The sequence below is a fragment of the Copadichromis virginalis genome, linkage group LG2 (genome assembly GCF_057382275.1).
Source record: "Copadichromis virginalis isolate Kocher_CV1m ecotype Utaka linkage group LG2, C_Virginalis_male_GT1.1, whole genome shotgun sequence".
Lineage (NCBI taxonomy): Eukaryota > Metazoa > Chordata > Actinopteri > Cichliformes > Cichlidae > Copadichromis > Copadichromis virginalis.
Window position 1 is genome coordinate 2947974 of NC_140619.1, and position 143679 is coordinate 3091652.

The window sequence follows — 143679 nt, forward strand, 5'->3', positions numbered from 1 at the left end:
CCACGTCCTTTTTATTCACAAAAAGAAATGTTACAAAATCTTTTACAAGTAAAGCTTTATGCCTGTAGTACAACTTGTGCTTTAATGTAGTGATACTACAAACTGTATCATAGAGAAAGGTTAGAGTCATGTATTTGTAGTATTACTGTGTATATGTACATTTTACATAACGTGATTATGAATAACATACTTGCATACATGTACTGTATGGTGTAACATATGACTGCTTATCAGTTTGGCCCTCCAGCTGGCTTATCAGCATCCAGTTACGCCCTTGCATGCATGCACGCGCACACACACACACACACACACACACACATGCACACACACACACATGCACACACACACACACATGCACACACACACACACACATACTGTATTAGCACTTGTTCCCTTTGAAAGTGTTTTTAAGCAGTGATAACAAATATCATTAGGATCATATTCAAAATAGAAAATCTTTGTGAATTGAATAGTTATGTGGCAATTATTCAAAATGTAAAGTTCACAGAGGAGGCAAAAATACACATCTTTACTTGAGTAGAAGTACAGATACCTGTGTTAAAAAATACTATGGTAAAAATTTTTTAAAAAGTACTGATTCAACTTTTTTACTCAAGTAAAAGTGAGAAAGTACTGTCTCTGAATGTACTCAAAGTAAAAAGCAGCTCTTTGAAGGATATTTCTACCAGCTACTTTTGTGGAAATCTCCTGGAACCTTGTGATATATTAATATAATAAACAAAATAATATTAATATATAACTTTATTTGTGTAGCTCAGTTCAAAAACACAGATATACAAAGTGCTTGACAGTTTAAATAAAAGCCACATGTTCCAACACAGAGACATGTGAACAGACAGGGTTACACATTCACTTTAACATTGGGTGGGATCGCCAGTAACAATTAGAAGACCTGATCAGAGACGTCACTGCAGTGATAAGGTTTCAGGAGTTCTGATATATAAGCAGGGTCCTGTTTATGAAGAGCTTCATATGGTAAAAGAGGGGGATTGTAAAGCTGATTCTATGCAGGACTCAGAGATGTGAAAAGCCAGCTATGATAATCATGGCAAAGGAAAGTGAAGGTGTTTACTAAAGGTTTCAGATGCCCGAATGACAGGAAAGATTTGCTTTGCAATGTTTCTGAGGTGGAGAAAGCCAGACTGGGTGAGCTTAGAAATCTCAGATTCAAAATTCAGTATTGGTGAAACATGATAACAAGGTTCTTAGCAAATGTTTTGATGTCGCTGGAAAGGGGGGCAATGTACTGACTGACCTCGTTAGAGAAAGCGTCGAACACGAGAACATCAGCTTTACTGACACTGAGATGGAGCAGAGGGAGGGGTTCGCTGAGGTATGAGAAGCTGCTGAGAAAAGTAAAGCTGTGTGTCGTCTACATAGCAAAGGTAAGAGTGTTAAGTGAATAGCCTGAGGGTTATATCCATCTCCCCCTCTCTCTCTGCAGATAAGTCAAGCAGGACTAAAATAAATGTTCATCTTCATCCAAGCAAATAGGTCATTTTTACTGAAGCTGTTTCCGTGGTGTGGCTTTGTCTGCAACCAGATTGGAGTTTACCAAACATACTGTTTACCTCAACTAGCTGAAGGAGCTAATGAGCCAAAATCCGTCAGGAAAATCAGACTCAGACAACAGAACTGAATGAGAGACCTGGGTTGAAAGGGCACCGACCTGAACAATGACCTGATCCTATCGATCTTCCCAGTAAAGTCTTTGCAGTCATTAGAAGCTGTGCGTGGAAGGCCACAAACTGAGGAGTGTGGATTGTGTTTATCACCACTGATCAGACTAAAAAAATGAGATGTTGTTGGTTCTTTAATGAGCTGAGTGTGGTTAGGAACTCCCTCATGTGGAAGTTAGAAAGAGTTATAACTGCAGACACACTTCAGAGGCAGAAGCTTACACAGCACAGTCATTAGATTATTATTAAAAATGGTCAATATGAGACATTTCCATCTGCTTTTTTTATTGATAAGCATCATGATTTTAAAAAAGGACACTTATTTGTACTTGTTGCAGAGACTGGGCCTCCCTTTGGATTCTGCTTTTTAATTCATTACCTGCGCTCTGACTGTTAAATGCCACCAGGATTGCAGCTGAAAGAATATTAACTAAAACTGTCTTAAATATTTAATTATAGTCCTGCAGGATGTTGTCCTACTGATAGAGTTGGACAAAATCTGTTAAGTACTTTTCTCTGACTTTCCTTCCTTGAATACTCATGCAGTGCTTTTAATACTAGACTTTTGTGCAGTACTGTTCATTCATAGTTATAAAAGGTCAGAGGGGAAACCGCATGCTAACTTAGCGAGCTGATAAGCAGCTTTGCTCTTTCTAATTCCCAGATAATTGAAAGATAAAGAATTTAATAAACAAAAAATGCAAAACAAACAACACCGTATTCATTTTGTAACCTTTTGACCTTTTTATTTTTATAAGTTACATTCTTGGCGTGAGCGTTTCGAGTGCATACTACCAGAACTGTCATCAGGGATGATTTGCCTTTGCTGTATTTAACATTTGATTTAATACTGTATTTAACTGAAAGACTTACTCCTCAGTGTTGCACTTCTCTGTCTACAGGCTGTATTCTCAGAGATTTTCTTCCCTCTTCCTCCTACTTTCCAGTCCCAGCCTCTCTTCCTTTCCTTTTTATGGAATTCTGTTTAACGTCTGTTTTTCAGAGTGAATACTCCAGGGGCTAAAGGGAACCCCAAGAGGAGTAATGTCTCATAGTTTGTTTGCTTTTCTAACTGAACTGTTCGTTCATTTGGCTGTTGTTCTCATGTAGAAGAACTACGATGAAGCATTTACACACAAAACTAGAAACGGATTGGAAATACTTGTGCACTCACTCTGAAATCTTGGGGGGAGACATATTTAGCCTCACTTGGTTTTCTGCAGACAGCTAGACCTTCACCTGCTCCCAGTTATATTGTTGCAGCCTTGATTGCCACGGCTTCAGTGCTGACTCACTCGTCACATGGCCTTCGTGGATGACAGACGCCTATTCGGTTGTTTTTTCTGAAGTTTCGACAACTTTTTCTCTATGAAATGTTTTGTGAGGAATTTTTCATAATCAGAGTGGAGCATCTGAGCACAGAGGAAATTAGCTGGTAAATTTAGGATTTCACATTATGCTCATTTTGGAGTATAATCGACATCTCAAAGGACTCGAATATCCAACTTGTAAATGCAACACCCAGCATTTCATCTAACTTCACAGTAAAAACACTTTCTGTCATATACAAAAGCAAATGTCATTCCAAAGACATTCAGCGAGCGCCTCCTACCCGACTCCCACTGAATCAGCTGATTTTTTTTAATGATAACTTAAACATATCTGATGCAGCCATGAAAATGATTTGCCCTTTTCTTGTATGAAACCTTGTACATAGCTAGCTACATACTTTCATCATTTTTAATCTCTCATAACTTCTTAAGTAGAAGACTTACACATCATAAAGCCAATCTCTCTTTTGGCTTTAGCAAGAACGAGCACTCAAAGGACATTTTTAAAAACCCAATAAAACACATTACAAATGCTGTAATAGTTTTGATCAGCCGTCTATACCACATGGTGATATGACCCTTTAAATATACAGAAAAAGACTATTCAATTTTCCTCAAATAAACGATCGAAAACAGATCCTGTCAGGATTCACACGGACAAAACCAGACACAAATCCATCCAGGATCACAAAAGCAGTTTTGCTGTGATACATCTCATAAGAATGATGCTCAAGGTCAGTCATGGAAAACAGGCCTTCATTTCTGGCACTTGCAGTGGATGCAACGTTTGTTTCCCCGTAGATTTAAACAGAGCTTAAATTTGTTTGAAAACCTTGTATACCCGTCTCCTGTACGTAGACGTTACAAGGGATCAAAACTTCAGTCAAAAGAACACAGTTGTAAGGCCCTGTAACTAGGATCATTTTAATGGATAAGTGGAATGGAAATTGCACAATAATGTTACGTTATTGTACAAAAACCCATCAGGTGAAACTCTCAGAATGACGGAGACACATTATCACACTAACAGTCTCCTCTCTCTCGCTCTCCCATCTTAAAGAACCAAAGAGCTCAGAGAAGCAGAGAGATGACTCAGCATCCTCATGACCTCAATAGTATCTCTTCCCTGTTTGTTTCACGATATGCTTGCAACGCTGCCTTACGTCAAAGAACGCTGACATCAAGATCTATAACAATTTGCATGTGCTACATCAGAGAGGGAGGAGAACGTTCTAGACCACTCTGTTGGTAGTTTAATATTAACTTTATTCTATTTCTATAATTAGCTTTTAAAATGTCCATGGATATAAAAACTGAGTGGCAAGGACTCATTTTACACAGTAAAACTCCCAACGTGTTTAAACTGGTTAACATGAAAGTACTGCTAGTGATAATACAACTGGTCAGATGGGAACACGTTTACATCATTCTTGCTTCTCCATGATGTCTTTTATTGTCTGCATTTAACAGTGTTATTACCTGAGATAACTCTGGTCCCACCGTACATATTTAGATGAACTTCTTTCTAACTGGACCAGGCTTTAAGTCACTGCAGCACTAGCTGCACTTTTCAGCCATAGATGTTATCTCAGTCTTTTATATACAGTCTTTGTTTCCAATATTTTCACACTTTCGAGTATAAAGGGATGATGGAACACTGTGTTGCATGAGCCCGTGCATAATTCGCCTCCGTGGTGGGAGGAATGCATCACACCATTTCTTCAGATTTGTCAGCCGCTGTACTCATGCTGGCGAGGCTCTTTTTTAACTTACGTCAAAGGTTTTGTAGTGGATTCAGATACAATACGTTGGGAGGGCCCTGAAGTCCACATATTTTCCTCTTGAGCTTGTGAAAATATAATAACTTTGCCTTGTGGCATGAAATAGCAGCTGATGTTAAACTGTCGCCACAAAGTAGCGAACATGGTCAGCAGTACTTAATGTGGTTGCAGCATTAAGACCATGACAAACAAAACACTATTCCACATATCATTACGATGAGCAACGAGTACTCGGCAGGTTAGGCAGTGGGTCCATGCTGTTGCCCCCCATCTGCAATCTCAACAGAAACTGCAATAGCCAATGAGCAGTCATACCTGCCCCCCTTCATCACATCGGTTTGGTTTGGTTTTTCTAAACCAAGACAACAATATGAACACACTCATCTCTAGGCATTTCCTAGTTAGTTAGTTAGCTAGGACTAATTAGGCAATACTTAGCTGTATATAGTTAGACAACAAAGCCCATTAGTTTTGGCTGGAAGCATGCACTTAGTATTGTTAGGTATTTTAGTACCATGGTAGCATTTACTGGATATTGTTTTATAGTGACATTATGCAGGAAAACTCTGTCATTCAATAAGGCCCCTTTGTTTTAGTTATTTTTCTCTTTGACCCAAGAATTGATGTGTGAGAATCACAGGCTGGTACAAGGTTGAAATACCACAGAGATCACTCCCTCAGCTACATTAGTTTCTTAATCTTTTAGATGCCTGTTGAAGGCCAAATGGTTTGTTTCAGAATTCACTAATGAAAGAACTCTTCGTTTTGTGCCTTGAAAATATGTCGCTGAGATAATCACAATTGTAGCTGAACTGATAAACTACACAAAGGATGCTTCTTCACCCAAGGGCAGGAAGACGCTGCCTTATCTTGGTCTGTACTGGTTTAAACTGATAAATCTGCTGTCTCATGAATTTTACCCTCTATATAAACTGTTGTACTTGTGAATAAAGTTGAGTCACTTTGGGAAGACAATCTAAAGCAGTCTCTGTTTTCTTGTTCTCCCAAGCTGCTCCCGAGCTCGTACTAACACGCTGAATGGCATGCTTGAATATTACTTGAGAATATATTTGACTGTGTTACAGACTAAGGGACATTCTCTGCTGATAGGTGAAGGTACAGTCTCTTTTTTTTTTTTTTTTTTTTTTTTTTTAAATGACATCAGAAACAGCAGTATGCGACATTACGTGATGGCAGAGCTTCAGTTCATCCTTTGTCATTTTTTTTTTTTTTTTTTTTTAAATAAATAGGACAGGGGGAATGAATGAGAGAAAGAGGGGGAGAGAAAGAAAGAAAACCAAAGGGGAGAAGAGACGGTGAGAAGGGGGGGGAAGAGAGAGAGAAAAAAAAAAAAAGAACTCCTGGGTCACCTGTATGGAGAAAAAAAAAAAAAAAAAACAAACAAAAAAAACAAACAGAGGAGACAGCAAACAACAAAGAGCAACATAATAATAGAGAAAACAAAGCACCATCACAATAAACTAGCTAGTCATAGATATCAATATTTACTAAATAATAAACGATATTGTGCAGCACGCAAGATAGACAGCGCACAGTGTGCTTTGAGCGCATGCATGTCTTAAAGCCAAGAAAGCTTTAGTCCGCGTCTGTGAATACCCATGTGTGCATACCTGTGTGGATCAGCATGCTTGCATTCCAAAGGTTTCTCCATGTAATGATCTGCTAGGGAGTGTGGGGGGACCACAGCCCCGTCCTCCAGGGTGTGAAGCAGGTATGGAGGAGATCAAAACTCCAGACATCCAGAGGCCCCCAGAACACAAGAGACCATGGAAGACCAACAGAGGGGCAGCTGCGCCACTGTCCCAGTAAGAGCTGAGGAGAGTCCCAGATGAGGGCTCGCCCAGCAGCCGCGGAGCAGAAGTCAGGGGGAGTTGCAGTGACGCGCCCGTGAGCTCCGCCGGCCCCCAGCTGCGCCTGAGTGACCGAGCCCTAGGCCGAGAGGCCGGGGGCACCCCACCTCCAAAGGGGCCCGAGCGAGCCCCAGGCCCCAGGCCCCGACAAGCGGCCGCCAAGGAGTGAGCCGGTGTGTACCCGGACGCCCACCCCCAGACACAAAGAACCACCAACACACCGACACCTGAGGGAGTCCGCCACCGGCAGGGGAAGTGGTGGTGGGTGGAGATAGGCCTCCAAACCTTGGAGGGCCTGAGATGTCCACAGAGAGGTGGCGTCTGATACCCAACCTGACATATAGACACAGACATACAGGCACACACAGACACAAACATCCATTCCCACCCTCATGCTCTCAGGTGAAGGTACATTCTCTGCTGATAGACGTCCACGCCTCGGAGGAAGTCGATCCACGGATTAGGCCTTGGAAACCGTTTCCTTCAAGTATCATCATACTGCCATCATAATAAGCTGTAACAACACTGTAAACTAGTAGCACAATTTCAAGTGTTTATGTTCATCTTAACCACAGACTGTACGTAAAGGTTGGACACAGCCCAATGCATTTGGTTAGTATTTTATGACCAGCTGCCATCTTGGTACACTATATTGCCAAAAGTATTCACTCATTCATCCAAATGCTCATTCCTTCCATTGCCACATGTGTATAAAATCAAGCACCCAGGCATGCAGACTGCAGACTGGGTCCCTGTCAGGGACTAAGACTGCATAGAGCCGCTGAACCCAAGCCTTACATCACCAAACACAATGCAAAGTGTGGATGCAGTGGTGTAAAGCACGCTGCCACTGACTCTAGAGCAGTGGAAACACGTCCTCTGAAGTGACAAATCACGCTTCTTGCTGGAGTGAATGAGACAAAAAACTAACCTGGAGAGTGTTTGTTTATGTCACTGGGGATGTTTGAACTGATTTTTTATTCATTCATGTGGTTATTTATTCTTTGGACCTTCTGTTGTTTTTATATTTTCATTTCACACCCAGTTATGAACAGCACATGGCAGTCATTTCTTTAAGTGGCTGAAATCATTCATATAGTTCTGTATATACAGCTTGAATCATATCAGCATGAGTGCAATCTGATAAATATTTGACCAGCTTCCTGTGGGGGGGCTGCGAGGAGAGGAAAACCATTCCAGGGAGGAGGGATTTTTATTATTATTCTGGGCCAGAAAATCATTAATCGTATCTTAAGGTCATTAAAGACCCGCTGGAGCTTACCTCTTAGCATCAAACACACCGACGTGCTTTTAGCACCGATGATAGATTACGACATCGCTCTCTGATTGTAGAGTGATCCAAGAGAATCACCAAACATAATTGGGAAATGTTAAACTTTTATACGTTTTTTTTAAACCCTGCAAATATTTCATTGAATCAAAGACAACTGCCTTCTCAATCGGGTCACACGGGATCCATATTCCCGTTTCCGAAATGTACTGGCAGCCTGAGAATCGTCCCTGTTTTGTGAAGATTTCTAAAGTAAATGTAACACTAAGATTGGACGAATTAGTGAATCAACGTCAGCCGAATTCACAAGTGCTGCCCATATATTCCTAAAATGCCGAGCACTCTATTTTATTCGATAAATGTGCCGTCTGAAACGGCACAAAACTTTAAATCCTGGCGATTCGTAATAGAGTTTGGCGCGTAATTTTTCTTAGCCTCGAAAGGCTACAGTACTGCGTGTTTCGGGTCTGTGGTCTATGCCATCATCTACCATAGCGCTGATTCACTCCATTATTCAGCTCACCTGGTCAACAGCAGCAAAAGCCCACCAGCATCCTCGTCACTGTGCTCACATTCCGATACCTGAGAGGACAGCGGTCCCCCACACCCAGCGTGAGAACGTCTCCTGAAGGTTAAATACGAGGCAGTACCACAACACAGACACACCTAGCTCGGATCCTCACCTTCAGCCAGGCAGGCTGGGACACAGCCTGGTCCTCTCACACTCAGTGTACCTGCCGGTTTTGATAACGTCCCATACTGCAGCCTTCTCTCCGTGTCCTCTGGCCCGAAGGGGACGATGAGGTTTGCTGTCAGCTGAGGAGAGCAGGATGACAGGAAGCTCGGAGGCATGTGTGCTCCATAGGCAGCTAGTGCTGCAACTTTGAATTTAACCTTTGTGTCTCCACACAGTCAGCTAAGCTGCAGGCTGACTCTTTATGTTTCTCTTTCTGCTCGTTTAAAGATGTTGTCAGGTGGGGACATGAATATTTGATTTTTCAAAGCCATTTTTCTGATAGACGTTTATTATAGACGTGACTGTTAAAAGAATAAACTAAAAAAAGTCGCAGGCTTTAAGTAAAATAAAATGCACATGTTTTTTGGGCCAGTGGCCAGCCATTGATCAGAACAGATAACAGCAGCATCTCTGGGGATGTGAGGACTGAGGAGTTATATCTACAATCTTTGTTTATTGTCCAGCTGGATCAGCTCACCATGCCTTCTTGTTTTCTATGGTATGGTATTCTTCTCATTAGTGCTTTTTAAAATAGACCTAATATGCTTTGTTTGTTGTCATATACAGTGGTATTTGTTATAAGGAACCCCATTAGCTTCCACAACAGTGGTTGCTTCCTTTTTTCTGTACAGAAATCTAAACCAAAGCTACAAAGTTTGAAGATTCATTTTCTGATCTTCTATGTTTGATCATTTAAATATTAATCATATTTGCTATTTAATTTCTATATTAGACAACGATAACACAAGTAAACACTAAATTTCTGTAGCCACACCCAGGTCTGATTACTGCCACGCCTGTTATTAATCAGGAAATCGCTTACGAAGGACAAAGTGGAGTAGACCAAAAGATCCTGAAAAGCCAGATATCATGACCCAAGGTAATTTAGGAACAAATGAGAAGCACGGCAATTGAGATCTCAGAGTCTGGACGAGATGATAAAGCCCTTTCTAAAGCTGTGGGACTCCAGCAAATGATAGTGAGAGCCATTATCCACAAATGGCCAACACTAGTGATGTGCAAATCAAGCAATGAACCAGTATTGAACCACTTCATGAGTTGTATACCTCCTACATCGTTCCCTCGCTCACCTGGAGACCGCTGGAAGCACTGTGAGAATCATGTTCTTTGATTTCTCCAGTGCCTTCAACACCATTCTTCCCTCGGTTCTAAAGGACAAGCTGGAGAACTCTGGAGTGGACCATCACCTCACTACCATCACCTCATCACCTCACTACCTGGATCCTGGACTACCTCACCGACCGACCACAGTATGTGAGGACTCAGGGCTGTGTGTCGGACAGGGTCGTCTGCAGTACGGGGGCCCCACAGGGAACGGTTCTGGCTCCGTTCCTCTTCACCATCTACACTGCAGACTTCTCCCACAATTCCACCCAGTGCTTCCTGCAGAAGTTCTCTGATGACTCTGCAATAGTCGGCCTCATCACTGATGGGGACGACAAGGAGTACAGAGGTCTGACTCGAGACTTTGTGGACTGGTGCCAGCTGAACTACCTCCAGATCAACGCCAGTAAAACCAAGGAACTGGTGGTAGACTTCCGCAGGCACAAGCATTCTCCACTGCAACCACTGAACATCCAAGGTATGGACATTGAGGCTGTGGACAGCTACAGGTACCTTGGTGTTCATCTGAACAATAGACTGGACTGGACTCATAACTCAGACGCCCTCTACAGGAAAGGGCAGAGCAGGCTGTACCTGCTGCGGAGACTCAGGTCGTTTGGAGTGGAGGGCCCACTCCTGAAGACCTTCTATGACTCTGTGGTGGCTTCTGCTATCTTTTATGGCGTGGTCTGCTGAGGCGGCAGCATCTCTGCTGGGGACAGGAAGAGACTGAACAGGGTGATCCGAAGGGCCAGCTCTGTTCTAGGATGCCCTCTGGACCCAGTGGAGGTGGTGAGTGACAGGAGAACGGCGGCTAAGCTGTCATCCCTGATGGACAACATCTCCCACCCCATGCAGCAGACTGTGACAGCACTGAGCAGCTCCTTCAGTGGGAGACTGCGGCACCCACGGTGTGGGACGGAGAGATTTCGCAGGTCTTTCCTCCCCACTGCTGTCAGACTCCATAATAAAGACTTTAACTGATCAAGCACACACATCCATACATGTGCAATAACACTAAGTGCAATAATCTTTTCTGGCATCGTTGTATTTTTACTCAGTTGTATATAGCATTCGTATTCTATTTTTATCTTATTGTATATTTTTATTCTATTTTATTCTACTGTATATAGTATATTATTTTATTCTATTCTGTACAGTTGTGTACTGTATTTATTCTTATTGTATTCTAATTTTTGCGTCATAACTTTTGCACTGTCCACTTCCTGCTGTGACAAAACAAATTTCCCACGTGTGGGACTAATAAAGGTTATCTTATCTTAAAACAGATGAATTCATTAAAAGCTTTGTTTCAGTGACATCTAGTGACAAAACAGGGAACAGCAAACAGTGTAATCGTGTGCTGAGTGTAACGAAGGTTTGTGTGAATGATATCAATACAATTTTGGATGAATTGACAGATCAGTTGCTTCTATACAAACAGAGGGTGTGATTATGTTCATGGGATTGGGATTTTTAGATTTTTAATGACAAAAAATATTTTTTCCACTGCTTTTCTTTATTTTCTTGCTGACAACTTTCAAAAACACACGTTCACATGGCACTGGGGTGTTACAAAGCGTCTCGTGTTACGTAGCAGTATTGATGATTTTGACCACTTATGTGAGCCAAGTGGTCAAAACATCGCGTGTGATTTTCTGCACTGGAGCAAGCTTTGAGGCGGCGGTTCGAGGAAAATGCAACTTCAAGTTAGCAGCTTGTATCGGAGCATTGGTGTCATGTGGCCATCACAAGAGAAGACATGGAACAGTGGTGAACCTTAATTTTGGTGGCTGACCAAAATTACCCCAAGATCACAGCGATCACTCGGTCACAAAAGACCGCAGAGCAACATCCAGAGAACCGCAGGTCTCATTTGCCTCGTCTAAGGTCAGTGTTCATGACTCTACCATAAGAAAGAGACTGGGGGAAATGGCCTGCGTTTTTTTCCAAGACAAAAACCACTGCTGAAAAACTTTCGCCAGAAAACTCTTGATGGTCACCAAGGCTGTTGGGAAAATACTCTGTGGCCTGACGAGACGAAAGCTGAACTTTTTTGGAAGGTGTGTGTCCCATTACAACTCACTTAAAAGTAACAGAGCATTTCTAAAAAGGAACATCATACTATCAGTAAAATATGGTAATGTGATGGTCTGGGCTATTTTGCTGCCTCAGGACTGAAAGACTTGCTGTGGTAAATGGAACCATGAATTCTGCTGTCTTCCATAATGTCCTAAAGGAGAATGTTCGGCCAACTGTTTGTGACCTCAAGCTGAAGCACACTTGGGTTCTGAAGCAGGACAATGATCCAGAACACACCAGCAAGTCCACCTCTGAATGACTTAAGAAAAACTATATGAAGACTTTGGAGTAGCCTAGTCAAAGTCCCGACCAGAATGAGATTCAATTCAATTCAATTCAATTTTATTTATTTATATAGCGCCAAATCACAACAAAAGTCGCCTCAAGGCGCTTTATATTGTACAGTAGATACAGAGAAAAGCCCAACAATCATATGACCCCCTATGAGCAACACTTTGGCGACAGTGGGAAGGAAAAACTCCCTTTTAACAGGAAGAAACCTCCAGCAGAACCAGGCTCAGGAGGGGCGGGGCCATCTGCTGCGACCGGTTGGTGTGGGAGATGGTGTGACCTTAAAAACACGGTTCAGACTCAAAAATGTGGCTGAATAAAAACAATCATGCATGTAGGTTTGGATTTTTTGCCTAATAATAAACACCTTCATTTAAACACTGTATTTTGTGTGTACTTGTGTTATTTTTGTCTTATATTGTAATTTGTTTGATGATTGGAAACATTTGTTTGTGACAGACATCCAAGGAAATCAGGACGGGAGCAAACACTTTTCACACCACAATATATCCTTTAGATATTACAGTAGACTGCAATGCAACAATGACATGCTAAATATCATACTTATCATATAACAGTGGGGGTGATGCTTGAAGATGGTGAGACTTATTTATTATATCAATCAGACAGCTCAAGTTTGGGTGGTTTGGAGGCAATGTTAGGGAAGCAAGGCTGAGATGTTTGGGACATGTGTGGAGCAGAGATAGTGGATATGTTGGGAAAAGGTTGGAGCTGCCAGACAGGAGTAAAAGAGGAACGCTGCAGAGAATGTTTATGGATGAATGCAAGAGAAAGAGTGAGATGGAGGAAGATAATCCACTGTGGCAACCTTTAAAGGAAGAAGGCATTCAAATAATATACTGTTATTATATAAAATATAATTCAAATAATCAAAGTCGTTTATTTTCTTCAGTGTATCATGTCTAAAACATAATTTTCTAATATGACATTGAGCAGATTTCTTTGTATAGGTTTTGTGTAGAGCCATCATTGGTATCCTTATATTTTTCTTTCTTTCTCAATTCTCCTTCTTGTAAAACAAACAAAAAAAAACGTCACCTGACAGAAAAACTGGTACTCAACGGCACTTTAATTTTGAAAAGTCGCACCGGAAGTGATATTGAACTTCTGCTAGACCGCTAACTAGCTGGAGTTTGTTGTTCCTTCAGCAATCGCTTCTAGAGTAGCTGTCATTTTCTAGCTTTTCGAGGTTGACACATCGTGTTCTTGTGACCGCAGGTAGAATTTAGCTAGAAAGAAGTCACGCAGTGTGGAACTAAACCTGGTGTACGTGTACTAGGTACATTTGCAACCTCGCCCATTGGCTAGCTAACGCTAAGCGTTAACCTTGTAAGATAACGCTAGTGATCTGCTAACAGTACATAAAGTACAGTTAGCTAACTTAACCAAGCTTGCTGAGCTCAGCCCCTAACAAATTCATTTGAAGTGATGCACTGAGGTATGTTGTCGTTTCGTGATTCTGTATGTGTTTTATTACGGACGCTAAATGCAGTGTCACTAACGTTAGCCGAATCATGTTTCAGTTCCGCTTCTGTCTTCAGGCGTCTGTATTTGTATTGTATTTTTCTGGCCGTCAGAACGTCTACAGTGCTGTCCGCATTTAACCTGTTTTTGTATAAATGGGAGGCCTGTCTGTTTACTTTCTTCCTTCAAAAGTGTCGCGCTTTGTTTCGTGTAGTATAAATACTTGTTATACTCAGCTGCTTGTCCCACCTCTGCCTGCGTTCATCTTCAGTGGTTCCTCTTGAATTTCGTTGTGATTGCGCAAAATATATTTTACATACATTCATTTTTTTTCCATCGCCAAACTGTTGAAACACGGCAGAGTATTGATTGGAAATAATTAACCATTATTGATTGGACTGTAGGCTTGATGTATGGGGCTATCTGATGCTGCTGCAGTGATATTGCCCTTTTTTGTGTAGGTGTATCTATTGTTGAACCATCAGGATGGCAGGGTCCCAGTGGGAGCTTCCTCCGGAGCTATGTTGCCGGCCCATGGCATTTGTGGCTTTGACTGGCCTGGATGTGGTATACAATGCTGTGCACCGGGCCATTTGGGATGCCTTCTGTGCCAATCGTCGTGCTGACAGAGTCCCTATCTCTTTCAAAGTGCTACCAGGAGACCACGAGTACCCAAAATGTCGCACTAAGGTGAGCTGCAGCTTGAGAAATCTTTGACAAGTTGAAATTTACACTATATTATATCCCAGTAAAACTCAAACTATTACTGGTTTATCGTTTTCACACTTGCAAATAACAGCATCACTCCTAAAATGTAGGAAAACACTAACCGCTATCAACAATACTGTTTTCTGCTCTGTGCCTAGCGAACATCATATGAGTGGTACATCCCTAAAGGCATCCTGAAAACCGGCTGGATGAACAAACATTTAAACCTGGTACCTGCTCTTGTAGTCCTGTTCTATGAATTGGACTGGGATGACCCGCAGTGGAAAGAGAAACAGTCTGAATGTGCAACTAAAGTGGAGATTGTTAGGTGGGTGAAATGAAATTTGTGAAATGCCTTTGGGGGGTTTTTTTTCTCAGAAATGTGTAGTGAGTTTTTTCCGTTGTGTGGCATTTGTCTACCTTTAGGACCAGTCTTCAGGGTAGAAACACCAAAGTGGCTGTGGTTTTAATCCAGAAGAAAACTCCTCTGCCTCCAGGTAGAGCCTTCTACAAAATAACAATATGTGCTCATGGCAGCTTTTTTTTATTTCACAGTCATGCAAAAAACAAACAAACCTGTAGACCATGCTGACACCTACCATCTTTGTTTCACAGGAGAGGACCTGGTGGCATCAGAGCGGGCACAAGCTCTCTGTCATGCCTGTGATCTGTCTGGCAAGAGCCTCTTTGTTCTCCCTCACACTGACCACTTAGTGGGCTACATTATAAGGTACCTACGACTGACTGAGCCGGTGACCTGATTTAAAGTGAAGATTGTGTTTTCACTGAGTATCTTTTTGGTGTGATTCTAAAGGTTGGAGAACGCGTTCTACGAGCATGCTCAGACCTATTATTACACTGAGATTCGGCGCGTCAAATCTCACAAAGAGTTCCTCAACAAGACAACCCACCAGGTATGAATATGTTCCTCCGTGAACAGTGAACGGATACATGAAAGGTCTCGTGCTGTTTCTGGTCCTTTCGTTTGTTTATTACACAGCAGTTGTAGGTGCTATGCAAACTATCAAAATGCTCAGTGCACAGCAGAAATTGCACAAACAGGATGCATGCAGGAATTATATCTTTTAAATAATCAGTCAAGCTGTGATGACTCTGCGATATTGTTACTGCCCTCTTCTATGCACATCCATTTTTCTGTCATTAGTTCCTCTTCTGCTAACATTAAATTGTCTCAGTTAGGAAGGAGAAGATCACACCAAATATTCTGTGGTTGGCAGCATGTCATGTGGCTAATTGAGCAAGCATTGCATTTGATCATCAGGCCAGCACTATTTGAAAATTGTAGCTCTACAATCAGAGGTTGTAGACAGACCATTCAGAAACCAGTTAACATGCTGAGTGTGGAATACTGGCTTTTCCTGTTGTCTTCTATGGCCTGTGCTGTGGTGCTGCCTGCACTCAGCGAGCTTTTTTTGTATTTCCTGACAGTGCCAGTATGCCTTACACTGTTGGAACAACAGTGAAAAGGGCACAGGTTAGAAAATTCATTCATGATCTGGCCGGTTACTGAAGTTATTTCGACCCCCTCATATATTATGTGACGGTATCAGACTGAATCCACTTCTTGAGTATCACGTGTTCAGTTTACTCTTACCAGCATTGCTCTGTTGCTTCATTTGTAGCAGCACTCTTGCCTTTTTTTGTTTTTACTGAATGAAGTAGGCAGCACTCGTTTAATCCATATTAACTAATGATTAAAGAAGAGCTTTATCAAACACTCCTCTGTGTGAGCATGCAAAGCCTAAGAAAGTTGGTATCTGATTGTGAGCAGGGTTTAAGGTTTTGTTGAGCCAGTTAACACAAAGAAAGCTGTTTTGAGTTTGATTCCCCCCCGGTGTCTCGATTGTAGGAGAACTACTACTATCATGTGACAAAACTTTCCTGGCTCAAGATTATCAAAATAAGACCCCAAACTTTGTCCAGCTAATAGTTCTCAGAGTGGTGCAGCTTAACTAGTAATACTTGGGCTCAGCGTACATTTTCGCACCTGTGACATTTCACAATACAGAGATGCATGTCTTATTATCTATTATCTCATCCTATTTTTTTTGACTGGGTGATCCATTGACGTTGAGACAGAGGTGTCACACATGAGGTTACGGGCCTCTAACAGATTATTGTAGAATGAAAAATAATCTGCTGAAATGAAACTTATTCTAAACCTAATCTAACGTCATTTCAATATTTTTTTCAAATGAATCCAGTAATAGAACAGTTTAGAAAGCTGCTTAGAGATGGAAGGAAACACAGTGTAAGAAGTCATTGTGTTTGAACAGCTTTCTAATCTCTCTGTTCCCAGCTGCTGTTTGTCAGGCATCAGTTTAAAATCGCTTTCTTCAGTGAACTGAAGCAGGACACCCAAAATGCTCTCAAGTAAGTGTGTGTCCTGAGATTCACAATAGGTGCTAAAATAGTCAGCGTCCTAAATGATAGCTGATCAGTTTATCTTGTGTGTTTGTGTCTGTAGGTATTACAGAACTGCCTACAGTCTTGTGCATGAGCTCCGATCACATGAGACCAACATGTTGGAGATCAAAACTATGGCTGGATTCATCAACTACAAGGTACAGTCGTGCTTGTCCTCTGTGTAACTGTTCTTCAGATAAACAGCAGTGGATCTGACTTTTTGTCAGATTCATGTCTTTAAATTACTCAACATTAGTAGGGACGTCTGTGCACACGTTGTGACAAACAACTTGAGCAACTACAAACACACGGCTGTGTGAATTTGTTCTCCACGCGGTGACGTGTCGGGCCCTCCAGGTAGCAGTTAATGTCAGCTACTGTCATGGTTGCAGTTCAAGTTAGCAGAGTTGGTGTAAATCCAAAACGGAGGTCAGAGCCACAAAAACAACCTGTGGGCCAAGTAATAGAACAGCGGCCAGATGTTTAGCATAAAAAGCCAACAACAAGTAATGAATCATCGAACAGTCCTGGTAAACACAGTCCCAACCAATGTTCCCTCTGATGTTTCATGTGTCTGAGCGAACACACAAACTCCCTGAGCGGACACTTGGACCACTGTGAGCGACAGCAGACGTGTGCGCTGTGGTCACGCCAGCATCGAATCCACCCAAGTTACATGTTTATTAAAATAATCAAATTACAGCATTTATGTTAGACTACTTTTAATTAGCCCACTTACAATGAAAATTAAAAAAAAATCTAGTTCCTGTCCTGTGTAGCATGTTAACACTATTGGAAGGAAAAATAACTTTAACTCCAATTTTGAAAACACAACTTTCTTTATTTATTTATTTATTTATTTTTTAAATAAAGCTCTGACTTATATTATGAGTCTGTGGTCTGGGAGAGAGTCTGTAACTCTCTGTCTGCAAAATACAGGATATAATGACCAGTGTTGGGTAATTAATTATATAGTTACTTCTTCAAAAAAGTAACTGAGTTTTGCAAACAACAAAGTGTTTTGCAGCTGTTTACCTAAAAATGCAGCCAAGGCGTTTCAAACTATTTCAAACTATTTACAGAACAATCAGCTGTTCTGCATCAAATCTGATGCCACACAAATTATTTGTGCCGCTCCACAAAATAATTTCTGTCCACTATGAGATGAAGGAGAACAACAGCCTGATACCTGCAGGCCTGACAGCAGCAGATGTGTCACTGCTGTAACACCTGTAACACTCAGCAGTCGCCTCATTGTTCTGACACACAACAAAACTACTGACTACACACTAACTGCACACTAACTGCACACTAACTGCACACTGACTACACACTGACTACACACTGACTACACACCAACTGCACACTAACTACACACTGACTACACACTGACTACACACTGACTGCACACTGACTGCACACTGACTGCACACTGACTGCACACTGACTACACACCAACTGCACACTGACTACACACTGACTGCACACCAACTGCACACTAACTGCACACTAACTGCACACTAACTACACACTGACTGCACACTGACTGCACACTGACTGCACACCGACTGCACACCGACTGCACACTAACTACACACTGACTGCACACCAACTGCACACTGACTACACACTGACTGCACACCAACTGCACACTAACTACACACTAACTGCACACTAACTGCACACTAACTGCACACTGACTGCACACTGACTGCACACTGACTGCACACCGACTGCACACCGACTGCACACTAACTACACACTAACTACACACTAACTACACACTAACTGCACACTAACTGCACACTAACTACACAAGATTTGTGCTAAACGTCGCAAATCTCTCACATCTCAAACACGCCGTCACTCCTGAAACTTTCCCCTCCCTAAACAACTAGATGCCATGTTGCCATATCACTTTTTGATTGGTCGACATGGTACATTTTTCACCAATAGGAAAGGGCGGGGTTTTTGTTCACAGGCTTTCCAGCGTTTTTCTTATAAAACGCAGTTTTTACCGTTTCTTCCTGCAGTAAATATAAACAACGACAGTATTCAGGAAGAAAAACAAACATTGCAGATATTTTATCATAACTCTGGTTTTACGTGGCCGATCAACACAATTTAAAAACTGGTATAAAGTCCACACTTTGTCCGTCAGTTGTTCCGTCTGTCCTGCTCACATCTCCAATGGTTGTAGTCGTTGTCATTAACGTGGCTTCACTCCACATCAGCCGCTTTGCTAAAACACCGGTGTCTGCACATAAGGACGCTGTCATAGCCTGTCACCGACGCTGATCAGCTGCGTATATACGAATGTGAATCGCATCATTGGCTGGACTGTGGGATAGGGTGGCATCGTTGTAATCAGCCAGTCACTGACTGACTCACACTGCAAAACAGAATTATTAACGTATTAATTTTAATTTCAATTCAGGTTAGATTTTTTCTTGTGCGCAGAGACGTGCCAGCAGTGCGCAGCTTAGAGGGAACATTGCTCCCAACTGTACTATAAACTAAACTTTTTGTGACACTTCTCCCTTTATGTTTCTCTCCTGTTCTCGGTGTCTGCAGATCTGCCGCCTGTGTTTCCAGCATAACACTCCTCTAGATGCTATAGCCCAGTTCCGAAAGCACATCGACCTGTGTAAGAAGAAGATCGGCAGCGCTGAACTAGCCTTTGAGCACTCTGCGTGGATGTCTAAACAGTGAGATATGCTCATTGGATATGAACACACAGAAATTACACATGTGGCCGATAGTCCATCACCCTCTGTATGGAACAAGATGAAGTGATTAAACCTTATAATAAAAATATGTTAATTCACAATGGTGAACATGCAAACTCCACAGTGAAAAGGCCCCACACTTGTCCTCTAATGAGTGTACATGAACACAGTACATTATATAAGGACTCATGTTTATTTATAATGCACATCCATACATCATGTCTGCACATCTTGACTGTTCGACTTTGCCCCGTTCAGGTTCCAGTCATTTGGGGAACTGTTTGATGAAGCTATAAAGTTGGGACTGACGGCAATCCAGACCCAGAACCCTGGATTTTACTACCAGCAGGCTGCCTGCTACAGTCAGGACAGGAAGCAGCTGGCACAGCAGCTCTGTCAGGTGATGGCGGTACAGCTACTGTAACTATGCCTCAGTGTACCAGCAACACCAAAGACAGCATGAACTCGCCGCTTTAACATGCAACTGAATCGTAGCTTCTTTTAGGAGGTTTCTAATGATCATATTGCATATCAAACACAGCTTAACAGTTTCATTGGTCGGTTGTTCCAGGCTGGTGCAAGTTACCCCTCCCCCGACCCTCTGGACACCCAAAGCGCAGGACTGGATTTCTATGGCCAGAGACCTTGGAGGCAGGGACAACAGAGTATGTTGACAGATACAGACATGGAACAACACTGCTGGCCTCAGACACTGTTAATGTTACTGCTTCATTCACAAATCTGCACAACAGTGCTTGTGCAATATTATGTACTGTAGCTGAGACGTGACCGTGCGTGATTAAACTGTTTTGAGTTTCTACATTTGGCCATATTTTGTTTACATTTCCTTTATCTTGTTGTGAGGACACGTGTGCACACCCCTATGGTGAAGGTCAACAGTAAACAGACTAACTGCTGTTAGATTGTTGCTTTAAAAGGACAGCTGGCTTCTCTGAAGTAAAGAACACTTTAATTAGCTGTTAGGTCCTGAGTGATCTTGTCTAAATATTTTATTGTGGACACGTGTAACACATCCAACGTGCTTTTAGAAAGCTTATGAGAGGATCCTTCTGCTGTCTGATGCTGCGTGTACCACTACTTCTAATGAAACCTTCCAAAATGAAGCTTAATATCAAGAGTTTGTTCAGTAATTACGTCTGCATCACTTCACTTCCAGGTATTGATCCTCCAGATGCTGAAAAAGAGAAGACGGGGATTCTAGCTCTGCAGATTAAAGAGAGAGATGTACCACATTCTGTAAGAGCACACAGCAATATTTTACTGCTTTAGTCCTGCTTATTTAAAAAAAATCATTGTTATTAATGACACACACCCTCAGCCTTACATATGAAGTTAAACTAGCCTATTTTTAACATGGTAGCTGATAAAATCATTTGAAAATGACCAGCTTGGTTTGTGAAGTAGCTTAAAATGTAGAGTTTGTTGGACGCTGGCATCCTTGCATCGTGCATCCTTCACATGCCCACAGAAGTCAGTGTGCAGCCTTTTAAAAGGTTCAGACATTATTGGAGAAAGTGCCTGATCCGTGAGAAAATGTTACCTAAAGCTACAGTTGGTCTAAAATCAGTGGAAGCGCACTTTGGGTTCGGTTATTGAGTTTTTCAGAACGCCAATCCCTGTAAAGATCTGTGATTTGTTTGTTTTCTACAACAGTAGCTTTTCTTGGTACTATTGAAGATACTCAAAGGTATAGAATTCTTAAATACAGCAAGAAAAATGTAGGAATTGTGTGTTTTTGTGTTGCGGGAATCTAAATGTGTTGGCACATCATATGCTGAGGTCCTGTTTGTACAGAGGAAACGATAGGCTGCTCTGCATGTGACGCATTTTCCCAGCTAGAGCAGAAAAAGCTTTACACAGAGACATGAACATTCAGCTTTGAAGCTTTGTTGTGTCATTCTCATAATTGTGTTTTACTTCTAGTTCCTGTCAGGTTGAATTAATCCTCTGGTGTCTCTGCCCCTGCAGGAGCTGATAATAGCACTTCTCAGCAACGCCGTCGCCCAGTTTAAGAAGTACAAGTGTCCTCGAATGAAGAGCCACCTCAGTGCGTATGATTAGCGTTTTATAGTCGCTGGGTTACCTTCTTACAGGTGGACGTGTTCTAATCCCTGTAGTATATAAAGAACATCGACACTGTGGTGATTTTTTAATATGAGCACGTTGCAGTTCGCAGCTGTTGTGTCGTTTCACCTCGTCTCACTGTGTGTATCTTCTGTAGTGGTGCAGATGGGAGAGGAATACTACCATGCAAAAGACTACACCAAGGCGCTGAAGTAAGTGAGACACAGCTTTTCCAAGTTACGTCCCACTTTTATTTTGATATAGAAGCTGAGAGCAGGACACGTCACACCCAGAATCTTACAAACTCCTCACACGAGGGGAAAGGGAACAGAACTCTTTACCTCTCACTCTTAGAAAGCAGGCTGTGTGAAGAATCGTCTTTACCCATTGTGTGTGTTTTCTTATCAGGCTGTTGGACTATGTGATGTGTGACTATCGCACAGAGCGATGGTGGGGTCTCCTGACAGCCATATTGACCACAGCTCTACGCTGTGCTTATCTGATGGCTAGTATTAAGGACTACGTTATCTACTGTATGGAGCTGCTGGGCAGAGGTGAGAAAAAGACGGAACTGAAAACTACGACAAAACATCAGGAATAGTTAAAGAACAAAAGATGCCAAATAATCCTGTAAAACACAATCCTTTAATCTGTGGGGTGGTATTAGAAACTGCTGCTGACACTCAGAACATTCTTACTTGCGTGTGGTAAATCTGAGAAATTTGTTGCAACTGTCCAAGGATGTTTAAAATATCAAAGATGACGTTTGAGTGGAAAACTGAATAATATCAGATCAGAAGACTCACGCTGATCTTGTCTTTTAGCTTCCACCCTCAAGGAGGAGCAAAAGTCAAGGATTGAGAGGAATCTCATCAAAGTCCTCACGGTGAGCTGAAGGGTTCCACCGATCTAATACTCATGATTTCAAACGTTAATATAATTGTAGTGTGTTTCGTAGGAATTAAATGCTTAAAAGCTGCCGTTTGTAGCTGTGTTGTAAAGCTCAGAGTAGCTAAGCAGAGGTCAAATCAAAATTGATGCATCCACATATTTTAATTTCCAGAACGAGGTCCCAGATGCTGAGCCGGAGTGCGATCCGTCTTCTGTCACTGCTGCCAGGTCTTTGTGGAATGACCGCATGGCTTTGGCTGGATCGAACGAACTAACTATAGAAGTGCAAGACTACATCCCATTCAGTTAGTAAACACACGATTCGCTCAAAACAGGGGTTTTAGTTCTCCTCTTTTATCGTGTACGTGGCAGGAAGAAAAGGTGCATGCTGACGAACGACACTGGGTTTAGAAAGAGTTTAGTATAAAACGGGATGCAGCATTCTTCTATATCTCTTTATAAATGGGTTATAATAGCTGTCCTTTTTTTCTTACTCCAGTCCAGTGTAAAGCCAAATTCCAGTCTCCCAGTTTCCACGTGGACCAGCCTGTCCAACTGCAGGTCTTCCTCCGAGCTGACTGCCCTCATCCCGTGTCTTTCAGCAAGCTAGCTGTCAGCCTCAGTAACCAGGTACGTGCTGTTTGCATCGCCGCCTCCAGGTATGATGTCAGCTTGGAGCGCTTTGTCTGTCCAACGTCCCACAAAAGCAGCTTCAGGTGAGCTGGTGTGCTCTCAGTCCACACAAACTGAACACATTCAGTCTCGTGTTTATTTACTTCTGTAATTATGTTGCATGCTCACCATGTTAGTTAAAAAACTGCAGTAATAAAACCCAGACTGGTTCGTGTTCACCTCGTTTTAGTGCAGACAGCTGAAAATAACATAAACCTTACGTTCACTGTTCTTCATGGTTATGCTGCAGTAGCTTAGCTTCCTATCCCTCAGCCATAAACCACTGATGGGGTATTGTATGTGATGTATAAAGGTGTTTTTGTTTATTAGGAGTATAACCAGTGGTGTGTGGCAGAGTGGTCAGGCCAGGAGGCCATGAGTCTGTTACCAGGAAAAACCACATGCTACAACTTCAGCTTTGTGGCAAAAACTGAAGATGTTGGTAAGAAGATAGAGGTAAGGAGACTTTGTTGTTTGTGATTGCGAGAGAGAGACATGGATGGAAACATTGATTAATATGTGTGTTATCATAGATGACGGGTATCGAGGTGATGTTGGGTGGCGACAGTGGTCGCTGTGTGTTTGTGAGCTGGAGAGGAGCAGGTGGAGACGCCGCGTCTGCACATGAAGCCTTGCAGGCCAGCAGGTGTTCACGGCGTTGGGGCCGTAACATCGAAGCACGTCAGGAGCTGGACTGGGACAGCTTGACCATGCAGCACAGCACCATGTGAGTCAGAAAAAGCCATTACCAACCCGTCAGTTTGAGCAGTGTCCGTGCTGGGATCGAATCAGCAGAAATGGTTCTTGTGTTTAGGATCATCTCCAGAGTCCCAAAGATCTCTGTTCAGCTGAGCCACCAGCCTCCTGCACTCACCAATGAAATGTACTGCATCAAGCTTACTGTCCAATCACAGGAGGAGGCCATGGCTAAAGATGTTAAATTAACTGCTGGCCTCAAACCAGGTAGATCGGTACTGTAATCATTTCAATAACATACAGCAGCATACGAATGCTAATTTAGCGTTTGTCTTGGTTTGCTTGTTCAGGTCAGGATGCCAATCTAGGCCAGACCACTCACGTCACACTTGACGGATCAAAGTTTTGCGATGACAGCGCGCCTTCTTTGCTCCCCGATGTGCCTCTGGGAGAGCTGAAACCGGGTGAAAAGGTGAGTCTCACAAAGAAATGTCGATTCAGCATACCACGCAAAACGCCAACACTGTCAGTTCACAGCAAAAGAAGAAATTTGAGTTTGCGAGCTGTGTGTTTGCCTCTAGTTGGAGAAGTGCGTGTTTGTCAAGTGTGTGTCAACCGGACCCAGGGTCTTCTTGTTCCACGTGGCCTACGGCATCGACACCACAGTAGAAGGACGACAGATTATGTGCAAGTGTCACAAGGTAGAAAGCTCGTCCGACCCACAGTACAGCTGACAGACGGCTCAGCGATAAACACGTTAACATTATTTGTTTTACTTTCCTGCTTTACACCTCTCTCTTTTTCTTCTTCTCCAGGATGAGACGGTAACCATAGAGACACTTGTTCCATTTGAGGTTTCGGTCAAGTTTGTTTCCACCAAGGTTTGTATTTAGGATTCCCCGTTTTTATTTTAGCGTGGACTTTACTAATAGTCAGGGAGGTGTGAGGGGATCTTTAAGGGGGCAAGGGTAGAGGGCATAAGCTTAATATCATGAAATACAAAAGCGGGAAATGAGAAACATCCAGATTTGTCTGATTACATTTACATTAGCGTAAGTTAGCATACACCTACCTCAACAACCTGTTTGTATGACAGCTGCTTGTAGAAACTGAAACAGACACTCCAAGTACAAAGTAAAGGACAAAAAATAAGTAAGACAAAGGTTAAAGTAGAGAGAAAAGCCGGAGCTTTGGTATGTTGCATTCGATTAAATAAATTTCATCCTGTTAAAGTAGGATAATGAGTCTTTTTATAGTAAGTCTAATAAAGAGTATTATTATTGTCTCTGCTGTGCTGCTGCAGTTTGAGCCGTTGGACCGGGTATCAGTGGACATTCCCTTTCTCCTAATGACTGACATCGTGTCGTCGTCTCCGTGGCCCCTCCTCCTGACTTCCTCTTCTCTGCAGCTTCTTACTGTGACCAGTAACACACCGCAGCTTCAGTCACAGTTACAGGAAGGTACCCGATTACTTAAAATAGTTACCTAAAATTTCCTGTTTAAATTTATCGCTGAAAAGTAAAAAGTGTGCGCTTGTGTTCAGTTGTTCTACAAACAGGGGAGTGTGCCAGTGAGTGTTTCTGTCTCCGATGCCCGCCACAGACCAGCATCAATAACACGGTGGCTACAGGGCAGTACCTGATATCATGGAGGAGGTACGTACACGTTAATGGAGGCTGTGACGTGCTGCTGCTGGGTTTTCAGAAGGCTTGAACAGACTTCTAAAACTCTGTTTGACAGAAACTCCTCCAGTCCAGACAGTCCTCTCATCCAGACTATAGTTAGTCTGCCTCATGTGGTCCTGGAGATGGTGCCTCTGTACATCCACGCTGGTCAGTATGCAAGCATCGCATGCACACAGTGTTCCTGATTTTACAGAAAATATTCCAATACACGAAGTAGAATTCAAGAAATGTTCTCATTATTTGCATTTGCTATTGTGAAAGATGTTAACCTCTGGCTGTTGGTGGTGTCACATTGTTGTTTTGATGTTTTGGGCTATAGATTTACCGTCGTTCGGGCGAGTCAGGGAGTCTCTTCCTGTGCGTTACCACATAGAAAACAGAACGGCTCTGGTGCAGGAGGTGGAGATGGCCGTGGAACCATCCGATGCCTTCATGTTTTCTGGTCTCAAACAGGTACAGCTGCACCGCCTGTAAGGACTGACGGGTCATGTTGATGGACAGTTTTGGTGATGTCATCGTGCTTCATCAGTACTGAAAATCTGGTTTTCATGCAGCACTTGTGTGTGTTTTCTATCTATCTGTAAATATAAAACTGTGTGTGTGTGTGTGTGTGTGTGTGTGTGTGTGTAGGTGCGTCTCCGTATCCTCCCCAGTTCAGAGCAGGAGATGCTGTATAACTACTATCCACTGATGGCTGGTTACCAAACACTACCACAGCTCAACATCAGCCTGCCACGTTGCCCCAACTTCGGTACTCAAGCTCTGAAACGCTTCCTGCCCCAGCGAATCTTCGTCAAGGTAACACGCATAGAAACCCATAAACACTAAGGTAACCGTGGAGATGTTTTCCTTGTTGGGCTAAAGCCTCGTTTCTGTCTTTCTCCACAGCCTCAGGGTCGACAGTTGGACGACGCCTCCATTGCTGCAGCTTGAGGAGAAAATGAAAGTGTTTCTTGTAAATAAAAAGCAGCATTGTGTACTGCAGGCTGTTCTAGATGTATGATACCACAGAGATTGACACTATTTGCTTAGATCATCTGTTGACCAAACACCAGCAAGCATCGAGCACCAATGATCATTTAACAGCTAAGATCGTGTGTGAATCTGATGTGAGCTTTATGGACATTTGAGGAAAGTTTAATATATGAATAGGATGTGATGAAGATTTGATTAAACTGAAGTGATCTAAACCTGCTGTGTGTACAACCGTGAAAGTGTGAGACAATTGTACATACTTAAAAATGGCTACATTATATCGATGAAGTTGAGGGTCATAATGTTCAGAAGTGGGAAAAGGGTTAGTTGGTTCTGAAAGACGGTATAGAAAAGAGACGCCTGTCGCTATTGCCCATTTTCTTTTGGTTCATGGATTTTAAGCACTAGTAAAGTGATCAGGTAATGCTAACAATAGGGCCCGAGACTGAGTCTGAGACACGGATACCAGCTCATTTTTGCTTCTTAGTTCTTAGACTAGTTTAGAAGAGACATATTTATAATTCAGGAAAAAAATTTTAAATACTTTTAATTGGCCAATAAAGGAATTGCAGTTTTTTCCACATTAAGTTTAATAAGTCACTGAAGCTTGTTGGCTGGTTCAAAAATGGCAGGTTGTTAACTCACCAAACATGAGCTGTACTGTCAGCACTCAGATTATAACCACGCTAAAGTGACTCCACACTGTAGTCATGTACACATTTGCATAACTAGCTAAATTTCCCTACTTGATCCTGGAAGGTGATGAAAATCACATCTGAGGCCTGTGAAGCAGAATTTCAGGGTTAACTCTGGGCCTAACCCTGCGCTGCAAAGCTGGTTTAATACTTACTGCTGTACATCGCCATGGTAACTTGTGATGGGAACATGTTCCAGACTAAATATCAACAGGTATAAAATCACCGTCTGCTGATAAACCAAGTTTCCAGAAAACATCCGTACGATTCTTTGAAGATCTCTGTGTGCGAATAGTAGCAGGAGCTCAAGTTTATTAATTGTCTGACGCCTGTGTGTTTCCCGAATGCGCATCAGTAATAAGTACAGATTCTTACATGCAACTTTATTCCTTGCTGCTGTTTTTTTTTTTTACCTTTTGGCCGTGAAATAATTGAACCCTTTAAATCCAATTGTGTGTCTTTGTGAGTTTTTAAGACTTCTACATCATCAGTGTGACTTAAATTGTTCACAATTAAAATCATATAAGGTGCATGACACATTTTTAATGACTACATTGCAAAAATATGGTTTATGTAGCAAATGTGATACAAATTAAAACTCATATACAGATTAAAAGTTGATTTTTTTTATATATTGTCTGAAGGTTCAGCAAACACTCCATTATCAAAACATTAAAGAGTGATTTTATAGTTCAGGTTTTAAAGGGTTAAGAACAATTAAGTATTATAGGCATTAATATATAAATTGGATCAAATGCAGGTAGACTCAGCCCATATTTGATTTGTTTTTGTTCTTTAGCTGATCTCAGACCAGTACACACTCGGGGCTGCAGCTGAAAAAATAAAAACTAAAGCCGTCTTATGCAAATTTGGAGATTATTTAATGGGATAGCAGGTTCTAATCAGACTCCCCTGTCTACACTGGATTTACAGAATTCCTGGACTTCCAGGAACAATTCTGAGATGTTCTCTGGGGTTTTCATATAATTCGAGAAACTTAAATAGGTTAAAAAAAAATATGGTGTTGTGTTTTAATTTCATGTGTGGAATGTGGTAAATATAAGAGATAAATGTAATAATGCTATGAAATGCGTGTCTTAGAAACCGAATATCTTAAATAGAACCTGCAGCTATAATCTGTACACCTCATAAAATGTTTGGTAAAGATCCAGAACGCACGCTGAAGCTGAAGTTCAGAGGACAGAGCAGATCATCTACCAGTTGGAAGGTTGGTGGTTCAAGCCCTACTCCACCAGTTTGCCCTAAAACATTTTTGGGTGAGATACTGAATTGTTACTTTCAGCAGAGTACAAACGTGTGAATGTTGGACAGAAACCTCTAAAGGCCTTTCCCCCCCAAAACTTATATAAAGCTCTTTCAGTGCTTGAGTATAAAAAAGTGTAAAAGAACGGGTCCATTTGCCACTTTTCAGATTTTTCATAGAAAAAACATAATGATACAAAACTGAAATTGATTCTGTTTATATTTTTCAAAGACAATTTCTCTCTGAATCTTGTAATGACTACATTAAATGCTGTAAAAATGATTTCCCAGCCGCCACAGAAGTGATTAAATTACTGCTGTTTTATTGGTAGATTTTTATGATTTCAGTTATTGTGTAGGTTCGTTTCTGGATGACAGCTCGGACTCTTTGTGGCACCCTGAGTATTTTGAGTATTAAGAACAAGTCCCCCCCCCAATCAGCTTTTTTTGCTATTTGTTGTGACAACAGTTTGCATCATGGTACAGAGCCAAAAGCTCATTTGCTTCCACCTGATGTGATGTTAGGGCGATATTTAGTTTCGCCAGTAGGTGGCGGTGGCGGCTCAGCCAAACGGGTAACTGCCAAAATAATCCCTCACAAAAGTAACGCAGGCCAGTTATTACGATGGAAGTAACACTGAACTGTTTTGCTGTGTTTCAGCGCAATAAACCTTCATGTGCACCTGGATGAACCTTGTCTTCCTTCAGTGTGTAACAACTTTGTGGAGGAGAGGACGTGATGTTTGAGTCTGCATCCTCTACTAATCATTCTCCTTTAACCCACAATTAAAATCCGTTCCACTAGAGTCGCATATCCATTTGCACCCTTAATCTCTCTAACATGCTGCACAACCTTACCAGCTTGATTTCTCTTCCTAGCCAAAGTCCTTTTCACCTTGCTTAGATCCGGTCTCACATGCAGCTCATTACAAGCTAGGGTTGCCAACTCCCTGAAAAATAAATAAGGGACACCTCGTGGCCAGGGCCGGGCAACCCAGTTGTCTTCACCCTTCCCAGTGTGGTAGCTCTTTTTTTGTGTGTGAAATTATTTTTTAACCATTTGACTTGAACTTGATTTAAGCAGATGCATATTCTTTGTGATATGACTATATGGGAAACAAATGATCATTTAGCCATTTATTTCTAGCTCAAAATGACAACATTAACACAGTAAAACAGGTCTCTTTCTTAAACAGAAGCCTGTCATGCTTAACTTTTGAGAATATAAGTAAATCTTTCTTTAAAAGAACTCTGTCCTGCTTAACTTAAAATTATATAAATTAATAGAAAGCAATAGAACAAAAATATTCTTGTAACTGTGCACATATAGTGCATTTAGTACAATTGGCTTCAGTTGAGGTATTATTTCAGCTTTTCTAATGCTAATCAGCTGCTCCTGTTTGTAAACCCGCTTGTTCCCATGATTACGCATCATAACTCATCATCATTATTCATCTATGTATTACTTTTATGTATTAGTCATCTATTTGTTGTAATCATCTATCCTTGCAGTTGTTTATTACACAAAATAAATTATATTATTACACTTCTGGCCACATAGCGCTGATATTCACTGCACATGCCCATATTAACCTTAACCAGAGGGTTTAAACAACAAACCAGTGTTTACATACCATATCTGCTTCTGCTGTGGCCTGGTGGACAAGAAATTGGTTAAGGGTTCCCCGAGCTTTCACGCCCCTCATGTTCTTCACGTGCCCACCATTAGAAGCATGCCTATGGAAAAAGTGCGCCGGCACACAGTGCAGTGCGCTTTATAGTGCACTTTTCCAGCCAGGTGTTTTCCTTTTCCCATTCCTCCCTGTACTTTTGCAGCCTTTTTTTTCTTTCTCTGAGCGAACAAACATTGCTGCTCTAACGCTGGGCTCACACTGTGCGATTTTTGGCCCATTTTGAGCCGATTTTTGAGTCGTGCGACCGATTTGGTGATCGGCCCGATTTTGGCCTTCATCGTGCGTCGTGTAGTATACGTGGGGTAACGAGAAGTGATTAACACCTCACGACCAGCTCCTGATCATCAATCGCTCGTGAGGGTGTCACCACAGCCGCTCACACTGCTCGCGCGCAAACACGTAAACGCCGTGAAAAAGACGGAGCAGCACGGCTGTGCAGCGTGTGATCTGGACACAAGCGATGGAGGCACAACTTGTAGAACTTTGGAAAGCTCATCCGAGCCTTTTCGATGTGGCCTCACAAAATTATCACGACCACAACAACCGTGAAAATAGTTGGATTTACATGCTGCTCAATCACAGCTGCCTGATCATGTTTTTCATTAGCAATTTAGCAAAGTTGATGGTGGTGGTGTGTCTGTGTGAGTGAAAGACAGAGAGAGCGAGCGACAGATTTTCTGTTATAACCTTCATTTTATGGAGGCACAGTGTGCCGTCCGAGACTTGCACCGCAGTGTCGGCGTTTGTTTCCCTGTTGGCCGGTATTTTCTTCGTAAGCGACCTTTCCTCGACCAATGAGATAAGCGATAATCTAACTTGTCATACTCGAATTGTCATAAGTGTGCTGACAGCTCATTGGTCACAAAGCAGGAGAGGGGCTGGGAATTATGTTTTCAAACAAAGTGTTAATCCCATTAACATTTATAGACTACTTTTGATTCTCACTGTATTACGGGACAAAGTGCGTCCCTTATTAGCTCAATACGGGACGTGTACTTTTGTTTCTAAATACGGGACGATTCCGTTGACGGTTGGCAACCCTATTACAAGCCGTTTCCTATGTCTTTGCTGTACATCTAGCAGTTCTCTTTACTTTCTTTATCTTCATGACTATCTCTCTTTTTGCCCCCTTGTATACTTTCCAGTATTTCCACATTCCACTTCCAGATCTCTGTCCAGAGACACACCAAACACCGCCTTGGCAGTTTCCCTCTGCACTGCAGCTGTACATTCCCAGCCATCTGGTATCTCTTCACTACCATCCAAAGCTGTTGAATTTGAGTACATATTTGACTATTTTTTAAATTTGATTAAAATAAATTGAATTTATGAATGGATTCATACATTTAGAAATATTTATTTGTACCTACTGTTTTTACTGTCCATTAATTTATCACAACATTAATTCCTTTAATAATAAAAAAAATCATGTGTAAATGAAGGTACTAATGAATATTTAATTGCGCTATTAATTATTTATCAATGAAATTGTTTATTTCGATGTGCGCAAGTGTCTCGGTCCTCCATACCTAGAGGGCGATATCTCAACAGCGCCAGGTTGACGAATCCCCAAAAAGTCTCGCCGAGTCAAGATGTCGCGATAACTGCTTGGAGTCGGATTCAAATTGTGGCGCTTTGACTGATCGCTAACAAGGTATATTTAATCCTTGTTTTTGTTTATCTATCTTATAGGCACTTCGTCAGTAGAAGAACTGCCCACAGTAGAGTTGTTGCTGCTAATTAAAAGAAAATATCGTTAGTTCGGAGTTTGTCATATTGAAATCTTAACCCCCCCCCAGGCTTAGATTGTGTGGCTGAATACGAGCAGGAGCTAGCCATCTTTACCTGACTTGTTGACATTTTTTGGCCGATACTGTTGCTTTTATATCTGCTGTAGCGGTTGCTTATTGTCCTCCTGGACATTTACTGTCACTATTTATCTTATTAACAGCGGGACGTTAGCTTCAGATTAATTGGAAATAAGGAAATTAAAGCTGTATAGCACTGTCTTACAAAACAAACGAGAGCACGGTATAGACGTTAGCATAAACGGTTGCATTTATTTAAGCCTTTTTTGATTACTTTTGTGTGTCACTTTTTAAATACATGCATTGTTTCTGAGTTGGACAGTGGAGTATAAAAAATCTCAAAGCTGCCTCTGACTGCATCAGACTGTAAGTGACAGAGAAAATGAAAACGATAGATAAAATAAAAGTCACATGGTGATAGCAAATAATTCAGGAACTGGATATTGTTAAGACTGACACCAATATTTGCTGATTCAAAAGGCTGATACATCAAATTATATATATATATATATAATATAAGGTTACGGGCTTTTTCGGTAAAGACTGGCGCACACAACAAACTTTAACACACATTTGTGCGTCCTTCACTTTCCAGATGGCAGCAGAAGAGGAGATCAAGGTACTGAGGATCCAGCTCAGAGAGAAGGAGGAGCAGGTTCATCAGGCTGCTCAAGCTGGCCTGGATCTCCTCAACCAGCAGGTGGAGCTGCAGAACCGACTGGATGAACAAAGAGTAGAGATGACCAACGCCCTTGAGGTCCGCTCTTACACAAATAAAGAGAAAAAGCTCCAGTAAACTGCCATGAGCCCAATACAAAAGTCCTTGTTTTCCTAAGTTTCCCGCCCTGTTGGTCATCCAAACTAACTTCATCATTGTTTCAGACCTCTCCACCTATCTTTGTCTGATGTGTGTGCCACAGGCTCTCGAGCAAGACAAGTACTCGTTGCAGAAGGAAGTGGAGCTGAAAACTCGGATGCTGGAATCACTGCAGTCGGACTTTGACTGTGTGAAGAATCAGCAGAAACGGCACCTTCAAGAACAACAAGAACATCTGGAGAGGGCTCATAGCATGGCACTCAGTGAGCTTCACAACAAGGTACAACAGCACGTGGTCTCATCTGGTATGAGGCCTGTACTAATGAGTGAAATTAGGGATAGGGAGCTATGCTAAATGTAAATGGTAAATGGCCTGTATTTGTATAGCGCTTTTCTAGTCCCTAAGGACCCCAAAGCGCTTTACACAACCTGTCATCCACCCATTCACACACACATTCACACACTGTGTACTATGTGTATCTATGTGAGTTATGAGGTTAAATGCACTATGGTATCTTACACCAGTAAAAGCCCCAATTCTTGAGTGGCTGTTAGAGCAGTAAAGTGAGATAGTTGTTGAGGTGTACCACGCTGTCACTGCCTTCAGAACTGCCTTCATTCTTTTTGGGGCTGGAAACATGATTCAGAGAATCTGGTCCGTATTGAAATGATGGAGTTACACAGTTGCTGCAGATTTGTTGGCTGTACATACAGATGCAAATTTCCCATTCCACCACATCTGTATGAGTACAGTAACTGTCCTGTTGTAGAAAACAGATTGACATGAATTAAGCTTTGCATTATGCTGTGCATTACACTGCTGGAAGCAGACATAGAGACACTGTGGTCATAAAGGGTCACGGTCAGCAACAATACTCAGATATGCTGCAGGATTCAAACGATGCTCAGGTAGTGCTAATGGGCTCAGAGTGTACCAAGAAAATCTCCCTCACAGCCTGACTGGTACACGGCAGGATGGATACACGCTGTCATGTTGTTTTCCAACCTGTGATTGTGGTTTTTGCTGTCTCAGATCCTGAGGTTGCAGTCTTCTCTAGAAGAGTCCCAGCTGAATGAAAAACAGCTGAAACATAAGCTGGAAATGCAGACCGAGACGCTGAATAACAAGACGGAGGAGCTCCGAGCTCTAAATGAACACACACAGAGTTCCATGACGTCGGAAATGATAGAGGTGCAGATGAAGATCACAGAGCTGGAGAACGTTAAAGTGAGTGACTTACAAAGGAAGGTTCTACAGACGGCTCATTCTCACAGCGACAGTGTGATAATAGAGACCATCCAGAGCTGAGCTGCTATGTTAAGCTGTTCAGAGAAAGGCTTGTGGATCTGACAAGCTGCTTAGTTTTTCCAGATGTTTTTGGTCCTTTGAGCACCACAAAGCATGTACCATCCAGGTCAACTAACACGAGAAGTACCTAGATGAATAAAAATCATTAATGGCATGAGAAGAAGAGGTGTTGAATCAGCATGTGGTGTAATCTGTTCATCTACCAGGTGGAGCTGGAGCAGGCACTGCAGGAATCGCAGTACAAGGAGCAGCAGCTGGAACTGAGCAACAGCAGCCTGCAGCGGCAGCTGGAGCGAATCACCGAAGAAAAGGAGGAAAGGCAGAAAGAAGCGGTGTCCTGGTTCAATGCATTAGAGGTGAACATGTTACAGTCTGCTGTTCTCTGTGTTGTGCAGTCACACCAGGGTGGAAATGCCTGGAAAGGTCTTAAATAAGCACTTTCACTAATCTCAAAATAGATTAACAATATAATAATCTAAAAGTATTAATGGAACGATTGAAATTAGGCAAGTAGGAGATGATATTGTGCATTTGATGAAGCTCGTACTTGCTGCTTGGTTGGTTGTGTCCGACTCTGCTGCGGTCACGTCCTGTGATAGTCTAATCAGGGCAAAGTTGATAATACAATCCAATTTTGAATTCTTAGAGAAGCGTGTTTAGTTTCACACAGTAAGCATTTCCACAGACTGTCGCTTCAGTTGTTGTCTTTCTCTCTCTGTAATGACAGAAATCTCGTGAGGCCAACAGGGATCTGCAGATCGAGTTGGATCAGGTTCTTCAGCAGGCCCAGGATCCAAACAGCAAAGGGAACTCGCTGTTTGCTGAGGTGTGTCACACTTTCCTTTGGCAGCAGGTCTCTCTGTAAGTCCAGAGTTGTGCTTGAATCGAACCTGGAACCTCAGTAAATGGCTCCATGTTGTGTTGCAGCTGGAGGATAAGCGGGCTGAGATGGAGAGGCAGCTCATCAGTGTGAAGGTCCAGTACCAGTCGCTGCAGAAAATACACGCCTTTAGCAAACAGCAGATGCAGCGCTTGAAGGTAGCGTGCGATAGCTCATCTGGTCGGTCGCCGGTTTGTAACTGGTTGGTGGTTGGCTGACAGTATGGATGTGCGTGTTTGGTGCAGGTGCAGATAGCCACTCTGATGCAGCTGCAGGGCTCCAGGGCTGACCCTGCTCAGCTGGAGAGACTGCAGTCCATGCTGTCGGAGAAAAATGGAGAGATCCAGAATCTGATGACTAAACTGCAGAGGCTGGAGAAGGTGGAGGTGAGAACGTAACAGTCAGTGCAGTTTGTAGAACGACTTCACGTTGAGAAAGTGTGTGCGCTCGTGCGAGAGTAACACCTGCCCTGTTCCACAGACAATTACACAAAATGCTTTTAGAGCAGATTTACTTCACGTTAGTCCTACTTACTGAAAAAAACTTTCCCAGCAGACTAAGAGGTGCTAGCATAGCATTTATAAATTAGAGCTGGATATTAACAAGTCCAAAATCTACAGAAAACTACAGGCTCAGATAGAGCCTTGTCTCTAGCAAATGGGATGTTTTCTGCTTTAACAGGAGCTCGGCTAAGCCTCTCACATAACATGAACTTGTGCTGTTTTACTTATGAGATAAAATGCTACACCTGCTCTCCTAGATTCGGACACAGTCACATGTCGTTTGTTCCGTGTGTAGATGTTATTGAAGTCTCAGCCAGCTAATCCGGCTCCAGCCGATGATGGAGATGGCCAGGATGAAACATACTACACCGACCTGCTCAAAATGAAGCTCAGCAACACTCTGTGAGTTTGGCTGTTTTCTGGCCTTTTGCTTGACCATCTACAGGTTGCCTAGAAATATAATGATCTGAATAAAAGAAAGAAATTGTCAGTTGGCCTTTCTTGCCATCAAAATGAGTCTGGATCCATATTTTGGGACAGATGTATCCATAAATGTCTGATTATTGGCTCGTTAGAGCAGCATACAATCTTGGTTCACTTTCATGGTAAATGGACTGATACAGTGATTATTCTGCTCTGCTTGAACACTGAAAGTGCTTTAAAGAAAGGTCAGTGAAACAATGTTAAACAATTTATCTTTAATGTGAGATATTCAGGTTGACACAATGAGAACGCGTGAAAAACATGTTGGAAATGTAGCTTTAAAAAACGAAACAAAAAAGACAACAGGTTGGATCGACGGGAAAAATACATTACAGGTAAATTTATGTGAAGAAGCCAGTGCTTTGAGCCCCATTCATCGGGAGACAACTTGAAGTCCGCCACCTTATAGACAGTCCTTGGGTGCTTAATGTAACAGTGTTGTTGGACTTGGATGAAAGTGGGAAAACGGCCACAGTAATTAGGCTCAGACGTTAGAATAGAAGTAGAATCACTGTGCAGCTGAAGAAACCATCACAAGAACAAAAGAGGTTTTATCCATTTATAACGGATTTTTCTGTCTTTCGATCTTTATGCAGGAAGTCTGGGTCAGGTGGTTGGTTTTCTTGGTTTCATGAATCAGTGCTTAATTGTAAAACACATATTTGTCTGCACTGGGAAGATTTGATATTTTCAGGATAAAAAATAAACTGTTACTGTAACAAAGAAGGTTAGACTTCAGTTATTTCATCTACATATTTAACTTCGGCTTCAAATAGTGTGCGTGTGCGTGTGTGTGTGTGTGTGTGTGTTAGTAAGGATGCAGAGCGTCTGAGAGATGAGCTTTCTCTTCAGAGGATGAAGTCTTTGTCAGAGAGTCAGAGAGCTCTGGAGCTGGAGAGGAAACTCTTCACATCTGAGCGGCTGCTCAAACAGGTAACAGGCTGCTCTCACTGCAGCACTTCCCTGTGTTAGTATCTCTTACAAGTGCCGTTTAAAACTACAAAGCAGATGGAAGCACAAGAGGTAGTGTTTTACCTCTAGGTAGTGTTTTCTGTGGAAATCTTAAATAATTATAAAATGACATCTAAAAAAGTAACAATTAGAGATGGCACGATACCACTTTTTTATGTCCGATACCGATACCGATATCATAAATTTGGATATCTGCCGATACCGATATGAATCCGATATAGTGTTTTTTAATCAACAAAACTGTTTTTTAAAATATCTTGCTGCATTTTGCAAGTCTGCAAGTTCATACTCAAGTTTAAAACAACAACTACACTAAAGCTATTCTGTTATACCTGTATAGAAAAAAAATATTTCATAGTTCAGCAATACTGATCAATCTAATAAACTTAGACCTACACCATCCTCCCTATTCTGGTATTTTAAAGAGTACTTAGCGTAAATATTAAGCAACCTAACTAATAGGGTTCCAACTCCCAGCAACAACAAAAATAAATAAATAAAAAATAAGGAACCACCCCTCACGCGCCACCTCATGATGCTTAATCGACGTAATCAACCTTAATTTGATGCAGTGTGAAAAAAAATGCACAGAAATCAATTATTTTTCAAGAAATATTAAATAGATTCAACATCTTTCTTCAACAAAATTGCAGACTGCACAGATGGTACCTTCCCAAAGTAAAAAGTACTATAGCTTACTAGGGTATATATTAGACTTAATAGTCACTATATACAGTAATGGACTTCTATTCATTTTACATCAAATTAAAACTTTGGGTGTCAGATAATTATTTATTAAAAGCTCGACATTTTAAATGAGAATAAGAAAGAAAAGTATGTCTTTGTGCCCCCTTTTCCCTGTTAATGCCCTATCGGCCCCCCTGGCTAAACTTTGCTAGATCCGCCCCTGCACAGTTACCAGCGTCAGCTACGTAGAAAAAGATCCTGGTGTAGAAAGAAATATTAAATAAATTCTAACAATAGCTTATCAAGCTTAAACGTTCTGCTGTTGTTCAGCCGCTGGTTTCCTCTTTCTGGTGCAAAGTGGGCCAAAAACAAACCAGAGTCGCGGACTCGGACAGAAAAGCCGATCAGCTGATCATTTAAGCAGTTTCACGATTGAAGTAGCAGCCGGAGAGCGAGAGGCAGTCGCTTGTTAAGCTTAACGCAGGAATGCTTTACAAACATTCAGAGATGGACTTACACACTTGCTTTACTTCTCTCGGGGATAACTTTGTCGGAGATGAAATGCCGGGTTGCTAGCAAAGCTCCACATGCTATCCAGACCACCGACAGGTCCGGCATGCCACAGCCGCTCTATCACGTGATGCATACTGCTCCGAGTGCTAACGTTCTGAGGTGAGTTACGGCGTGTTGCAAGTTTTGCGAGGTGCTTTCGTGATATTTAATGGATCGGATTACATTTTTTATTTTTCTCCGATATCCGATCCAGTAATTTAGGTCAGTATCGGACCGATACCGATACGTAATATCGGATCGGTCCATCTCTAGTAACAATACTAAAATAACTTCATGGTTTTACAGTAATCGTGTAGCTCTAGTTGGTATATGTACTTGGTTTGTTTCTTCTACTGAGCTGTAAATTTGAGCCCCATGATGGGATTTTTGTAAGGAATGTGGACTATTGTATCTGCTGTGATCTTATATTTGCTATTTGATTGGATATTTCCATTTCCTGCTGCAGGCTCAGAGTGACAAGATCAAGTTACAGTTGCGAGTAGAGGAGCTCCAACACAAATATGAGCCAAAAGGTATGTAGCATAGCGCGCCCGCTCTGTACACATGTACACATGCGCCGGGGTTGTTGCAGCTCTGTAACTGTGCTGTCACCTGCAGAGGCAAAGAAGAATCTCATCCAGAAGAGAAAGAGAGAGAAACTTCCTGTTGACATCACACCCTCCGTGGAGGAGGCACCGCTGGACCGGACCAAGGAGGCCGTTGCTGTGGTGACAGATACAGCGGACCCCGAGGCTGACATGCGTCCTCCACTGAGCTCCTCAGCAGGTGTTTCAGAGGCTGAGCCACGGCCTGCAAAGTGTGTGAAGATCAGTGAAAACGAAGCTAGTGTAATTCCCAACCCCAGGTATGTACTAACAGCAGGGATGTGTACGACCAACTAAGTTCTTGGGAGTTTAGCGTTGGCTTTAACCCCGACCTTGCAGAGACGCCAAGGTAGTTTACATGACTGTACATAAATTTCTGTCCACAAGTTGCAGCTAAGGCATAAATACAGGTGGTTTTTCTGTTTAGGGGATTATTAGTAACATTTTGTCTGTATTTGTTAAACTGGAAGGATTTCATGAGTTTTAATCTTTGGTTTTGAAAAGTTGAGGCATTGTTCTCTGTAATATCTATGCTCCTCGTGATGAAGATGATGGGGGTGATTGTGATTGGCAGTTTGATTCTAGTCCACAGTAGGGCTGCCACAAACGATTATTTTGATAGTCGACTACTCACAGATTATTTTTGCGATTAGTCGACTAATCAGATCATCATCCATTGGACGTAAAACTACAGCTTATTGCACCAGCAGCATCTGCTCATATAACTATCATTAGCTTACAGCTTTAAGTGTTTAAGGTCTGTGCTAACTAAAAATAAAGAAAAGATGATAGTTTATTACATTTTAATGAAATTTGCAGATTGTTTCGGTGAAGTTTAATAAACTCCTTGCTATCTAAAATATAACAGGACACTGGAGTAAATTCTGGAGCATCTCACACTTCTGATAATCAGCTGTCTGCTTGACGTTTATTCAGCTGTGCAAAAACTATAACTTTAATCTCAGCCAAACCGATTTACTCAGGAACAAATAAAATACAAAAAAAAAAAAGCCAAACAACAACATTTTAAGTTATCTAAGTGACTCATATATATTTAACCTGAGGAGTGAAAGACGGCGGTGGGTTTGAAAACGATTTGCCGGGAGTCCGGTGTTCTCACGGCTCTAGTTAGCCTAGCCTCCGGCTCGCTAACGAGCTAGTGGGTAACAGACGTCTCCGAAAACGTCGGAGCGCTTTTGAAAATATGCGGTGTCTTGATAAACTGAGCAGATATTTGAGGTTTACACAGCTACATTCTCGCCTGAAAATATGTTAAACGTTTATTTTGTGACCCAGAAAGAATAATAAGAGTAATATTAAAACTAACTAGCTGCCGCCATTGTTGGAAACTAAGCAGGGCCGCGCTATGAATTCTGGGACACAGCTGCTTCTTCTTCTTCTTCTTCGGGGTTTAACGGCAGCTGACATCCTTGTACATGCAGTGCTGCCATCTTCTGTTTCAGTCCGTTATTACACTCTTAAATCCTGCTACTTATTCCTGCGTCTTTTGTGATCTTACAAAGTTTCAAACGACGCGTCGACTATTAAATCAGTCGTCGACGATTTTGATAGTCGACGTAATCGTTACTAGTCGACAAATCGTGGCAGCCCTAGTCCACAGTGTGATCTTTGAGTGGAAAATTTAATGTATCTTGGTTGTGTTTTGTTTTTCCAGTAGATTTTGTAGTCTGTGTTATTGGAAATACTGATAGTTGGTATAGGAGAGAATGTTTGTCTCCACTGTTGCAATTTGGCCAATAAAAAAAAAGGCCTTTGATAGCAGAGCATGACTTTTGTCTTCCACCCCTCACCCCCGACCGCTCATGGCACATGGCCCCACCCCCCCGGTTCTGATGGAGGTTTCTTCCTGTTAAAAGGGAGTTTTTCCTTTCCACTGTCCCAAAGTGCTGCTCATAAGGGGTCATATGATTGTTGGGGTTCCTCTGTTTTCTCTGTTGTCTTTACCTTACAATCTAAAGCACTGTGAGGCAACTGTTGTGATTTGGTGCTATATAAATAAATGTTTCATATTGGGAGGGAAGAATTGTGAGCTGTAGAAGCTCGGGCATCCTTAAAGAGTTACTGCGAGGTTGGTTTATTCTAATTTCTGACATAGTGGGTCTAGTAACTAATAATAAAGCATCAGGCCTTTTTTCCCTGTGAATTGTTATGTTCCTTTAATTTTATGGTTTTGTCATATTGCTCAAAGAAAATTGCAAATATTTTAAAGTGTTTAGTGTTCTTCTGAATCAGTGACTTGCCAAATCCATATTTGAAGCTGAGTGCTGAAGAGAAAGGTCCTGTTTACTTTGTCAAATGCTTTTTCTTCTAATGACACTAATAAGCTTGTTTAAAAATAAATAGTCTCAGCGCAACTTTAGTCCTGTTTTGGCACATCGTGTTGTTGACTAAGTACAGATGAAAACTGTAAGATCAGGAGCCGAATGAGCAGTAACTGAATTGTTTTTGGTTGTTCTCAGCTCTCCTTCAGCTGACTGTAAGGAGAAAGTGATGGAGGAGAACCAGCAGCAGAATAAGCGAGAGGAGAGGAGAAAGAAACAGAAAGCAGTGGAGATGATCCATGTCAGTTCTAACAGCAGCATGGAGAACCAGTGCGCTCAGCAGTAGGACTCATCAGGCCTGGACTACACACCGTCACATGTGGACATGTATATGATGCTGCTGTCATTTCTAATAGTCTTTAAAATAAAACAACTTCTGTTCTTATAAATATTATAATTATTAATTTGTTCTACAATTGTACCCACACATTTAAATCTATTAAAATGTTTCCAACATGCTGTATATTCATTTTTTCAATTCTTTCTTGTTACATTCTGTGATATGCAACATATCTTTAAAATACATCAAGTGCAGTAAGTATACATACGTTTCATATAAATATACTCTATAACTTTCTTATTTTCTCTAGCCCACATAATTAAACATTTCAGTTACATAAAACATGTGAATTTTGATTTTATGTACTGTATAACCTGTATAATAAATATGTGTAAAATATGCCACCTCCTACACCAGCTGCTGTATCCCGTTTATTTGAATATATAACACGCTACACCAGCAGGGGGCAGCAGCGGGAGGTTTGTGTACTGTACCGCAGCTCAAAGAAGAGAAGCTGTACGTGGACCAATGAGAATCGACGGAAAAGTAGAAGCTTTCGGATGTCTGCGGGAACTGTCAGAACAGGTGAAGGCATCGCTTCAGCTTCACTGCTGCTCTACTGTCGCTCGGACTGGTGAGTGTTTGCTAACCTGAACGCTGTCGCCGTCACGGAGCGGTCCTTGGTCGCAGCTTTCTGGTTCCTCGGGATTTGGGAACTCTTAGCTGTCAGCTGTTACGGCGTTACTTACGTGCTCATTGTGTCGCCTAGATATGCAAACATGTGTAGAGCTGTCATTGTGTCACTTTTTTGGTAGCCAATCTGTAAAGACGCTCACAGCCCGGTGAGTCACGCCAGACTCTATTCAACATCTTGACTTTTTAAATCGACATATTTCTCAAAGCAGATTATCACCAGAGACGGAACAAAAAGTAGTTTAGTCCCATTTTTTGGTTAAAACACGAGATTAGAGAGTGGAGTTTTGCCCCGGGCTGGAGAGCAGTAATAAGGACCAGTGGTGTAGTGGTTAACCCCCCTCGTAAAGCTCATGCAGCACCTGAAGGTAGCTATGATTCTGACATGCCGTGCTGTGTATTCCAGTCACCATGAAGCTGATACCCTTTCATGTCGGGGGAACCTCCTTCATCCTGGCCGTCCTCTTGGTGCTGCATTACTGTCACATAGCCAGCATTCTTGGCCACAAGGTAGGTTAAACCTTTTGCTCTGATAAAGTGTTTAAAGCTCTCAGATGTTCTCGAGCATGTCATTTAGTTTCGCTGCACCTGTGATAAGATGGATTTGGCAGCAGTGGTGGGTGGAAAGAGCTGCTGATCAAAGCCTGGCTGTGGGCAAACTGAAGACTCGTGAGAACATCCACGTGTGTTTCAGCTGCAGCTGGGACTTGGCTGGAATTAGCGGTGTGATAAAAGCTGTTACCTTTTAACCCAGGTAACTCTCACTGGTAACCAGTGTTGGAAAAGTTACTTGAAAAAAAGTAATCAGTAACTAATTACTGATTACTTCCCCCCAAAATAATCCGTTGCTTTACTGATTACTTATTTTCAAAAGTAATTAATTACTTAGTTACTTTTTTAAAACACTATTTACAACCTGAAGAGGTGATAAAGCGATAGATCTTTCAGCCCAATTCTACTTTTTCTGCATAATCCATCATACAAAATGTAATCAAATGGAAAAGTCTCTTTTTAAAACTTGTTTTATTAGTTTTAATCTTTTAACTTTATGCATCAAGCAAAAATTTAATTATATGCAACATTCTCTGACTGGAAGAAATTAGTTTAACATTTAAACCTATTTTCTGCACATTCCAGCACATAAAATAAAATATTTTTTGTGTTTACACTCAGTCTTTCAAATAGATGCAAGTAAAACACAGCAGAAAATAAATAAAGTCAAAGACTCAGCGGTCCTGTTGCTCTATTTTCACCTGTAAAGCAGGAGTGGGGCAGGCGGAGGTTTACCCTGGTGCAGGTGTGCCGCGGTCAGTGGAAGGATACGGCAGTTTCTCTGTGAACGTCACATTCCCGTCATAGCGCACTCAGTGCTTCCTTGGAAGTTTAGGGGTTTTTTCGCTGTAAAAAGAAGTTTTCTTCCCACGCACAGCGGACACTAATGTTTTTGTCACTTTTTATGGAATCAAACTCAAAGTAAGGTCAGTACTTCCACGCTTTAAACGCTGCACGCTCATACTCTCTCTGCACTCGATATGTGATCCACTGTTTCACTAACGTTGCACTGGCTTACGTCACTGTCATGAGACATTCTCGCAAAAAATCACGGTTTTAGTAACGCAGCGTCCCTATGGGAAAGTAATCTAATTACCGTTTTTGCAATAGTAATCCCTTACTTTTACTCCTTACTTTAAAAAAGTAATCGGATTACAGTAACGCTACTGCCCATCTCTGCTGGTAACAAATGAAGACATCAGTGTTTTTATGGCAGTACACCATAAATGACAGTATCTTGTAACGGGACTCATGCAAAGAATAAAAATGAAGGGCTGCAAATCAGCAGAACTGGTCTCCTTGTTTTACATGCTAAAAGCGATGATGCCTTTGTTCTGTGCACTGTCGCTTCTCAGGAGGAATGTGACTCATAGTCTAAAGGGGCTGTGCATGCTTAGTAACACTAAAGAAAAGAGAGGCGCTGTATAAATGCAGGTATATTTCCATGAAGTTAATTAGCCTCTTTAGAGAGAACTTGGAGTGTTAGAGCTGGAGTGCTCGTATGCTGATGTAAGAGCTATGAAGTAAAAATAAAAAACAGCAAGCACCATCAAAAATGGCATCTGAGTTTGAATGAAACCCAAAGAAAGGTGTTTGTCATTAAACCAGGGAGGTGTCTAAATTTCTTCCCATGTTTCTCTTTGTGCAGTCTGGAGGCGATTTAATCGTGGTGGAAAACCCAGAACATGAGGCTGTAAACGGTGAAGAGGAAGACGTGGCAGTAGATGATGTGGAAGATGATGAAGGAGATTTAGACGTTGTCCAGCCCAGTGAGCAGTGGCAGACACTTAAACCAGGTCATGCCCTCAGTGTTTTCCTTCACAGGGCTTTTTCTCTGGTTCTGAATAATGACAATCAGTCCTAAGATAAACACAACTTTGTGTATGATCTAATGCTTCAGATGAGGATAGACCTTATATAGATGAAGCCTCCATATGGGATTTATTTGATCCTCCTTTCATGTAACCTCACAAAGGTTGTTACTAAAATGATGATTTTGCATAGAGAAAATGTATCTGTGAAGTTTAATCGTGCCAACACAGTTATTGTGATAGCCAATATTTGTTAAATAACCATTATTGACGCAACAATCAACACTTACCCATGTTGCAGTTCCTTTGGTGGCTCCAGAAGGGAGTGAGTCCCAGTAGCTGTAGCAATCTCCATGGATGTCCTGTTAATAAGGCCAACGAAACGATGTTTAGTCTCTTACAAGCTGGTAACAAAGTGTTGTCTGGTTCACCCTTAAACCTAGCTGGTGTTTTTTCTGCTTGAATGATTCGGTGTTAAGTGGCTTAACAAACCAAAAGGTACAAAGTCTAGAGTGGAAAGAAGTGAAAAGCAGCCAGTGCACAAAGAGGCTCTGAAAGACTTTCAGAAAGCAGAAAATCTAAATGTAGCAACAGGAAGGGTGGTTCAAAACATTTTCAGAGTACTTCATTACAAAAATTCACATTAGAGTGTGGCAGCGTGTAATTGTTGTTATTGACAGACATGATTTGCTGCACATACTAAAGGCCTTTATGCGGGACCTTATATCACATATACACAGCCATTAGCTGACTCAAACATCGGTTTGTATTTGCATCCATCCATTTTCTGCTGTTTCTGGGTCGCATCAATCTGCGAGCTCACGAGTTTCATAATATTCAGCAGTCGTATAATTATTTTGAGCAACTCTGTCTGTGCACACACAGGTCAGGCAGTGCCACAAGGTTCTCACGTGAGGCTGAATCTGCAGACAGGTGAGAGGGAGGTCAGACTGGGAGAAGAGCAGCTGAAATACTGGACAGAGGAGCACAGGTGGGGGTCCAGGCTAAAACTTCAGTCTGCAGACAGTAGTTTATTTCGCTCCCTTTAATACTTCTTCCAGCAAAGTGCACCCAGTAGGGGGCAGTAGTAGGAAAAGATAAAATGGCTTTGCAGTAAAAGTGTACATTTGCAGGGAGGAAGAAGCGCTCCGGTCTTCCTTTAATCCCGATGAGCTGAAACGAGCCATGAAGAAGATAAAAGAGGACTGGAAGCTTGGAAGCAAGGACACAGAGCAGAAGGTAGCAGCTCAAATGCCACTGTTGAACTTCTGATTACATGCTGGCAGCAGAAGCTTTAAGTGTGCCCACATATGAGCCTTTACTGTGTGTCTCCACTGCTCGCTGGGCGCTTCTAGGACTCTGTGGCTTCTAAGTTTCGCACAATGGAGGAGTTGAAGAAAGACATGGCTCAGCTGGACCTGCTGCTGGAGACGGATGTTCAGGTACATCAGTGTTCCTGGATCTCACGTATGATTGTGACGTGACCTTGAGTGAGCTGTTACTGTGAAACGTTTTGAGCTTCAGTCAAATGAAGTTTCTTGCATGTGTAGATAATGAGGCGTCTGCTGGAGCAGTTCAACAGCAGCAACTCAACTAGCGAACAAAGACTGAGCATCCTGACGGAGCTCGAATATCTGGTGCATCAGGTAACACACACACAGGATGATGTTTCACACTGTGGTGAATTGTCCCGTCTCTAACCCTGCATGCATGCTTGTATGTGTGCTAGGTGGATAATGCTCAGACTCTGTGCTCCATGGGGGGCCTCCAGTTCCTTTTAGAAGGTCTGAACAGCTCTGACTTCAGATTACAGGAAAGCTCTGCTTTCGTCCTGGGCTCTGCATTAGCCAGGTATGATATTTAGACTTGATTAAGCTTGATTAGTCTGATGTTCCAGATGTTCCAGATATGCAGATATGTCACTTCTTGCTGTACAGTGGTGTCTGTGATCACATCGAGCTTCTGTAGCTGTTTAAAATCAAAACAGGTGGTTTTTAAATACATTTTTGACTTTTCTCTGCAAATTGTGCACAACATTATGTTTTGTTCTTGTTTACTATGTGACTGAGTTGTAATGCAATAACCCTGATTGCGATGGCACTCCAACAGTGCTGCAGCTTATCAGATGAGATCGTATAATGTCACAGAACACTGGCTGCACAACATGTGGTACATCATGGTTTTGGGTTCTTTTTGGGAAAAAAACCAAATTTGAATTTTGAAAGCCAAGCAGCAACTTCCAGGCGTCGAAAAGTTCCAAATAATAGTCAAATAAATAGTTGAATATGAGTCTTGAAAGTCTCAAATCTCTTCTGAGCAAAACACTTGAGTTGAAAGCAAACACGACTGTCAGCGTTGTCACACTTTGTGTGTCCTGCAGTAATCCAGCAGTTCAAGTTGAAGCCGTGGAGAATGGCGCTCTCCAGACACTGTTAACCACGCTGGCCACTGCTCAGCAACTCAGAGTCCAAAAAAAGGTAAGCACACCCACACAGCTTTCAGTTTATGTTCAGAAAGTTGGAGACAACACGTTGCACAGAGAGCTTGACAAAAGAAGGCAACTCGACTTGTTTAGGTTTGTGAAGATGCTTCACCTCTCATCCAGGAAACTCTCAAGACTACCATGACTTGTAAGAATGAGAACCGCCACAGACACACACACACACACACACAGCTGAAGAGTGTGTGTGTATATGTGTGTGTGTTCGTTCTGTCTAGGTTCTGTTTGCAGTGGCTTCCCTCTTGCGTCACTTCCCCTATGCACAGCGTCACTTCCTGACACGTGGGGGTCTGCAGGTCCTGTCAGAGCTGTTCAGGACTGACAACAGTGGAATTCTGCGTACACGCATCGTCACCATGTTATACGATATGATTACTGAGAAGGTACAGTAGACGCACGCTCCTGCTCCTCGATTCCAAGCCCAGTGCAGTGCTCCTCTTCAAATACAAGGTCTAAATGATCTGAATGATTAAAGTTGGTATCAGTAGGTTGGGACTTTCCAGTGCCCAGCTCGTGGGATCGTTCTCATGATCTCTTCTCTCCTCTTCCAGGAGCTGATCTTCCAGGGAGGTCTGGACCCAGTACTGGACGCGTCTCATGATGAGCGGCGGCGTCAGTACTCTAAGGTGTCTTTGCAGGAGGAGCTGTTGGAGAAGGGCTGGTGCATTCTGGTCCCACAGCTCCTGGAGTCTTCAGAGAATGACTACAGAGAGAAGGTGGGTGGTTTCATCTATTTTGCATTAATAGTATAACAACTGTTAAAAAGAACTTTCCCTGAGAGTCGGTGCTGTTTTTTGCAGGCTCTCCGGGCTTTGTTGGCAATGGCTCCAGTGTGTTTGGATCAGTACCGCTCAGACGGCTCTCTGCAGGCTTCTCTTCACTCTCTGAAGCAAGAGTACCAGGACATGATCCAGTCAGAAATAATTCTAGCAGAAGAGAACACCTACTTTGAGGAGATTGTAGAACTCATCGATGCACTGCAAGTGAAAATGAAATGATCAGAGGACAGCACTTTGACGTTTCATATGAACATGGCGTACATCGAGGAGCTGGCACTTTTACTCTGTTGGGGTCAGTCGATCGCAGAGCAGTGGACAAGGAACACAATTTTGAGGACATAACGAGTGAGCTGGAAGACAGATCTGCGATTAGTCAGCATAAACACAACCAACAAATACTTCACGTGTTGCCTAAAAATGTTCTCCACACTTCTGAAGCTGTTCGTATGGCCTCTCTGAGAGGTCACATCGAGGGTGATTTTACCATCAATAACGTTGCTTTTCTTCCAATCACTGTGGTGTGTGGGTAGGGTGGTGTAGTCCAGGTATGTGCTCCAGATGCTATAGAGGATGTGCACATACTGACTGCACACACACCGCTAATCCCAAAGAGCAGTGATCCCTGTTGCTGTATGGAGTCTCTTCTGGTTGCCGTCACAAGTGAATGTGTCACAGAAGGAATTGGTTCACAGTGATGGTGGCATGGTGATGGCCATGTAGTCCCGCTGCACGTTTGATAGGAAGCAAGAGCTGGGTCATGTGCTTTGCAGCAACGTCACTTTGCCAGGATGTAACTGGCTTCACTTCCTCTAACATTAGACATCAGGTTGAGTAAGTGCGCGTGTTATGGGTGTTAAGTCAGTTTCATGCAGAAGGCAGCGTCGGCAACGTCTGACTGATCACAAACGTGGATGTTTACTGGCAGCAGAGCGACGGATTTTATGAAGACCGTCAAGCAACGCAGCAACCACGGCTGAAGTATCTGAATGTGGAATAGAGTGCTGTACATACAGTATTAAACAACACTGTATGATTGCATGTTCAAGGTTAACCCTTAAGTTGCTGTGCTTATCCCCAGATCCCCCTCTGTATGCCTCATGAAAACCAGACTTTGTGACCACATGGGGATGTAAAAACTGTTTGACACTTAATTTTAAAGTCATGCCGCTCTGTGTGGTGGACAGTGTGAATGATACTGTAACATGAACGAGTGTTGTTGGTGGCATACAGACAGAAGGACATCGTCTGCTGTGCCAGGTGTAGCAGTCCACTTCCAGCTCCTCTAGGTCCCGACCTGAACCCACTGCACCACCCCTTCCCTGCAGCAGAGCCACAGACCACACCCCCACCACAATTACTGTTTATGTAACTTAGGCAACCTGACTTCACACCCAATGGAAACACATTTTTCATCTGTTTTAAAATAAGAAAACAGGATTGTATTTGAAATGTTATTTTCTAAGACTAATATGTTCTACTCTATAGGTTACAGGAAATTTAAGCGTCTGGTAATACAAGTTATTGCAACTAACAAGAATGTGCTGCAAGTTGCAGTAGAATTTGGATAGATTTAGCTCTTTTGGGGTGTGGTGGGTTTTGTAGTAATATTTTCACTCTGGACTGATAACTTCAACATATTCATGTGCTTATTTATTTGAAAAAGATGGTGTTCTGTTGATGTATGTTCGAGAAAATAACGTATAGCTCCACAATAAAAAATGAGTGTTTCCAGACAAAAATGTTCACTAAACTTTCTTTTAGATTATTCTCTCTGCTGTATTTCAGTAAGTGTGCAGACACTGTAGATGTATTTGCAACCGTGCATGGGTACAAGATAGATTTTCAAGATTAATCTGGTAAAGAATGCAAATAGATCTCTTCCCTGTGTAATTCTGTGAATGGCACTTTGATCACTCGGTGTTGTCGCATAGATCAGATTGTGCTGCCACCATGAGGTGGAAAGAGAAATGACATTTTAGTAATTCTGTTTGTGGTCGCTGACCGTAAATAATACATCTTAATGTAGAAGCGGAGGCCCATGTAAAATCTGACTTAGGTCCATGATTTGGACACGCCCCCATACATACTACATATGTGTATGAAAAGGAAAACATTTATTTTGAAGGGGTCACTTTTAAAAAGTTTTTTTTAACACTGGAAATCCTCGCCTCTCTCAAACCCAGACTGCAGCCGATGTTTAAGAACTGTGTTTAGGAAAAGCAGCTGTTTGTTGTTGCCCACTCACCCCTGAGCGACAGCCATGAGCTACAGTCAGTAAAATGATAATAAAGCACAATCGACAGGCACAGTTTGAAGCTCTTATTCTGAAAAGTCAAACCGGTAGTACGTTCGCTTTCAGGAAGTGCATGACATAACTAAACGCTGCCGTATGTAAACAGAGAAATACAGCCGCGTTTCAGTTGTTGATCTTTGTCATGAATGAAGCGGCTCACCGAGGGGACTCGTTAACCGGCAGAAGCCTCCCTGAGGTTCAGTGTGTTTGAACAAGCTGGTAAGAAGCTAACCGGCAGATGCTGTTGTGTTCGTGTTTTGTTAGGATTGTGCCAGCTAGGTGGATGCTAGCCTTAAATGACTCCACCTGAAATCTGGAGACTTCTTTGTTTCTTTGATTTGAATTGTGTATATTTTTCTGTATCTGGTTAAATTCTATAAAATAAACGCTGCACAAATATCTGATTAATACTGACTGCCAGTAGCAAACAGCTTGTGTCAGCGACTGTTATAAAGGTCACAGTTACTAACGTGGGTCATACTGGGCTGTGAAAAATAACAGATGATTTGCTTAAAAATGGCAGTGGTGTACCTAAAATGCTAATAACAAGTTTTTCAACTTCAGCATTGCCAGCTGTCCAGTTTTAATATGAAAGATTTTAATTCAGAGTAAAGGTTTACCTTTGTGTAACTCGAGTCACTCTGTATAGTTAAAGGTCTGTTTTTGTGTGCAGATGAACAGTGATGGAGCTGTCTCAGAGGGAGCGTCTATCGGTGTTGGTGGAGGAACTGACCACATCAGGACAGCCACAGCTCAACCAAGACAAAATGAAGGAGGTCAAAAAGCTCTGCAAGTATGGCATCAGCATTTCCACAGGGATTATTTAGTTGCAGGTGTAAAGTGGAATTATGAAACAAATGAAAGACTCCAAAATGTGCAATCCTTTGGAAAGGGGTCAGGATTGCAAGTATCTGACATCACAGTAAGGAAACCCTGAATCTATCAAGATCTGTTATCAAGCGCGCAGATTGTCTAGAGAATGTCAAAAGGGGCACATAGAATAACAACAACCCACATTCATCAGCAAGCTAATTTAATATCACTTCATACTATATCACTGTCATCAAGTGGGGACAATGCAATGCAAACATAGCCCATGTGTTACCTGATGGGTGCAGCGTTGATGTTGAGGGGTTACTGTTGCTGCTGATAGTGCTGGAGAGCAGGGCTGTGATGATCTGAGACGTGAGAGATTAAAAAGTCCACAGGAGATGGTAGCTGATAGAACAAGATTACAATAAAATAAGAATTCAGCCAAAAAATCTATACACATAAAATACACACACACATGCACATACAGTGACATTTTACACTGTACATACTATGGCCACTTTCCAGAATCCTTCTCTTATTAATTATTCCAGGTGCTATAATAATAAAGTAATAAATATTAAATAATGTATTTATGATGATTCAATTTGCTTGACTATCCGCTCTGTGCAGAAAGCTTTTAAATGTTTAAACTGTAGAGATAAAATCATTTTGCTGCTGTAAATTCAGCATTTTGTCTTATTTTCAATGTAAATCTAATATAATCTGTTTCTTAATGTATTTTCTTAGAAAGACAGTGTGTTTTAATCCATAATTATGTGGATATGCATATCAGTTTTTAGTGAAATATAAACCCCCAAGAAAGGCAGGGAACTTGCTTTAAAACTAAATATGTTCCCTAAAGCGTGGACAGACCTACAGACCCATGACACTCTTACTCAGGTAGCTAGCAGCTAATGACCAGCACAGTTGTGCAGTTAATAAAAGGACAGGTAATATTTGTCGTGCTGTTGCACACACAGCACGCTCATTTGTCTCATCAGTTACCACAAGACAATTTACCAACGTGTAATAATAACTTAATACTCCTGTGTGTTATAATTCAATAGAAGGACTAGATGTTACAGTGCCTGATAATCCACTGCTTCAAATGGAGAAAGTCTTGGTGGCTGTTATGAGGACAGCGGAACGCATCGTTGTGTGCCTCAACTTCACGGCGTGTTTCGTCTTTTATCACAAGTTAATCTGCCATTTTTTACCTTCCTTGGTTTGGTTTAGGAATTGGAGATCTGATCTAGACTATAATTAATTAAATCTTGGGACACATCGTCAGTAGTGGACCTTGGATTCATCGGGTTTTTCGGCCATTATCACCAGACACCCTCATCCAAGGAGGCTCTGCTAGGGTTGAACTAGTGTGTCACTAGTTTATGTTAACATTGTTATTTCTCTTCTACTTTCTTCTGTTTAGTTTTCTACCATTTATCCACCGCAGCACGGTGGCACAGCGGTTAGCACTGTTGCCTCAGGTCCCGAGTTCAGTGCCGCCATCAGGCTGGGGTCTGATGTTTGCATGTTCGTGTGGGTTCTCCCCGGGTGCTCCGGCTTCCTCCCACAGTTATGCAGTTAATGGGGATAGGTTAATTGGAAACACTAACTTGCCCATAGTGTGAATGCGCGAGTGAGTTTAAAACGAATGGTTGTCTTTGTATGTGCGTTAGCCCGGCTGCGACAGACCGGTGACCTGTGCACCCCGCCTCTTGCCCTAAGACAGCTGGGATAGGCTCCCACGACCCTGAAAAGGATAAGCGGAAGCGAATGGATGGATGGATGGATGGATGGACATCAATTCACTGTAACTGAGAAGTAAAATTTTAAAAATTTTAAAGCTTTAAAATTTTGGAGCCTCACTTTTTCAAAGGTTGATAGAGACAAGTAAGACAAAAGAGACGAGAGGAGAGCCAGGAGGGGGGGCACCTGATCTGGCTTCCCACACCTCCCTGCCGGATCGGGCTGTACGCTCTACCTACAGTGTATGCTGTACACCCTGCTTACTGGTTTCTGTTGCATCAGTCTTCGTCTCGCAACCAGCGCGCTCTGCCATCAAGGGCGAGCATTGGTCAATGGTAGTCACGTGACCGATGCAAGCCAGATCATTTTATTTAGCGAAATTGTGATTAATAATTAAATGTTATTGTTGAGAGGCACAGGGAACGCCACATGCGCACACACCGTTAAAAAAAATGTCTAAAGAAAAGGCCACCTGGGGCACCATCAGGAAAGGGGGAGGAGCTCAAGCCCCAACCCCTGCACGTGCCTGCCACAGAGGATCAGGATGAGAATCACAGTTTCCCACGAACAGATAAAAAGTTACTGGACAGTCAAATAAAGGTTACACAAAGAACGAAAGAAAACAGCTGATCATTCAATACAATAAGACCTTATCATCCAAAGCAATCTATGTAAGTGTGTATGAACTTGTATTTGTCTATACAAGAAAGGTTTTATGAAAACTGACAGTATTTATGGTAAATTATGGTTACGTGTTAAATACAGTCGTGTAATTCTTTGTCAGCATTATGAGTACAACAAATGTCAAATTCTTTCGTGGTTCATAACATAAAATTGAGTTACTCTCCACCTGTTCTCCACTCCTCACAGAGTGTCTAATGACTGCATAGACCATGTGTACCACTCAGTGATGTCCCAGCTCAACCAAGAACATGCTGAGATCCGGCTGTCTGCCTTCCAGATCGCCGGTGAGCTCTTCTCCAGGTCACATCACTTCAGGATGCTGCTAGTGGACAACTTCCAGGTAAATCAGCTGCTAGTAACTAGTAATCATCTGAGATCATCCAGTGCGCACCAAACATTACAGGACCTGCTTTCTACTGGCAGAATAAGGCCAATGATGGCTTTTTATAGCAGTCACCACACTGCTACAAAAGCCATCATATCAGTTTTGACAATATCCTCAACTCTACTCGCAGAAATGCTACCCTGTGACAGAGCCTCCAGGATATTTTTTGTGTTTAAACATCCTGGTTGTCTAGCGCCATTAGCATGCTAGCACTGCTAACTGTTGAGTCGAATGTTTGTTGTGAGCGGGTCCCAGTCTTACAGTTATTTAACACTAAAAACAAAATAAAAAAGTAACGGCGTGAAGGCAAACTGAAAGTCTTTTTAGCTTTTCAGCTGATATCGGTTCACGTTTGCGCACTAAGTGATCCACGTACAGTGAATCCCATTCAAAGAGGAACGATACAAACACTCAGCTTTAATATTAGGATGTCTTTCTTTCTGTGTCCCCCTCATCTATTCCTCCGCCTCTCTTCTTCCCACAGGAGTTCTTGGAGCTGACGGTAGAGACTGATTCAGAGCAGCCCCTCCCTCCTCCTAAAGAAGTAGCCAGGAAGCTGAGAGCTCTGGCAGTCCAGACTGTGCAGTCATGGCAAACGTCTTATGGCTCTGCTTATAAGAAGCTGGCACTGGGCTACAACTTCCTCAAACAAGTTAAAAAGGTGAGCGATGCAGAGATACAGAGTGACTTTTATTAACTGGAAACAACCCATGTGGTATGAGGCTAATGCAGAGGCCTCGGTTTGAATCCGCCGCAAGACCCTGTACATGAGGAAAACACACTCATGAAACACACTGAAATAACATCTGAATTACCTGTGAGAAGATCCACAGGCAGTATGATACAAACAACGAGGTAAAGGAGTGTTATTAGGAAGCGTTCTGTGTTCTGCTTATCAGATTTAGATTTCAGAACTCTCAGTATCAGCCTTAAAAATCCTCTAGCAGTTGGACTTTATGAAAAATAGAAGTGCACTACAGATTCTGGAAACTGCATGATGCTGGTGATCTGTAAAGACATGTTAAAGAGCCATATGTTTACCAGCTGCAACAGTGACATTGTTTGGACCTTGTGAGTGAGGAACCACCATAAAGGCAGTTGTTCATCTTTGTGTGCATGGGTAGATTTACTATTTGAGAAGATACTCTCTAGTTTTTGTGATCAACAATGTGTACATGCTTTCAGGTGGACTTCCAGGACATTGAGGCGAGAACAGTAGCAGAGAGGACGAGGGAGGAGGAAAGACGGAGGAGAATGGAGAGGATCTACAAGGAGAAAGTAGAAGCAGCAGCTAAAGAAATGGAGGGTAAAACGACATCGTGTTATCCCTGCTTCTAGTTTTAATACCAAGGTTTTTATTTCCATTATCAGAAACTGTTAAACACCCAAAGTCTCAGTGGTTTTGTTTGTAACTGGATCTTTACACATAGTGTTATTAATGTTTGGGCATTAAGACTTTTATATTGTTTCTTATTCATTTGTTAGAGTTACAGCAAGAAATAGAAGCAACGCTGACAGAGATGGAATCGTGCATGAGGCTGCTTTTCCCAGATTTCAGCCCCATAGACATCCAAACAGCCAACAGCAGCCCCTCCAACTCCCAGCCAGCCACTAAGTGTCCTTCAGATGATGAGCAGCCCTGCTGCAGCAAAGACCTGAGGGCTGATGACAGAGTGGGAAAGGTGCAAGAAAGAGATGAGAATACAGGAAACATGGGAATGACAGAGGAAAACAGAAAGAACTGGAAGGAGAAAAGAGAGAGGGAAAAAACAAAGAAAAGGTCTGAAGGTACAGAAGGCAAGGATGGGGAGAAGCAGGAAATGGACAAAAGTAAGGAAGCTGAAAGGAGGGAAGTCATGGAGGTGGAGCAAGAAGAGAGCGAGCAGGAGGAAAGTAATACAGACAATGAAGAAGAGGCTGGTGATGAAGACTTTATCAGGAACTCAGGCCTCATATCTCACTCCTACAGTCTGGATCTGAACCTCAGTCCTGGTGCGTAGAACACACACATGTGGAAGCTTGATGTTGAAACTCCAGTGAAGAAAACAATAAATCACAGCAAAACCTTCGAACACACCACAAACGTTACTCCTGAAACAGCCTCTGGACATTATTAAGCTAATACATTTATACAGCGTACCTTATGAACTGGCAATTTAGAGTGTAGCATTCACACACTATCCAGTCTAACCACTTATTTGTAGGGCTGTGTGTCAGACTGCACTCAAAGTGATGAAAAGGGTTAGTTGCTACATCCAGAAATGTGTTCGACGTTTTATCGGGCAAAGAGCAGCAGTCACAGTCTATGCCACATCATGTCTGTGTGTCAGCAGGATGTGCATGTGTGGGTAGCATGTCTGGCTTTGGATGATGAACATTTGACTTTTTATCTTCACTCAGAGCTGAACGCAGTGCTGAAAGTGCTCACGCTTTTATCTCAACAGGGCAAAAGTAAATGCAGGTAATAAAAATTCATTGAAGACTGAGGCCTTTGGTCTGTTCAGTGAAATGAAGACGAGGGTTTGGGAGCAGCAGAGATTTCCTGTCTGTGTAAAGCGCTCGATGTGTTACGTGTGATTACAGTTCAGTCGTTAACATTCAGACATAACACAGTGCCTGTTTCACTTTCCACACTTGTTTTATTAAAGCCTGTAAACATGTGACTGCACCACAGATAAGTTTGACTCTAATAGAACTCATGAAGGATGTTGCACTTGTGGCATTTCATATACAAATGTCTAAATAATATCACGGGGCTCTTCTGAGTAGAGCAGCGGTGTCCAGGTAAATGGATCATGCTGTTTAATGAGAATCCTTCTCAAAACAGGCCTCTGATAGTCCTTCCTGTTAATGTGTTCGCACAGTCAGACGAGTGAGTGCAGTTTTTCTTCCAGGTCTTCATGTGAAGGAGACGGAGGATAACGAGCCGGTGGTTTCCACTGTGATAGACCTCCATAAACTCATAACAACCAAACATCTGCCAGCTGTGCAGGGCTGGGTTCAGGTAAGAACACACACACACACACACACACACACACACACACACACACACACACCCCTCTCTGCTAGCGCTGCATTAAACATGAAAATAAGCTTCTGAGCACTTGTTTCCATGTAAACAGAGGGTGAGATATTATTTTAGACATTTAGTACTTTGAGAACATTGCTTCTTTTGATGTGCGTATATTTGTATCTTCTGCGTGTATGTAAGAATATATAAGCAGCATATATAAGATTGCGGACAGAGAGAACGTAGTCAGCGTTCTGAGAGTTTGGAGACAGTCTGCCTCTGTCTCTGTGCGTTAACTGTGTTACTGTTTTAGAGAGAACAAATACTGGTGTAAATACCTGCAGTGGCTCTGCTATCATACATCAATGTTCCTACATCAATGCTTAACCATGGTTTTGGAATCCACGATTATTTAGATTATTTCAAACCCGCTCCTGCTGGCTCACAGCATGATTTCTATTGGTCACATTACTGAGGGCAGCCTGAGCAGCTGTCTGAGGATGGATGGATGGATGAGTGGATGGATGAGTGGATGGATGGATGCCATCTTAGCTATACTTCTGGTTTCCCTGTGTGTGCAGGTGTTCACCAAATCAGGTGCTGAGGAGCAGCTGTTGAGACGAGCACTTGACCTGAAGAGGTCTTTGGAAGCCACGCTGCAGAAACACAAAGAGCTTCACATCGACTACAAGGCCAGGGTCCGCAAAGTGGTGAGTTATAGCTAACGATACAGCTCGTAGTTAAGATTAGGCACGGGGCTCTCTTATTGTTAAATAATAAAAAAAGTTGTTTGCTTACATTTAACATGTGTGAGCAGATTTATTTGGTGCTCGTATAGAAGATAACCAGTAGATGGCAGCATTCTATTGTAAATCAAATAGGGGAGCCTTCCATTACATAGGTGACAGTACAGGAGTGAGGACTCTGATAGAGCAGCTGCAGCTGATACCTGGCTGCCTCTCTGCAGTGACCGACGGAGAAAAGCTTCATGTTTCTCTAAATTCTGTTGCGTTCTCCTGCGGCAGCAACCTGAGTGTGTTTATAGAGGGACACTGATTCCTCAACCAGAACTCCCATTAAAATAAATTGCTTTTTAAAGGTTCTTTGTATTTGGAGAGAGAAGTTTAATGGAGTCCATAGAAGAATTTTCTGGAGTCAGCGCTGTCATCTCTGCTTCTCCGAGGACACTCAATATGTCATCAACTCCCTTTTAAAAAGTTTCCCTTTTACATCCAGGAAGGTGCATTTGGACTAAATTGGGTCCTTGTGTTTGTTTGGTTTTGCTACAGCTGGCTACAGCTGTATATGTAGTAAAGCTGACTGAAGCCTCACTCTGTGCTATGTCAGCAGTACGTGACAGAGAAATATGTTGTACGTAAAGGCTTTGAAGGTGATGTTTACTTTAGCCACTTCTTTGTTGTCTTGGCAATATGTTCTGGGTCATCCATCTATCACAGTTCTGACTGAGGGGAGGAGGTTCTCATCCATCATCATAATTTGTTTCTTTAGTTGAATCTATGAAGATGACACATTTCGATACACACACAGCAGTGTTTCTTTACTTTAAAGAGGCTTTAACAAGGTAATCCCTGAAGTGCTATTGGTAGAAAACTTGGAGTTCTTGTCGTAGTCTGCAGAGTGTCCTGACTGTGGCAACCTGAAAACAGTATGTGAAAGGCATGTTTTAACAGAAACGTTCATCAAAGATCTGACCTGGGAGAGCCAGTAGCAACAGGCTTATGGAGCGATGAATCCAGACTCAACATAAGGAGAAAGGTAGAAGACTGAGTGTCTGAAGTCATCTGTAAAACATGCTGGAGGCTCTGTCATGGTTTCTGTCTGCATTTCTTTCAGTGGTGCTGCAGAATTTCCTTCGGGATTAATAAAGTATTCTGATTCTGATGTTGTCAAAACTATTTAAAGTACAACATACTGTCAGATTTGGATCCACCATGCAACGCCATCTGGGAAGCGTTTGCGTTGGCTTCATGATCCCAAACACACTGCCGGTGCAGTAGAAGCATACTGGGATAGAAAAGCTCACTATCAGTCATGGATTGGCCTCCCCACAGCCTGGATCGCGTGGGATCCATCTTCATAGACAGCAGATCAAAAGTTGGCCAACGTCGGAAGAAGATCTGTGCTGGGTGCAAATCCACCATCTGATCGGAGTTTGTTCTTCTCGTGTCTTAATAATAATAGATTGCATTTGTATAGCGCTTTTTGAGACCCTCAAAGCGCTTTACGATTCATTCACTCTCACACACTGGTGGAGGCAGCTACAGTTGTAGCCACAGCTGCCCTGGGGCGCACTGACAGAAGCAAGGCTGCCATATTGCGCCACCGGCCCCTCTGGCCATCACCAGTAGGCAGTAGGTGAAGTGTCTTGCCCAAGGACACAACGACCGAGACTGTCCGAGCCGGGGCTCGAACCGGCAACCTTCCGATCACAGGACGAACTGCCAACTCTTGAGCCACGGTCGCCCACATCTTCATGTGTTCCTTCTGGGTACTCTGGCTTCCTCCCATAATCCAGAGACATGCAGTTAGTAAGGTTAGATTAAATAGTGATTGTAAACTGTGCGACCTGTGCAGGGTCTCCCTGCCCTTCCCCGTTCCTATGACAGACTCTAGCTCCATTATGACCCTGGATTGGAGAAGAAAACGGATCTAGCCCAGACTCGGTTCACTTCCTTTCCCTCAGACATTTTTATTGAATTTTATGCATCAATTTTACAAAAGACAAATTGAACAACATGCTGTTTTCTTTTTGTAGAACGTACAACAACATGAGACATACATTCCTGACTCTGTTCACTTTTAACAGCTGATGGCTGATATCAATGAAAGCTGTGCATTAGTCCCAGAAGGGCTCTAGCTTCCATCAACACAGCTTCACATGCTTCACCACGAGCCGTGATACTCTCTGACTCAGTCAGTCAGGACTATTTTGGGAAATGTTAGTAAGTGGTGTCTTACGTAGTCTAGTCTAGTCTCACATTGTACCTCCAGGGCTTGTAGCTAACGTGCAACTATCTCTAAAAGGTTAGCCAGTGACAGAGCAGGTAAGAGTGAAAACGTGCGCGCACACATTGTGTGAAAGTGTGACTTTAATCGTGTACGTGTGGAGTTTATATGCACAGTTAACCACAGATTAGTGCGCACACTTTGAACGAGACCCATCGCTGCCCTTCTGTCATGTAGATGCTCTTCAGGGATTTATTGTAATCTTTTTGCACTGTGCAAGGGTCTCTTTGGGTCCAATCATATAAATGTGGTCAGTGCAGAGTGCTGATGCTGTGGGGCTGCCACTAACTTCTCGCAGCTGCACATCTGCAACATTGCTAGCACGCAGCGTACTATGAGGACAAGCCTTGTTGTGTCTGCGTCCGTGTCACCAAGCGAGCGCATCATCATTGTTTTTTGTTTTGATGTGCAAGGCTATAAAATATCCTCCTCCTTTTTCTTCTTTGAACGTCTTTTCCTGCGTGGGCTTCCAAGTCTCATGAGAGATCGAGATAGCAAGGATGGAAATATTAATAGTAGAGACATTTGGGAGAGGTGAGATAGTAGTGAGGTACAGCCATAATGCATAATGCATTAGAGGAGAGAGGAGAAATTGGGGAGCAAGGGGGAGGATGTACCCATTCATTCACTTCACCACCGCTAATGTGCCCCGTGGCTTGATAGCTGATAGGTCTATCTCGCTGCCTCTGTATCTGACTTGGGATCGCCACTCTGCTGCTGTTTGAGCAGGAGGGGCAGGAGAAGCGGCCCCTCCGACCAGCGGAAATGTCATTTCACGAGAGCTCTGCTTCATATTATTTGAAGCGGTTTAATGATGAACAGTTGCTGTTTTAGAGATGCTTACAACATGCTTGAAGTGCAGATAATTTCTAAAAGGGGAAAAAGAGGCAAATCCTAGAGAATCATTATCAAAGGACCGACAAATGCAAAGTACATTACATGTTTGGGGAAAAAAGGCATAAAATTTGTAGAGTCTGAATCCATCTTTAGCTGAACAGAGTGGCACAGTGACAGTGACAGAGCGCCGGGCGTCTTACTCTGCCTGGTTATCACTGTCAGGGACCAGTCTGCTGCACCAGCAGGCCCAGCACTGTGATAACCACACAACTTACAGCCCCTTTATCATAATTAGCTTTTCCTTTTTAACCTTAAAAGGCCTTCCATTACTGGGTCCTTCTCTGTCGGGTGGCTGACACACCACGCGATTGGTTTCTCTCACAGCGGGCCTCTCAATATAGTCTCCCATAACGGGTGAACTGCAGAGAAGGAAGAGCAGCTTTATGGAGGCAGATAGAGCTGCTGGTTTAAATAATGAGAAAAGAGAATCTAGGAGGGTGGAGTCAATTCAAATTCAAATTTTATTTGTCACATGCACAGTCATACACGGTACGATATGCTTAGACAACTGCTCGTGACCTAAAGAGAAAAAGACTATGAATAAGATGTAGGGCTGAACGATTATGGAAAATAATCTAATTGCGATTTTTTTGCCCCAATATTGCGATTGCGATGCGATATGCGATTATTTTTTAAGGTCTTTGTCTTCTGTATTATTAAACAAAGACAAGCAATACATCATATAGTATGGCCAATACTATATTACATTAATTTTAAACTGTTCTTTCCTGGAAGACAGACCTCTGTTATGATGACATGAGGTGATGCATGAATTGATGACTGACATTTTTATTTAACTTCTTCAATCACAACAGTATATTTGAACATACACAATAGTTTATTTTTAGCTTACAAACATCTGAGCATAAAGTGCTGACAAGGAACCCTGGTGTAAACATTAAAATGAAAGTCAGTACAATGTGCAGATTGCAGAAATATACATAAACAAAATCAGTGGCTTTACCACACTCAGTTTTTCGACATCTGTGAACTACTAGACAGTCATTCAATTAAAAAATAATATTAAATAAATAAAACTAATAAATAAAAAATACACACATCTTACTGATCTCTGCAGTCAGTAACATTACACATAAAGTGCAAACATAATAGCAATTGTATAAACACACACACAAACACGCCTTTAAAGTTTAAAGGCGTGAAATTGGACGGGCTAGTTCTGATTAGCGTCACCGCTGTCTCGGTGGAGTTTAATAAACTCGGCCGTCTGCTTCTTGCTATCTAAAATATAACCAGACACTGGTGTAAATTCTCGACTGTCTCATACTTCTGTTTAATAAGTTTTCTGTTTGACGTTTAGTCAGCTGTGTGAAAACCAAGGAGGAACCCACCCGGGGGATTAATAAAGTTTTATTTTATCTAATCTAATAACTTTAATCTCAGCCAAACCGATTTACTCACGAACAAACAAAACACTGAAAAAAGCCCAACAATAACATTTTTAGGTTGTCTAAGTGACTTATATATTACGTTTAACCCGAGCAGCGAAACTCCGCGGTGATCTGAAAATGATGTGCCGGGAGTTGTGCCGTTCTCGGCCGCATCAGTAACCCTCGAGCTCCCGGCTAGCTGTCGAGCTGGTGGGTAGCAGACGCCTCTGAAAACGTCGAAGCACTTTTGCAAATATGGGATATCTTGATAAACCCAGCAGATATTTGATGTTTACACAACTACTTTCTCGCCTGAAAATATGTTAAAAGTTTATTTTGTGACCCAGAAAGATTAGTATGAGTAATTTTAAAACTTAGTAGCGGCCGCCATTGTTGGAAACTGGAGTTTGGCTGGGCCGCGCTATGAATTCTGGGATATGGTAGTAATTTGGACAGCCTTCGGCGCGTCGCTGTGACGTAATCGGTCTACAAATGCGGCCTCAGGAGGATGCAGCCCATGAATTTGGACATGTCCAGAGTATAATCGCAGCCTTTGCGGTTAGAAAATTGCACTTGATCATGTCGCGATATTATCGCAAATGCGATATATCGTTCAGCCCTAATAAGATGTATGAAGAAATATAAATATATATATATATATATATATATATATATATATATATACAATAACAGCAGCTGTACAAGTATTAAATGGAAATGAAGAAATATAATGTCCAGTGTTGTGCAATCCACATGTGTAAGTGTCTTGTGCAGTGCAAATATGCTTAAAATGATTTAAGTGATGACCACGCATCCAATCGAATTAGTGTAAACAGTATCGAGTGGATGGGAAGTAAAAGTAAAGGTTGTGGGGGGAAACGGCCCTGTGAAGCTGTAGGCTTTCATGCCAATAATCCCACAGATGCAGTTGGGCGCACTCACGTTGCACCACGTTGCTCTGCTGTTGCACCTTACACCGAGACTCCTGCTATTACTTAATTCGTTTGTAGCATCCAAGAGCTTCCTGTTAGCTTTGTTCAGAATGCTGCTACCTCTGCGAGCAATGTTATCACAATAGATTTGTGCGTCCAGACAATCTGAACCTTTTTCTATAGATTTCCACGGTGACGGCGGACTCTGTAACTATTATATAATATAATGTAACTACGTTGGTGATGCAGCGCTGCAGGATTTGTTGGTGTCTGGGGCTGAACAATGAAAACTGCAGTTCCTTGAATGGCCACTTTAGGCTGAATAAATAACATCAGGATAGTGAGTCAAATGGAAACGCGTGCATCTCTAAATATATGCTATATTCTTTCTTTTTGAATGATCATTTCGACCTTTTTTAAATTTGTCCTTTATCCATTGATGGAATTTTTCTTTGTTGTGTCAGTTGCACGTGCTTCCTGTCTGCTGATGAAGGCTGTGACATGAAAAAGACAAAGAAAATCCCATTTATTTGATGCTGTGATCAACAGCAGACGACACTCTTTGGTTTAATATTGTTACATTGCAGGTATGAGGCTGGTGCTGTTCAGCTAGTAAAAGCTTTTTTGTGTTTCGTGTGGAGGGACTTTAAGCATTTTAGCGCTGTCTCCTGCAGCGTCTTCTACAGGACCCTGCATACTTTTTAGAACAGCGGCTGCTTGAAATGCATTTTCAGTAAGAGCTATGAGATGTGAATCCTATATGCATCTGTCGAACCCCGCAAACTGAAAACGTGGGCTAATGTTTAGGAAAGGATAAGACACGCGGACTTATTTAAACATATCTGTTTTTAAGACTATATTCAGTCATTCCGGGCTCCATTCATACAGGCCAGGGCCTTGTTTACTGCTGATAACCCATCTTATCACAGCACAATGGATATGGCCGCCTGTTTCTCACTGGAGATAAACAAAGAAAGACTATCTCTCTATTTCTCTTCCAGCCCTCCCTCTTTCTCATGCGTACATCCATTCTCTGAATGGACCGGCTTCTCTCAGTTCTATACATAACATAGACACCAAATATACTTGTCTCAGTACCTTTGGGAATTTGCCTGCTCGATTTGGCCAAAAAGGTTTCATATAAATCCTTAGAACTTCGCATCCAGCCTTCATTGTTGTTCATTCATTTGTGGCCAGTCAGAAAACTGTCGGCTCGGTTGATTGGATCATCTTGTGCACATAACATGCATTTAAAAAATGGACGTAGCAAGTTTGCGAAGTCTCGTTCTTTTACGTGGAGCCAAACGGACAAAGGGGTGAAGTACGCGGTACTTCAGTGCTTATTAGAATCATTTAATGCAAAATGACTGCAGTTGCAGGTGTATAGGGTACATTGCACAAACTCCTAAGAAGCCCATTGAAAGTTGGTATACCAGCTCAAAGCGAACAATTCTCTAAATATGAGTGGATGGAAATGGATGGTTCTGCTACTGGAGTATAATGCAGTGAATCAGATTGGGCACAGTCTGGTTTCATCAAGGATCTCTGATAGTATGAAAGAGGAAGGGTTTCCAAATTGGAAATGATGGATGCACTGGGATAGTCACGGTCCACCACTGACCAAAGGACCAAACCAGGCTCCGTAGCCCGGTCCTTCTTTGAAAGGTTTTTCTGGACATTTTAATTGTCTCGCCAAAGCTTTCAGTAGTTTTACTAGTAAAATAGAATAGCAGGGTAATTTCACTATGGTAGTAGGTGACAGTGGATAATAATGACTGTTTTGATCACAGATTGAGACGGGCTGGGAGGGGGAAATGAACTAGACAGCTGAAAATAAGCTCGCTGACAGGGGAAGGTTTGAGAAGCTCCAGGCTGGCTAATAGACCTGCCAGGCTAGGTTAGTGAAATAAAGATGTCACCTTATACATCATATAAGCTGACTGCTCTCCAGAGACAAAGGCTGCGTGTGTGTGTGTGTGTGTGTGTGTGTGTGTGTGTGTGTGTGTGTGTGTGTGTGTGTGTGTGTGTGTGTGTGTGTGTGTGTGAGGGTAATGGGGGTAAAGCAGCAGAGAAGAGACTACAGAGAGAGGGGAGTGCAAAGCTTTTTGTCATTAGAGTGGATCCCATGGGATCCTTCTAGGTAGTAATGAATAGAAGTGCAAGATGGTAATAGAGATGTGGGATGTTGTGGCAAATCAAGCCCTGAATAGGTCAGGCTCCACTGCGAGCTTTAGGCCTAATTAGTTTGTAAATATGTTGAAATCAATCAGAGGCAGCAGACCTTGGGTCTCCTCAACAAAGCAAAGATGGAAAAAGGAATGTCTTGTAACAGTGGTAATAATTGAAGCAGGGTCTCACAGATGGGTTACTTACAGGTTTATAAGTAAACGTAATCGATGATTAAAATAGCAAAGATGGCGGCTGACCCACCCCTGCCTCCAGGCCAGGTGGGAAACGTATGATGTAGTCCACAAACTCCAGAAGGCAAAGGTGATAAAATGGCTCTGTGTCAGTTTTGGGCTGAAAAGTAGAAGCGCCGAGTTACAGAGCAGCAGCCGTCCCCACGCGCACGCCTCAGCTTCTAATATCTGCACAGATGTGCGCACGTAATTTATGCGTGATATTGCGAAGAAGATGACTGTATGTTTAGAAAAGCATTTGTGTATGATGTGTTCATTAAGCTAACTGTTTCTCGCTTGCCCTCTCTTAAAGCAAATGCCTTGTGATAATGGCGGCATTAGAGCCAGTCGGTATTCCCGACAGACATTTTCCATTTCGGCCTCAAATGTACAATGAAATTATCTCGTCAGCGAGTGTGTGCATAGCCTGCCGGAGAGCTATATATAACGTGTCTGCACGGGCAGCGTTTTAGGGCTTTCTCGCCTCCTCGTTTCTCGCCTCCTCTCCTCCTTCCTTCTCCCCTTCGCTTCCTCCTGCTCACTCTTGTTCTCGCCCTCCATGTGTGTCTGTGTGCTGGTTAACCTGCCCCTCCCCTCTCTGCCATACACCTGACTTATGGCTGTGCAGTAATAATTTGCCAGGCCTTGGCAGGCTGAGTGTACATTAGCATATAAATAGCAGATGCACTGAGTGCCCATCACACTCGACTACATTTAATTTTTGGTTTATAAGATTGAATGGGTTTTTAAACGCAGCGCCATCAAACTTGCCAAGAGACAAATGAAGTCAGGGGAGCAGTTGTCCGAGGCGGCGCCCTCACATCATTTTTATAAAGGATAAGAGTCTTACTTAAGAGAGAGGAGGGGGAGGGCAGAGGGTGAGACGCTGTAGAAGCTGAATAAGCAGCACACCTGTGGATGCAGGGACATACTTTAGTTTCTAGTTGCACCTTTCCCCCCACAGCTGTGGGTCTGAGGCAGGTACTGTGTGCACATCTTAACATCAAAATGCATTTGCTGTAACAAGCTTCACTCTAAAGTGTGTCGGGATTTCCTGCCAGACATGAGAGAGCTGATGTTAGGTGACCTGACTCACAGTCACTGTCCAGTTATCGGTTACTTGAACCCCGGATGGAGTTTAGCTCAGGACTTTGTCTCCATCTCTGTGTTTGCACTGGTTTGCAGTTCAAATTACTTGTTGTTTATTTTATACAGCGTCTTGGTGCAGCCCCTCCCAGCTAGAAGTGCCCGTGTCAGGGGTGTCCCTTATGACATTGCATAGATCCAATAGTAGAAAGCTTCATAGAGCTCCATACGCTGACCTCATTGGTCAGTTTGACTTTTAACTGGAGGTGCTGATGGTGTCGTATCAGCTGTGATGCCAGTGACACCACACGTCCTCCTCATCCTGGTGTCAGAGTAGTGTCCAGTGCTGCCTCGCAGCATTGCATCTGTCTCTGCTGTTACTCGAATACGTTAGAGAGAAAATCCTAAATTCTCTTACTTTGACGTGCTATTATTTTGTGGCGTTTTGATAGATTGTGTTATAGATTTTATTTTTTTTAGGAAAAAAATGACAGTTTGGTAGAAAGAACAGAGTTTTTGGGGATGAGTTCAGTAGGTAGTCGCCATTGCAAACCCACAGTTGTTTTATTGCCCAAATAATGTATGGTCTCAACTTTAGCAGCCAATTTCAACAGATCTCTTTTTATTTGCTTGTTACAGGAATGCTTATTTTTCATCCTCGCCCATTTCTCTGCTTTATTTTATTTGCCAGTAAACATTGCCATTACAGTAACACATAGCCCTGCTTTACTTAAACAACTTTTTATTTATTCTGCTCTGTTCCGGAGCTATTTTTATTTCTATCTGGGCCTGTTTTTAATGTGAAAGTTACCAATATTTGTTTTGTCCTTTTCCTATTACAGTGACGCATGGCTCCGCTTTACTTAAACTATCACTTCTAATTTGTCTGCTAGATCTAGAGTTTCAGTTAAAGAAGCAGTTTTTATCTCCCGTGGGGAACTCAGTGTTACCGTGTGGTTTTCTCCCTCTGTGTGTGTGTGTGTGTGTGTGTGTGTGTGTGTGTGTGTGTGTGTGTGTGTGTGTGTCTGTCCCAGGGAATAAACCAAAGCTCTGTTAAAATGCAAAGCAGCCCCCCGTGCAGCCATGTGGGGGAATAGAAGCCATATTTTAAGTGCTCTGCCCGTCAGCAAAATGTTTCTAGGGGAAAGCTAATTCTACTGTGAGACTTACAGCTCTGCCAGGCCGGCCGACAGGACTCGATGCTATCAGGATTAAATTAAGGTGAATTAGAGACAAAGAGGCAGAAAGAGGGGGAAAAAGGATGATGTTAGGGCAGGATTTTCGTCCAGCTGGGTGATCACTTCTTAGTCTTAGGTCATTGATCAGAACAGAATAAACCAGCCGGGATTAAAGTAGACAAGCAAAAAACCTATAGAGACTATATCTGTGTGTATATGTGTGTGTGCATTTGCTGTGTGCGGAGCCGTCGTCCTCCGAGGATGAATAAGGATAGCAGCAGAGTGGATAACAGAGAAAGTTTGGGGTTTGTACTCTTGTGTTTAGCAGTATTTTTTCAGCTTTTTCAAATAATAAAGACTTCAGTCAAGTATCAGGATCTCAGACTTTATGTTCACTCTGTGCAAAATCTTTCCTTTGAAGAAACGAATATTTGTATTAATAACACCTAAGCTGGGAAATGTACATGAACTGCAGCGTCTGCGGGGTTTGGGCCTGGGTTTGCTTCTTCCTCGTTTCCTGTCCAGAAAAGGCTCGTATTATTGTCTTTATCTTACAATATAAGGCACTTTGTTGTTGTGATTTGGTGATATATAAATAAAAATGAAGTGAAAATTGACTAAAGGAAGAAAACCCCACAAAAAACCCAAAACCCTGCAGTTCCTCTAATCAGCTGGCTCCAAGAGTGAGTTGGTTCCCACAGACTCCCATCTTATCATGGCTGGTTTTATCTGAAAATGTTTAGAGCCTGCTGCAATTGGATTTATGACATGATAAATAACAAAAGGTGAGTGAATGAATTCTTTTACAACGAGCCTGTCAATCAGAGCATGACGCTTTGATCGACAGGTACGCTGACACACACACGGTGTGCGGACCTCACTTTGGCAACTTAAATGACTGAACTGTAGTTTGTATTTATATGTTAATTAGCACTTATTAGCAGGTATCTGTGTGATCCACCAACAACACATACTGATGCAGCACGGCGTGGTTAAAACGCCAGCAGTAAGGGTTGCTGTCACAGTGCCTCAGGATCCTGTAAATATCAGTAACAGTCAGTAAACAAAGAAAATACAATGAATGAATCGACGGTTTGCACTGTGGCTACAATAAACACAGCAGCTAGTTATTTTGGTTCAAGGTTAGCGAGTTAGTCATTTCACTCAGATGACTTCATGTCAGTGTTTCTAATTTTAAAAGTATTTAACTGCTGCAAAACTCGAGCCTTTCTCTATTAAGTCTTATTGAAATGCACCCAACTGTATGTCTGTGAAGGTTCTCAGTCATCCAGGTCATCGTAGTCGAAGGAGCTTGCAAAGAAAAGCGTCTGGACTTCTTTAAGTTGCTTGAAGACGTTTCACCTCTCATCCGAGAAGCTTCTTCAGTTCTAAGGTCAAATGGTGGAGAGTCCCAGATATAAACCTAGTGGGAGTTTCCCCCCACAGAGGGACAAAAGGACCCCCTGATGATCCTCTAATCGCCTGAGCCAAGGTGGGAAACTGGGTGTGGGTCCCAATCAGCCAGAGTTTCGGGTGTGTTCATTGTGAAACCTGGCCCCACCTTATCATGCGAATTCCTGAGGTCAGATGGCCCAGGATGTGAGTGGGCGTTAAGGCGTCTGGGAAGGATCTCAAAACTGGATTATAGATGGCAGAGAGTTGGTGTCGTAAACCCCGCCTCTGTTCAAAGATGGTCGCTCACAGTGGACATAGATGCTTCTTTCACTCCTCTTTCAAACCATCTGTCCTCTCTGTCCAAAATGTGAACATTGGCATCCTCGAAAGAGTGACCTTAAAGAGTGTCCTTAAAGAGTGACCTTAAAGAGTGTCCTTAAAGAGTGTCCTTAAAGAGTGACCTTAAAGAGTGTCCTTAAAGAGTGTCCTTAAAGAGTGTCCTTAAAGAGTGACCTTAAAGAGTGTCCTTAAAGAGTGACCTTAAAGAGTGTCCTTAAAGAGTGACCTTAAAGAGTGTCTTTAAAGAGTGACCTTAAAGAGTGACCTTAAAGAGTGTCTTTAAAGAGTGACCTTAAAGAGTGTCCTGAAGAAGCTTCTCGGGTGAGAGGTGAAACGTCTTCAAGCTTTTCTTTGCAAGCTCCTTTGAGTACCCAATTGTAGAGTCTACCTTACAATATAAAGCGCCTCGAGGTGACTGTATGAATAAAATTGAATTGAAATTGAAGTAATTTAATGCATATTTATTCTAGAGGTTTTAATCCACTTGTACCGTATTTGTTCACATGTCATAAACGAGGTCTAATTTCTCTCTGATTCAAACCTTCTTCCACAATACGTCAGCCTTTGTAGCTGCATTAATGAGAGGTAATTAGGCTTTAATTGTTTAGTTGCTTGTTAACTGAATGTTGAGTATTGTAATATGAAGTGTTTTAATTGGTCTCTGCGTAGTGGATCAGAGGTGTGTATCCAGCTTTGTGACACGGTTAACTGAGTCTGTCCTGTGGTTGAGCTGTAAATGTGTGCGTGTATATATGTTGGGGGGAGGGACATGTGGGTAATTATTCAGGGACTCATTATTGGTAAACCAATTCTAACATTTTAATGGGCTTTATCAGCAGTAACGCAGCAGCCTTCTATCGCTCTCACACACACAATCGGGTATTACACTCTAATGAAAAAGAGGCGTTTGGGAATTAGAGGTTAGTTTAACGTTAGCTTTTACTGCTCCTCATAACACTAATCATTGTGATTATTATACTGCCAGATGTGCGACTCTGTGTGTGTGGCTCCTCAGCTGTTAAAAGCATAGGGCCACCGCACACAAATGCATGCACGCACACGGATTTGTGTTATGGAAATGAGCCTGTGTGTGTGTTGTGTTCTGCATTGTAGCCCAGCCAATGGCTAACAAGCTCACCAGGAAATTAAAAACCATAAATTTTGCTTACTACTGATAGAAGCTCATCACAGACACACACACATTGCCATCCCTCTCCCCTTAGCTAATAAGAAAACCAGAGTGATCCGCAGGAGAGTCGCACGAATTGTATATGCTGCCATCTAGTGGTGCAGCCATTACAGCGGTATTCGGGTGCAGCGACAGAGTAGTGTGCGCTGTTAGATTGATTGTGGTTATGCAGTATGTGAAAAAATTCATGGCCCATTTTTGTCATTAAACAATTAAAATAAAGATTCAAGTTAAGGCTGATAGAAGGCAGCTTGCACCCCATGGTTCAATAGTTCATCAAACCACCTTAAGTAACTTGAAATGATTAATTTCTGCATGACATTTAGTCTTTCCCAGGACAATGTTAGCTCAATCTTCTTTACAGCGCTGTTTCTGTTTGTTGAGGTTTGCGTGCATTTGTTGTTGTGGATTAGCAGCGTCTGGCTTCTACTTGCCTTCTTGATTCATGTTTTTCCACAGGACATCTTCTTTTACACAACTGCATCTACAACATTAGATTAGATGTGTGGAGTTTCCTGCAGCTGCTTTAACTGGATGCTTAAACATAAAAGGACATACTTTTAATGAAATGAAGCAGCTGTTATTTCACACTCAAAACTATGAAAAAGCTAACGATTCTCCCCTTCCTCAGATGAAGGTCTCTTCAGACGGAGAGGAGGATGACGACGATGATGATTTTGATGAAGTTCCAGAGAAAGAAGGTTATGAGCCACACATTCCAGAGCATCTGCGAGCCGAGTACGGTGAGTTTATGTACACAAACACACATGCATGTGCACTTCAAATCTACAGACACGTGCACAAACAGTGAGGTTAAGCTACAAAGCTGCTGTCCTGATCTCCTGAGATCCACACACGTACTCTACAAATAAACGATCGCACTTTAAAGTACTGGCCTTCAGCAGCTGGTAAAACGCAGGTAATGTGCTTCTTAAGTGGATTTATGTGCGTGTGCCCACAAACGTTTCTGCACAATACAAAGGAAAAGCAGCCAACATGATGAAGTATTTCGATATCATTAGTCCAGATTGTATCTTTAATGAGGAAACATTCATGATAGTTTGTCCATAACAAGCCCTTATTCTGAAATTTAATTCATCATTAATATTGTCCCAAAACTGGTCGTTTTGTTTTTACTTTGTTTGACTTCCTTTAAAAAAAATATTCAAAAGCTTCAGAGGACGTCTGCTTTCAGTTTTCATTTAAGTGTGTTTAATAAAACTTTTGCCTTGACTATTTTCTACTGATTCTCAGACAGTAGGCTGTCTCCTGGACAGTAATGTCTCTTGGACAGTAGGCTGTCTCTTGGACAGTAGGCTGTCTCCTGGACAGTAGGCTGTCTCCTGGACAGTAGGCTGTCTCCTGGACAGTAATGTCTCCTGGACAGTAATGTCTCCTGGACAGTAATGTCTCCTGGACAGTAGGCTGTCTCCTGGACAGTAATGTCTCCTGGACAGTAATGTCTCTTGGACAGTAGGCTGTCTCCTGGACAGTAATGTCTCTTGGACAGTAGGCTGTCTCTTGGACAGTAGGCTGTCTCCTGGACAGTAGGCTGTCTCCTGGACAGTAATGTCTCTTGGACAGTAATGTCTCCTGGACAGTAGGCTGTCTCTTGGACAGTAGGCTGTCTCTTGGACAGTAGGCTGTCTCTTGGACGGTAGGCTGTCAGATTAATGGCCTTCCCTTGTCATGACGTTATAAATGAAGGAGACATAATGTCTGAACTTGACTCAAAGTGTTGAATTGGTTTTTATAGCTTGTCTCTCGTCCAAACAGATTTTAATGCTAAAGAAGGCCGAAGACAACAGTAATCCCAGAGATGATGAACACGGCCAAAGCAACAGTCTAGTATATTTTTTTAAATCAATGCACTACCAGCTCAGCAACATCAAAAAGCCCAGTAAACACCTGACAGCTGACTGGTAGCCTATGTCACCATCTTCAGTCTCCTCTGAAAGTGCAGCAAACGTCTTGTCAAGTTAACTATTTTAGTTAAAACATCAACAATATGGTTGATTTTTAGCACATACCAATTTCAGTTCTGGGTTGATTTCAATCACTTTTATCTGGACATCACCTCGGTGAACAAAGCAGTCCTGCCTAGTCCTAATCCAGTCCTAATCTAAAGCTCTGTCATTATCCAATATTTAAAGATGAGTAACTGGGCTGTGTTGTAGACATCAGAGGTCTTGTCCAGAACCAAAATGATCGCATTTGTTTTTCATCTGAAGCTCCAGGTGTCCTGCAGTGTCCTCAGTGTGTTTTGTTACCGTTCGCCTGGCGAGGGCCACATTCTCATTCTTTGTTTTTTCAGACACTCTTTGATAAACTCCTCATCAGAGAATGGTGTGATGCTTTCTGTGATTCTGTGGGGAATCACAAAGCTGACTGTGACGGCTCCCAGGATGTGTAAAGCTTGGTACAACCGTTCCTGCTCTGCATTCGGCAAGCTCTTGCATTTCTGTGTGCTCTTCCCTAACTGATCACACACTCATCCGACTTTAATAAATTAATACTTAGTCCATGTCCATGTCTTGGTAAAAATTCAAACGTTAGCGTGTGCTGGCATCCATCTCAGACGTCTGTTACAGTGAAGCTGCATTCTCTTGGACATGCACAATAAAAATAGGAGTCACTTTAAAAATAAAAGAAACAAAAGTTGTGTTGTGATTTCCCACAAAATAAAAAACACAGAAAGCCAGTTTCTTATGGGGAGTTTGCCAAAGATGTTTGGTGGCTGAAATGAGACAAATTGCATGATGTGCGCTGATCTCTCCTGAAGGCAGCGTAGGTTTGTAATAGAGACACTCCTGTTTCTGCAAGCCTTTTTCTGCTGCTTACATATGAATGGCTGTGAGAGTCCCTCGTATACCACGGCTGCATTGGACATGTATGGATCATGTCTAGCCTCCAGGCAGCAAACTGGGTTAAAGGTCAAATTTTCAGGTCAGTAACCAGCCGCCTGTGCATTTTATTGCTATGTCAGCTACATGATAACATTTTTTGCAAATCTAAGTTGCAGTTTGACTGTTTTTAATACGTACAAGCTCCAGGCAACAGTAAATACTAAAACCTCTCTCAGGATTTTAGTGTGTTCTGCCACAAGCAGCGCTGCCTCCACCCCTCCATCACTCATACGATTTCATATGTGAAGTTATGTACTGTGTGTGCGTGTAAGAGAGAGGCCGACCATATTTATGTGTTAGTGTTAATGACATCATAACACAGGATGTTGTTGCCCAGGCACTTATTGCTGGCTCAGCTATGTAGTTTGGCTGCACTGTGACCTTTGACCCCCAGCGAGTGCTTGGCACCACCTTCCTGAGTCATTACATTCACACTGAGCCTGTTTTACCTGTGAACCCATCCACTCCCGCCTCCCTCCATTACTAATCAGTTAGACGTTAGAGTAATTAGATTATATCTGATGGGCCCAAAACAGCTGTGCGTGCGTGTGTGTGTGCACTTGTGCGTGCGTGTGTGTGTGTGCACTTGTGTGTGTGTGTGTGCACTTGTGCGTGCGTGTGTGTTTGTCAGGGTGATTAGTGGCCTAGGTAATGATCTAGAGGGGCCACACCAAATTAACAATGCAACCTCTTTAATGAGCCCCTATTAGCCCTGCACTCAGATTTTACCACCCATCGTCAAATGGACACACACACACGCACACACAGAGTCCCAATGCCATCTTCTTTAAATTGTAAAGAAATAAGAAGTATTTGGACTTTGACTCAGTGTTTCTGCTTTGCCTGCACACATCACTGTAGTGGGTGTTCAATCAAACAATCAGGTACAGGCTTTCATCTTTAATCCAAATGTTTACGAGTTTTTGCTGGTTTTTAGATGAAGTCCAGGACTTTTCAGAAACCCAAATGTGATTGGACACATTGCTCTTGCATAATTATAAATGTAAGGATGGATCGTTGAAGCCTTGGTAACAGGTTGTAGTGAGTACTCAGCTGAAATGTAAATGTTAACACCGAATGTTGCATTTACTCAGACGGGCAGCTTCATTTCTTTTTCTGCTTTAATTTTTGTCTTCACTAAATGAATGAATGTTCCTGTTGGGTCGAGAGGTGAGGGGTTTGACCTGGTGAATTAATGGTCCTGCAGGATCAAAAGTAGAATCCGATGTATGGATGGGTGAGAGTTCGTCTTTGTTCCTCCCCTATCATATCCATTTTCCTCTCTCTCCTAATTTCCTTGATCACAATAGCATTTCGGTTCCTCTCACTCTTTTCATCTCTGCCAGTGGATCACATTTATCATTTTTTAGCATTTCCTCTTCTTTCTTTTCAATTCTTCCTGACTTCGTCCACTCCTTCTGTTTCTCGTCTTCCCGTGTCCCCTTCTTTCCACTTTCTCATTCCACCTCTCTGTCTTGTTCTGTCATCCTGATTATCAGTCCTCTTATCCCTCTCTCTGCTGTCAGTACACTATCGCTCTCTTTCTCAAATTAACATTTTAATTACAGGCCCTGCTTAACCTGGGAAAATCAATACCTCTTCCTGCCTTTCCTCTCTTTCTCTTTCACTCTTTTTTTCTTGCACCCTGTTAACCCCCCGCATTTGTGTCTTTCTCTAACAACCCAGGCACACACACACACGCGCACAAACACACACACACACACACACACACACACACACACACACACACTACTATACACATTTCCTCCCATTGATCTGTGTGTCTTAACATCCACAACAAGCAGACTAACCTCTTGCATTTGGTGCTCTGAAATGAGCAGGTGTGTGTGTGTCTGTGTGTGTTTGGGGAGGTATTTTTAATTCCCAATCTCCATGAACTGGGAAAAGCGCCATGAATTATTTAAAAAATCACTGTCATGTAAAACTACACTCACCAGTCAAATCTGATTTTAACAAAAAACACAAAATTATCAGCAACAAATGTCGTTTATTGGAGGTTATCCGGTCGTTAAGTGATGACGTGACGAATCCTACTTCCGGGTCTAAAGTAGTCTGCGTTTATGGCTTTTGTGTTGTTAACATGTTTAATGTTATGTATTTTCTTCTATTTAATCTCAAAAAGCTCCTAAAACAGTCAGTGATCACTGTTGACCTCCCTCGGCTTTTATTACCACTAATCATTTATTTAAGCTCAGTTTTTAAAACCTTACGATGTAACTACAGCCCAGCCCATGCAGCAGTATATGAATGACTAACCTCATATTGTGGATGGATTATCTCAGTTGTTCTCTGGCTGAAGTTTGGTCCTTTTACAGCATCCTGCCATGCGATTACATTTGTTCCTGACCACCGAGAACACTCACATTAACTTTTATCGAGTGGAAAAAAAGTTAGCTTGTTTATATTATGCTAACATAGCTGTGTCGCTAGCGGTCACGCAGCACATCATTATATACCAGCTAGCCCAACTTCAGTAACCCTACAAACGTCACTGCTGTTTAGTTTTCTGTCTTCATTTATGTTGGAAGTGATAACAGAGCTGTACGTTTGAATTTGTTTCCAAAACCCCGCAGTCAGGACATGCTATATTGTATTTAGATAGAAGCTAGCAGGGAGTTAGCTCGCTAGCTTCTAACTCCGTTAAATGTCATAAATTCCGTTTTCATGGATGCCTGGATGTTAAACTCAATTGTTACACCTGGTAGAGCAGAACGCTGATCATTTTATTAAAGATGAAAGACTTTAGACAGTTTTTCAACTCTCAGTAATGCCACAGTGATCGTTTGATATATGGACCTGCAGCGGAGTTTAGGCCCCGACACGGCTAGTGACGTCAGACTGAACGACCGGATACAGCTGTCATGAGCTGTGCTCTTACAGAATCATCCCATAGATTTCAGCTGAAAGTCAGGAAGATGTTTACCAGTTGATTGAATTGTTGGGGTTTTGTTTGTGCAGTCTCTGGAAGTAGATGTATTTTGTTTCAACGAGCCTGTCTCGGTTATTGCACAGTCAGTCTTCAGGATGGCTTGTAAACTCCATGCGATTGCTTTCTGTCATTTTAGATGCTTCTCGAATCTCGTTTCCGGTGACCGCCTGTATCTTCTCCGGATTCACTAACTCCATTTGCAACGCAGTAAATTACGGAAATCGTGATCACAGTTACTGTGCTGTTTTTCCCTGTCCCTGACTTTATTCCCCATTTCCATCTGCTGCTGTTATATTAGCAGTTTGTTGTTAGCATGAACAGCTGGTGGCACTGATTCTGCAGTTCGTGCCCAAAAGAACCCAGTGCAGGAGAAGAGGACACGAAGAGTGCTGGTTGAAGCTTAAACAGTGCAAAGAATACAGAGTGATTAAAACATCACTGAGTCATTTCAGTTAATGCATGCTCTCCAGTGGACTGTGTGTAAACGATAGACTTCTAAGGTCTTCCAGGTGTTTTATCTGCATTCCTCCTGATGACCAGATGCTTCTGTGAGCCAGCAGCTCAGGGGGAAGATGACCTTCATCTTCTTTGCTCTGTGGCCTCAGAAACACAGCTTTTCTGACAGGTTTATGGCCTCAGCTACTACCTTTGAGTGTTATTGAAAATAGCATGTCCATTTAGTAAATGATGTCCAGAAGGATGATAAAGCTGGTTATGCTTTAGGGCAGGGCTACATTGAGCATACAATGTCCTTCAGATTCATCCCTTGCTTGTCATTTTCTGATTATTGTAAGAAGGTGACTGTAACAATGAGGCTTTAAGACAGAACTTTACTAATCGAATGGCGATGTCACAGTAGCTTTAGCCATCTTTTATATTATTAAGTTGACTGGTTTTCTTATCAGGCGGTTGCTGGTTTGTTTCCTGCCTGCTCCAGTCTACATGCCACACATCCTTGGGCAAGATACCAACATCAAGTTCCTCTCCAGTGCATCCTTTGGAGCAGCGGTCTCCAACCTTTTTTGTGCCATGGACCGGTTTATGCCTGACAATATTTTCACGGACCGGCCTTTAAGGTGTCGCGGATAAATACAACAAAATAAAACTAGTACCAGTACCGAAAAAAGAAAATTTATTCATAACACACGTGAAAAGACCCAGGGAAACAGAGTTAACGATAAAAACGATAACAAAATAACGCTGAAAACCGAGAAAAACCCTGAAAACCAGACATTTCACACCTGAGGCCTCAACTCTCACGGACCGGTACCGGTCCGAGGCCCGGGGGTTGGGGACCGCTGCTTTGGAGTATGAATATGTGTGAATGTTAGATAGAAAGCACTTACCCATAGGAAGTAGTGCTTGTATGAATGACTCAGTGAGTGTGCTGCAAAGTGCTTTGAGTGCTCAGACAGAAAAGAAAAGCTCTTTATAAGAAACAGTCCATGTACCGTTTAATTAAAGAAGAAGAAAGAGTCGGAAAATATGAACCTGTCTTATTGTTTGAACAGGCCGTGCACCGTGTGAATGACTTGTGTTAGTCTCTTGTGCCAGTGATTGAATCCCTGAAGCACTCGGGTCAGTCCTAATAATGTTTGGGATCAGCATGTTGGCAGCTCTCGGCTTACTGCATCCCTCTGATCTCACCTGCTGTGTGTGTGTTTTTAAGTCTTGTTCAATCCCCGGAGACTCCAGATGATATTGTGCTTGACCACACACACACACACACACACACACACACACACACACACACACACACAACAGCCAGCGTCTGACTTCACTTATCCTGGAGATATAACCCCACACTGCTGGAGGTCTGTCTTCATTCCTGTCGGCTCTCCAGATCAGGCAGTAATCCCAGATGTACCAATGTGGGCAGAAAATAAAAGGGGACTTCTTTATATACTCAAGTGCTCAAAACTCTTTACATAACATGCCTCATTGACCCATTCACACACATTTTCAGCACTATTTTTCTGCACTTACTTTCTGTCTAATGTGCGCACATGCTCACACTCCAATGAACACAACTCGGGGTTCAGAAGGTTCTGTGAAGGTTTCAAGAACTATCGCTCAATACCACTTTCAAAAATTCAAGTCTGGCTCCTAAGAAGCCAAACATGTAAGAGGGAGCGGCTCAAGAGTTCAGCAGCTTGGAGAGAGCACAGAAAGCATGCTAAAGTTTCAGTGGCCATGTTCTCAGGTGACATTAATGAGCAGGTGATGTTAGCGATCACCACTGATGTTGGCCATTTTAATCAGAGGAAGGAAGAGTGAGCAGCGTGTTTTCACTATTAGTTCTTGGGAGCTGGAGCGAAAATAAACCCAGATGTCAGACGAACCGGTCCTTACACATTGATATCCGCCTCTCTCTGCAGGTTTGGATCCCTCTCCTTCCACCTCAACAGGATCAGTCGCAGAAAAGAAACCTTCCACTAAAAAACCTGCAGCTCCTCCTCTTTCTTCCTCCTCTTATTCTTCAATGAGGCGGCTGAAGCAGCTTGCAGAAGAGGTTCAGGATCCAACCTCTGTTGTCGCCACACTGCACCTCCTTAGAGAGAAGATGCCGCCGCCCATAGAATCCAGGTGAAGTCTGACCGCTGCCTCTGCAGGTCTGCTTTCTGTAAACCCCCAGCAACCATCTCCCACCCCCTCCTCTTCTCACTACATTATAGTCATATAGTAACACTGCCGTGTTATGTCTCAGTGACGCCAACTGTTGTAAATATAAAGGAGAGACTAGAACAGTGTGAAGTCTGAGGAACTTGGAAAGGTTTTTAATGGTTCTCCAAACGTGTTCCATTTAGCAGCAGCTCCTCGGAGCCCAGTTCATCTCAGTCCAGTTCAAAGCAGACCAGTGTCAACGCTCCAGTGGTTCCATTTGGTTTGGACCTGTTCTACTGGGGTCAGGAGCAGCCCAGCGCTGGCAGGATCATTAAGTATGCACCAGACAAGCACCGTCCCTAGTTTACTGATCTGTGTGTTGTGTCACAGATGATAAAGTAAAAAGGATCATTTTAATGTGATATTAAAGCTACAGAGCGTTTACTCTTCTTTAACATTCATTTAACATGTGTCACATTCTTTCCGCTGCAGGTCAGCCTCTCAGCACCAGTTCTGGGTTCCAGCAGAGGTGGAGGAGGAGGTGGAGAATGAAGAGCTGCTGGCAGAGAGCAGGAGCAGATACATCTCCTTCCCTGGGAGCTTCGTTCCTGTCAGCCATTTCTGCAGAGCTCCACTGGGTGATGGCAAGCTCTGTCAGCGGCAGGACCGCTTCAAGGTAACAGGATAAACTTGGAGTCTGTCATAAAGTGAGAAGCTGTTGGTCTCCCTCTGGCTCACCAAACTGAGCGAGGCCTGTGTCTCCTCAGTGTCCTTTCCATGGCCCCATCGTTCCACGAGACCAGGAGGGTCGACCCTGCCGGCAGGAGGACCGAGAGAGGGAGGAGCAGGAAGAAAGGAGGAAGAGAGAGCAGCAGCCTGGTGAGAAGTGAAAAATACAAACACATTTGAATCACACAGAAGAAATGTCATCAGAGGGATAACTTTTAACAATAGCATCAAAGGTTTGTAAGGGAAGGGCACACAGAGTCTTTGTGACTCTAGAGGAAGGAGGAGGAAGTCAGGAGTGGCAGAGAAATATGCGAGCGGTTCTGGGTGGATCTGGGATTACATCAGGGCTGACCTCTGAGCCTGTGGTTGTGGACAGGGTGACAGAGGCTATGGAGATGCTCGAAGTGAGTATAGGGAGTCAAGCCTTGAGGGGGAGGCATGTTCTGGAGTAGAGAGGATGGAAAGTCTGTAGAAATGAGAAACATGCACGAATGAGACGGAGGCAGGTGTCAAGGGTGATGTGTGACCGAGGTGGCAGTGAGAGCTCTATGATGTATGCAGGCTGTGGCACTGCCACAAAGACAGGACCTGGAGTTGGAGGTGGAAGAGTTAAAAATGCTCAGCTTTTCTTTGAGAGTAACCAAGAGCGACAGAATTAGAAATGAGTGTATGTGAGGGACGGCTCAGGTCATGTGGCTGCGTCTCCAGTCTGCAGGATGTCCAGCAGCTGCCTGCAGTGTCTTAACCAGCTGCTCTGTGTGTGTGTGTGTGTGTGTGTGTGTGTGTGTGTGTGTGTGTGTGTGTAGCTGTAGCTTGCAGTCCAGTGAGTTGTGAAATAGCATCTTTTGTTACCAACTACAGTATCGATCCAAGAGTCTTAGACGCACATACACACACATCAGCTTCACAGTAGGGGGGCGCTGGCCTGAATAACTTGATGAACTGTTGGCCTCAGCTGCTTTTACCTCTTCAAACATCCACAGGCGCATACAGTGAGCCTAAACAGCCAGTAACACACACACTTCCTACAGTAGCAGCTACGCTCAAACATAATTGTTTTTCCTGAATTATTGCCTTATATCCATGCCAAGGGTTGCCCGTAGTAACCACCCCTGTAGACCGCTCCAAGGAAGCTAATATCAGACTCTGACTGTAAGTGTATTTGTAACAGTACAGTTGTGTTACCAAAAAGTTCTGTCAGCCAGAGAATAAAAATCAAAAGCTTCACTTGATGTAACCATAAAATTCCATCAGTACAATCTGTCAGCAGTCTGGATCCTCTCTGAATGCTTTTAGAGGATAAGAAGTACTTTAGCTGTTAGTGTCATTTGCCGTCCAAGAGCACTGTCATCATGGAAGTCTTCTTTGAGTTACTGTCAGTCACGTAGCAGCAGTGCCTTTGTTTTACAGCTATATTAATCCTGCAGTGTCCACAAAGCAATAGCTGAACCTTCCTGCTTAATTGCTTCCAGATGACCACAAGTCAACAAAGTACAACAGGGTGAGCTGGCTGATGTGAACCCGGTCGAGATTAGCGTCAGTCTTCCTGGTCGGCTTCCTTATACTGAAGTCAGTAGGGCAGCGAAGGATTTCTTAATGGAGTTTGATGAAGCCGGTGACTGACAGATGAGAAGCAGCAGGTGGTGAGGAAGCACACAGCCGGCCTAAAGAAACGATGTCTAACTTATCAGAAAGTAGAAGCAATTTATTATCCATATTATTATTTAGGGTGTGAACTAGAAATTGAAAACTATAGACAGACACACCCACAACACAAAAGGCAATTAGGAAATGGAGGAAATCAAAGATTATAAATATTCGTGTTTTAATTGAATCCATTTGCTGTCAAGTTTCCGGATTAAAAGCTAAACTGAACACAGATTCCTATAAGCTACAGCCTGTAAATCATAGTGAAGATTATTTTTCAGTCTTCTGGTGAATACTGCAGGCATCTGTTGCTATGGTGACTCAGTTCTATTTACAACTGTTAGTGAAATTTACTGCTACTATCTAGCCACAAATGTTTTCATAGGACTCTGTGCAGCCCTTTGAAGTAAGTACTACTTTACTGCTTCCATAGGAGTTTAGTAGCAACCCGATGCTCTTAATCAAGTGCACTTGATTAACTGTTCATCAGCATGTGGAAAAAAGCAGAATTAGTGGAGCATCCAGGGCGAAAGACATCAGCAGCTGTTGCTGCCCATCAGTATTAGAGAGGTTACGAAGTCATTACCAGATGATATGAAGTTTATTAAGATTATTCACAAGTGCAAACAGTCAAGACAGTCGCCATCTTTCCAGGAGGACACATCCCAGCATATTCGCCCTGCCATGGGTGAATATGCTGCTCCCATGCTCAGAGAAACAAAACAACAAAAGCCAGTTACATCTTAGTCTCTGCACAACTCAGAATGTCAGATGTTCGAGTTTATGACAGTAGAGGAACTAACAGCCAGGGTTTGGAAGGGTCACCAGAAGACAGCCGCACAAGACGAGCTTCATTCACTAATGTTTGTATGGAATCATTCTTATTCTGCGCAGAAAGTTGGTTCCCACGCAACGTTTATGAAAAGTGCGTGCCAGCCTATTTTGTTCTTATTAGCAAGTCGGACTCGTTCGGAAACAACAGCCTTGTGCGATCTCTACTACGATCTGCATACTGCCCTGCCCCCGTTTTTCAATCTAAGGAAACATGTTTCTCTCCAGGTGAAGCGGAGGTGGCGATGTGTCTTTAGAGGAGCCTGCACCTCTAGGCAAGAAATAAGGAGGAAGTCTGACTATATATATATATATATATATATATACACTATAGATATTGTGCTTTTCTTCTCTCCCAGAGTACTCAAAGCACTCTATACAACACATTCACTCAGTCACTTTTCTTCTACGTTTTCAGTGCTTCCTCACGAACATTCATCCATCGAAGCGCAACTTGGGGTTAGTATATTGCCTAAGGATAAACTGGAGGAGCCAGGAATCGAACCACTAACCTTCCGATCAGTAGATGGCCTGCTGTACCGCCTGAGCTACAGCCACCCCAACTAGAAAGTTAAATAATGTCTGAGGTGTAAGGCGGGAGCCTGCAGAGGCGCACTCAGGAGTGGTGACCCTTTAAAAATAAACGAATGAATAAAAAGGGACACAAGAAAAAGTAGAATACATCTGCCAAAATCCAGATCTTCCAGCATTCATGGGACAAACAAAACAACAGTCATCGTTGCCATGGAAACGGTGTGGGAAGCTGCACCTCTCCCAGCTTCCTTCCTTGACCTCAAATGTTTTTTAGTTTCTCACATTCAAGGTGCAGGCTTCTCTCTTACAACATCACCTGGATAACATAGAGAACTGTGGGCGGGGCACAAGTTCTGTTGGCGCCGAGCTCAGAACAGAGGCAGGTAAAGTCACACAGAAGACAGACATTTCAAGGTAATGCTGCTGAAGGTGGTTCTACAATTTACTGACCAATGGGGTGTGCTTTGATTTTTACCTGCACAGAGACACAGAGGTCCTTTTTCTCATGACTGTGTTACTCTTTTTTTTTTTTAGCTCTGCTCTTGTCTTATAATAAGAATTGTATGTTGCGTTATGCGTCTGACTCAGACCCACACACACACACACACACACACACACACACACACACACTCTTACCAAAAAATAAGAAGTCCATTCAGGTGATTGACAGGAGGAGGGAAATGGATGCTGTGCTACTCTGTCACATATATGCAGGCTCCTTGTGTTAAGTGATGCGTAACAGAGTTACATTTGAACCAACCAAAGACCCCAGGCGCACACACACCTCTGCCCCCTGCCCTAACACACACACACACACACACACACACACACACACACACACACACACAGAGACCCCAGCTGGACAGACTAAGAGGTGTTGACGGAGAAAAGAGCCCTGCTGCAACACTGATTAAATTCCCACTGTTATTCGCGCTTGCCTGTCTTTTTTCTGCTCTCGTGCTTTTCTTTCGATTCTTCTTTCATCTCTTCTCTTTTTATTTTCTCTGAAACTTTCAACAACAAAGTGACACACACTCTGAACACGCATGAATGTAAATGCAGCTGCTCCTCTTATAGCAGTAATGAGTCCCCTAAATACACCAGCTGCTTTTCAATTACTGCTCCAGCGTGTGTGAGAGTGTGATGAGGGATAGTTGAAGGTCCAGTCAGACCCGGGTCAGAGCAGCTGATTAATAACCCTGCATACACGCTCGCTCTGAGCTGGGGTCAGTGTTTTGACGGAGTGTGTGGCTTCAGGCCCATCACAATCACGGTGTAATTACTTTGCATTACCGCAGGTTTATCTGGAATTCCTTCGCAGTACATCATTAACTAGAAACGTCTCTTCGTTTAGATCGTCATTGCTCTGCATTACTGCTGCTTTTACTTTATCAGCCAGAATTATGACGTTACAGTTTTCATTAACACCAAAATTGCATCCGAATGAGCCGCAGGACACACGGTTTACGACCCGTGCTCTGTAAGGCCCGCCGCTGTGAGCTCATTTACATTATCACTTCTAATTACTTCATTACACTTCTCAGTCAAATTGGTTTTTGTTCAAGTTTTAGGCTTTCATAGCAGCTCATACAGGGAGTAACCTCACACGCACCAGGCCTTTGTGGCTGAAACACACAAAGTACGCGTGCAGAGAGAAGTTTAATATCCTCATTTTTAAATGTTTGTTTGTTTTAGTCCAGTTTGAGGCTTCAGTCCCAGTCTTAACCTTAGTCCATAGGCTGTATAGAAAAGCTGGACAATAAGTGAAACCTGGATTCTTTTAAATCATTAATAGTGTGTAGAAGTCTGAGAAAATTCCCCTCAGCTGCCTTGGTCTATGATCTCAGAGAACATTTTCCTAATGGCCATATTGGATTAAACAACATAAAGTCCTGTTTGTAAATCCTGGCAGGGATCCTGGGGCAGGACGTCAGTCCAGGCTGACGTGAAGTGGTCCGATGGTGAACGGGTATTTCTTTTAATCCCGTGGCCGTGCTGCTACAGGACGCCCACTGCTGTCAAAGCCACAGGTGTTGCTGCACAGAACAAATCTCAGCTGAAATGAAAAAAGTTTTCATAGTTTTCTCAGGACCTCTGATCTTGTCCCACTGTTGCGGCAGCTCTCTCTGTTCCACCTGGCAGATCTTTGCACCGCACTGCTGGATTATATAGACAAAAGTGCCACGCCTCTTCATCTCTCTGAATGAGGTGCGATGAAGAGCGGGAGAATCCTAAACGTCCTCCAGGAGCAGAGTAACATTGGTCTCTCTGTTGCAGACTGGCGAGATGCAGAGTTGATGCGAGACATTGAGGCAGCAACAGGAGAGGACCTGGGTTCTGAGCGGCTGGGCGGTAAAAAAGGGAAAGGAAAGAAGAAGAAATACCCCCACCTCAGCGACCTGAAGCAGAGCAGCAACACGTCCCGCTGCAGACTAGAGAAGAAAGTCTTTAACAAGTACGGATGCTAACTTCAGCTTCTAGATGATTCTCTGAGTGTAGGAGCTAAGTGCTTGGTGAAACTGGAAACAACCAACTAACTAAAAGATGGAAACTTTGTCATAGACAAAACAGTGTGGCGTACATCGAGTTAAATAAAGTTAAGCCACTGAACACAGGCCTCAAAAAGGCACCTCACTGCTAAACTGTCACCTATGGGTAGGCTAGCTAAGACCCAATTAATCAGTGTATTTTAGGCACTTACTAGCATCATATCACAAGAAACACATCATTTGTTTTCTTTCACCAAATCTACAAAACAAATCCACAGATGACACTGTGATGGAAATGAAATTCTATTTTTGCACCATCGAGTTGATTCTCAAAGTGCTCTTAGTCCAAGGCCTAGACCAAGTCCATAAAATAACCAATGATTCATTATTTTTTAAACTGTGGAGGCAAGTATCACAGTCTAAGAGTAGAAATATGGAGCTAGAGATGAGCAGAATGGGTTTTAGCTCCTGGGCTTAAAGTTGTTGTTTCTTTGGATTTTTCCCATCAATCCTTCTCATTTCCTCCCTGCTCTGTTCTCCCTCCCTTCAGGAGTTCCCTGAGACGAGTGGCTCAGGTGATGAATAAGGCCGACAAGAGGAAACACGACAAGTTCTCCAACCAGTTCAACTATGCTCTCAACTAAGCTCGTGTGCCTTTAACTGAAGTCAGACGGGTGGAGCGTTGCTCTCAGTAACCTTTCAGCCCCCGACCGCTCCTGCGTTTATCGTTTGTTATTTATATGTCTCTTTTATGTCTCCACCTCTTGTAGAGATTCAGGGAAACAAGGAGCTAAAGAATGCATTGTCACATTTCAAATTGGAACTTTTTGTATTTGTAGTTGAGCTTATGAGGCGGACTCTGTAGGAACAGTGAAGGAGGCGGAAGCTGGAAGACTGAATCGCCAAACCTGATCCACAGTTTTGTACAATAAAGGTGAAATGTTAAGGGTTGTTGTTTCTTTGTAATGAAAGAAGAAGTGTTTCAATAATTGCTGGGAAATATGATGATAAAGGATTCTGTGTGTTCTACCTCAAAGCTGATGCTCGATACAGGACATGAAAGTTGTTTCATATGATATCACTTCTGTGGCAGCTGAAGCTAAAGCTAGTGATCAGCTGACTTTTACGCTTTCTTATTACGTCGGTGTTTTGTGCGACTGACAGGTTTCAAATGTGTTTTAGTGAGAATAAAATTGTAAACCTGCATCTTGTTACATTTTTGCCTTTTTTCTGTCCTTTCAAACGAGATTCATTGAACACAACAACACTGACTGTGGGAAAGTTCTCCTGTGAAGCTATTTTAGGAATAAGTGGCAACTAAGGGGAGTAAATAAATATATATTTGCAACACTATATTGAAAAGACAGGTGATATTTTGTTTACATTGCAGTGACATCACGAGAACAGCAGACATCCTGCAGCTTAAGAAAAATGATTTGCATCTTTTCTCTGTGATCTGTGATTCTCTGCACTTAATGAAGAGCTCACAGCTCAGTTATGCATTTCCATCAAATTACACGTCTTACAGAGAATGTTTTTTCACAAATGGTTGAAACTAAATAATTTAGCTTCAGTAACACAAGATCCTACATTTCTCATAGCACAACTAATGATGCCTGGTAGGGGCAACGTGGCGTTGTTGGCACTGTTGTGTCACAGAAGGTTCTGGGGTCACATCGTCAGCGTGTCTGTGTGGAGAACCCCATGTCTGCATGGGTTCTCTCTGGCTTCCTCCCACAGTCCAAAGACTTACATGGGGTCAGTTTAATAGGCTGTAAGTGTGAGTGTGAGTGTTCTGTGTTTGCCTCTGGCCCTATGACAGCTGGGATAGGCTGCAGCCCCCATTAAACCTGTACTGGATAAGCAGGAGAGGATGGATGAATGGTTGGAACTTGTACTCCGCTGACTTCTGATTGTGGATTTTGTAGGGTTGGTCCTGGCCTCCCATGGGACACCTTAAAGCCTCATCTCATCCATGATTTGCTCTGCCTCTCCAGGCTTCACTGCTTGCTGCTGCCTTGATCTGATGCCACGAGGATCCACCAGCACTCCTCCCCAGCAGACATGCCGTTCCTGAAACACTCACACAGACTTCCTTAGCCTGTCCTACCACCTCACTCCGGACTGTTTCAGCGTCATTAAATCCCTTGGACTTCTATATTATCCATAAAGGCGGCAATTTTGTCTATGCAGAACATGGTTGTTCCTTTGTGCTGTCTAACAGGCACATGGAACGTGTTATTCAGTCGGTACTTTTGCAATGATGACATAACAAATCTAATGATTCTGGGATCCACACCTGTCCAAACATCAGCTATCATTTTATTGCTGGTTATTATTATTATTATTATTATTATTATCATTATTAATAAGAAATGCTAAAACCTGCAGCTCCTCTAGTGGCCACTTGATCCTGGTTAAAAAAAATTTGTGAGTCCTCAATGACCGTCATGTTAAAACGTCCAGTTTACAGCAAAAACTACGGAACATGTTTACAGCCTGCTGCATAACAGCGGGTTCCTCCTTCGTGACAGTTGGAAAGCTTAAATCAGGGGTGTGGCTGCCGTGATTGACAGGTGTGCTGAAACAAGGAGCTGTAGCTCTAAAAGTCAGTCACTCCCACACGACGCCCACACACACTAATTTATCTGTTTTGGGCTTGTTTCATTTATACCCGTTTGTGGGGAAAAACTGTGATAATATAGCTTCAAGCATTAATTGTGCTGCCAAATGTGTATCAACACTTTTGTTTAAGCTGTGCTGAGATCTGAACCCAAACCTCAACACAGCTTTTTCAAGTTAAACTATTAACCAAACTAGAACTTCAGTTGCTCTAAGCAGTTTCATATGATTGGCTGTAGATTGTTAAGCTACTGGATGAGTGCACAGAGTACCGTCTTCTAACTTGCTATTCTATATGAAGCAATTTAAGTTCAGGATGGGATGTTGTGGGAGTCAAAGTGATATGCACTGCACCCGGACACGCTGCACAAATTATTCAGGGATTATATCAACGCACCTTTGAAACACGTGTGGCCTCTTGCAGTGGAGTGACTGCAGAAAGTGATGGAGGCATGCTAGCTGACAGACGCTGCATGAATATGCAAAGTTCATGTGAAACTAAAAAAATACTACTCTATATCACTTTTTGTTAAATGAAAAAATGCTACTACTGAAGGGTGGCCGCTGCTTTTTTTTAAGAAGCTTTCTATCATTAATATCCGGGAGGCGTGTCTTTCTGGAGCATTTGACCTCCTTCTGTGTTGACTGTCAGCGTCCTGTCGATGTCTTGACATCATGCTGCAGACTCTACTTCATCTGTTGTTCCTATTTTGATCGGAGGGCTGAAAAATACATCCAATGCAGAAATGCCTAAAACTATTTTGCAAATAGCCATTTGAGGAAAAAAAATGTACACATGCCTACAGTAAGGGTGGCTATAGATCCGTGTTTTATACGCAGTGTGTGAATCATGTTCTTCATATTTAACAGCAGCACAAACACTTTGAAAGCAGGCTGGTTGTCACAGCACTTTCCCCTTTTAAGCAACAGAGACTAACACTGGCGCTTTTCTCTGATAATAACACGAAACAAAAGAATCCCACTCAGAGAGATGCTTACACTTAACGATGACTGATAAACCAACTAGATTTGATGCCGTTTCCTCTTAAATATGTTCTTCGATTTGCCAACACTGCAGAGTCCTGTGAAGACTTTCACTCCTGAGGCTCGTGAGCTAAAATAAGTTGGATTTATTTATTTTATTGTTATTTTTTTAACTGAAGATAAAAGATTCATTTTGATTAAATGTTTTTCATTTTGTGTCAGACCATAAATGTCCTGTGGAACATGATACAGCTCTATTTAATCCTGACCAATCAAAAGCTTCAAGTATTACAAAAACAGACAAATAAAACATTTTTGTCACTTCCGGATAAATATTGTAGACATCATTACAAGATAAAATTTAAAAAAAATATATTGTTATAAATTAAAGGCGCTCAAATGTAAATAAAGGAGAACATAAACAAACGGACATACACTCAGCTGAACTGAAACTAAATCATCTGGAATAATGAAATGTTTAAAGAAAGGCCGCTCGACACTCTGTTCAGCAGGGATTTGCTCCAGATGCTCCTGTTACTGGCTCTTTGGGCACATGCTTCAAGCACAGTATTTAAAGTCCGACAAAGAAGCAAAAACTGCAAACTCTCACTGCACTCTCGCTTCTTTTCAAAAGTTTTCTGGTCTTTTGAGACAAACAAAAATGGTGACATTGTGACACTGTCGCTCCAGTTTTCGTTAAAATGTTCAATTTTCAAATTTCCTTTTATTAAAAGAAAATCTCGCGCACTCTTAGTGGACTTTGCACGTGCTGTGCGGCTCCCGCTGCGGTCCGTGCGCACTACTTCAACTTATCCGTATCACGCGGCTCAGTCTGTTTTCCAGGCACATGATTGGCTCGGCTCAGTGCTATTCTTATTGTCATTGGCCTATTGTGCTGTCTGTCAAAACATTAACGAAAGATTGTAATCGACGTTATATTCGTCACGTCTCATATTTCTATGACAGAAAAGTCATTTCACTGTAATTATCTTTATCGTTTTTGAGATTTGTATTGTTTGCAAACCCCTTCCTCGCATAAATATTTTCCAGTTCCCATTTGGATTTTTTTATTGGTTTGTTTTTGACAAACAGGAAACCTCACAGATATCCAAACCAACCAATAGGCCCAGGATTAGCTTCACACCCAAACCCTGCATGGAAGTTACTTACCTCTGAGGCACTGCAGCACCCAACGCTTCAGCTCACTGTTATTAAAAAAAACATTACTGGGATACTTTTCTGTTTAATTGTCATCATTTTAATATCAAAGGACAATACCATGTTGAGCTGAGGACTCAGTACATCCAAGGATTTTATGGAAACTGTTAACCACCTCAATAAATAAAAGAAATGAAAACGATCACAGCTGGAGTTACATGGTACTGACAATAGATCAAGCCATTCTCAAGTCTTAAATAAACATTCAATATTTTTACAGACTTTAGAAAAGAAAACAATGAGATCAACTATTTGTCTATTACAGTGTTTAAAACAGCATTCAGAGCTAGAACATAGATTTATGTACAGTTCTGCAAGATATTAACATTCTATCAAAATAAAATTAAAGCCTTTAAACGGTAAAAAAGGGGGAGGAGCTGAACGCTGTGCTGCAGTTCATACTGGGACATTTCAGTCAGGGCTTCTGTGTGTGTTTGTGTGTATCTACAGGTGTGTGCTGTAGAACGCAGGTGCAGCATAACTCTGTGTCCCCAGCATGAATGGAGACAGGACGTGGCTGGCGGTGAGGAAAGGCAGCTGGACAAGGCTCCCAGCAGGGGGGTGATGGTGGCCGGCATAGCCTGTGTGCATGGCCAGATGCCCACTGACTGGAGGGGATTGGCTCAGAGGGCTGAGGCTTCCCAAGCCTCCTCCCGCTCCTCCCCCTGTGCCTCCCGTGCCTCCTGCTCCTCCCGTGGGGGCCGAGGTGTCGGCTCCAGGGTTCTGCTTCTTCCATTTGGTTCGCCGGTTCTGGAACCAGATCTTAACTTGGGTCTCAGTGAGGGAGAGGGACAGGGCCAGGTTGAGGCGCTCACACACTGACAGGTAGCGTGTGGACTTGAACTTGTTCTCCAGCGCCACCAGTTGCTCGTAGGTGAAGGCAGTCCGGGCTCTGCGGGGCTTCCCCGACTTGGAGTCTGAGCCAGAGCGTTTCCTCTTGGGCTTGGCCCCTTGGCCCCCATTGGTTTGGGGACTGGTGATCTGGCTTGTGGGGCCTCCGTTAGGGGTCTTTGTGTCTCTGCTGGGATCCTGGTGGCTGTGCTGGCCTAGTTCTCTGTCTCCATTACTGGGAAGAGCCGAGCTGCTCTCCTCACTGCTGTAGGGCCCGTCTGCAGCCTCTGAGTCCGGGGTCCCAGATCTGTGGAAGTCTTCCTCATCCGGACTTCTGTATATAAAGCCCTCCTCTAGAAGAACGCACACAACAAAGAGTTCAGCCACATGTAACATCCAACAGATTCTCCATCCTATATGGTTGTACAGGTGGTTTGTCTCTACAGCCCACAGTAGCTTAATGAAGTGGTTTATTCAGATTAAGGCATACCAAGCTCATGTTTAGGCTTACGTAAGTAGTTCACTACCTGGATCACTACCAATACCTTAAGATATTTAGGCAGGCTAAATAAAACCCATGGTTTAACCAAGGTCCTGCACTAGCAAGTTAAGCCAGTTAAACTAGATTTGGTACCAAATGTCACAGCTACAGAAACAAAGATACCAAAATATTGTGTAATTCAAATTATTAGCATCTGACAAATATGCATATGAACAAGTTAGCTCACAATATGGAGACTTCATAAAATGACTAGAGCTTTTTAATTGATCTTTTCTGTAATATCAAACTGAAGTCTTATTTCATCAGTTACAATCAGAAACATTTTTATTTCTTCACTGCAAAGAAGGTTTGGCTTCAAATAAATACTTTAAGGTTCAGCTTCTTGGTTGCAGTAATAAATTGGTGGTATGGATTATGAAATGGTTAGAGCTAGAAGAAGCAATGCTGGCCATAAAGCAAACAGTGGTCTTCTAAGTACTAAGTTTACTGGCCCATCTATTTACCCCTATCTCCTCATAATTACCGTTGCCACGGTAGGCCAATTAATCTAAAAATGTAGCTGAGGATTGTAATTATCTTAATTATCTGCTATATGGAAAAACAGTCTCTTCCCAGCATAATCAGTGAGTGTTGAACTGCGGTCCCAATTATGGCCACTGTACGCTTCCTTCAGAAACTTGCAGTTGAATTTAAAAATATCTTGAATGAATAAACACGTCAAGTTTCCAAAGACAGAGCAGCCATGAGCCTAACCTGAGTAAAGTGCTAAAGAGCCAGAGGGCAAGAATGAGCTGCCAACTCTCCATTAGTATTAATCACTGTGTCATCCGGTATCCATCATCATTTTTTGCTATGTGCTCCACTTTCTGGAGTTTACTCATCACACGATTACTGCATCATAAGTCTGTGGTGTCTTACTTCATTTGTGGCTAAATGAGTGAGGGCAATATTTGGGAATAAAACGATAAAATCAACAGAAATAAGAAGGCAATTAGATCAAGAAGGTTCTGAAAACAGTATCTTCAGACGAAACGAAAAGGTATGAAATGACCATAAACTGATCACCGTACATTACTGTGCACTGTAAAATATACTAGATGATTATCAGGCAAAAGAAATTGTGTTTGAATACTAATAGTGTGCTAAAATAACAATGGAGCATTGGAATATGGTGGATTTTAAGGTACCACAGATCAGCAGAAAAACATTAATAGACATTGTTGGACCTCTTAAATGTCCAATTAAATATTTTAGCTGCAAATCGACTGCTTTTACGTCAGCCCTTCAGAGGAGCACATGGTGCTTTAGTCTTTAATGAAACTGTAACTCTTTCTGCAATTATACGTTAGGGACAAAAACGATCTGGACGTTCACGCTAAGCTTTCATACAGTTTGTGCATTGTGCACGTACATGTCATGAAAACACCGAGCACAGTCCACCTCAACATGTACAGCACACATGTGCTTACATCCCTGCAAATGCTCTTATTGCTAATGTTAGAGAGATACTGTGTGTGCTTTTTTCACGTTATTGGTTTGAATATTTATGTCCCAATTATGCTGTTCCTTTTGTCCTTAATCTCGACAACATCAACAGTTTTAAATGGCAAGAAAAAGTAAACTGCACCTTGAATAATACTAAATTATATATTTTTAAAAATGTATAATGTAAGACATTATATTGTTATAACCACCCCCCCCCCCCCCCCCAAAAAAAAGTGAGAAAATAAAAGCATTTATTAACTAGTGACAAATCCACCTGCATGATTTCCACTGAAAAATGACTGAGCATGTGTTAGATCATCTGGAGTAAGACTGTGTAGTTTTACAGATTAAATCAGAGACAAAATATGTATGAAAGCTAACACAGAAGGGTTAGTTTAGCTGTGATGATGTGGACAGAAGAACCTGAGAGAAATTTAAAAAACAAGCATGTTTACAGGTGTGCAGAAAAGATAGCTCAATAAGATTATGTTTTACATGTAATTTACTCATAAAATGTCCACTTTTTCATTTTTCTCATATGTAATAATAATAATAATAATATTATTATATTAATAAAAATAATTAAGAATAAAGGAACCATGATGCTTGGTGAGATGGTTTCTTGTCCATTTTATAACAAACAGAAATTAATAATAATTTGGTTTGTTTTTGCAAAAACACGCCAGCCATTTAATCATATACTGATTCTAATTTAAATTTTTATTTTTAAAAAGGCCTGATTTTACAGTCGTTAAAAATAAAGCCTTATGTTACCACTATATTTATTATAGTCTGTACGTGATATGTATTTCGCTAGTTTCACTGTGCTGGGATACTTTTTGGCAGTCAGTATAATAAAACAGAATAATAGTATACAAACTACAACAGCAGTGCATGCGTTCCTGTGATGTTTTTACTGTTTTCTTTCTTTTTCTTTTGTTTTGAGCTTTTGTTTTTAACCCAGCTCGACTATATCACGAAGTTATAATTATTTATGATGTAGGGTATATGCCTGTGTCTGCTTCTGAAAAATAAAGTCAGAATTTTGTTGATTTGAAATCTGTAAAATGTACGGAAAATTTAATTAAAACAAATGAGAGATTTAAAAATAAATAAATAAATAAGGAAAATAAAAATGTGACGGAAAAAACAAAGAAAAGAGGACAAAAGGAGGAAAACGTCCAATATTATAATAATATGAAATCGAGGAGACGGAGCTGATTGGAGCTACTGCGTTTACGTGGGGTCCATGAACTTAGTGCACACCTGTCCAATAATACCGATCACACACAGGAACTGCAGCCAATTAACTTTTTTGCTCCTTTTAATTCTAGATAAAAACAGATGCTGTTTTAAACTTAAAACCAGAGAGCTCGTTCTCCCCATTCTTCCATGTTTTAATGGTCCGTACTCGGTAGTTTTCTCATCTCTTACATCATCACAAGATTTCACCGAATAAGTGGCCTGGAACACAGATTTCTGTGTGACATCAGGGTTTAGTGAGAAAATATTTACGGACGAAGCAAAAGCCCAACAACAACTGGTGGGTAATTAAAACCAGAATCCTTAGGTCACAGTGAAACCACACACAACAATGCAGTGCCCTTAAAATATGATCACAATTAGAAAGGCCTTCTTCTTCCGTCGGAAAAGCCTAGCGGTGTTCACAACACATGTATTATTGATAAATAGCGTAAACGGGCTATATTAAAGTAGAAATGGAAAAGCTCTATATTCGATTTGGGGTAAAACGGTTACATTGGTTAGGTTTCACTCATGTTTAACTATACATGAATAAATCAGTTAATTCACCGGTAAGAATAAATATGATTTGAATGACACAGAAAATAAACAACCTAATTACTAACTACAAACGCGCGAGCACTCACGCTCGCGCGCACACCTATTTTAATCATATAAAAAAACAGGTCAAATTTCTGAAAACGTTAAAGGATGTTGCAGAATCATTCAGAGTGGTTTCTAAGGAAACGGGACTTTGAACCGTAACAGGAGCAGTTCGACTGAATTCAGCTGCCCGAAGGAAAAGACGTTACTGACGCAATGGCGGGAAATTAAAGGAAATTAAAAATAAATGATTCGATAATGGACTTGGTTTGAAGTCCACGGAGACTTACTGCTCTGGTATCCGTCTGCACCGTAGCCCTTGCTGGCCTCGAGGCTGGGCTCGCGCTCCCCGGCTCCTCCTCTCCGGTTCTCCGCTCCGTACACGCTCTGCTCGAGCTCGCCGCGGTGGCTCACGTGCTGTTGTTGCAGCTGGTGTCGCCGGTTGCTCGTGAACTTGTTGGGGTCCAGGATGTCCAGCACGGAGAAAGAAGTTGTCCGGTGCCCGATGGGGCCCTGGAGAGTAACAAATGGGAATGATTTATTTAGTTAAAAAACAAGACATCATCGCCTTTTATCCCGTATAGCTGAATTTATTTGAACTTGCTTTTTTTTCTTGTCCCCCCACAATTACGTTTTGCCACGCATTTTAACTGCTATATATTTAATTGTAATATTAATAATGATCACTTTAAATATTATTATTTTTATTATTACTATATTACTATTAGTAGTAAGCAGTGTTAAAGTCAAAGACAAATCCCAGTGTTAGGTGTTGGTAGCACACATCACATCCAATAAAACAGACGGTAAAGTGTGTTCATAAAGCAAACATGAACACAGATCAGCTGCATTTCCTGCGCAGGCTGTGTAGCGGTCAATAGGCTATCAGAAGAAAAACGAATCAATCCCATTTTAAGTAGTGCAGTCTATAGATTTCTAAAACTTCAGTTTTACATTTCCACACGTAATTGGTTGGAAAATATGTGAGTTCAGGGGAAGGCTTACACTTAAGGTAAAATACTGCTTTACCAGATTGTTTGAACCTGCATGTGGGCATAAGGTTTACAGTGTGATGTAGAAATGTTCAGACTTTTTATATCATAATTTATGTGGAGCCAAAAAGGTAGCCAAGTGTAAAAGACAGATAAAAGGTGGTGCAGTGACTCTGTTTCCACCCCTCCCTGCATTACATCCTGATTAGGATCATCCATTTATTAATGAGGCCAGTCTTGAGCATGTCGACATGAATAATCCTACATTAATATTCTCTCTTTAAATAATCCCAGGGAGCCTCTGGAGAAAGACCCAGGGGCGTATTAACAACTGGTGATAAGAATAGTCTAATGGAAAAATGCCACAATCAGAGCTGCGAATAAACACAATCACGTTTTATTTAAGAATAAACAAATTCGCGTCTATGGAAAAAATATAGAGAAACGCCCGTCTTTACAAACAGGCCTACTTTGAATTATTTTGAATTCAATTAATTTCGTTCAGAAACGAACGAAAAAAATCTAATAGCTTTAATTAGAGCAATAATAATTATAACAAAATAAAAGTCGGTGTCCTTTACGGGAGCGAATTTGAATGCTTTTAATTTAGAACTTTTTATTTTGTCTCTTTCCGATCACACTTTCCAGCTGCATTTTATTAAAGGCCTCATCTCCATAATATGACCCATAACCTGACAACACGGGCCACATTTTAAAAACAAAGAATCATAGCAGTTACACAACAGGACCAAGTAACCAAATAATTTTATTTTAAAAACCGTCTTCCGTTTTCGGTGCTTCGGCTGCTCCCTGTGCTAAGAATTCTTACTTTTCTGCTCGCCCAGCTACTTTTCGTGCCATCCTTCTTTCCTGTAATGTAATATCTGTCTGTCTCGATGCTTCTTTATTTATGCTGCAGTGTCCCGGTTGTGTCCTGTCCGCTGGTCTATATAGGCTACCTGAGAGTCTGCCGTTACTGTCTGCTGCTACCGTCACGCACCGCTCCGGTAGCGCTTCACAAAGTTTGCTCGTGCCCGTATTAGCCTACCTGCTGTGGCGGGGCCAACACCGGATTCGTCGGTGGAGCTTCCGAGTGGTTCTCCGTGGCCTGAGCATCTCTGCCGCCGGCGGTCGCGCTGGAGAAGAGCCGCTTCTCCCCTGCGGCGGCTCCGTCTAACAAGTCACCGCTGTCCGGGCTCACCACAGTTTGGACGCCGTCCCCGCCGCTGGGCGCCGGTAGCGCTCTGTCCCGACTCATGACGGGTGGCACGGCGTCCGTCACTGGCCCCGCCGCAGCTCTCTCCCGGCTTATCACGGTCTGGACCCCATCCGCTCTGTCCCGGTTCATCACTTTACTCTCCCTTTCCCATATAATAACAATCCGTTAGAGATGAAAATTTAAAGAAACAAATCAACACCAAGTCGTTTTAAAGAGCTTGGATGATACTCATGTCAAATAACAAGTTCACACCACAGGCCGGTTCATGTGTCCCGTCAGCATTCTCTCAAGCGGTGTGTTCACCCAGGTAAAGTTTTCCATTGGCATCCGGACAGTCTGGGCAGAATACGAGCTTTAGCTGGACTCTCGCTTCCGTCAAACTTTAAACTTGTTCTCTCCGGCCTTCATCCTCTACATCGGCCGCTGCAACTCAGCGTCTCCGGCGATCTTTTGTCTGTCCGTCTCGTACCGTGCCGTTATCCCGTACTGGCACGCACACATAAACAGCGCGCGATGTTCCGACCTCCAGCCTTGCGCGCTCTGGAAGCCTGACAGGAGTTGAAGGCGGGACAGACTGATCTATCTCTCTAATAGTTAAAACTAGCCTGCTCCCCCCTCGCTTGCTCTCTCTCCCCCATTAGTTAAGTGAAGAACCCTCTCTCTCCCCCCTCTCTCTCTCAGTTCTTGTCTCCGTTTTTGGCTTTTAGCAGGCCACTCGAGGAGCCTCTACCATACATTTGTCCCCGTGTGTGTGTGTAGGCCTGTGCGTCGCCATCTCCCTCCTTATTTATGCATTCTTATTCAACTCTACGGGTTGTAATTGGCTACAAATTAATCCCACTTGCACTAATAGGCTATTATCTCGAGGCTGCAAGCGCGCGGGTGGTGCTGTGTGGCCCGGGCCAATTCGCTATCAGAGCACGCGGAGAAATAGAGACAGAGCGGGAAGAGCGCTGGCTGTCCCCACTTCACAGCGCGCGGTGTCGCCTCGCGGATCTCACGACGCTAAATTGTTTAGGTCGACGCTTCGTGAAATGTTGCTTTGTTCGCCAACAGGTGACGTAAAGGTGTAGCAGGTGTACAGATAGTTGGAACACAGTCACAGTGCTCAGTTATTAGTTCTAGAATTAGCCTTAACCAGCGAGTTACATTAGCGGTTAACAGCCGTGTGCTCTAATTTATAGCTAATGTGTAATACGCCGCCTCGCTCGCACTTTACTCGTGCATCCACATGAAAGGGGGCGCTTATCTTTAATGCAGATTCCAGGGCAGGGCCTCTCTCAAAACTCAATTACGGCCTGAATAAAGCCGGTAATGTCCCCGCTGCAGTGAAATATTGATTCCTAATCCTTGGCAGTCATTACTATGCCAGAAAATAATAGACCACAGAATTGGATTTTGATTTAACACACGACGTGTTTATTCTAATACTAGGGACTTAATATTCCGTTGACTCTCATTTTCAGCCACAGAGGAGAGGGCAATGGTGATGGAAGCTCTAACGCCACACTTTAAAAAAAATATTGTTGTGGAAAATATTTAAAAAAAGAAGGAAGAAAGCGAGGTGACGGGACATCTTTCCTGTCCTCCTCCCCGGTCCTAATACACAAGGTCAGCTCCATGTAATTGCCTTGCTCAATGATCCTTGGGAGGAAGAAATTAAAAGTTGAGTAAAATAATGACTGAAACAATGGGACATGATTAACCAATCAGAGAGCTGAACCCATTTGATCTACTTCCTGCTTCCACCCTGAGGCTTTATAGCTTTATTTTAAAATGGTCAATATATTAACTATATTAAACATCACTGCAGCTTATTTACCTTGGAAAATATTTGCATAAAGCAGCACCACTGCACTGCACAGTGCTACAGAGAGGAAGCGATGCAGCCAAGTGAATATGGAACAGTATTATTATTATTATTATTATTATTTATTCTGCATTTGAAATCCAGCCAAACAGCCTCACTGCATGTGACCTCAGGTGCATATATGTCAAATTAGAAGAATATTAACCGCTAAAGTCTTAAAAGAATGAGTTTTAAGAGCAGTCCAACCCCGGTTCCACACATCAGTGAGTGTAATGAGCTGTGTGCCTAGCGTTCTGGCCTTTGACCCTAATATCTCTTTAATGCAATTTGTAGTGCAGCTCCATTATATTCAGAGAGGAAGAAGCCCGAGAAACAGCAAAAAAGAATAACCATATCAACTGGAGTTGTGTATAGTAGTATTTGCACAATTTGCAAAATATGTGTCCTTTCTGTTTATTATTGCTATGATGCTAATTTGCTTCTCACTATGACAGAACGAACAGAAAACACACACACATGCAGTGGTAGTCCCACTTTCCACAGTGTGGGCCAACAGATGCTATGGGAGAACTCCCCTTCCCGATTAACAGTCAGCACGCACGTGTATGTGAGCATGTGTGTGTCTTGTGTCTATAATTATTCTAATGAAGGTTAATGAGCTCTGCTCAGCCTCCTCTTTATTAAATTAATCTCAGCCGGTAATGAATCATAATTACTATAATTAGCAGCTTGAGCTGCCTGATCTCATGCCGGTGGCTGGTCAGAGCAAGGTGTGGTGTGACACGGAGGCTTTCATCACACCCACAACTTTCATCTCTCCCTCCTTCCACTGTGTCCACTGGCTTTGGCTCTGCATAAACATAATGTTCATGGAGCTGGTCTTTCAGCGTAGAGCCTCCAGACTGGATCTGAGATTTGCTGCACTAATTTGATTATTGCTGATCGTAATATCAGTCAGAATAATTGTGTACGTTAGTGTCAGTGATCAGAGCTGCTATACGCCGTGTAGTCACACTTGTGAGTTTACATTATCACTATCTAAATGAGGCCTCTCAAAGTTTGAAGGGCCTGACAGAAAACAGTAATACTTTAAAACAGGTTTCAACAATGTAAGAATAAGGACTGCTACTATCAACAAACCGGACACCTGTCCAAATCCACTGGATTTCAAAACCTTGAGCAGTACAGCTTTATTTATTAGTGTTATAGATATAGCTTCAGTGAATTTTTTCCCCATCTTCTCTTTATTTCTGCCGCTATACTTCTCCTATCCATCTCTTCGCTTCCTCTATTCCTCCCATTTTTTTTATTTTGTGTCTTTTCAAGGTTCTGTGTTTTAGATTAGCCCTCCTCCTCTTCCCCATTACAGGGGTAAAAGCCCCCCATCCTCCACTCACACACAGAGGCAGAACCCTCGCACCATACACACCTCGCAGTTAGACACTCAGATAGAATCTGACCTGAAGAATTAATTAAATATGATAGCTGATTAAAAATAGCATAACTAATAGTGTAATATCTCAAGCTGTCGTCTTTAATAGTCAACATTGTGAGTGTGTGTCTTATCTGCTGCAGACAGACGCTCTCACTATTGATTCCTGTTCATTTCAGTTGTCAGGCAGACCACTCAGCTCATCTGGAATCATTAAACTCGCTGTCTCCCTCTGTGTCTCTCTGCCTGTCTCTTACCCTATTTTCTCACCTTTATCCATTTATATTTAATTTATTTCAATTCCACCACTCTTTTCTAATGACAGGATTGAATCAGTGTAGCAACAATCTACAAAGGCAATATTGTAATTGGTAAAATAAAGTTATAACACGAAATATGTATATATATATATATATATATGTGTGTGTGTGTGTGTGTGTAGAAAAAAGAGAAGAGAGTGAAAAGAGTGATGACAGAGTCCTAGTATATTAAGGAAACCGAGAAAACAACCGTGATCATATCTACCTGGTTGTCTTGGCTTTGGTCTGAGACTTCAAACTGGGAGTTTTTAGCAGAAAGAAAGATATGTTTAGCTTTTAAATAAACAGACAATCAAAAAACAAAACAGAACAAAGAAATCCAAGCAAACAAACATATATTTGCCTATAATCATGCATGTTTGCAGTGAAACTCTTGGGGAATCTTCTTATCCCTGATGGTATAAAACTATCTATAAACCTGCAGGAATCAACTGTTAGAGGTTTAATTGTATTTGTCCCTTCACAGTAAAAGCACTCTTCTAGTGATCTTTATTTTCGTCCGGAGGCCTTATGGGCAGGTTTGGATGTTTGCTGTGCTCACAGTGTAAACTCTGACTCCTCTGGCTGGCTTATTCTATCAAAAATCTAAAAAAGTCATGACGGATGGAAAATAACACAGTGGATGTTATTTTTTCAAACTGCCTCAGTTGTGAAATTCAGCATTATTTGTGACATATTCATGCTGAACTGAAGTCAGCGACTCTTATTCGTATTATATTGCTCATTATTCTGTAGGTTTGTCATGTTGTCATTTCTGAATTTTGGAAACTTTTGTTTTAAATTAAATTGTTTCAAAGTATGGATGAATGGACTGACGGGCAGATTCAGATTGACAGAAGGGAGACTTCACCTTTGCTTCCCCACCTGACTGAAGGTCATTTTAGTGATCCCTGTGGAAACCCCACGGCTGGAGTGAAGCTGTGGAGCCAGATGAGTTTTTATTGGTGGAAGTCACAGCTCAGTGATCTCTCTCTCTCTCTGTGTGTTCTCAAGCAGTTAGTTTAGCCAAAGACACTGTCTGCCTTTGAAATAAATACTGTGGAAGGTGGTAGGATGACTGAAAATAAAACCTATTGAGCTTCTCTTGGATTTCTATCACATATTTCATATAGCATGAACATGGCATAAGTAACTCTGGCTCAATGATCAAGACGTTTTAAAAGTATCGATACTACGCCTTCACATTCTCTTAACCATGGAGTCTCCATATTGTCAGAAAGCGTGCTTGCTAAATCAGATTAATAAGATCACAGTCGTGGTCCGAATAGTCCATCAGTTCCCTACATAGCATGCCAGATGTCCACGATGTCCGAGACAGCTTTTCTTTTACAAGATCACTAAAAAAGGTTGTCTCTTAATGTATAAACCCACTAGGATGGCCTCAAGGCTTTTATTCCTCGTCTCAATAATATTTCTAGTCTCTGGGTATGAGGCTTTTTGTAGTTGTGCTTGGTATAACAAAGACATTCAAACTGCTGACCACACATGCACATGCATAGATGACCAGCAGATCAATTTTTATGAGCTATCGTGCTCTTGACAAAGAAAGAAAAATCTAGAAGCTGATGCAACTCAAAGTTTAGAAGCACCATTTTTGCGGCTCTTAATTGAAAATCAATTAATCATTCATCACAGCTGCACAGCTGCTATACAACAATCCTACTTAGCTCCTGACCTGAAAATGGACATGTGCCATATTCATTTTGTGTCACTTGGTTTGTTGCAACCTACCTCTGTGTTTGATTCAACCTAATAATAATAATAATCTTATTCACTTGTTTTTTTCATATCCTTCAGAAACTCAGAAAATCTGAAAGTCTTTAGCAATAAGTGGATATTAAAAATATGATTCTACCCTAATCATCATATTTCAGCAAACATCCAACTCCAGTGTCCACAGTGTTGCACTGTATTGAAGTAACACATAAAAAAGCCATGAAAAGGACTTGCAAATGGATTTCTGCACAAAACACTGACAGTGTGTACCAGCAGAAGAGTAAAAATGAAATGTTGTGAGGTGATGAGAGAGGCTGTCCTACTTTAAAAAGCTGGAATCACTTTAAGGTCTTTGTGGGTCTTCAGGGCTAAAATGGCTAAACATAACACTTTATTCTCATAGTGGCTCTTTCACACAGTAGCAATGATATCTCTGCCGCACAGTCCTTCGTGTGAGTGTGTGTGTGTGTGTCAGTGATTGGTTTCTGTTTTATGGACTGGCTAGCAGAGTGCTAGTAATCCATAGAAATAAATCTGCTTTATTTGACCTTAGTGTTAACTCCAATAAAATGCGCTTTACTGCAGGGAGGACATGCGCGCGCGCACACACACACACACACACACACACACACACACACACACACACACACACACACACACACACACACACACACACACACACACACACACACACACCTTGGCCAGCTAATCAGGTCATAGCTGGCCACTTGACAACATTTATAAGGACACAGAGGGAAACCTTCTCTTCACCAGAGTCCCTTCACAGTCCTTCAGCTAATGAAGGGCACATTGTTGCAGGATCACTGTGAGAAGTATTTAAATGCACTTGTAAGTCTAGTGTTTTTTTTCAGGACTCTGCATGAATATTATTTGTTATTTCTTTATTTTGTTATATTTAAGCATTATATACTACACACAGTACAAAATGTAAGGTTTTGGTTTTATACCATTGGAATGGTTGTTTATTTGCCCTCAAATGGTCCAACATTTCTAAAGAAAAGGCATTAAGGGGTTGAGCAGCAGAGTTGAGCAGCAGGTGGGTTGTGCCCATGAAAAACTTGCCAAATCTCCTCTGATAATGACAAACAGCTTATTCTGCTGTTGACTCTTTTATTGTCATTAGATTGGATGACTGAAGTCTGAATTAAAAAGGCATGTTTGCAGCTCAGCAAGTTATTCATTGAACAGACAGGCGTCAGTAGCATACACAACCACAACCCTCAACCAGTAGCGGCAGATGGCCCCGCCCCTTCTTGAGCCTGGTTCTGCTGGAGGTTTCTTCCTGTTAAAAGGGAGTTTTTCCTTCCCACTGTCGCCAAAGTGCTTGCTCATAGGGGGTCATATGATTTTGAGGTTTTTCTCTGTATGTATTATTGTAGGGTCTACCTTACAATATAAAGAGCCTGGAGGTGACTGTTGTTGTGATTTGGTGCTATATAAATAAGATCAAATTGAATTGAACCATAACAGCCTGGCACCTCATACTCGTGCTGGTCTGCTTGGTCACAAACTGCTGGTCAGGACTGCAGGCAGGCCATTCTAACCTCCTCTCCCAAATTTCTTAGGTAGTCTCTGATAAACCCACACTATGGGGGTATGTGTTGTCATCTTGCAGAACCGAGTTCAGAACCAAACTGTGGAGATATGGAATTACCAGTTATTGAAATATCTTATCTCAACCTTTCTGCACTGAGATGTCTCTAGTAATGACAAACCATTTTGTCAGTAAAGGAGAGTTTTAAGTTGTCCAGAAACACATCAAGGACTTCAGACACATCGGCTGCATAGTATTAAATCCCGATTCTTTTGTCCCCATGACAGAACAGAGAAAACCGACTCATAGTGTGTTAAAATATTGATATTTCTTTTATTCAATCATCTTCCAGAAGAGAGAGACCCCTGCACAGCTCAAACGCCAGTTGCAAGAGCTCTAACATTAGAATCATAAACTGTGCCTCATATAGGTTTTATTTTGGTACTTTACACGTCACACATTCTCAAACATTGCTTATATGGCAAGTTCCTCATTTCAGTGTCTTATCTATTAATATGGCTGTGCACTAAAACTTCCTGTTTTTCAGTCTGGCTGAGCACTTAGTTTGGGAGTTAAAAGTGGCCTTGCTCTACAAACCTTTATTATAAAAGTACATAAAACAATATAATAGGAAAATAAGGATACTAAGGATATTGATTTCATGACAATAGTCTGCTATTAGTGCTGAGTGGCAGATCAATAAAATCAAGCAAAAATAAAATAAAATGACAAATGAAAAGTGAAACTCCAAAGCTCTTGGATAGTCTGTACCTCAAGGTAATATTTGTCAGACAGTCCCATTAAAATGCTCCAAAGGCACCAACAGCACAAACATAGTTAAAAAGTCCAGTTGAGTAGCAGATAGCAGACGGGATCCAGCTTCAGCTCCCTATGTCAGCACATTTGTCAATCAAAGGGGCCACACAGCTATGCAACATTCAAAACTTTTATTAAGGGAAATCATCGATAGACACCAAAACTGGTCTTTGTACAAGACTGCCTTTGCAAGCTGTTAACTTGGACCAGATAGCTACGGAAAGTTAAACAGAGAGGAGATATAGAAGAGTAGGAACTATGGGAAAAAGAAGACAAAGGGCTAATGACAATGGTACCATTCACTGGAAGTTAAACGAGGAAAGAGCAGCTCACTGAATAATGGAAGCTCTCCAAAGCAGCTTGTGCTCATTGCAGCAATGATGGGATCCTTTCTAGGTTGTCAAAGTCACCACTTATTTGAGGCTTCTTCTAAGAGGAAAATTTGAAGTCTTTTTGGGACATCAGTGGTGGGTACCAACACAGTCTGTCTCTCTAAATTGGACCTCTAGACTGTTAATGCATATATGACTTTCCTTTGAGTAGAAAAGCACTATATAAGAACCCGTCCATTTAGGTTTTTGCTTGCAAAGTGGAACAGGCTCTATTTATTTTATTCAGCACATATCAGCAGCCATCTGTGTCTGTCTGATGCACCCACACATCATCTATGGGCTGCGAAACTTACATCACAGTGACCATTTTTCATATTCAAGACTTTCATTTCATCACTTTTGTTTCATAGCAATAAAATTTAGCACAGAGTGAATCTGGTTCCAGGGTTTGGTTTAATGTGCATCTCTTCACCAGCAGTCTGGCTCCAATTACAAAGCCAGAATTCCTCACTAGCTTGTCCAGTCTCCTTGCATCCTTGTTTCTGATGCTGCCTCCCGAGCAGACTGCAGCACAGAACAGCACACTTGCCACCACAGACTAACAGAACATGTTCAACAACTTACTGCAGATGTCAAGAGATCTTAGCTTTCTCAACAAAAAAAGGTGATTCTGCCCCTTTTGGTTTAGTTTGTCTGTATATAGGAACCAATATAGTTTTTTTTAAAAATCTAGATGTAAACCTAGATAGTCTTTTTCTGCCAGGTCTTTTTGGAAATTTTAAACGTTGTTGGTGGTGATTTACAAAGTTGAAGTTTCTTCTGTGAGCACGAGCAGATTCTGTTAATCTTGTAGTCATGTCCAGGTAAGAACACGGAAGTTAAAACGACCAGTTTTACTTTATGTATGTGATAAAACTCACAATGTTCCTCTGAATGTAATATTTCCTCACATTTCCTTCTGAAAACATGCATTCTGCTTTGAGATGCGTGCTTTTTCAATACTGATTAGTACTTTGAAATGTAGAACCAAAAGTGCTCTTCACAAAAAACATTCCTAATTTCTATTTCGTGTCTGCCCACTTACTGCCTCCATTGTCATCAGCTGTCCTGTTCCTGTCACATCCAATCACAGTGTGAGAAACACTTCCACTACTCATTATTCTCATTATTAGGACAAGATGTTCCAATCTGACAAGCTGCAGCTTGGATAATTAAGTCAGATTCTCTGACAATTATAACACCAAGTGATATAAACTCCATACGCATTTTGAAATCCTCTTTTTATTATGTGGTAACAACTCTGAATGTTAAAGGAGAATAAAATGCTAACTGAGCAGTAGTTTCTAGTCGTCACTTTAATTAAGAAAAGCAACAAAAACACCAAACAAAAAACAACAACCCCCCCCCATGTGATCCAAAGTCTGGAAACACTCAGCTAGCATGTGCTTACCAACGCAGGTTCTGTTTCTGATCCAGTAATAATGCCAAATGAAAAAATGATGTAATAATTTTATGTAATTATTCTGTTGTTCTAGTTAATGCTTTGAGACCCAATTTGATGACTAGCACAAAAGACAGAGAGCTCAGTGCTCTATTCAAGTTGTGCCAAATCACAACAACAGTTGCCTCAAGGAGCTCGATATTTCTTAGCAAAGACCCCACAATAATACCTAAAACAACGAAACAAAAGAAAACAAATATTTTCACTACTGTACCATACTGTAGCATGGTTTAAATAAACCTATCTGCATAAGGATACATAACATGTTAATCAATGATCATTTGTAGGTCAGAGTGTGAGTGTTAGTATTTTTACTTATTACTTTATCTAGTTAGTTTTCATTTAAATATGATGATACACAATCATGATTTGATATATATATTATGATATTGGTGCACGCTCTTAGCTAACAGTTCTGTCTTATGCTAATAATACTTACCTGCTGTGTTTCTCCCGAGCTCCAAAGAGCTAGTTAACTGAGTGAGAGGACCTTTTATACAAGCAAGAAGAAAACAGAAGAGTTCAACTTTTGTAAAATCATTTGTTTTTTACAGTTTCTAGATGTATATGTTGTTTGTGAAAGCATCCTCTTTTTGTGTCTGGTAGGGTAGCCTTGTGTGTTAACAAGTAAACAGGTTAGTTATGTTAAGTTAGCCGTGGTTGGGTTTTGGTTTACTTGACCTCTTTTTGAGTTCTCTAAACAGCTTTGGATTTGAGTGATACCCAGAACCCAAACCACTTGAAGGTAGCATATGTGCGGCTCCATGGAGGATCAGCAAACTGTGCTCTGGTCAGTGTCCACATGCACAGCATGAATGCAAACTGATCCATTTTGGATCTGTTTATCATGGCTTATCGTGTCCCCTCCTTATTTAAAATGTCTCTGGGCTAGCTTCATTACTATTATTATTATTATTATTATTATTATTATTATTATTATTACTATTATTATTATTATTATTTTATTATTATTATTGTTATTTTTATTATTATTATTATTATTATTATTATTATTATTATTATTATTATTATTATTATTATTATTATTATGTGTTGTTTGTGGGGTACATCCTAGTTCTTTTCAAATTGTGACTTGCTAAAAGCCACCATCAGATACTCCAGTCAGTGCTCCACCTGCCAATGTGGGCCCCAGAGGCGGAGCCAGACATTTGAAACACCCGGGGCTTAGCCCAAAGAGTAGTATGCATGTGGGATTTTTTTTTTTTTTTTTTGGGGGGGGGGGGGGGGGGGTGTAGAAATGACTAAAAGATTAATAGGCTCTGTTCAAAAAAGAATGACTTCATATAGGGAAAAATATATATCACATATACAGGACACCTTAAACTAGTTTTTTAATTAAGCAGCGAGGCAGAACAAGATCAGGGCTGTATCAAGACACGAGGACTAAACCCCAATTCAACCAGACCCAGAACTGATCCAGAATTAAAACAGGACTACAACAGTTCAAAATCAGGAGGACTGAGGACTTAACCAAGACAGAACCACAATCAGAACTAGATGATAGTAGCACTAAAAATCATCATAGACCTGCACTACACTTATTTTTTAATTCTACGGAAGTCCACTATTTAGATTGAGAAAAGTTTATATAATTATTTATCCTTGTTGTGCAAACAAGCCTGCAGAACTTAATAAATACAGAATTTGAAAAATAGCAAACCTAAAAAGAAACACTAGGTACCAGATACATGAGGACCTATGATACGGTGATACTTCTGGTAAACAACCATTTGACTAACATGTGTGTCTCACCTGCTCTTGTTCATCTGTTCTGTCCTCGTTCTCCATCTCCCTCTCTGCTCCTCTCTCTCTCCCTCTCTGCTCCTCTCTCTCCCTCTCTGTTCCTCTCTCTCTCCCTCTCTGCTCCTCTCTCTCCCTCTCTGCTCCTCTCTCTCCCTCTTTGTGCTGACAATCATCAAATATACAGTTGAAACCAGATATTTACAAACTCTTCAGATCAAAACACAAACACTTTTTTAATTGTAAGATCAAATCAGACTAAATGTTTATTTTTTTTGATTGATAAATATAAAAAACACATTTGTTAACTTTAAGAGTAAAGACAGAAACTGTCTGTATTTCTTAATTGTAAATGGCACCAAATTGTATTCAAACTGAGCCACACTTATGGAGCTCCACAGTTCTTTTCCTGGTGTTTTGGTTGACATCTCTTGATTTTCCCATGTCACAGAAACAGGCTCTGTGTTTTGCCTTATATGCATCCACAGCTGTGCCACCAATTTACTCACATGGACTCTACTAACCTATCAGAAGCTTCTGCAGCTCAGAATGGAATCGTCTGGAGTATTCTTATTAATTAACAATAAACTTAGTGTACATGTACTCCTAAATTTGATGAAAGTGATAAAAATAGCTCTGTCTCTCTTTATTCTGAAATTTAACTAATTCAAAATATATTTCAATATTTATCCAAAACAAAACAAGTTTACTCTAAATTGATGTTGTACAGTAAAAATGTTTTGTGTTTTCTCCCTAAAGTGTAAATATCTGGTTATATCCTGCTGTGTACTGAAATCCCTCTTGTTTTGCATAGAAATAAACTGAACAATATACAAAGCATAATATATAAAATAACATCTACCTGAGTTTTTTCTTTGAAAGAACCCTCGAATGTCCATTCTTATATTTCAGTACATAACTGAAACCGATTTAGTCGGGGAGGGTAAGAACTGAAAATATGAAATAAACACACGTAAGCTAAGACTCTAAAAAAATAGCATTTGTTCGGCTTTTTGTTTCGCCATTTGTTGATTCACTTGAAGAGCAAGTAACGTAATATTGGTCAAGTGATCAGTTTGATATCTTTCGTGATTCACCGTCATATTTACATTATTTGTACGGTACGAATGATTTGCTTTGGTACCTGGTCAAACTTAAGCTCTCCTTAGTATGGCTGGCTCCGTCTCTCCAACAGCGCACTCACGGGCAGCAGCTGCCCCGCCCCCTTGCTCAGTCGCTTAGTGTCTGAGCTCGGATCATACCAATATCAGGGGGGATTCACGCACAGTCGTAAATTCCCACAGTGTGCACTATGTGCTTCGAATATTGTGTGTACTTTTTGTTTTATACAGTTGTCAGCCAGGCATCTAACTATGAAAAAATTACACTCCAAAAGACCCCGGGCTTCTGACAAAACAACCCGGGCTTAAGCCCCGTAAGCCACCCCCACGCTCCGCCCCTGGTGGGCCCTCACCACTGGCAGGCACTTCAGATCCATACGGGCCAGAACAAACAGACTGAGGGACAGCTTCTTCTCCAAAGCCATCACCATACTTAACTCAAACTTGCACAAAAGTAATTTGCACTGAAATATCTGAACTGACCGACTGTGTCATCATTCTCTGGCTGTCTGTCTCTGTCACCTCGTACTGTGTATTCATATTATGTATTTTTAATATGTGTATAGTTATATTATTGTATAGTTTTTTATAACGTGCTAAGCACATGTGCACCTTTATAGAGGTGTTTTAAATATCTGTATAATAACAATAAAGGCTTTCAATTCAAGTCAGATTCCAAAGAGCTCCCAACAAAATGACAGAATGAGCCGGGCGGATTAAAATAAAAATCAAAATCTTTTCTTTCCTCACAGTTTAGATGGAAGATAAACAGTAACATGTGTTGTTTGGCCCAGTGGAGAATGTGCTCTTTATTTATCTGTTACTATAGTGATTGTGGTATTGGAGCTCAACTGATGATGACTTAGTATCACATGCATGCACTTGACTTGGGCTGAACATACTCAGAGTTGACTGAACTAGGATCAGCTGTTTGGGAACTGGAAACTCAGAGTTGCAGATCTCAGAGTTGATTTTAAATTCAGAGCTGTTCAACATGCTTCCTCCCAACGGGAGACATTGCACTGGCTGCCTCCATCTTTTATAAGCAGCCTATGGTTTCAGCACTGTCACCATTGGTGCTGTCCAAGGTGCTGATTACCAGCTAGGCTTTGACTTTGAACTCCACAACAATAAATCAGTAAAATGACCTGATGTATATTTGTATTCCATGTATAGGTAAAGGATAATGTCTGTTAAATGACAAATAAAAAATGCTGATCTGTCACAACAAAATCTGCTGCAGGGAATAGAGAAAAGGCATCCGAGCAGGGTTAAAGACAAAACGTTTCTCTTTAGCTTAAAAGTGAACTCGGAGGAAGTAAGAGGATTGGAGTCTCGAAAACAGACAAAGTACTTCTACTGTGTAAAACCAGAATCTGTTGTACTGCTGGCACTTGTGGTGAATGAGAGCGTAAACTTGCTGAAGCCAAATAAAACACAGAGACAAGTCTGTTTAAAGAACAGAGCAAAATGAGACGTAACACCTTCTCTTATGCCTCTCAATTAAACTGATAACCATCAGTATTGTTACAGACTCAGCAGGGAGCTAAATAACTGTTCCACACACACACACACACACACACACACACACGCACACACGCACACACACACGCACACACACACACGCACACGCACACACACACACACACGCACACACACACACACACACACACACACAGTCTACTCTATCTAAAGTAAGAAGAAGGCTTGTACACATCCACAAAGGTTGCAATTGACTTAAATGTTAGAATTAAATGTTATAGCAAATGTACCATGCTGTGCTTCAGCACCTAATAATAAAGCTGCAAATGTTATCCTTCAGTAGCACTTAAATCACTGAAGCCAAGTGTTCCAGTGTTTATTGTTATCAGGAACACACTGCTGAACTTCACAGCAGTTTGCATCAATGACTGTAGGGTCGTCCCATGCATCAATTTTTTTTTTGCTCGTCTATATCTAATTTGCAAAAATATGTTATTGTCCAAAGTTTGAACAAATATCTATATATGAGTGCTGTGAAATCTTCCTATATAAAAGTTTTTTTTTTTTTTGGAAAATGGTCTGTTGATTTTCTTCCTGCGTTTTCACTGAAATCTAATATTTCAAACACTATTAAAGATAAAAGCCTGAAGCTTTCAATGGTTTCCTATCAAAATAAGTCCATAATGAGTCTGTAATTTGGGACTAATACATACCCCCCCCCCCCCATTTTTTGAAGTTTAAAAAATACACACTTATTTAATGAGGTTATACTCACAGTATCATCTGGAAAGTCCAAGTCCAATTTTGGGCAGGACAAACTACCGATATTTTAGCTTTTGTGTGTCAGCTTGTAATATTTGGTCAGGTTGAAAGTTGAATAAAAATCACATTTTCTTCATTTTTATGACTTTGAATTTCATTTCAATTGTATTCAACTGTATTCAAAATTTTGTTAAACCAGAGAATTTACAGACAAGTTCTAAATCCTCTGACCTCTGCACTTCCATCCAATTAATCTTTTGTACAGTATCATGTATAATTAAAACGGCAAAACTACAGTTTCAGAAGATGCACTTAATAACTCAATCACAGTAAAAATAATAGTTATGTAAAGTTCAGACCACGAAAACACTATTTGTCATTGTGAGGAGGTTACGAAAAAATATGTGTACACACACACACACACACACACACACACACACACACACACACACACACACACACACACACACACACACACACACACACACATCTGTCCAGTATAACACAAGACCTCCAGGCAGAGAAATGTGGCATGTGCGCAGCAACAGAAAAAAAAGCAAATAAAGCAAATAGTGTGATCAGTAATTTAACAGCAGGATGATATGGCCTATTGATCTGTCCACTGGAATCTTTTATCTCCACAACACAATGTATCCACTCTGCTGTTTATGACCCCAGCACCACCACTGCATGCACATAGTAAAACACAAGCCTCACGTCTATCACTGCAGAGTCATACTGGCTGTGTACATGTACACGACTCAAAGGGAAATTAAACACATCTGTTTATGATGCTGAGCTTGTTCACCAGTAAGAGTCACTAAGAGTCTCAAAAAATTAGGTAATTGTAAAGAAGTTCTTAATTTGTCAGCACGGCTTTGATTTTAAGCCAAGGTGGCTTCGATAGCAGCCTTCAACCACTCTGTATTTTTTATTTTCTTTTGTATTTCTCACAGATTCTCTATGGTCAAAGAATCGTTTGCTAATGCTCCAACAGATGTAGTCTCCCTAGCATATTCTGGGTCTCCCTCCAGGGACAAGCGTGACAAACCTTGCCTTGGGGACACAGCTGGCAACTTTTAATGTGGAAGAACTGGTGCTCTTCCCTGACTACCTCCAGAATGACTGAGATCTTCTTATATCTAAGAGGGAATCCAGAATAGCATTGCAAAAAGCCCATTAATCCTGGTTGAAGGGTCAGACTAAGTCCAGTTCAAAGTATCCTTCACCTCCACCGGGGGAGGGGCTTGTCAGAATTGAGCCCTGGATCGTGACATCGCCAGTACCATACATTATGGAACCATTGTTCATGCAAGTCCTAGTTGATATTGGAATATATGGAGACAGATGCTTCTTCTGCTTCACATCAACACAACAGTTGTGTAATGTAGCAACAACCCTACAGCATGAAACTCGTACATCTTAGATGTGACACTTGTAGCTACATAGCAGCTTTATGCTATTGTTTTTTTTTTTAATCACCTTTTAAAATGCAACAGTGAGATCATGACTACGTGGTGTCGTTACACTTCAGTACTCATTTAACTGTTACATACATACAGACTGCAGGCTGCAAGGCTGCTACAACTTAGCACACACAAACAGCATCTTTATGCTTTGGTTTTAGGCAGACCAGCTTCTGAAATGTGACGATGTGACTGTGACTGTTTTACATCAACGAGGAACAAGGGCACTTACAAGCTCCTGCACCTGCGACTACACTAGAACTTGAAGTGTTGTAATGAAATACTGAACAATAACAAAAGACTACTCGTGGTTTGCTTGTGGTTGCTAGGATATCTAAAAGTAGACTGGGAGGCTTCAGCTTTCAGGCCCCTCTTCTGTGGACCCAGCTCCCAGTTTGGATTCAGGACACAGAGACCCTCTTTACGTTTCAAATTAGGCTTAACACTTTCCTTTCTGATAAAACATACAGTTATGGTTGGATAAGATGACCCTGAATCCTCCTTTAGTTTTACTATAATAGGTCTGTTTTGCTGGGGGCTTCCCATGATGCACTGTTTCTTTTTAATCATTAATTTATTAATTTATTCGCTCACTATGCTCATTTTTTCTTTTCCTCAAGAACTTGAGTTGTGACACCAAGAGAGCATAGCCCATGACTAGAATCAAACTTTACAAATAAATGAGAAATTACACAAAACTGACACTAACACAGTTCATACTATGTGGACTGCAGCCTGCCAGACAGGATAACTACCACACAGCTGTCTTTTATCCTGTCTTCCTTCTCTCACCCCAACCGGTCGCAGCAGATGGCCCCGCCCCTCCCTGAACCTGGTTCTGCTGGAGGTTTCTTCCTGTTAAAAGGGAGTTTTTCCTTCCCACTGTCGCCAAAGTGCTTGCTCATAGGGGGTCATATGATTGTTGGGTTTTTGCGCCTTGAGGCGACTTATGTTGTGATTTGGCGCTATATAAATAAGATCAAATTGAATTGAATAATCTCATTGAGCCATCAGCCCACTTTCTTGGCCTGTCAGGATATTCTGTGGATGGCTGCTCAAGCCAGTCAAGCTGGCAAGTGCCAAAAAATGCAGTTCCTCTATTGTTCACATGAGGTTGGCTCCAAAAAATGAGATGATTACAAAGTGTGTCAAATTGCACAACTTTACAGTGTTAAAATGTATGTTCAGCGCCTCCTAGAAGATACAGACCGAGAAATTTGTGCTCATGTTTTGGTGAGCGCTGATGATCAGATATTGCTGTGTTGGACTCTTGAAGCTTGCTACCCAAGCATGCAAGGATTACCTGATGACATCAACCTCTCATACAAATATGACGACTTCTTGCTTTAAACAAACAAACAAACAAACAAACAAACAAACAAACAGACCAATGAAAAATGCCATAGTGGCATCTTTATATAATGCAGCCAAAGTGTGGCCCAGCTTTGCTGTGTACCTGTATATATGCTACACTGTTAGGCCTCCTCACTCCATATTTCCTTTGCTCAATCCAGCAATTCTATCCATCATAGAATTAAACACTGCAGTCAAAATGCCCAATAAATCCATGTTCATCGAGCACTGTGGAGCAATTACATCTCCTTTATGGCAGCCCCATTGGAAGTGGCAGCCTCAAACCTTTTGTTAATTAAGATCATCCCATTAAGACACTAATTAACAATTAGCATAAACATAATTAGCAAATGCTGACATTTGGCGTGCTCCATTGTTAAAATAATTTCTAGAAATTGCCCGAGGGGTTTTTGTCAGAGGGAGATAATGTCAGCACTTTGTCACAAACACGTGCAAGACAGCCTACCTGCACTAATGGAATATAAAGTGAAGAAGAAGAGTTTCTGTCAATCCTTCCACTCTAAATCAAATCGCTTTTATTGTCACATCACGTGTGCAGGTACACTGGTACAGCACGTGTGAGTGAAATTCTTGTGCGTGAGCTTCACAAGCAACAGAGGTGTGCAAAAAAAAAAATACAATAACATAAAACAAGCAAATATAAGAATGGCTAAATCTGAGAGTAATAAATATGTGTACAATATAAGAGTGTATGCATTACTGGATGTGTATACTAAATATGTTTTTCTACGTGTGTGTGTATTTTACAAATTAAATAGAGTAAACAATAAATAAAATATATAAAATATACAGAGGTTGGCAGTTGGATATTGTGCAAAACAGTGGCGTTACTGTACAGTATGGAGTGCATAATGTTAAAGTTCCAGTAGTGAAGCTGAGGTGTCTATGACGTGTTCAGCAGTCTGATGGCCTGATGGAAGAAGCTGTCTCTCAGTCTGCTGGTTCGGGACCGGATGCTGCAGAACCTCCTTCCTGATGGAAGCAGTCTGAACAGTTTATGGCTGGGGTGACTGGAGTCCTTGATGATCCTCCCCGCTTTCCTCAGGCACCGCTTCCTGTAGATGTCTTGGAGGGAGGGAAGCTCACCTCCAATTATCCGTTCAGAGCACCGCACTACTCGCTGGAGAGCTTTGCAGTTGTAAGCGGTGCTGTTGCCATACCAGGTGGTGATGCATCCAGTGAGGATGCTCTCAATGGCACAGTGATAGAAGGTCCTGAGGATGCGGGGGCTCATGCCGAATCTTTTCAGTCTCCTGAGAAAGAAGAGGCGCTGCTGCGCCTTCTTCACTGTTTTGTTTGTGTGTACTGACCACGTAAGATCCTCAGCCAGATGTACACCAAGGAACCGGAAGCTGCTCACTCTCACCACAGCAGCGCCGTTGATGGTGATGGGGGTGTGTACTTCTCTGCACCTCCGGAAGTCCACTATCAACTCCTTTGTCTTTGCGACGTTGAGGGTGAGATGGTTGTCTTGACACCAGTGGGTCAGGGCGCTGACCTCCTCCCTGTAAGCCGTCTCATCACCGTTGGTGATAAGACCCACCACTGTAGTGTCGTCCGCAAACTTCACAATGATGTTGGAGCTGTTAGTGGCTGTGCAGTCGTAGGTGTAGAGTGAGTACAGGAGAGGGCTCAGTACACACCCCTGTGGAGCACCAGTGTTCAGTGTGATGGGGGATGAGGTGATGCTGCCCAGTCTGACCACCTGGCGTCTGTCAGACAGGAAGCTAAGGATCCAGCTGCAGAGGGAGCTGCTCAGTCCTAGATCCTGCAGTTTCCTGTCCAGCTTCGAGGGAACGATGGTATTGAATGCTGAGCTGTAATCTACAAACAGCATCCTCACATACGTGTCTCTCTTCTCCAGGTGTGACAGGGCAGTGTGTAGTGTCAGGGCTGTGGCATCATAGCACTCATAATTCTTATTCTCATGTATATCTCATGCACATATCTTTCTTTCTACATAGCACTTTAATTCTTATTGTCTGCACTGAAGCACCGCAGCAATTTCCTAATGTTGTAAACCTCAACATCTGGCAATAAACCCATTCTGATTCTGATTCTGATTCTGATTCTGATCATCAGTGGACCTGTTGTGGCGGTATGCGAATTGTCAGTTACCTCTCTTCCTTCCTTCCTTTTACCTTTGCTTTTTCCTTTTCTCTACGCATTCCTTCTTTTGGCATTTATCAGATCATAAGACAATAACTCATTTTAAAGCCAACACTCATTTGTGTGATGTAATGCTCTACTTTGGTTGTGGTTTCTGGAAAAAAAAGGTGCTTTTCTGTCGGCAAAAATGTATATTTATCACTGGTTAATAAAAGTGACGGTGGCACAATGATTAGCACTGGTGCCTCACAGCAAGAAGTCTGTCTGGGGCCTTTCTGTGTGGAGTGCATGTTCTCCCTGTGTTTGCTGGATACTGCAGCTTTCTCCCACAGTCCAAAGACATGCAATTAGTGGGGTTAAGTTAAGTGGGGAATCTAAATTGTCCATATGTGTGAAAATGAGTGATTGTCTGTCTCTCTGTGTTAGCCCTGCGACAGACTGTCCAGGGTGTACCAGCTCTATGAGGGCTAGGATAGGCTCCAGCCCTCCTGTGAAATAAAATGGATGGATAATAAAAGTGAAGATAATTTAATTTAACATTAAAACTGTGTAAATCACTGGTTTATTTATTTACAGTGGCTTGCAAAAGTATTCGGCCCCCTTGAACTTTTCCACATTTTGTCACATTACAGCCACAAACATGAATCAATATTATTGGAATTCCAGGTGAAAGACCAACACAAAGTGGTGCACACGTGAGAAGTGGAACGAAAATCATACATGATTCCAAACATTTTTTACAAATAAATAACTGAAAAGTGGGGTGTGTTTCTGTGTCTCTGGATTCCCCGTCCCCGTGTTTCCCCGTGTGCAGAGAGGTCGGAGTGGTCGTGTGTGTGATTTCCCTGTTTCCCTGGATCCCTGCCCCTCACGTCATGTAAATAGCACAATCCTCGCACTGCCTGTGAATACACTTGGTGAAGAAATTGTAAATAAAAGCTTCTCTGTTAAATCCAGAGTCCTGCGTGTGGATCCTCAGAGCAGCCACCTTCAGTAATAGTCATAAATCACACAGCAATAGTACATTGTACAATAGTAGTTGTAGTTGTAAAAAGCATGATAATATATTAAGTAATCCAACATATTCAGAATACGTTACAGAATACATTTTGGGGCATGTAATCTGTAATCTGTAGTGGAATACATTTTAAAAGTAACCTTCCCAACACTGGTGACACTATATGAATCAAACTGAATTGAGTTGAAATAGTGGACAGTGGGTTGGACATTCAGACGAAGGTATAGTTTCTGTTAACCTATTAGACAAATATCCAGAGACACAGTCCAGACCTCTGTACAGTGGTAACGAAATCCAAGCTAATTTTCTGTATTACTAAAATGTTTGAAGGCTGAATGTTCTGTTCTATATCTCTACCATCTTGCTCCATTATCAAACAGGAAGCAGACATTTTCACTCGTCTTTAAAGTAGGTGTGTGTGTGTGTGTGTGTGTGTGTGCGTGTGTGTGTGTGTGTGTGTGTGTGTGTGTGTGTGTAAAATATTTGGCATTTTGCAGCGGATGAAAAGCAGAGACATTGTTATTAATATCACAAGCGAACTTATATTTGTAGTTCTGTATGAAAACCTTTGTAATGACAATGTCTTTGCTTTTGTGTAAAAACGTCAGCTATCAGTTCATTGATAAAATGCTTGTTTTGGTTTGTTTTGTTCGACGGGCTGAAGGGATGGGATGATGTTGCTGAGGCAGAGTTCAACACTAGTTGTCCATCACCCATGTGTAATAATAATTATATTTAATCAGTAAGAATAAGAAAGCTACCACTGGACCAATGTCATAAGTAGGAACGGCAGGACAGCTGACGCTGAACTCAATTATGAACTGTCTGTTCTTCAACGCTGAATTGGAAAATGAAATCTGCAGTTGTGCAGGTTTCTGTCCCAGGGGTCTACATAGCAGTCTGAGCAGGTTAGCTCGCCATAGTTACTTGGAACTGTCTAATCTCGACTCTTCAACCGAGGCTTTGTGTCAAACTGGGTTTGTTCACAATTATGACGCCGTCACGCTCACTCCTAACAAGGTGAATTATGAGCATCAATGTAACCTTCAGCTGACTTCACAATTAGCTCTGCTGTACAACAAGATACTTAAAGGTCTTATTCATACTATCGGTGTTTGATCAGGTGACCCTTCACTTAGTTACACTGCAACAGGTCTGGGCTGCTGTCAGCTTCCCAAGATGCACTGAGTGATTCTTATTAGTTGTTGCTCTCTGGCTCTCTTCCACAGTGTGGGGTTTTTTTGGGAGCAGTTGGCTGCCCCTCCCTGCCCCATGTTTGTTTCTGTTAAGAGGATGTTTTTCCTTCCCACTGTGGCCAAGTGCTTACTCATAGAAAGTCATCTGACTGATGTGGTTTCCTAGGGTCAACAAAAGGGGCCTTGAGAAAACTATTGTGATTTGGTGCTATATGAATAAAATTCAATTGAATTGATTTCTACTAAGCGAATCAACCACTCTTTAAAAGAAGGAATCGCCTTGGTTTAAAATTTGATTGGCAGTTAGCAGCCCACTGTAGCACAATAATGATTTCTCTAAATCTCAAAATAGGGGTTTTGAGATTTTGAGGTTTCAGGTGCAGAACTAAGACAAAGCCTGGCACAGAGAGAGGTTCCCATGGTGCTGTTTATATGTCTTAGTGTACGGTATAATAATCACTGAAGCCTTTAGGGAAGGTTTTGAATATGGACAAGAACTGTTTCTTAGACTCAGAGGGAGAGAACAGAGCATAATTAGGTTTTGAACTGGTTTAAAAAAGTACAATTATTGATCAGGCCAAATATTCAAGACTTGGTGGCTCGGTGATCTGGCCTAAATCCCAGGTAGAGACCTGCTCAGTTAAGACTTTTGGCACCTATAATAATAATAATAATAATGGATTGGATTTATATAGCGCTTTTCAAGGCACCCAAAGCGCTTTACAATGCCACTATTCATTCACTCTAGCATTCATACACTGGTGGAGGCAGCTACGGTTGTAGCCACAGCTGCCCTGGGGCAGACTGACAGAAGCCAGGCTGCCATTTCGCGCCATCGGCCCCTCTGGCCAACACCAGTAGGCGGTAGGGTAAAGTGTCTTGTCCAAGGACACAACGACCAGGACAGAGAGCCCAGGGATCGAACCGGTGACCTTCCGGTTACAGATACGCTTCCCAACCCCCTGAGCCACGGTCGCCCCCAAAGATATTTTGATATGAAGATATTTTGTTTATTTTTTATCATGTGAAGCCTTTAATTTTGCAGTGTAAGGATTTTTTTTACTATTTTATCTGTTAATTCATAAACTGCATCACTCCTGTTCTTACAAAAAGCCCTTTGACTCCTGCGCTGCCATAAGGCCTTAGTAACAAAAATAGTGTGAATGAGAGTTTCTGTGGCAACTCACTAGACAAAGGCTTTACTGAGTGATACTGACCTCCCTTCCAACTCTCTCTCTCTCTCTCTCTCTCTCACACACACACACACACACACACACACACACACACACACACACACACACACACACACACACACACTGACCAGTCTCCTATCATCGCCTCTACCCTCCAATGGGTAGCAGTCTTTAGAAAATTTACTTTGAGAAGTCTGGAAGAGACATACAATTCATCACACACAACTCCGTCAACCACAACACTATTAGAGAGAGAGAGAGGGAGAGAGAGAGCAAGAGTGTGCATGTGTGTGTGAGACAGAGAGAGAAACTGTGCTGGCTGCGCCCACAGAGGCATAGATCTGGCTGAGATGATGTGTGTGTATCTCACTTGTGTGTGTGTCTGTGTGTGCGTGTTGTGATCTTCAGAGGCTTTGATGAATGTGTCTATTTGGTGGTGTGTTTCAGGCACACTGTGATGGATGGATAGAAAGCATTTGCTAATATGTGGGATGGGACTAAACACTGCTACACTGCTATCACCTACACCCATCCCACTATTAACACATCACTTATACATACACAGTGCAAGAGGCCACAACACACTCCTATTCATGCTTAATAGGTGATATTGCAGTCCCTATTACTCACTTTAGTTCTTAAATGTTTAGTAAATACCCCCAAATGGTTACAGAGTTACAGTTTTATCAATAGTTCATATCTGAAATCCAGACGTCATCTATTCATTATCTTTCACTGTGATAATGAGCATATCACTTGTGACCTGTTTAGTGTTAGTTAAAGAGTTCACACTTACCCTCTGAAGTTAATGGAAGAATCTAAGGTAACATCTGCTTGCATTGCATGTGGCTAAAATGCTATACAAGCATAGTTCACTGAGTGGTTCACTGAAGACCTGGTGGATGTTCAGATTCAAAAACTATACTATTGCTATGCTTTGTATCCATTATCAGTTACATCCAGCTTACCTACTTTCAGCTGCTTCCACCTACCAAACTGCTTCAGTAAAAAACAAACAAAAAAGTCACAAACGATGTTTGAGGAAAACCTCAGATCTGCGTGGAACCACGAGGAAACTAACCTTTGTCACATCAAGCAAATCTGTCACAGATGTAATAATTCCATCTGTGACAGACACTGGGCTGGCCTGTGTCTCTGTTTCAGGTAAGTAGTGGATGGAGCTGACCCACACCTGGGGAACTGGAAACAATTAAATAGCATTTCTTTTGGGCAAATCCAGTCTCCTGAGCTAAATTTGACACGCCTTCTAGCCCAGTATACTCTTCAGCAGTGTTGGTCAAGTTACTTGAAAAAGGTAATCAGTAACTAATTACCAATTACTTCCCCAAAAAAGTAATCCCGTTACTTTACTGATTACTTATTTTCAAAAGTAATTAATTACTTAGTTACTTTTTAAAAACACGATTTACAACCTGAGTAGGTGATAAAGTGATAGATCTTTCAGGTCAATTCTACTTTTTCTACATAATCCATCATACAAAATGTAATCAAATGGAAAAGTCTCTTTTTAAAACTTGTTTTATTAGTTTTAATCTTTTAACTTTATGCATCAAGCAAAAATTAAATTATATGCAACATTCTCTGACTGGAAGAAATTAGTTTAACATTTAAACCTATTTTCTGCACATTCCAGCACATAAAATAAAATTTTTTTTGTGTTTACACTCAGTCTTTCAAATAGATGCAAGTAAAACACAGCAGAAAATAAATAAAGTCAAAGACTCAGCGGTCCTGTTGCTCTATTTTCACCTGTATAGCAGGAGTGGGGTAGGCGGAGGTTTACCCTGGTGCAGGTGTGCCGCGGTCAGTGGAAGAATCCGCGAGTTTCTCTGTAAGTTTCCCATTACGTCGTAGCTACTCGGTGCTTGTTGGAAGTTTAGGGGTTTTTCGCTGTAAAAAGAAGTTTTCTTCCCACGCACAGCGGACACTAATGTTTTTGTCACTTTTTATGGAATCAAACTCAAAGTAAGGTCAGTACTTCCACGCTTTAAACGCTGCATGCTCATACTCTCTCCCACAATCGATATGTGATCCATTGTTGATCTGCACACAGCTGTTGTCACGAACGTCGCACTTGCTTACGTCACTGTCGTGAGACATTCTCGCAAGAAAATCACGGTTTTAGTAACGCAGTAACGCAGCGTTCCTACGGGAAAGTAACAGTAATCTAATTACCGTTTTTGCAATAATAATCCCTTACTTTACTCGTTACAAGTAACGCGTTACTGCCCATCTCTGGTCTTCGGTACTATATATCTTTTTAATTGAACAAAATGTGTTTTTAAATGGTAAACATTTGCAGTCTTTTCTTAGTTTCCTCTTATATTTTATTTTAATTCAATTTTATTTATATAGCGCCAAATCACAACAAGAGTCGTAAGGTTCTGGTTAGCCATTCTTCTAAGATCTTTAAGACCGTGCACCATAAACCTCAGTTTTTCAGTTTTAATCTGTACTTAGAAGCAGAAAATTAGAAGTCATCTTGGTCTTTATGTGTTTAAGACATTACTGCAGTTTAACTAATATGTGTATGTCATTGGCTTCACTGACAGAAGTGGGTGTCGTGCTTAGAAATGAAAATGTGTGCCATGTCTTTGAATCGTACTGCCTATTACTTTTAAAAGTCTTACACTGGTAACCTGAATAAATGTGTGTCTACATGAATACACTTGTCCTTCTTCTACGCATTTGGTGTCGTTGTACGTATTTGAGGCACTATGCACCCACAGTTAGCTGGCCTGAGAGCTGCTAACCACCACAGTCTCATAGAACGTAAATAAACATAACAACATAAGCCAATTCTACTGGGGACATATTAGCTTGCATTGTCACGTGTACTGTACAGTGAGTCTCTGAGGCACTGTAGTGATATATCTGTTGTATGCACAGAAAAGGGTTTTTGTGTATCTCTGCAAGCACATCTTTAGGTCAACAATGTCTCTGTGACCTTTTACCCCCAGCCTCCTCCTCCTTTCTCCCCTCACCTTGCCAGGATGAAAAAGACTTCACTGTCAAGACCAGAGTTAATCAACATTGACACTCTCTGGTTTTTGAATTACAAGTAACTGGTTTCATCTGTCAGTGCTGAATGTATTAAAGCATGTTTTCCTTGACTCTTTTCCCCTTTTAAAAGACACATCCTAGGAAAGCAGAGTTATTTGAAGATTGTTGTCTTTCGGTTGCATTGCTTCATCGTAGCTGAATCTTCAGTGTCAGTCTGAGGAGACTATTGATTTTAATTAGTCTCTGCCCACAGGGAATGGGCAGATGATTGGAGAAGAATAGGATGTCCTCAAAACCATGATAAAAATCACTCACACACACACACACACACACACACACACACACACACACACACACACACACACACACACACACTCAGAGCTAATTATTAGGTTTAATCAGAGATGGAATGGCTGTAGGTCCTGTCCAAGGTGCTTAGAGGTGGAAGGAAACAGAGAGACAGACACAGGCAATGGAGGGCTAATTGTCAGCATTGGTGTTTTGCCAGAAATGACCTTTTATACAAACAAAACCACTATATTTACACAAACACTTCATCAACCCTACTTAGAAAACAAATAAACAAAAGCAACCTGTCCTGTCACCCTGTTGAAACAATATAGTGTATTTTCATGCTCACGTTGTCAGGATCCGGTCGTTCAGTCTGACGTCACTAGCCGTGTCTGGGTCTAAACTCCGCTGCAGGTCCATATATCAAACGATCACTGTGGCATTACTGAGAGTTGAAAAACTGTCTAAAGTCTTTCATCTTTAATAAAATGATCAGCGTTCTGCTCTACCAGGTGTAACAACTGAGTTTAACATCCAGGCATCCATGAAAACGGAATTTATGACATTTAACGGAGTTAGAAGTTAGCAGGGAGTTAGCTCGCTAGCTTCTATCTAAATACAATATAGCATGTCCTGACTGCGGGGCTTTGGAAACAAATTCAAATGTACAGCTCTGTTATCACTTCCAGCATAAATGAAGACAGAAAACTAAACAGCAGGGACGTTTGTAGGGTTACTGAAGTTGGGCTAGCTGGTATATAATGATGTGCTACGTGACCGCTAGCGACACAGCTATGTTAGCATAATATAAACAAGCTAACTTTTTTTCCACTCGATAAAAGTTAACGTGAGTGTTCTCGGTGGTCAGGAACAAATGTAATCGCATGGCAGGATGCTGTAAAAGGACCAAACTTCAGCCAGGAGAACAACTGAGATAATCCATCCACAATACGAGGTTAGTCGTTCATATACTGCTGCATGGGCTGGGCTGTAGTTACATCCTAAGGTTTTAAAAACTGAGCTTAAATAAATGATTAGCGGTAATAAAAGCCGAGGGAGGTCAACAGGGATCACTGACTGTTTTAGGAGCTTTTTGAGATCAAATAGAAGAAAATACAAAACATTAAACATGTTAACAACACAAAAGCCATATTAAACGCAGACTACTTTAGACCCGGAAGTAGGATTCGTCACGTCATCACTTAACGACCGGATAAGGACGGCATCTTCCTCGGCTGGCCTACATAAACATCTAACAAAGTAGCAGTTGTGTTTCTGCTGACCCTGTCATGACTGTACCAAAGTGCAGTTAGGTTTTCCCTGACAAATGAAGAGTAAATGATTTATATGAAGTCATTAGTAAACTTCATATAGCATACTAGATGCATGCTAGTTACTGATCCGTACTGTAAACACTTTTTACTGCAAAAAGTAAACAAATAAAATAAAAGGAAATGAAATAAAAATAAAAAATCCGTATAAAAATAAACAGGAGGCCATTCACGGCGTCAGTGTTACCTGGAGCTATCCTGCTGTTGAATGAATCCATGATTTATATACCTCTAAATATCCTTTGGAGCTTGTTCCCTGTTCCTGTAACTTCACTCTGCAGAGCAGCTCGCTACTAACTCCCTTCCCTTCTCAGCCTCCTTAATTATGAGGCATCGCTCCCTAATTATCCAACCAATCAATGATGGTAAACATCTAATGTTTTATGTGGTCATCTTTCATCTGGTTGATATTTAGTTACTCACCGCTTTTCACCGTTATGACCCAAATTTGACGATCTGGCTAGCTTCAGAAAAACAATCACTCCGGTTCAGTGAAGGACTGCATCTACAGCACAAAACTCTACACTCATGTTAGATCGCTGCTAACATGGAGAAATGGGAGCTCTAATTACAAATGATATCAGAAGAGGCAGAGGAGAATATACATTTTACACACATTTGTTTGTCTAATGAGCTAATCTTTATTTTACTGTTCTTACTTTGGGATCATGGATCATTCACCAGCTGAACTGTCTCTATTACGATACACCAGCTCCACTAACAGCCTATCTATTTAAATAGATAGATATATACCAATATAGAGCTGAAAGGCAGTGGTCAAGCCAGAAAAAATGCATTTAAAAACATAAATCAATAATAATAAGGATATGTGTATAATAATTATGATATATGTATCTATTGTCTTTTTGCTGCCACTTCAATTGCTCCGCTAAAATTTGAATTTTAAAAGAAATCTCTGGCTTTGTTTTTTTCAGGGTCGGGTTTTAATGCTGTAAAATGGAATTACAGTGAAGAAGAATAGCAGTAGTGAGCCCATATTTTCCCACAATCCTTTTCCTTTTACAATAAATTATTGTATAAACCTATTACGGTTTCTTACCGTTGCTATTATAGTATGTTACTGTTCATATTACAGAAATCTAAATTTTTGGCTACATGAATACAAGAGAAATATCAGTAATTTACAGTGGGGCAAAAAAGTATTTAGTCAGCCACCGATTGTGCAAGTTCCCCCACCTAAAACGATGACAGAGGTCAGTAATTTGCACCAGAGGTACACTTCAACTGTGAGAGACAGAATGTGAAAAATAAATCCATGAATCCACATGGTAGGATTTGTAAAGAATTTATTCGTAAATCAGGGTGGAAAATAAGTATTTGGTCAATAACAAAAATACAACTCAATACTTTGTAACATAACCTTTGTTGGCAATAACAGAGGTCAAACGTTTACTATAGGTCTTTACCAGGTTTGCACACACAGTAGCTGGTATTTTGGCCCATTCCTCCATGCAGATCTTCTCGAGAGCAGTGATGTTTTGGGGCTGTCGCCGAGCAACACGGACTTTCAACTCCCGCCACAGATTTTCTATGGGGTTGAGGTCTGGAGACTGGCTAGGCCACTCCAGGACTTTCAAATGCTTCTTACGGAGCCACTCCTTTGTTGCCCGGGCGGTATGTTTTGGATCATTGTCATGTTGGAAGACCCAGCCTCGTTTCATCTTCAAAGTTCTCACTGATGGAAGGAGGTTTTGGCTCAAAATCTCACGATACATGGCCCCATTCATTCTGTCCTTAACACGGATCAGTCGTCCTGTCCCCTTGGCAGAAAAACAGCCCCATAGCATGATGTTTCCACCCCCATGCTTCACAGTAGGTATGGTGTTCTTGGGATGCAACTCAGTATTCTTCTTCCTCCAAACACGACGAGTTGAGTTTATACCAAAAAGTTCTACTTTGGTTTCATCTGACCACATGACATTCTCCCAATCCTCTGCTGTATCATCCATGTGCTCTCTGGCAAACTTCAGACGGGCCTGGACATGCACTGGCTTCAGCAGCGGAACACGTCTGGCACTGCGGGATTTGATTCCCTGCCGTTGTAGTGTGTTACTGATGGTGACCTTTGTTACTTTGGTCCCAGCTCTCTGCAGGTCATTCACCAGGTCCCCCCGTGTGGTTCTGGGATCTTTGCTCACCGTTCTCATGATCATTTTGACCCCACGGGATGAGATCTTGCGTGGAGCCCCAGATCGAGGGAGATTATCAGTGGTCTTGTATGTCTTCCATTTTCTGATGATTGCTCCCACAGTTGATTTTTTCACACCAAGCTGCTTGCCTATTGTAGATTCACTCTTCCCAGTCTGGTGCAGGTCTACAATACTTTTCCTGGTGTCCTTCGAAAGCTCTTTGGTCTTGGCCATGGCGGAGTTTGGAGTCTGACTGTTTGAGGCTGTGGACAGGTGTCTTTTATACAGATGATGAGTTCAAACAGGTGCCATTCATACAGGTAACGAGTGGGGGACAGAAAAGCTTCTTACCGAAGACGTTACAGGTCTGTGAGAGCCAGAGATTTTCCATGTTTGAGGTGACCAAATACTTATTTTCCACCCTGATTTACGAATAAATTCTTTACAAATCCTACCATGTGAATTCATGGATTTTGTTTTCACATTCTGTCTCTCACAGTTGAAGTGTACCTCTGGTGCAAATTACTGACCTCTGTCATCATTTTAAGTGGGGGAACTTGCACAATCGGTGGCTGACTAAATACTTTTTTGCCCCACTGTATGTCAGCGTGAGTTCCTAATCAGATGCTTGGATGAAAAAAACAACATTTTGATGTGTCACAGAATTAGAAGATTTACCTTCGGGCAGAGCCAGGCTCTCTGTTTCTGTTGCTTTCAGCCCTTAAGCTAAGTGCTGGGGCTTCATATTTAGGATGCAGATATTCTGTTACACTTGGCAAGGAAGCAAATTAAAATCTCATTTACAATTCTATTAAATTGTTTTAGTGTCAGACTTGTGTGAGAAGAACTGATAGAACCAGAACAGCGCTGCAAAGGTTTCAGTATAAAAAGCTTTCTCTAATAAAAGACCTCTAATAAAGGTCTAATTCAGGTCTAATAAATGTCTTGTTTTGTCTGTTTCATGGTGTTGAGATAATCCAAATCTACCCATCTCTCCATCCAGTTTAAGACTGTGTGAATTTGTTTTGCTGTTATATTTGTGCTGTTAACTGGCAGGAAGTGTGACTGATCATAGTATGTGTGTGTAATATCCTCATCCAATCACAGCACAGGGAGGACCGGATTGCTGTCGCTACACAATTACTGTCAAATGTCAATTTCATGGAGACAATATTGAGGAGATTAATACTTACACTTTCTCTCTCTCTGTCTTTTTCTATCTCTCTCTCTCTCACACACACACACACACACACACACACACACACACACACACACACACACACACACACACACACACACACACACACACACACACACACACAGCTGGAGTGAATGTTAATGTATGGCCTGAGGAAGGGTGAAAGTGAAGGTGACTGAATGATGTCCAGGCTAATGGAAAGCTAGCCAACCTTAACCCTATCACTGGAAATCACCTGCACACCACAAATTATCTGCTAAACACACTTCATCTCACACACACACACACACACACACACACACACACACACACACACACACACACACACACACACACACACACACACACACACACACACACACACACACACACACACATATTTCATCCTGTCCTGCAGCTCCTCCACATTTAGCTTCCTGTTGCTTCGCTCACTCACAGCTCGTAATAAGCGAGCTTTCAGATCAGCACAGTGACCTGGGCTAAACACAAGAATGCAGATACACTCTATTGTCACACATATATGAACTTGAGTGAAACCCCATTCTTAATCCATAGGGTTTAATATGATGTTAGCCCATCCTTTGCAGCTATAACAGCTCTGACTTCTGGGAAAGGTTTAGGAGTGTGAGGTCAGACACTGACGTCTGACTTGAAGTCTCTTATTCAATTTCATTCCAAAGGTGTTCTGTCAGGTAAAGGTCAGGACTCTGTGCAGGCCAGTCAACTTCTTTTAAATCAAACTCATTCTTCCATGTCTTTATGGACCTTGCTTTGTCCACTTTGTCCACCGTGGCTATGCAGCATATCAAAAACATTACATTTGTGCATGCTGTGTGGTCAAATGGTCAAACCCACAGTGTCGAGGTCCTTACTCAAAAAAGCTAATGTATTACACATATTACACGGAAGACTTTTCCTAAAGGTAATACAGTACATTACTTAATTTCTCCCAGTAAAGTAATTTGCCACACTACTTGTTACATTTCTCCGTAAAACAACCTGAAACACACTGTCTCATAATGATAATTTTCACAATGGAGCTCTATAGACTTAGTATTTAGGGATGAACAGGAAGCAAAGATGAAAACCAGCACAAAGAGAGCTTAAAGTTATCCCAATACTTGAGAAGCACTAACAGTTTGAAGGCTGCAGCTCAGTTTGTTGCCTGGTGAAGTTCAGGATTTGGCTGTTGGCTCGGGTCAGCAGTCACTCAACTTTAACATCACTTTGGGTTCTTGGACAGCTCAGCATTAGCATTCAGATCCTTGCAAAGAGCTGAAGTTGTGTTAGCAGTATAATGCAGATGTGTTCTGGACACAGTTTGCACGTTACCACTGAACTCTTATCCTTTTTATTGGAATAAGCATAAAAGAATAATAAGAATAAAAGTAATGTCCACATCCACGCTGCTATTTTCCTCCTCTGGCACACGAAGTGCAAGTGGAGCTGAAGAGCGGAACTGAACTTGTATCATCGAGATAGTAAAGCTAGCATTCATAAGAAGTGCTGTTCTGACTTCCATCAGATTGCTGGATGGAGAAGTGTGTTGTGTCACTTCAGAGAACATGTGCACCTTGCACCTCAGCATCTGTTGACCTTGCTGTGTGATTTTAGGTGGCCCACCTCTTCATGGCTGACTTGCTGTGAATATATTTTGTCAAAATTTAGAGCAGTGTTTTCATTGGAGGAAACTGACATTTTTGACAAACAAAGTGTCCAAGAGACACGATGCAATGCAGTTTCCATTGCTATTGTATGTATGATGGTTTATGTGCACAGCGTGATGGTTAGTCTAACATCAGGCCCAGACTGCAAAACATTAGTTTTTGTGGCCACATTTTTAGGGAATTATGATCTTAAAAATCTTGCCTTTTGTAACTGAGAGACACCACAGATGTGTTATTGCTTCCTGGTCTATCGTGCTTGATATTTTATGATGTGAGGTGACCAAGACCCACTCTATTGTACAAATGACAAACTCACACGTTTTCTGCCCTATGGACACTATGGATGATCCACATAATACAATTTAACTCATGGATGTTTGGCTCATTTCAGCCCTATTGATGGCCATTCTTTTGCTACAGCTGCAGTCATCACTCTGACACACTGAAATGCACACACAGCCTCACACACTATCACTCTTTCACATGGTCTACTAGGTTTGACTCTGGGCTTCCAAGCTTTGTTCTGAGTGATTGACTGGCCAGTGGCTGCTAGTCTTTGTATGTGTTTGTGTGTGTGTGGCCTAAAGTTGTCAGGCCACCTGACAGACAGACATTTAGAGTACCTGAGTGATTCCACAAACCATAATGGAGGGTTTTTCTTACCGAATAAAAAGGTCAGGAGACTGACTGTGGTGTTAAATAGGTGTCAGACAGCTGCAGCGAGGATGCTCAGGTCTGCTGCTGGAGGCAACAAAATGCCCAACTCAATCTGCAGACTGCCAACTCGCAGGCTAACTCACACAGGATATTAATATCGCACATTTTGGCACCCAAAACCTGTATGCAAAACCCAGAGATGGGAAGTAACGAAGTACGTTGTTATTGTACTATCTATGTTCTATACTTTCTACTCCTTACATTTTCAAAATGAGCTCGTTACTTTTGGTTTAACAGATTAGTGGGGTGTTATTATTTCACGTCACTGCAAGTCTTCAAACATCAAAGCAATGTGAGCGTAAACAGTACGATATCAGAGGCAGTCCTGTTGCTGTGCTGATCACCGGAGGGGATGGCACATAAAATGAGATGACGTGTGCCATAGTCAGGGGCCAGTGTTTTCTTTCTTTCTTTCTTTTTCTTTGGCACAACACAAGAACGACTGCAGGTGTCCATAAGTTGCAGTCCTGCTACTTCAGCAGAAGATGAGTGAACATAAAGGGAGCGATATTTTGAAGTGGCAGATAATTTCGCATGTAACGTTTCTATCAGCTCAACAAACATCAGCAAAAAAAACAAGCTATGTGTGTGAAATTATTGTAATTATTGTGAGATGTGATTGTTTTCCTCACACCTAACCATTACAGCCAATGTTAGGGTTCCCCCACCTGCTGAATCCACTTTAACCCCTGACTGTACACATTTTACTGTTTAGAGACAAAGACATCTTCTACAATGTGGGCAACAGAAAACAGAAATATTTTTCATTTTCCTTTTTTTCTTCTGATTCTTGTGAGAAAAACGTCTTGATGCATGCTCAATCATCCAGAGGAGTAAATCTCCAAAAGTTGATTCTGTTCATCTGGACGTAGCGTTTTCTGGGAGAAACGTTTCGTCATCATCCAGGTGACGTCTTCAGTCTCAGCTGACTGCAGGTTTCAGTCTTATAAACAGGACATTTGCACAATGACTGAAACCAGCCCACTGAAGGAACAATGGGCTGGGAGGTCAGTTCCTTCATCATAATTATGCAAATTCTCATGACCACTGATCAACAACCACTGATCAAAGCCCACTTTTTACTTTTACTTGAGTAAAGAAACTGAATCATTACTTCAACTTTTACTGGAGTATTTTCAACACAAGTATCTGTACTTTTACTTAAGTAGGGAATGTCTGTACTTTTTCCAGCTCTGGTAAAATCTACCTAATCAGAACATGAATCAATGATCGCTTCGTCTAAAACCACAAATGACACTAAGCTGTCCAGCTGGGTCAGTTAAACCACTGCATAGAACACACAATAACATAAATGAAAGAGGACTGGTGCTGTAAACGGAGTTTACTGTGGGACTGTCTATTTCCTTACTATTCTGAAAGCAGCATTAGAATACTACTTCCTGCATCATAATATTATCTTAAAATTCAATCCAAAGGTACTTTATCGGCATGACCGCTTCTAAAAAGCGATACTGTCGTGGCTTTGCAGAGACTGGATCCAAAGAACAGACATACAAGTAATGAAAAGTTTGAAAGGTTTATTTGTAACCGAATTAAGATGAATAAAGCACAGGTGGTTAATTTGGCAATTGCTAACTTTAATAGCGATATTCAAGGAGAATCTGCAAAGTGGGAGAGAGCTAGTTAACAAATACCATTGAAGTTAGCAAGGCTGTAATTGCTCAGTGAATTTAATCTTTGAGTCCTTTCAACAGTGTGTTGAGCTGTGAGAGTAGGCTATCCGTACTAGTCCATATTCAGCTGTCTGTGCCTCTCAGTGTACATGGTCCCAATTTGCATCCTGCTACTATGCGTTGGATAGTCCTCGGGGGGGACCTACGCACAGTCTGCAACCCCACAGAGTAGACTCCTGCCTGTATTGAGCTGGTGCTTAGGGCCTGCTTTTGTGCTGTCATGCTCAGACCCCTGTGATGTTCTTTTAGCTCTCCTTTACTAGTCACAGGTAGGATTTTGTGATGCCACCTACTTCCTCTATCCGCTGATGGTACATTCCATGCAGGAGCTTGGTCATCCATCACTTCCTCTGTTATGTTTCCTCATCTGTCTTCAACTGTCTGAGGCATTCTTGGAGGAGCTCATGACATGGGACCATCTTCCTAAAGTATTTGCAAATGCTTCATGTTTCTGGATTGTGGCTCAAGTCCTCATCCTACCTCTTTTTCCAGGTATGCTCACAATACCATAGACGTGGAGACGTCTGTGGTATTGTGAGGAGTTTTTGTGTTTTGAAATCTGTGGCATCGATCCCCTACACAGGCCAACTCATTATTCCTGGGTATCTGATGTATGGTCGGCTTGGATCTTATTGCTACTGATCTTTCACCTTTTTTTAAATTTCAGTGTCAATATATAGTATAAAAAGCCCCAGTAATTATATTTAATTAACTTTACAGTATTATGAGAGCCATGATACATATGAAAAATAATTTTCATATTTGTGGCTAAATTAGCATCTTCTCATCCTTTTCTTCTGGTTGCAAATAAAAACAAAATATCTAGTCAGTAAATAACATGAAATAAAGGTTCTATAAAAGCCAGAGGCATATCATGTAAAATGCCGTGTAGTGTGTCAGTGGACAGCAGAAGCTGCAGGCTGCACTTAAATCTGTTCCACATCTTGTCGACTTGCCGCACTCTTAAATCTACAACATTCTGTTGAGCACAGCTTTGCTAACCTCAGACAGCCACCTCTGTGGCACTGCTATCACTCACTGTGTGTGTGTGTCGGTGTGTGTGTGTGCGTGCGTGTGTGTGCCTGTGTTATGCAGCACATGTAGATAGCAGTGGCTCTGTGGTCCTGAGCATCAATAACATCAGGTTATCTGGAGTATGGTCTGGTCACACACACACACACACACACACACACACACACACACACACACACACACTGAGGCCATTTCAGCAGCCTGCTCAGGTCCTGGTGATTCTGTTGGACACTCCGTTCTATTTCCCCGTTCTCTTTTGCTTTCACCTTACCTCCTCTCATTCCTCTCAGTCCCTGACTCCATCCCTCCTTTCATTTCTGGGTTGTTCCTTCCTTCCATACCTCCAGCCTTTTCTGCACACTCCACATAATCTAGTTTTCCTCACTTCTATACCTCCTGTTCTTCTTCTCTCTGGCTTTCCCTCCTTTCTTCTTTTCTCTCTCCTGCCTATTTATCTAAATCTGTGCTCTCCTTAACCACTTCTTATCAGAAGTAGCGGTCGCTTTCCATCCTAAATGCACCGCTCCAGATTTTAATTTTCTTTAGATTAATGTCCTCCTCTCCTCTCCTAATGCCTTCAGCTATCTGGCTCCCTGATGTCTATCAGAGTGCACCCACACACAGAAACTGTTGCATGTGCATGTGCCTATACACAGAATCTCAGCAGCTTAAATACACACATTTGTCTCCTCTTTGCTACACCATCTGCACACTGAGACCAAACACATTTGCCACCAACAAGTCAGAATAATGGAATGGATCAATTTTGTCAAATTTCTTGTAAATTAAATGCTCTGCTAAAGCATTAAAAAATCCATGCAGAAATCTCCTCATTATAACAGAGCTGACTGAACACAATAAACTTGATCAGGGTAAGAAGACCAGAGGCAGACGGAGAGCCAACAGCTCCTGAAAGCAGTCTGAAAAGTATCATTCAGAATTACAAATAATCGTTTTGTTTTTTTCCACATTTTGTTTTTAGGAAGACAGAGCTATATTATGATCAAACCTTCCCGTCTTATTGTTTCTGGATGAGGTGAACAGCTGCATCAATAAATAAAAAAGCCAAATACCAATGCAAAGTCAACAATAAAGCTCACACAGAGAGAGTGGGGTATCGATAGTTATGTGAAAAAGAAAGTAAAAGCTTGCTGAATTCTAAAGTTTGAGATATCAGGACACAATAAAAAATTATAAATAGAAATATATAGATATATAAATAAAAATAGTGGTTACAAGGTCTTGAAGTGAGATAAATACAATTAAATGAACAGCAACACATTACATAGTACACTGTGTCATTAATGAACAAAAACTATGATAAAATGGGAAAGATCAAGAACACTGTTACTGCTTGCATAGGAAGAGAGTTATAGTCAAGGTAGACTGGCTGGATCCAAGTGCAGGACTGAAACTCAGGTAAGAGAACAAAACACCTGACCTTTATGAATCCAAAGTAGCATGGGGGGGAAACACACGAACACATAAAGGAAACAGGAAAGGAAAACAAACAGACGCGCAGTCAAAGGACACGAAAGAAAAAAGTCACACACAAGAAGGGTGATGACTTATTTTGCAGTCGTTGCGAAGGACCAGGTTAAAGGGGACATGAATTGCAAGACATATAAAGGCTACTTTACACCTCTGAGCCTTGCTGTAACACTCTGTGAAGCTGGATTTAAGAAATAAGTGCTTAAAGTTTTAAAAACATGTTTAGCGCCATTTTCTGTCAGTATTGAACATGACGTCATGTGGTTGGTTGGTTGCAGCTAGTAGACTTATATTAGTTTGTGTTAGCTAACTAGCGACAGAAGTGACCGGACACGAGCACTTGTCTAATAGGTCAAATCAGATTCGGGATTTCTAAGAGTGCCATCTGTTGGTCAAAAGTGATATTGCACGTAATGGTAATGCAGGCCACATTTAAGTTAGAATAAGGGACAAACCAATTTTGCTCATTATACGGGTTGTCCTGGCTAAAACAGCACAGTTGGCAACCCTAGGTTTCCATGATGTAAATTAGCCTTCATATTTGTAGCGTTTCGTGTCCCCTTTAACTAAAATGCTCTGCTGGAGTCCTAAAGAGAGCTGTGCACAAATTAATTCCTGCAAACCTCAGTTAACTGAAACAACTTTGCCAAGAGTTGGACAAAGTTCTCTATGATGTGAGAGACTGATACAGAGAATGATTACTTCAAGTTATTGCTGCTAAAGGTGTTTCTACAAGCTGTTGAATAATGGGATGCATGTATGTTTTTCACACAGGGTTTCTGCAATTTAGAAAAAAACCTGTTGCTTGAACAACAATTTCATAAACACTACAATTTCTACCAGTTGAAAGTATCTGCTTGGAATAATATGCGATAAAGATAAGAAACTTCAGTAGCTTAAGAGGCACATGTTTCAGATTTGGTTGCTGCTGTGGAGAAGTTTGTGGACAGACAGGCAAGTTTTGTGTATTATAGCATAAAACCTTTGAATCTAAAGAAAGTATGCCTTCACTTTCATATTAGTGCATTAGTACAGATATTTCAAGCATGTCGTGATGGTTATTTATTGTATGTATTGTATAAAATGTCCAAGTGTATAGTCTTATTAATTGCACAGGATTACATTGTTCATTTTAAATGTAAATTTTAGAGGTTTTGTATTGTACATCTCAATTTCTAACCTCTGAGTTGTCAGACAGCTGGATACCAAGGCTTGGGGCAGAAATTGATATTCTTGAGTTATACATTATGTATATATTACTATCGAGTTAATTCACTAATTTCACGTGCATGTGAAAGCATATCCACTGCTAATAAAATGTGGTCTTGAAAATTAAAAATAGCATAGAGTAGGTTTGTGTCCATCAATTTCTTTTGAGCCAAAGAAATATAAAGTGTTCGCTGAAAACCCGATCAGGCTAAGTAAGAGACGTGAAGATGTACCAGGATTAAAAAAGGGACCTGAACAGAAAGTAAATGTGCGCTCAAAGCCTCCAAAAGCACCGTGTCAACAAGCTTACATTTTCTTTCAAGATAATACGTATCAGCGCTCCTAATTTCCCCAGTGGAGCTTATTAAAGCCGTTTTAAAGTGATTATAGTGTGTTGTAAATGATTTGGTTCATGCTACCAAATTAAGATAACACAATATTTTAATCTGCTCTGGGGAAAAAAAAATCATGTCAGGGATTTAAAATTGTGATCACAGGCTCACAGAGAGCACACGTCTACGCTTCTCTATTTAAATTTGCTTGTATTGCAGGGACCTAAAATAGAAATAAAATAATTTTTTATGAATTCTCATCTAATAGCTCACAGTATAAGTGTGATAATAGCAAAAATTCAGAGAAAATTCTTAGTTTTGCAGTTATTGTGTAACTGCTGACAATAAGTGTCAGAAAATGGAATATTAATTTTCCTTGACAGCAGGAAAAATATGGAAATGATCAAAATTGAGCTGTCACGACTGGTTTGGCTGCTCCTGTTTCAGGGTGTTGATGTGGCTTAAACTGGTACTATGAGCGTGTACACATGCACCGAGTATCCAGGTAACGATCAGCCTGTTTTGTATCTGGGGTGGTAGAGCAGGTCACCTACTGATCGGAAGGTGGTTCGATCCCTGGCTCCTCCAGTCTGCATGTCAAGTATCCTTGGGCAAGATACTAACCCCAAGTTGCTCGCCGATGCATCCATCGGAGAGTGAATGTTGTTAGAAAAAAGCACTCAGTTTAGAGTCTGTGAAGGAGGCATGGTGTATAGAGCGCTTTGAGTAGAAAAGCGCTATAGAAGAATCAGACCATTTATTGTGCACAAAATGTCATATCTTGGATATATTTGCATCTGAGTGTCTAAATAGCGGTTATAGTGCAAACCACGTGCACAAATGCCACCAGCAGCAAGTCTTCGCCTTCGCCTTCCCGCCTGCTGCACCTAAAAGGGCAGTGTTGCGTTTTTTCACATGACTATGTTCTTAAAACCTTTCATATTATTCCACCAGTGGTTCCATCGAATAAATGTATAAAAAAAGTCTATTAGGACTGAATCAAGTTATCTGAGATATGTTAAGCTCAGGCTACTGGAGCCTTCCCATAATGCCCTGGTCACTTCCCTCCTTCACCCCTCTCTTTTCACTGTTTTATATGCCACTATTGACTCTAGCGATAGCAGTAAATTTAAAGTCCATTTCTCTATATGGATCTACCTCCTGTAGGAAAGGGATTCAAAAATTTCCTCTGGGATTAATAACGTATTCTGATTCTGATAATTCTTCTCAAGACAATTACAGTGCTGTGAAACTACTCCACCCCTTCCTGATTCAGTTTTTCTCCATATTTGTCGCACTTATGTGTTTCAGATAATCAAACCAATTTTAATATTAGACAAAGATAATCGGAGTAAATATATAATATACAGTTTTGAAATTATAATTGCATAGTCATCCAAAGCTACCTGGACGTATGTGAAAAATTAAGTGACCGCTAAACCTAGTAACTAGTTTCCCGACCCTTGGCGGCAAGAACTGCAACAACTGGCAGTGAGTCTTTCACATCTCGGTGCATTAACTGTGATTACCTACATGTTTTTGGAAACCTGAGTTCAGTTTTAGCCTGATTACTGCCAAACCTATTAAATCAAGAAACCACTTATATAGAACCTGTGTGACAAAGTGAATAAGTTAAAAGATCCCAAAACAACACATTGTGGCACCTTCTAAAAACCCTCAAGAACAGCTGAGAAATAAAGTAACTGGCATCATCCTGTATGGAAAGGGTTACAAAGCCATTTCTGAGGCCAACCACAGTCAAACCCATTATCCACAAATGGAAAAAACCTCTCATATTTGCCAAAAAAGACATGGGCACCCTGACTGGTCTGCAGAGATGCAGCCCCATACACAGTAAACACTGTGTATTATTTTCAGAACTAGCATTGCCTTTTTCGGCTTTTTGTGGTGCAGAAGCTCGTCTTTTGGATCCGACCACAGCAGACCTTCGCTCTCCATGTGGATCAGTGATCCTTGGAAACCCCATCACGGGTTCACCACTCTTCTTTCCTTGGACCACTTTTGATACATACTGACCACTACAGACTGGACTTTGTGAAAGTGCTGTAACTAAGTTTAAGGGTATAATTCCTCCACTGTTATCTACTTCACTGCCATATCCTAACAATGCAGAGCAGCAACCTGAACTCTACTCCCACAGAGATTGATAATCTTGTTGTTATTTTTCCTCTTCACTGCATATGACTCTGGAAACTATACTCTCTCTGAAAAAAAAGCCTCAGATCACTTGTGCTTGACTCCCTGGTGTAACTCCCAACTCCCCACCTTAAAACAGATAACTTGTAAGCTGGAGAGGAAATGGGGTCTCACTAATTTAGAAGATCATCATTTAGGCTAGAAAAATAATTTGCTGGTCTATGAGAAAGCCCTCCGTAAAACTAGAACATCTTACTATTCATCACTCATTAAAGTACAATGGTAGGTTTCTCTTCAGCACTGTAGCCACACAGACAATAGGTCAGCATTCGTAAACCTTAATTAGTGAGGACTTAATAAATTTCTTCTAAAATAAAAATTTTAAAAATAAAACAATTACTCATAACCATCTCAGGCGTAACATTATTTACAGCTGCTTTCAATCCCACTGATATTTATTTAGACTCTTCATCTCCAATTGGCTTAATTATGTCATCCAAACTATCAATGTGTCATTTAGACCTCATCCCTGAAAGACTGCACAAAGAAGTTAAAGCATTAATTAATGCTTTAATCTTAAATATGATCAACATATCTCTATTAATCAACTACATACCACAGCTGGCAGCAGCCATCACTTGCCCCAACTGTCTTAGCTAATTATAGGCCATCTCATCTTAACTTACCTTTTGTCTCAAAATCCTTGAAAGAGTAGTTGTCAAACAGCTAACAGATCATCTGCAGAGGAATAGTTTATTTGAAGAGTTTCAGTCAGGTTTCAGAGCTCATCACAGCACAGAAACAGCTTTAGTGAAGGTTACAAATGATCTTCTTATGGCCTCTGACAGTGGACTCATCTCTGTGCTTGTCCTGCTAGACCTCAGTGCAGCGTTCGATACTGTCGACCATAATATCCTATTAGAGCGATTAGAACATGCTGTAGGTATTACAGGTACAGCGCTGCAGTGGTTTGTATCATATCTATCTAATAGACTCCAGTTTGTGCATGTAAATGGAGAGTCCTCTTCACACACTGAGGTTAATTATGGAGTTCCACAGGGTTCAGTGCTAGGACCAATTCTGTTTACATTATACATGCTTCCCTTAGGGAGTATCATTAGAAGAGCATACATTTTCACTGCTATGCAGATGACACCCATCTTAATCTATGTATAAAGCCAGATAACACACACCATTTAGTCAAACTGCAGGAATGTCTTAAAGACATCCTCCCTCTAAATCAGCGGTCCCCAACCCCCGGGCCTCGGACCGGTACCGGGCCGCGAGAGTCGAGCCTCAGGTGTGAAATGTCTGGTTTTCAGGGTTTTATCGGTTTTCAGCGTTATTTTGTTATCGTTTTTATCGTTGACTCTGTTTCCCTGGGTCTTTTCACGTGTGTTATGAATAAATTTTCTTTTTTTCGGTACCGGTACTACTTTTATTTTCTTGTATTTATCCGCGACACCTTAAAGGCCAGTCCGTGAAAATATTGTCGGGCATAAACCGGTCCGTGGCGCAAAAAAGGTTGGAGACCGCTGCTCTAAATCCAGAAAAACTGAGGTCACTGCACTAAAAATCTTAGAAATATGGTATCTAACCAGATGCTTACTCTGGATGGCGTTACCTTTGCCTCCAGTAACACTATGAGGAGTTGTTTTTGGATATGTCCTTCAATGCACATATTAAGGAGCTGGTTTCTTCCATTTGTGCAATGCTTTCAAAATTAGAAACATCCTGTGCCAGAGTGATCGTCCATTTATTACTCTGAGGCTGGACTTCTGCAATTTGTTATTATCAAGATGTTTGAAAAAGTCCCTGAAACCTTTCAGTTAATCTAAAGTGCTGCAGCAAGAGTCCTGACAGGGACTAGAAAGAGAGAGCATATTTCTCCTGTTAAATCCTAACTCAAATTTAAAACCCTGGTCCTCACATACAAGATCTTGAATACGACCTCATAGTACCGTATCACCCCAATAGAGCACTTTGTTTTCACACTGCTGGCTTACTTGTGGTGCTGGGATATTTCAAGGTAGAATGGGAGGCAGAGCCTTCAGCTTTCGGACTGGGAAACAGCTGCACGTTTTGATTCTAGAGACAGGCATCCTCCGTACTTTAAAGATTAGGCCTCAAACTTTCTTTTTTGATAAGCTCTAACTATATGGTTAGAGCTGGATCAGGTGACCCTGAATTGTCCCTTTTATTATGTTGCAATAGGTCTAGGCCACAGGGGGCTTTCCATGATGTACTGGGTATTTCTTCTTTAGGTACCTTTTCCGCTGACTATGTATTTAAACACCTCTCTGCATTTAAGCATTAGTTATTTCTGGCTCTCTTAAACAACAATGTCACGGCGACGGATGGCCGGTACTGAATAGGACTCAGGTGCAGAAACCCAGAGCGGAGACAGTAGATGATTTAACAGTTTATTACGGTTAAGTGCAAGGGGGAAAAAAAGGGAAACGTGGCAAAGACAGAAAATGACGAGACGTGGAGCCTTGGTGTGGCGTGCCCAGGGGAACGTGGCTAGGGCGAGGGAACGAGGCCTGAGAAGTGGAACGGAGCTGAGTGGGGAACAGTCACACTGAGGGGAGAGGATATAGGAGTTAGGCAGGTAGTGAAGGCAGCTCAGAAGTGGCCAGTATAAGAGCAGCAATTCTTACTTGCAGTTAGGGACCTGGAGTGTTTGAGAGGGGGATGATGAAGATCCAGGGGAGGCTGAGTGGCGTGGAAAGGCTGACCTGAGATCCGGGGCTCCAGATGGAGTGTGATGGCAGGAGGGCAGGCAGGTGAGGCACAGAGGGATTTCCAAAATGATCACTAGGTATCCCGAGTCCGGAGGTGGAGTGAGCCAGGGTGGGTACAGCAACTGTAGTACAAAAGAGTCTTTGTTAGTAAGATAAATCACAGCGAGAATTTGAAACACAAGACCTGTTACCAACATGGGTTGATGACGAACTGGCAGTGAGTGAACATCGATGTGTGGTTTAAATCCCTCTGGCTTGATAGCCTGCAATAGGCTCCAGGTGTGCAGGAGCTGGAGTTGGCCCTGCCCAGGGGCGGATCCCAGGTCAGTTCAGGAGCCTAATGGAAACTCCAGCCACCCACCGTAGACCATGACAAACAATTTATTTTTTTGTCTTCCTCCCATCACCCCGGATGGCCGCCCCTCTCTGAGCCTGGTTCTGCTGGAAGTTTCTTGCTGTTAAAAGGGAGTTTTTCACTTTCACAAAGCACTTGGTCATAGAGGGTCATTTGATTGTTGGGGTTTTCTCTGTTTTCTCTGTATTATTGTACAGTCTTTACTTCACCTTACCTTAATATAAACTGTTTTGGCGCTGTATGAACAAAACTGAACTGAAATGAAAGTTTTATTTGTAATTACAGTTTTGTTGTATATTACTAGCAAGTTGGGGCACAGGTTAATCATGAGGAACTTTGCTCTCTGGGAGGTGATTGTAAACTGGTCTTATATACTGTATATAGGCATGTCTATAAGCGTAGTCTTACCATTAGGCGATCCAGCTGCCTACACACATCTGCTGACTGCACTCCATGAGTGTCTGGCAGCACAAATGAACCAGCTGCTAGTCAATGAGAGACACGATGACAGACACCCAGAGTGGCTAAGTGAAGGCAGGACAAGGTACCGGTCCTGTCCAAATACCAGCCAATAACCTGCCTCAGTATCACATGGAACCTCCTATCAGGCACCATAGCGGCTAAGATGAATAGGCACGCAGCTCAATACATGAGTGGGGCAGAGAAAAGGTCATTGACAAGACTGGCTACAGATACCGACTATGGAACGGAGCAATCGTCAGCCACCTCTTGTACTTGGATGACTTCAATCAGTATGGCAAGAATGAATGAGACATCGACTTTTTTTTTATACATATAAAAAAAAGAAAAAAAATTCTGGTTTTGAATTACAAAAACATTTTTTCCCACTATCCCTCAAACACTCACTACAAGTGTATACTCTTGCCTGGGCATGGTTTCTTCCTGTTCAAAGGGAGTTCTTTTTCCTTACTGTCAGCAAATGTGAGCTCATATGGGATAATCTGATTGGTGGGTCTGTCTTTCTTCTATTATAGAGTCTTCATACAAAGCACCTTGAAAGAACGTCTATGGTGAAAAGGCCCCACATAAATTAAATAACTTGTATTAATTAATAGAATAACGTTGTATTTTTCCACACAGGCTGTCGATACAAACATTCAGTGTTCTGTGTTGATATTTAAACTATGTCTAAAGCTACTGACAGAAGAAACGGAGAGAAAGAGAAACCTAGATTTTTGAATTAGATTTTAATGCTACCTAGTGGACTATAATTTTTGTAACAATATAACTCTATAATTAGAGGTAGAAATAATTATTTCTAAGAGGTCCAGGTTGAGTGAATATAGCAGCAATGCATTCTAATTAAGCTAAAAGCTGACGAAAATAAAATTAGCTGGCAATCACTATTAGCAGAGTCAATTACTAGACATTAGCCAAGGACGCGCACACACACACACACACACACACACACACACACACACGCACAGACTATTATATTTGAACATATGCTGCCAAGCTGTTTCGCTTTCTCCTTTTCTTAACACACACACACACACACACACACACACACACACACACACACACACACACACACACACACACACTCTCACTACTATCCCAGGACTCTGTAATTATTTTAATAGGATTTTCTCTCTATTCAGCCTGAGCTTGTTGCTTTAATAACACCATTACAACCTGAATATAACCTCAATATATTCCTCCCTGATATGGTTTTCAGCCCGCTGTGATGCTCCGTGTGTTTGTGTGTGTGTGTGCATGTTGGGGTTAATAAGCTGCCGTGTGTTTTAGAAGAGGCACTTGGCCCCACTGATCTCTCTCTTTGTCTCTAAGCATTGTGCGGCTTGCAAGAGAGAGCACTGACAACAGCAGAATAGCCTCCAGAGAATAAAACAGCGATCATTGTTTTCTATTAGCTAACTCTCCTCTCTGCGTCCCCTAACCTCATCTCCTCATTTCACATTGAAATGAAATTGGCTAGGGGAAATGTGAATAAATGCATGTCTATCACAGAAAAACAGTTCTCGTTTCATCTGGCCTACATATTAAAGTGACTCACACCGGCATGCTCTTTTCTTCAGGATAATGTTTAATTCCCTTTAACATGAGAATTAATTAGTGCAGATCTGCATCTGAATGCAAGCAGCCGAACACTGCAGCATATCCGGACCACCGTCACAAACGCAGACGTCACATTACAACACTGTAACAGTTCGAAATGTGAACTGAATGGACTGAATCAGCATGTAAAAGAAACATATAACACTGTGAAGGTGGAAGCTTTCCACGGGACAGGTGTATAAAATTGTATAAAAATCTATTATGGAAGCAGCTTTCACTCTGTGCAACTTTGCTTTTCATTTATTGGCCGCATATCCTTTGGAGTTGTGCAATGACGTGTT

The 143679-nt window shown here is 41.8% G+C and overlaps 5 protein-coding genes and 2 long non-coding RNA genes across 15 annotated transcripts; 4 read left to right on the forward strand and 3 right to left on the reverse strand.

Moving 5' to 3' along the window:
* The first annotated feature begins 13314 nt into the window (after positions 1 to 13314).
* Positions 13315 to 27707, forward strand: trappc11 (trafficking protein particle complex subunit 11). Of its 2 annotated transcripts, none has more exons than XM_085468054.1 (30): positions 13315 to 13668; positions 14156 to 14384; positions 14561 to 14730; positions 14829 to 14899; positions 15018 to 15132; positions 15217 to 15316; positions 16723 to 16796; positions 16891 to 16987; positions 19404 to 19537; positions 19817 to 19958; positions 20130 to 20223; positions 20736 to 20815; positions 21548 to 21626; positions 21801 to 21855; positions 22052 to 22197; positions 22468 to 22529; positions 22707 to 22839; positions 23034 to 23164; positions 23537 to 23662; positions 23740 to 23933; positions 24021 to 24169; positions 24253 to 24374; positions 24484 to 24603; positions 24718 to 24783; positions 25206 to 25362; positions 25446 to 25557; positions 25643 to 25734; positions 25907 to 26040; positions 26218 to 26385; positions 26476 to 27707. In XM_085468054.1, exons 2-30 carry the CDS (start codon positions 14181 to 14183, stop codon positions 26518 to 26520), a joined length of 3372 nt encoding a protein of 1123 aa, XP_085324180.1. In that variant the 5' UTR covers positions 13315 to 13668; positions 14156 to 14180; the 3' UTR covers positions 26521 to 27707. The 2 variants fall into 2 exon arrangements, with proteins under 2 accessions (XP_085324180.1, XP_085324189.1); XM_085468063.1 differs by having other exon boundaries at positions 13315 to 13448.
* Positions 27708 to 31786: 4079 nt separating this feature from the next.
* spdl1 (spindle apparatus coiled-coil protein 1) lies at positions 31787 to 41635 on the forward strand. Of its 2 annotated transcripts, none has more exons than XM_085468072.1 (13): positions 31787 to 31868; positions 32618 to 32779; positions 32943 to 33119; positions 33873 to 34067; positions 34355 to 34504; positions 34876 to 34974; positions 35076 to 35186; positions 35274 to 35414; positions 35827 to 35933; positions 36827 to 36947; positions 38692 to 38758; positions 38844 to 39090; positions 41311 to 41635. In XM_085468072.1, the coding sequence occupies exons 2-13, from the start codon at positions 32618 to 32620 to the stop codon at positions 41456 to 41458; spliced, it is 1725 nt and encodes a 574-aa protein (XP_085324198.1). In that variant the 5' UTR covers positions 31787 to 31868; the 3' UTR covers positions 41459 to 41635. The 2 variants fall into 2 exon arrangements, with proteins under 2 accessions (XP_085324198.1, XP_085324203.1); XM_085468077.1 differs by lacking the exon at positions 31787 to 31868 and adding an exon at positions 32018 to 32388.
* Positions 41636 to 41965: 330 nt separating this feature from the next.
* On the forward strand, positions 41966 to 49550 carry sil1 (SIL1 nucleotide exchange factor). Of its 2 annotated transcripts, XM_085468086.1 has the most exons (12): positions 41966 to 42086; positions 42552 to 42655; positions 44346 to 44493; positions 45394 to 45499; positions 45642 to 45747; positions 45864 to 45950; positions 46059 to 46154; positions 46238 to 46359; positions 46889 to 46985; positions 47227 to 47391; positions 47560 to 47724; positions 47809 to 49550. In XM_085468086.1, the coding sequence occupies exons 1-12, from the start codon at positions 41981 to 41983 to the stop codon at positions 48004 to 48006; spliced, it is 1500 nt and encodes a 499-aa protein (XP_085324212.1). In that variant the 5' UTR covers positions 41966 to 41980; the 3' UTR covers positions 48007 to 49550. The 2 variants fall into 2 exon arrangements, with proteins under 2 accessions (XP_085324212.1, XP_085324221.1); XM_085468095.1 differs by lacking the exon at positions 44346 to 44493 and having other exon boundaries at positions 41971 to 42086.
* Positions 49551 to 50136: 586 nt separating this feature from the next.
* Positions 50137 to 86448, forward strand: uvssa (UV-stimulated scaffold protein A). 5 transcript variants are annotated; one of them, XR_014922236.1, is made up of 16 exons: positions 50137 to 50299; positions 50754 to 50873; positions 53513 to 53666; positions 54196 to 54372; positions 54897 to 55017; positions 55197 to 55703; positions 56606 to 56715; positions 57303 to 57431; positions 71186 to 71297; positions 73378 to 73500; positions 78789 to 78996; positions 79218 to 79349; positions 79507 to 79690; positions 79782 to 79893; positions 81216 to 81386; positions 85033 to 85093. XR_014922236.1 is itself a non-coding variant. In XM_085468131.1 (16 exons), the coding sequence occupies exons 2-16, from the start codon at positions 50764 to 50766 to the stop codon at positions 85886 to 85888; spliced, it is 2451 nt and encodes an 816-aa protein (XP_085324257.1). In that variant the 5' UTR covers positions 50137 to 50299; positions 50754 to 50763; the 3' UTR covers positions 85889 to 86448. The 5 variants fall into 5 exon arrangements, 4 of the variants coding, with proteins under 4 accessions (XP_085324257.1, XP_085324266.1, XP_085324275.1 ...); XM_085468131.1 differs by lacking the exon at positions 81216 to 81386 and adding an exon at positions 85795 to 86448 and having other exon boundaries at positions 85033 to 85210; XM_085468140.1 differs by lacking the exon at positions 81216 to 81386 and adding an exon at positions 85795 to 86448 and having other exon boundaries at positions 79221 to 79349; positions 85033 to 85210.
* Positions 86449 to 90084: 3636 nt separating this feature from the next.
* nkx1-2b (NK1 homeobox 2b) lies at positions 90085 to 98007 on the reverse strand. 2 transcript variants are annotated; one of them, XM_085468117.1, is made up of 4 exons: positions 97195 to 98007; positions 96772 to 97084; positions 95022 to 95244; positions 90085 to 91252 (listed from the first exon to the last, which is right to left on the reverse strand). In XM_085468117.1, exons 2-4 carry the CDS (start codon positions 97069 to 97071, stop codon positions 90513 to 90515), a joined length of 1263 nt encoding a protein of 420 aa, XP_085324243.1. In that variant the 5' UTR covers positions 97072 to 97084; positions 97195 to 98007; the 3' UTR covers positions 90085 to 90512. The 2 variants fall into 2 exon arrangements, with proteins under 2 accessions (XP_085324243.1, XP_085324233.1); XM_085468107.1 differs by having other exon boundaries at positions 96772 to 98007.
* Positions 98008 to 108243: 10236 nt separating this feature from the next.
* On the reverse strand, positions 108244 to 109630 carry LOC146716750 (uncharacterized). The gene is made up of 3 exons (XR_014915714.1): positions 109330 to 109630; positions 109048 to 109135; positions 108244 to 108350 (listed from the first exon to the last, which is right to left on the reverse strand). It is a non-coding gene; the product is annotated as an uncharacterized LOC146716750 (long non-coding RNA).
* A 30978-nt stretch (positions 109631 to 140608) lies between these two features.
* Positions 140609 to 141314, reverse strand: LOC146716751 (uncharacterized). The gene is made up of 3 exons (XR_014915721.1): positions 141139 to 141314; positions 140860 to 141065; positions 140609 to 140780 (listed from the first exon to the last, which is right to left on the reverse strand). It is a non-coding gene; the product is annotated as an uncharacterized LOC146716751 (long non-coding RNA).
* Between the last annotated feature and the right edge of the window lie 2365 nt (positions 141315 to 143679).

Coding starts and splice junctions, on each gene's coding strand:
- nkx1-2b (XM_085468117.1), bottom strand. CDS start 97,071: ATGAACCGGGACAGAGCGGATGGGGTCCAGACCGTGATAAGCCGGGAG. Junction 95,245..96,771: donor TGTTGGCCCCGCCACAGCAG/GTAGGCTAATAC, acceptor GTTACTCTCCAG/GGCCCCATCGGGCACCGGAC. Junction 91,253..95,021: donor TGCAGACGGATACCAGAGCA/GTAAGTCTCCGT, acceptor GCGTTCTTCTAG/AGGAGGGCTTTATATACAGA.
- sil1 (XM_085468086.1), top strand. CDS start 41,981: ATGAGAATCGACGGAAAAGTAGAAGCTTTCGGATGTCTGCGGGAACTG. Junction 45,500..45,641: donor TACTGGACAGAGGAGCACAG/GTGGGGGTCCAG, acceptor GTACATTTGCAG/GGAGGAAGAAGCGCTCCGGT. Junction 45,951..46,058: donor TGCTGGAGACGGATGTTCAG/GTACATCAGTGT, acceptor TTGCATGTGTAG/ATAATGAGGCGTCTGCTGGA.
- trappc11 (XM_085468054.1), top strand. CDS start 14,181: ATGGCAGGGTCCCAGTGGGAGCTTCCTCCGGAGCTATGTTGCCGGCCC. Junction 22,198..22,467: donor TATGGAGCTGCTGGGCAGAG/GTGAGAAAAAGA, acceptor CTTGTCTTTTAG/CTTCCACCCTCAAGGAGGAG. Junction 26,041..26,217: donor TGTTTTCTGGTCTCAAACAG/GTACAGCTGCAC, acceptor GTGTGTGTGTAG/GTGCGTCTCCGTATCCTCCC.
- spdl1 (XM_085468072.1), top strand. CDS start 32,618: ATGGCAGCAGAAGAGGAGATCAAGGTACTGAGGATCCAGCTCAGAGAG. Junction 33,120..33,872: donor TCAGTGAGCTTCACAACAAG/GTACAACAGCAC, acceptor TTGCTGTCTCAG/ATCCTGAGGTTGCAGTCTTC. Junction 34,505..34,875: donor CCTGGTTCAATGCATTAGAG/GTGAACATGTTA, acceptor CTGTAATGACAG/AAATCTCGTGAGGCCAACAG.
- uvssa (XM_085468131.1), top strand. CDS start 50,764: ATGGAGCTGTCTCAGAGGGAGCGTCTATCGGTGTTGGTGGAGGAACTG. Junction 57,432..71,185: donor AGGCCAGGGTCCGCAAAGTG/GTGAGTTATAGC, acceptor CCCCTTCCTCAG/ATGAAGGTCTCTTCAGACGG. Junction 79,691..79,781: donor AGCGGCAGGACCGCTTCAAG/GTAACAGGATAA, acceptor GTGTCTCCTCAG/TGTCCTTTCCATGGCCCCAT.